At 46.3% G+C, this 141,728-nt stretch overlaps 2 protein-coding genes and 1 long non-coding RNA gene across 8 annotated transcripts in view; 2 read left to right on the top strand and 1 right to left on the bottom strand.

Moving 5' to 3' along the window:
- The first annotated feature begins 21,627 nt into the window (after positions 1-21,627).
- On the top strand, positions 21,628-114,271 carry KCNQ4 (potassium voltage-gated channel subfamily Q member 4). 4 transcript variants are annotated; one of them, XM_083511601.1, is made up of 16 exons: positions 21,628-22,622; positions 78,161-78,251; positions 81,793-81,919; positions 84,598-84,773; positions 85,932-86,057; positions 89,067-89,177; positions 89,379-89,474; positions 93,839-93,927; positions 97,147-97,302; positions 99,137-99,181; positions 100,345-100,401; positions 106,671-106,888; positions 107,504-107,606; positions 108,390-108,521; positions 109,657-109,783; positions 110,730-114,271. In XM_083511601.1, the coding sequence occupies exons 1-16, from the start codon at positions 22,324-22,326 to the stop codon at positions 110,946-110,948; spliced, it is 2,172 nt and encodes a 723-aa protein (XP_083367727.1). In that variant the 5' UTR covers positions 21,628-22,323; the 3' UTR covers positions 110,949-114,271. The 4 variants fall into 4 exon arrangements, with proteins under 4 accessions (XP_083367727.1, XP_083367729.1, XP_083367728.1 ...); XM_083511602.1 differs by lacking the exon at positions 100,345-100,401 and having other exon boundaries at positions 21,750-22,622; XM_083511603.1 differs by lacking the exons at positions 99,137-99,181; positions 100,345-100,401 and having other exon boundaries at positions 21,719-22,622.
- LOC310710716 lies at positions 104,945-106,665 on the bottom strand. The gene is made up of 2 exons (XR_014528212.1): positions 105,652-106,665; positions 104,945-105,318 (listed from the first exon to the last, which is right to left on the bottom strand). It is a non-coding gene; the product is annotated as an uncharacterized lncRNA (long non-coding RNA).
- Positions 114,272-131,869: 17,598 nt separating the features above from the next.
- TINAGL1 (tubulointerstitial nephritis antigen like 1) overlaps positions 131,870-141,728 on the top strand; it is a 115,686-nt gene continuing 105,827 nt past the window's right edge. The window contains exons 1-3 of one of the 3 annotated variants that reach the window (XM_083511632.1): positions 131,870-132,426; positions 135,804-136,139; positions 139,756-139,819. In XM_083511632.1, coding sequence (XP_083367758.1) covers positions 135,836-136,139; positions 139,756-139,819 — 368 coding nt within the window. In that variant the 5' untranslated portion in view covers positions 131,870-132,426; positions 135,804-135,835. Of the gene's footprint in view, positions 132,427-135,109; positions 135,512-135,803; positions 136,140-139,755; positions 139,820-141,728 lie in introns of those variants that run through there. The other 2 variants (XM_083511634.1, XM_083511633.1) reach the window with 2 other exon arrangements.

Below are 141,728 nucleotides of genomic sequence, written 5' to 3'. Positions count from 1 at the left end.
TTACCTACCTGACTGGTACAATTCAGCACCCAAGTTCAGTATTATTAGGAAAGGAATTCAAAATTGGTAGACTTGATGGCATTTCTCAAGAGTGCGAAGTAGGCTGGAGTTGGTTTTGTCACTACAGGCAGACATTGTGGCTATTAACACATTTGTATCCAGGCTTTCCTCCTGGGAGAAACTGAGCTGTATATAGCAGACTTCATTCTGGAATTGGTTGGGTCATCACTCCCCAACCTACTACCCTCCAGATGTTCTGGATTATGATTGCCAGCATTGCCAATGTCGGGCATGGGAGTTATAGTTCAAAACACTGAGAGAGCAGCAGGGAAGGCTGGTTTAGGCTGGGTGTTGGTGATTGTACCATGATCACACAGCTGGGATTACGGTTTAGCAGAGAGCTGAACTTAGATCTTCCTTGGTTGTAACATTCTGGATGAAATGTCTCCCCCCTCTGCATGGCCTAGGTGTGAAAACCTTCACTTTTCATTTCAAAATTGAAACCACATCTCAAAGCATCTCTGAGATGGTGCTACTCCAAAGTTAAGATGACAGTGGCGGTTTCCCCCTCACAGTCTCCAGTTTTGGGGGGGGGGGGGGAACAAGTCAAGAAAGCAAAGTCTTTCACGATTAACATTGCCTTTGTGGGCATCTGGCTAGTCCAGAGGGAGCCAGTTCCAGAAAGAGAGAAAATGTCTGCTTAGTGGTCAGTTTGTGCACTTGAATAGTCTTGAAAGCTGCCCAAAGAATTAATTTGTTACGGTCTTTAAATTCACACTTTCCAAATCCCTGGATATTTATAGAGTGAAAAGGAAGATTTTCTCTGCTAAATCTAGTATGGCTAAGATGCTGATGCTCTGGATCTGAAGATTGGACTACTGTAATGTGTTCTTCGGGAGGCTGCCCTTACAGCTGGTCTGGAGTGTAAAATGCAGCAGCTAAGCTACCCTGCAGCAAGTGTTCTCAAACTGTGCTCTGCGGACCACCAGTGGCCTGAGGGATTCTTTCAGGTGGTCCATGGCATGTCTAACCAATGCCACTTACAATTCTATGAATTCCAAACTGTAATACAATAAAATTCAAGACATAGAAGAAGCAATGAAAATACCATCAGAAATCCTACAGTTATCTGAAGGAGCACCTTTCTGACCTGCGTGCTCATTACGATTGGGTGTCCCAGTCTTTGGGAGCTCAGTTGGCTCTTACGCCTAAAAAAGGTTATGTGCTAGCCTGTGTAAAGATTTAAAATAACCCACTCACCCCGCTTCAGTGGAGTCCCTGTCTTTGTGCTCCAGTGAGAATGATGGTTGCTTCCTAATTGGAAGGAAGAGTGACCTGGGCAGGAACGCAACGTTAAGCTTCCCATCCCTGCCAAGCAAGCTGAATTGATGGAAGCAGGACCAGAGCAACAAATCAAGCAGAGACACAGCAGGCAGCCTCTCCAGTGGGTACATATGCTGGATTTACAGGAGTCAGTCATTATTTAATTGCTTGCTTTCTCAGCATACTGTAGCAGTTTTACCCCTGGCACACTCACACACCACACAGTCTGGGACATGTTGCTGCAGGTGCTGTAAATTTAGCTCTCGCAGCTTCTCCCAAAAAAGGAAAATGCACCCTCAGACCTAACAACATGCAATCGGGCAGGATACATTTCCTTTAATCCAGGCATGTCCAAAGTCCATTTTGGGGGCCTAATCCGGGTAAATCCTTAAAAAAATAATCAAAAAAGCTTAACAACTTCAATCCTAAAAAAAGCTCAACCACTTCAAATCTGGCCCTCTTTGAAAAAAGTTTGGACACCACTACTGCCAATCATTCCATGACCAATATGTCTGTACAACAAGGGCCAAATTCCCCTCTGGGCAATCTTTTCTTTGGGGGGGGGGGATACCAGTGGCGGGCAGGGCCTGAGGCAAAACCAGGCAGAGTAATGAATGAAAATGTTGCCTTTGTACCACTTGGCTAGTTTCTACACACTCTCACACACTGCCCAAGTGATCAAGAATGGAATACAAAGTCCCATTACACCCGGAAGAGTGTGAAGCAGAGCTGATGACTGGTGAAATTCCCCAAAAGCCAGACGGAGAGACCTGGGGGGCTTCATTCAGCCCCTGAGCCATCCATGTCTTATGCCATCTAATAAAATAAGGTCTTCTAAATTAAACCTCCCTAAGTTTGCTGCGGACTAAATTGAGGTGCTTTGAAGGTGCTTCAAAACACATGCACATCACAGCATCAACTTAGGAGAGTGATGGGAGAATGCCTGGCTCTAAGACAATGTCTGAAGTGCTATCTGCAACTTTCAGAAGTCCTTTGAACCTAAAAAAGCTTTAACAATAACATACATAACCTGATTGGTTAGGGAGCACCTTTTGTCTCTTTAAAATTTAAGTTTGCACCCTTAATGTGTAGTTAAAGACTTCTGTTCTGTCAGTCTCAAGTTCTACTGGAGGACCAGAGTCTCATCCCCAACATCACTCTGGTTTCTGAGATCTCCCAGGGGCATTGCTATACTGGCAAGACCTGCTTGAGAACTGAAAAGATGAAAGTGGAGGCCTCTGTCTTTTGCACCTTTTGTGTTTTGCAATTGTAGCAGCTGGTCGACCCCAGAATGTACAAATTTTATCCCTCTTCTGGTCACTAGAGGGCACGGGACTCATTTTAAATTTTTTATTCATCTGGAGACAGTAGCGTTGAATTGCCCACTTTAAAGATGGCTGGTTAAACATTACAGTACATAGTTATATGTCTGAGCTCTGTCAGATAAACATGCAGGGGACAGCTGTATCTTCATTCAATCTGAATGGGTGGAAGATTTTACCCTTCTGTCTGTCTTGAATCCTCATTCAGCTTCATTGGATGTTCCCAAATTCTGGAGTTATGAGGGAGAAAACTGTTCTCTATCCACTTTCTCCATGCCATGCATCGTTTAATAAACTTCCGGCATGTTTTACTCTCCTTTTCTCTAAACTAAAAAGGCCCAAGCCCTGCAACCTTTCCTCAGACAGGAGTTGCTCCACCCCCTTGATCATTTTGGTTCGCCTTTTCCAACTCTAGAATATCCTTTTTGAGGTAAGGGCAACCAGAACTGTACACAAGATTCACACTGCACATTTGTATTATTACGAGATTGGTACTTTTATTTTCAGTTCCTTTCCATACTATCTACAGCATAGAATTTGCCTCCCCCCCCCCCTCACAACTGTCAAAAATTGGGTTGATCAAGCTATCCACTAAAAGCCCAAGGTCTCCTTCCTGGTCAGTCACCGCCAGTTCAGACCCCACAAGTATACATGTGAAATAAATATTATTTTGCCCTCATGTTTATCACTCTATATACTTGTTTATGTAGAATTGTGTTTGCCATCTTATGGCCCATTCCCTCAGGTTGGAAAGGTCCCTTCTGGAGATCTTCAGAATCCTTGGTGTCTTTTAAAAAAAATAATCCTTAACAACTTAGTGTCATTTGCAAACTTGGCCACCTCACTGCCCCTCCCTAACTTGCTTATGAATAAGTCTAAAATCTTAAGTCCCAGTAATTATCCTTGTGGGATTCTACTTTCTACCTCCTTCCATCGTGAAAATTATTCACTGTTCCTAACTAATGCTTCCTGTTACTTAACCAGTTACTGATCCACAAGAGGACCTCTCCTCTTACTCCATGACTGCTAAGATTCCTCAAGAGACTTTGGAGTATTTTGTCAAATAAGGTGGATGTCTAGAAACAAAGCAAAAGACAGAGGATGGGGAAGATGAGTGTACAGTCTTGCTGCTTACAATTCTGGTCCTGGCTAAAATAAAATAATCCTTTTCCCCTGGTGAGCTGACAGCCAAAGGCAATAAAGAAATTCCATTTTGTTCATGTTTATGTTTTTCCTTTGCCCATGAGAGGGGGGGGGGAAGGTAAATTTGGGAACCAGCACAAAGGTAAAGTGATGCCGGGTGTATTTATATTTCCAGGAAGCAGAGGCTGCTAAAAATAGTCTGGACTCAGGAGCGACAACCTCTGAGGGAAGACGGACCAAGCCCACCGTGGGAATGGGCAGCCCTGTGGATGTCACAGCTCCAAACGATAAATCAAGGGCCCTCTGCTAAGATGCCCAAGTGGCAGGCCGTCTCCCAGAACACCCCTTGCTGAATGTGCCTCCCTTGCCATGTGAAATTATATCCTATCGAAAGGACGAGTTTGGCGGAAGCAAGATGACGGAAGGTGTTGCCAAGTGGAATGATGTTTCAGTTGTACGGGGACGGAGGTGTCTCCGCTTCTCGGCTGAGATCAAGGGGACGTTCTGACGCACGCAAGGGCAGGATTTTTTAAGCTCTGCTAAAAGGAAGCGAGTGTCTCCACTCAGCAGAAAACTTGGGATACTGTTACTGTGGGAGGTCACCTGGGTGCCATCCCTCAGTGGCTGTGCTGTACTCAATCCATTTTTCAGACAGGAAAACCTGCTTGTGGCATTTGCTACTCCAACACAGAGACCTCCAGGTATAGGGGGGTATATAAATTCAAATAACAAACAAACAAATAACGCTACCACCATCACTGCTCGGAGGCCTCACTGCTTTCTGATGCAACTCTGCCCATTCTCTCTGGCTGCCCTGCACAGAACTCCCTCCCTGAACACCTCAGGTCTTCCTTTCCCTTCAAATCTCTCCTTTAAACCCACAGTTTCATCAGGCAAAGCGTTCTTTGAGATCACCACAGGGGAATTAACACCCATCCCTAGAGTACGGGTGGCACTGTCCATTTTGTTTTCTCTCCGTTTCTCATTTTCCCAATCTTAAATTCAGTTTTCCACATTTCTGAAGCGATTTGCAATAGTTTTTTTTAAAAAAATCCTCATGAAACTTTGTCAGCTTGTTAGTGTGAATTCTGCCTAATAAACACGTTTTGGAATTCATTTTCTGCCTGATATACACATTTTCGGCAAGCTGCCTTCCCTAGTATAAGGCATTTTGGTATGTTATTTTCACTACAGTACTATGTGCATTTTCATGTGCATTTCTAGGAGAGATAGGTGAGTGAGCTGGCTGGTCCTCACCTTACCCAGCTGTGCCTACCTGGGTACTTGGTACATCAAACTAGACTGGGAACGGGTTGCTATTGTCCATAAAAGCACCAGCTCCTTGACCATAAAACCTCTTTACCTTAGGAAGGGCTTAGAGGTCTGCACTTGGTGTTGCACCAGAGAGAGCGATTGGGGATGTTTCTGATCTATCTGCCCTCTTTTGTCCAGCAGCATCTCAGATCAGGCTGGCCAAGGTAGTCTCTAATTAAAGGCCTGCCTTTTAACCCTTCCTGTGAACCTCCTCCAAATTCACCTTGCAATGTCAACTTTGTTCCAAATCCAGTGACAATAAAATGATGAAAGGCCGGCTGGCTTGAAAAAGATTTTCCTAATCTTACTGACATTCATTTCACTCCACTCTAAATCCTGCAGCTGTTTTGCCTCAACAGGACCCTCCAAATCCAGAATCAGTGTTGCCTCTGGGTGAAATTGGGAGGGACCTCTAATAATAATTCCCTTCTCCCTGCTCCCTCCCCCCCACCTGCTTCCCAGGCACTAGCTGCTCTTTCCTCCGTTTGCATCCTTTCTTCCCTAGTTTATGTGTGCCACAGATTTAAATAGCTCCAGCAGTCATTCTCTCTCCCCAGGGAAGCCTGGGAACTGTAGCTTGTGAGGGGAAAGAGTGGAAGAGATCTCTTAGGAAGAATTCTCAGTCACCTCACACCTACCGATAATTCTTTGAGGTGTGTTGCAATTAGCTAAACTGCTAGAAAGCATATGTAAACTTTGTTGCTAAACTCTAAGCCTGCAACCCTATGTATGCTAATTCATTTTTGTTTGTTTGTTTAACTTTTCTACTCGGCCTTTCCTCCAGGGGGTGCAACATGGCATTCATGGTTCTCCCCTCCCTGCTTCAACCTCCTCCGAACAACCCTGCAAGGTTGTTTCAAATTCAGAAACTTCAATAGGAAATCTGTACCGCAGGGGGTTCTGTTCCTGCATTGCAGAGGGTTGCACTGGGTGGCCCTTGTTCTGGGAGTCTAGTAAACATTTCCATACGCTCCAACATTTCTCCAATAAAAATAGGGACATCCTAAGGAAAGGTGAGGGACGCGGGTGGCGCTGTGGTCTAAACCACAGAGCCTAGGGCTTGCCGATCAGAAGGTCAGCAGTTCGAATCCCTGTGATGGGGTGAGCTCCCATTGTTCGGTCCCACCTCCTGCCCACCTAGCAGTTCGAAAGCATGTCAAAGTGCAAGTAGTTAAATAGGTACTGCTCCGGCGGGAAGGTAAACGGTGTTTCCATGTACTGCTCTTGTTCACCAGAAGCGGTTCAGTCATGCTGGCCACATGACCCAGAAGCTGTACGCCAGCTCCCTTGGCCAGTAAAGCGAGATGTGTGCCGCAACTCCAGAGTTGTCCGTGACTGGACCTAATGGTCAGGGGTCCCTTTACCTTTACGGAAAAGTGGGACATTCCAGGATGAAATCAGAAACCAGGATGTCTTCTCTAAATCAGGGATGTCCCTGGAAAATAGGGACATGTGGAAGGTCTACATTTCATTTGGCTGTATTGGGTGTTCATAGGAACATAGGGAGCTGCCTCACACCAAGTCAGATGACTGGTCCAGCTAGCTTGGTATTTTCTTTATACTGACTGGCAGTTCCTTTCCAGGCTTTCAGGCAAGGGTTCTATGCTGGAGATTGAACCTGGGACTGACTGTGTACTCTGCCTCTCCCAGACAATTCAGCTGCCTTATACTGAGTCTGCCCATTGGCCCCTCTACTTCAATACTGGTCACACTGACTGGCAGCAGCACTCTAGGGGTAAGACCTGGGTTTCTCCCCACCGTACCTGGATAGGTCACTGGGGACTGAGACCTTCTGCATTCAAAGCAGATGCTCTACCACTGAGCTATGGCCCTTTCCCCTGGTCACACCCTATGCACAGCTTCCCACATGTTAAAACCTCCCCTGGGGTCACTTGTCCGCTCCAGTGGTTGCGCCTACACAGTGATAAATAGGATATCTCAGGGACACCACAGCTAATTCCTCTGGCAGTGCTTGTGAAAACAAAAGGGGTTTTTTTATATAATTGGAATGAAAAAAAAAACAACAAGGAAAAAGATTTGTGCCAAATTGAGGAGATGGAGGATTGCAGGCGGGGGGTGGGGGTGGCGGAAGGAGCCAGCCAAACGATTAAGTGATCGGATTTTCCCTCGAGATGAGATTGTAGCTTTAACGGGTGATCAGCACTCTTAAGCTCTCGCTGGCGCAGCATTTAAAAAGAGCAAAATCTGTGTGGTAAAGAACTTTCATGAACGTTTCTCGGTTCCCAGAGCAGCAGGCCGAGGAATGCCCGACTTTAGCACTAAGAGGACAGAGGCGGCTGCCGCTGCTGCTGCAGATCCTGCCTCTGCGATGTCTCCAAAACAGTGGATTTTGGGCAGGCGAAGGAAAGCAACCATGTGCAGAAGGAAGGCCGGAGACCAAAGTTGTCTCTGCTGGTTTCAGATGTGAAGCTTGGACTATTTCTATGCCTCCGGGAAGGTTATGGAGTTGCAAAGAGAGAAAGTGTTGTGAAATAAATGCATAAGAGCCTTCTGGATGAGGCCAGTGGCCCATCTTGTTCAGCATCCTGCTCTCACCTGCCCGTCACAAGCAGGGCCTGAGCACAAGAGCCCTCTCTCCTGTGGTTTCCAGCAATCTATGCCTCTGACCATGGGGGCAGAGCACAGCCATAATGACTAGCCCTCTCCTCCATTAATTTGCCCAATCCTCTTTTAAAGCCATCTTAGTTTGTGGCCATCACTGCTTTCCATGGGAGTGAATTCTGTAGTTTATGTGCTGTATGAAGAAGTCCTTTCTTTTCTCTGTCCTGTATATTCCAACATTCTGCTTCTCTGGATGTTCATGAGTTGTGAGAAAGGGAGGAAAACCTTCCTCTACCCAGTTTCTCCATGCCATGCATAGTTTTATAAATGTCTATTACATTACCTCTTCCTCACCTTTGCTCTAAACTAAAAAGTCACATACGCTTGCAACCTTTCCTCACAGGACAGCCACTCCATCTCCTCGATCAGCTCCAAAGAAATACTATCGTCTTTTCACAAAAGGATGTCAGCTTCTGCTGCCCTGATGCTCAGCACATTTACCTGGGCATAACAACCATTTTGTTGCAGAAAAGAATAGCATGTTTCTGCAAAATCCCCAGCCTTTGGCAAAAGCTGTTTTAGGGTAGCACGACTGGTCTGGCCGCACTGGGGCCACGCTGCAGGAGGCACCACAACAATGCTGTAGAATGGAGCATGAAAGGTGGGGGGAGCACTGAATTTTAGTGTTGCACAACATGCCACTGAAATTTGAGAGCCCAAAGTCTGCCACCAACTCTGAGCAGCTGAAGACTCCAGGGGTTACAGCACTTCAAGGTTTTGTTTCCTTGGATTGAAGGTCAGTGGAGACTGTGGTGTCTACGGTATATTGTTTTATTTACACACACACACACACACACACACACACACACACACCGTGCACAGGATAGAGGCAGAACTTCCAAATGTCCCTGTTTTACAGGGACATCCCTGATTTAGAGAAGCCATTCTGATTTCCGATTTTATCCCAAAATGTCTCACTTTTCCTTAGGATGTCCCTATTTATTTTCATTGGAGAAATATTGGAGGGTATGGAGTTCTCTATCCCCCGAGCCATCTGAAGGCAATCCTGTATAGGGAAGGGTTTTTTAAAAAATGTTTTCTTAAGTTTTTATATATGTTGGTAGCTGTCCAGAGTGCTGGGGCAACCCAATAAGATGTGTGGGGCATCTATAGTAAAATTATCATTATGGGATGAGACATCCCTATTTACACCAGAGAAATGTTGGAGGGTAGGATAAAGGAGCTCACAGCATTAACATGCCAATAGATCTTGCTTCCCCAATAGGTTTCCAGGGACATGTGAAGCCACAGCTTTGGGTCCAGCACAGAACAAAGTGTGCCTCTGTGTATCCAGCTTCCAGCATCAGCCAAAACTCATATACCAAAAATTTAACTCACTTGGCCTGTTTTTTTCCTCCTTCCTAGGCTGACAGGGACATCCAGCCAGGCAAGTGGGGTTGGAAAATGCCTACCACTTTCCTGGACAGCATCACCACTGAGTTTTCGCTGTGTCCCATAGCTTACTCTTTGAGATGCTGCAGAGAGCACTTAACTGGCCAGCTACAGAAATTAGCCTGACTGATTCAATAGCTGCTTCTCTTGTAAATGTCAGGTGTGGAAGGAGCCCCCAATCTAAATTGGGGCTTTAACCATTACCCTCCCCTTGTACCTGTTATTTAATTTTTCAGATGCCATTCACACGATCGTTTGTTGTGTCTACTGTGGCCTTGAGTGTTGCCCATGGAGAGGAGGAAAGAGAAGGAGATTGGGGTTGGGCCTGAGCTGGGGAGGGGAGAGAAAAAAGGGTGAGGGAGCTAGCAGGGATTTCCACATATCCAATCAATCGGGTGGGTATTCATTCATTATGTGATACAAATTGGGGGCCTGGGTTGATAAGTGTCCTGAGCCCCTGGCCTACCTGGCAGCAAGTCAGTATGTCATGTCTCCAGTCCAGGATCAATCCACATATCCAAAGCCCCACAGAGATCCTGGAGTGTCCAATATGGGCAGTTGAGCAGACACAGCACCTCCGCTCTGCTGCCCTTTTATACCTTGCATGCTGATTGCAGCATCTGGGCTGTTCCCACTCCAGCTGAGGAATCGCACACCTCCTCCCAGAGCTAGTGAGCCCCACCTGGCCAGCTAGGAAGCTGGGCTGTGGCTCCTTGCCTGCCTCAGCCTCCTAGAGCGCCCCTCCTCCTGCTGCTCCCTACAGCTCAGAGCCCACTGTGTTCATGGAGACAAGGGTCCCTCTGGCTCTGGTGATGGGTCCTGCTGCTCTGGTTCCTGTGCACTGACCCCCATCCACTTCCCATCCTCCGTCACCCTGTGAGTACTTACTTCCCCATCCCCCCCTTGCCTCGGTGTGTCCCAGTCCCGGCTAAACCCCTTACCGGGATCCAATTCCTCCTCCCCATTGTCCTGCCAGTTCATGAAAGTAAGAAAACGGAAGAGGAGGGAAAGGAAGAAAAGTTTGAGTAGCATGGATGTAGGGTTGGAATAGGTCCGGAATTTCCTGCACATATCCAGAATACTCCTTGCCTGGGCAGCAATTGCTAAAATGTCCAGGAAAATCTGGACGTTTGGCAACCCATGTCAGCAGTGGTGATGTCCCTTAAAAACAGCTCAAAAACTTATTTTCTTTTGGCAAATTTGCCAAAAATGCTCAACCACCTTTCTGTCTGGATTTTCACTATTTGAAATATGGCAACCCTGATGGATGGTCAGCAGCTACAGAGGTCAGGAAAGCTGGGAGTTCTGCAGTAAGAGGAACACACACAAATATTCACATCTTCCTGTTTCTTTCTGGATTCTACAGAAAGTGCTGGTTTAATTTTACCCACAAGTTCTCCATATTGCTCAGGACTTCAGTAACAGCCAGACTTGTGCATATTTGCGATGCCGTTTTTACCCTATTGGCTGTGTGATATTGCTGCTTCTATGATTTTGTCATGTTTAGTTTGCTGTGGAGTTGTATTTTTGGAGGGGCAGGATTTTTTCTGTGGCCTTACAATCCCATTAGGGATGCATGTTGGAGCAAAATGTTTTCATGGGATCTGAACTAGCAGTGACTGACCAGGAATGTGACCTTGGGGCCATAGTGGACAGTTTGATGAAGATGATATTTGTTTTCAACAGAGCTTTGGACCAGATTTGATCCCACTTGTGTTGAAGTATGAATTCAGCTGTCAGTTTGGCTGGCTTCTTTATCAGGAATGGGTGGCAATGTCTTACCCTTCTCCTCAATATGGATGGAAGGATCTGTCAATTTTGGCTGTTTTCTCAGTTTCTAATTCAATTCTCCAAATTTCCACATCAGTTTACAATTATTTTACTTTTTAAAAAACCCTCGTGAAAATTCATCCACATTTTAATGAGAATTTTTCCTAATAAACACAATTGTTGTAGGCAGCTTTGACTTACGTATACATTTTTGCAAAGCTATTTCCCCTAATATAATGCATTTCTATATGCTATTTTCACTAATATGTTCATTTTTACACAAACTTTCCCCAATACATGCATTTTTTGTTGCAGAACTGCATCACACAATTTGGATAAGTGTGGATTTCGAGTATGGCAGTGTTTTGGTTTGCATGTTGTTTTAGGAAGTGTGAGTTTGATAAATTTGCCTTTAAATGTGAACTGATTCAAATTTCTCCTCCATTCCCATTTTTTTCAGGCCATAAAGTGCTGTAGGCCAGGCACCCCCAAACTCAGCCCTCCAGATGTTTTGGGACTACAACTCCCATCATCCCTAGCTAACAGGACCAATGGTCAGGGATGATGGGAACTGTAGTCCCAAAACATCTGGAGGACTGAGTTTGGGGGTGCCTGCTGTAGGCTGATCCTGTTCTCTGGGGAGGGAGCTGTGTTGTCTCCTAGCTAGCTAGCATAGTCTTAATTACCATATTTTTCGCCCTATAGGACACACTTTTCCCCCTCCAAAAATGAAGGGGAAATGTGTGTGCATCCTATGGGGCGAATGCAGGCTTTCGCTGAAGCCTGGAGAGCAAGAGGCGTCGGTGCGCACCGACCCCTCTCGCTCTCCAGGCTTCAGGAAGCTATCCGCAAGCCTTGCGCGCCTGGTGGGAGTTGCTGCTGGGCTCGCAAGGCTTGTGGGCAGCAGCCTGCAGCCCGAAGCATGGGGCGCCCTCTGGAGGGCGCCCTGTGCTTCGCGCAGGTGTCCGCAAGCCTTGTGCACCCGGCGGGAGTTCCCATGGGCTCGCAAGGCTTGCGGATAGCAGCCTGTTCACCCCCCCCAAAAAACGAGGTGCATCCTATGGGCCAGTGCGCCCTATAGGGCGAAAAATACGGTAATTAAACAAAATACATGTACTCAGTGCCGTTTTTCTAGAAAAAGAGGTACCGGAACTGAGTTCTGGCTGAAAAAACACACCCTGCATTTACTGCTTGAAAGTAGTATAAGCTCTTTACTGGGAATATCAATGAAAACTGTGAAAAACAATTAAAAGCATTTAAAGTTAATTACAATTAACAGTCAAAGCAATTATAATATGTCTACATCTACCATGTCTTGCCTAAACGATAGTGTCTTAAGCAGGTTCTTGTCAGCTTCATTATATACAAAAAAAATAATTAAAAATAAATCCCTTATGAACCTGCACCTGCTGATCACTATTTTGAGTGGTGGCTACCTGGATTCGAGGCTGGGTTTTCTGGTTCGCTTTTTGCCTCCTGCTTGCATAGAGTGTGCTCTCTGGGCTTTGCCTTTGCTCTTTATTAAGGTCCTCTCAACCACAATATATGCTATGAATTAAGATAAGATTGCAGAGAGCTGCTCTTGCAGGATCAGTGCAATGCACTTTGCAAAATATATCTTCTGCCAGCTAATGAGATTAAGCCTTGTCTAAAGCTAAACTGCTGGAGCAATGGGAACCTTGAAAATCTATTGCATTTTTTAGAAAAAACTTCCCTATAGAGGATTGCCTTCAGACGTCTTGTGGGTCAGATAACTCCATACCCTCCAACATTTCTCCAATGAAAATAGGGACATCCTAAGGAAAAGTGGGACATTCTAGGATCAAATCAGAAACTGGGGTGGCTTCTCTAAATCACGGACATCCCTGGAAAATAGGGACACTTGGAGGGTCTGCTATTGTCCTACTGTAAATGACAATAAATGTGACTGATCCTGAGCTGCTAGTGAACCAAGATCAAAGGTCTTGCAAGCATAACCTGCAAAATCTTAGGATCCTAGACAATTTTTATGTGTTTGTAGTAGCCTGTTTACTATCACCCAAGGTCAGAGATGCTGGAGTAGACAAACAGAGGAAGTAGAAAAGCAAAGACTCTTGAAACAGCTTAATCATTCAGAAGTTGATCATTAAGACTTAATGTTTTTGCTTTCAGCATGCATTTAGGAATTTGATGAATGCACATATTAAAACATTGACACTGGTTTCCTTGGCATTGCTTCCACTGTGGCTGAAGACTCCAGTGAGTGGGACTCCAAACTCCTCAGATGGAGCTTTAGCTACTCAGGAGGTCAGAGGTCTGCCTGAGGCTGCTTTGATTCCACCTCTAGCAGAGGGTGAGCCATGTCAGTGCAGCCCTTGGCGCTTGATGCTCAAGCTTTGTGGATCGCCTGTTCTATTCACTATGTTGGGTAGGGAATCCCTTTTCAGCCTGAGGTCTGCATTAAACTTCTGGGGGCCAATATGCCCCTGGTGGGCAGGGCCAGAAGCAAAAAGCAGGCAGAGCAACAAATGTGATTGTAACCTTCGTACAGTTTATCCACACACCCCTTTCCATCCTCTATGTAGGCACGCAAGATGCGTTATCAGAGGTATATCCCAGCCGGACAAAAACTCCCCAGTTCAGAGGGCCGGATAGAGAGGCCTCGAGGACCTGAGGCTCCCTACTCCTGCATTATACTCTTCCTTTAGGACTCTTGGAATGGCATGCAGGGGCTTTCGGGCCTCACCTCGCCTCTGGATTGGTGGTGGACAGAACCAAGCCACTGGATTGGGCAGCCCTGGTTTAAATAATTGAAGCCTGGCCCTCAGCCAGGAATGCTACTATTTTCTCTCCCCCCCCCCCCCAGCTTTCAACTACAGACCTTGATCTGCATGGTAGATAAGGTAAAAATCATACAGAGCCCTTGGTCTGGACTCAGGAGTTGCCTCCCACAGTTCTGGCCTGCTCAGAAACCACCCAGATGTGGACACTGTAGAATGAGGCACCAGCCACTTTGGCAATAGAAAACCCGCTTCCCTCAAAGGTGGTCTCCCTCACCCCCTGTCATCCCAGTGTGTGTGTGTGTGTGTGTGTGTGTGTGTGTGTGTGTAGCTACTCTTACAGGAAACCCTGAGGATGCCATTTCTGTCCTTAGTGCCATGCCAGGAACTGAATCCTCGTTCCCAGGAGTGGAGTGGGCTCCAGGCGCTCAGGACTCCCTGTTCTTATTAGCTCAGGCCTTGGAAAGCCTTTTTAAAGTTTCATGGAGGGGAGGAGGAGAGTGCTGAAGCCCAGTCCAACCAGGCAACATTGTGGCAGCAAAAGAGATCAGGCTGGCTTCCCGAAACCCATGACAGATCTGATGGATAAGTTGGTGCCATATTGATTTAGACTCTCTGGCTTTGGACCAAGACAAAAACTAACAAAATATATTCTCGGCTATGAAATCGATCGGAGGAGGTTTCTAGGTTCAGAAGAGGCACCAAAAAAGCAGAGGCAAAGATATCCCAGCTGTCATTGTTCATCACGGGTGTGGTTTGTGTGTCTGTGGGCCGATGCCAAGGGAAATCCTCCGTCCTCCAACCATCATGAGGAACTGGTTGTCCACAGTCATTTGGACACATGGCTGGAGATGTCTTGATGGCCAGCAAAATACCCAGAGACCCAGGCTCTTCCTATGACCTCAGTGTCCTGCATAATAGAGGAGATGCTCTCATCTTGCCAACGGAATACAATGGAAGGCTTGAGGCATTTTCTTGAGCTGAAAGAAGCTCTGCTGGGGGTGGTTTAATGCAGGGGTTGGCAACTGGTGACCCATATACTGGTTCCTGGATGCACACAAACAAATTCCCTTTGGCCCAACACCACCACACATTTAGGCTATTATGGAGGACAAAATGAGCCTTTCCGCTCCAGTTTTAAGAGAGAAAGGAAACAACCCAAAGAGATCATCAACACACGTTGTGCAAGCCTTTTCAGGAAAGGCACAGAGATGTGGAAAACCCCTGGTTGCAGAAAGTGATCTGTGGCATACTGCTCCATTCTTACCACTAACAGGAATAGATTCCTGATCAGCGGCTGGCTATGCTGGAGGCCTGCTTTGAGAATGGAGGTCTTGGTTCTGCTCGTTTATGTAGCCTGCTGGCAAGTGCCATGCCACAGAGGTTGCTGCCCCCCCAACTGCTACATTTATATATACAACCTCTCTTCCAAGGAGCTCAAGGCCATGCACATGGTTCCCCCAACCCACACTCCATTTTATCTTCACAACAATCCTGTGAGTTAGGCTAGGGTGAGACCAGAAAGTGGAACCTCAAGCTCATGGGCCAAATGTACTCTTTTCTGGCTTTGGAACTCTCCCCAGGCCACACCCCCTTCTCCAGGCCATGCCCCTCACCAGCCCTGCATTGCACCATCCTTGATTGTATTTGCCTGACTGGAATTTGTCCTTGAACAGTAATACTGTGATGTTTCTTGCTTCCCTGGATGGAGGATGGAGTGGGGTGTGTGCAGAAGCTACTGGGCAAAGGTAAAAATCATACAGGTTGCTCTGCCCCCTTTTGCCTCTGGCCTCACCCACCACTGGAACGATGCCCAGATGGAAATGTAGGCTTTGATCCAAAGGCGCTTCATGTCCCCTGGGCTAAGAGAGAGCAACTGGCCCAAGGCCACCCAGTGAGTTTCTCAGCTGAGTGGGGATGTGAGCCTGGGTCTTCCTGGGGCTAGTCCAATGCTCTGACCACTGCACTGCTGACTCTGAGTTCTCTGGCCTGGCAACTGGGAGAATGGCTGCAATATCCCTCTCAGGACCAGCTTTGGCCCAGTTGCTAATCCCATAAAGCAGACTAAGCATGTGAACTGTTGATTGTGCAGATCAGCAGGCAAAGGAACAGCTCAGCTGTGTCTCTCCAGAGACGCCCACCAGAAAAGATCATCCTGCCCTTGTACATATGATTGTTTATCCTGAAAAAGCAAGGTGAGTCAAGGGCTGAAAGCTACTCTGCGTGTTCTTTGATAAAGAAAAATCCTTCTTCAAGCAAAGGTGATTTCTGCGGCATGTAGAAATTAGGCAAACAAAGAGAAATTGGTTGTTTTGCATAGTTGACTCTGGTCATGCTAGTTAGGAGGAAGGACACAGAACTAGGCAGTCACATTCTTTAATTAGGCAGCCTTTCCTAAATATATCCTCACACTAATAAGGCCTCAAAACCTAGTTCTCTTTTCAAATGAAAGCTGGAAACCATATGTTGTGTTTCTCCATTCTCTTATAGAACTGCAACATGCATAGTTAACAGCCCTGGTCAAGAGTTTCTGGCTGCTACAATCAAGGAACCACTGATTCTTCTTCACAGAATCACAGAATTTGGAGTTGGAAGGGATTCTGGAGATGTAATCCACCCCCAGTGCAACACGCATCTCTGATCCTCCTCCTTAAGTAAGCAGACAAAATTAATATAATCTTGTACTTGATTTATCTCCTGCCTTTCTTCCATCATGGAGCCCAGGACAGCATAAATGTGGTTCTCAGGTGGTCTCCCCTCAAGGTGCTGACAATATCCTGACCTGCTCAGTTCCAGCAAGGCTGAGGCCTCCTGGGCCTTCAGACTATATGCCAAGCCTATGAGCTCAGTTCAGAGTTTGTCAACCCAGGGTTACTGAATGTATAAACGAGTGGACCGCCTTTGACAGGTGGGTTCTTATGTTCCCTTCCAACTCTACAATCACATGGCTCTATCCATAAGTTTGCATTCCTTCTGTGAAATGCAAGATGCACAAACCATCTATATTACAGTGGTACCTGGGCTTAAGTACTTAATTCGTCCCGGAGGTCCATTCTTAACCTGAAACTGTTCTTAACCTGAAGCACCACTTTAGCTAATGGGGCCTCCCGCTGCTGCCGTGCCGCTGGAGCACAATTTCTGTTCTCATACTGAAGCAAAGTTCTTAACCCAAGGTACTATTTCTGGGTTAGCGGAGTCTGTAACCTGAAGCGTATGTAACCTGAAGCATATGTAACCCGAGGTACCACTGTATTTATATCTTCTGCCCATCAAAATGTGATTCGCCATTTCTCCCCCATTGTATTTTATTGTTTTCTAAAGTGGGCGCAAAATTAATAAAGCGTATTTAAAATAAAATACAATGAAAGCGAACTGGGGTTCTTTTTTAGCATAAGGTGGGCAGAGCAACAGTGAATCTCTGTTGTTGTGGGGAGAGAGTGCTGGTGCCTTCAGGTCCTGCCTGCAGGCTTCCCATGGACACCTGGCTGGCCACCTTGAGAACAAGTTGTTAGGCTAGATGTGGTCCTCCTTTGGCCTGACCCAACAGCAAGGCTCCTCTTATACTGAGGGCCCAGGAGTAAATAGGGACATTTGAAGCATGCGCCTTGACCAACCACTGGTCATCTTTTCCTGGACGCGGGAGATTGCTTCTGCTCCAGTTTTTCCTAGCAAGCCCCTTTGCTGGGAGGAGAATGTAGGTGGCAGAGGTATTACTTATTGATGCTTTTATGGCCCACATCTCTAAGTGCCTTCCGAAAGCAGCGACTCTCATTAGGACTGGGCATCGGTGCCAAGCCCCTCAACCACACATTAAATAATTCACTAATGCATGAGCCTTTAATTTTCATTCTTGTTCCTTGTGGCTTGGAGCAGTTGGGATCCCGTGGGTGCAATTGAAGGAACCAAAGCCCGTTTTGAAAGCATAACAGACCCAACCTCCTGTGGGATTAATCTGTAGGTGGGGAAGTGGTTCCGTTGGCAAAGATTTAAGGGGACGTAATCTGACAGTGCCACAAAAATGAAACTGGTCTGACATGACCCTGGGATTGGAGTCTTCTCCTTCATTATGATATTAAAAAATGAGTTAGAAGGGGATTTGCACACAGGACTAGCCCCAGATGCAAGTCTGCAAGGTGAGTCAGTGCTCATCCCACCTCTGGCCTGAGGATGTTGCATTTGCTGGTCTCTGGTGGCAGACAACTCCATCACAGAAGCCCAGTGCAATCAGTCTCCCCTGCTCTGTAAGGATAAGTGTGACTATACCTTTAAGGGCCTCTTCCACATCTAGTTTAGGAGGCCTGGCTAGAAGCAGAATGGGAAAGCAGTTGAAGAGAGAGAAGACTTGTTGTGCATGGCTCTTTATTAGAACTATTTCATTTTCAACTTAAAACCCTAGAACTGTAGAGTTGGAAGGGACCGTGAGGACTATTGAGTCCAACCCCCTGCAATGCAAGAATCTTTCACCTAACGTGGGGCTTGAACCCACAACCCTGAGATTAAGTGTCTCATGCTCGACCGACTGAGCTGTCATGATCTCTGACTTGTTCATCATTAAAGGTAGAACACTGCATGCTCTGTCAAAGACTGTTGGAGTGGGCTGGGCCTCTTTAACTGAAGAGGTACCTTTCAGTAAAGGTAGAACTTACATTTGAGGCAGGACTGCTGCTCCACCGTAAGGCTGAGAGGCTGGCTGTTGCTGAAGCAACACCAGAGCATTGCTCTCTTCTAGTATATCCTGAGTCTTGCCTTGAATGAGGTCAGCGCTTGCAACTTAAGTCATTTTGACGACTGGGCACACTCCCTGCTGGACAGTTAAAGCCTAAGAGCTTGCAGTGAAGAGATCAAGTTTGTGGTGGCACCAAATTGTTCAAAATAAGTGAATGAGCACCAAAGCAATGAAATGCTGTTTGATGTAAGTAAGTGCCAAGTGATGCCCACTGAGACTAAAATAACAAACTGAACTTCACACAAATACAGAGCAAGATTTGAACTGGCAATGGCTAACTAGCAAAGAGATCTGGCATCAATGAAAATGTCAAACCAGTGTATGACAGCTGTGAAAAAGGCAATTTCCAGGGTAGAGATTTTTTGGAAAGGAGCAGAAAATAAAACTGCCAGTACTGTACTGAAATTATACAAATCAATGGTATATCCACAGTTGGAATATTGTGGGCACTTCTGGTTGTCCCAACTCAAAAAAAGAGAAGAGAAGAGAAGAGAAGAGAAGAGAAGAGAAGAGAAGAGAAGCATATTGCAGAAATGGAGAAGTTGCAGTAAAGGAACAGAAAAAATATCAGGGAGCTGGAGCACTTTACCTATGAGGAAAGACTAAAATGATTGTAGCTTCCCCCTGTTTTTTAACAAGGCAAACTGAGTGGTTATATAATAGAGTTGGCATGGTGAGATTCAGGCCTGAGGTCTGAATGTGGCCCTCCAGGCTTCCAGATCTGGCCCTTGGAACTCTCCCCAGGCCACACCTCTCTCACTGACCTTGCTTGGCACCCTGAATATTTTTGTCTGGCTGGAATTCTCTGAGTGTGGATCTTTATGTTGACCAGACAGTGTCATCCAGGCAATATCAGCAGCCTTGGGGGAACCCCGAGGTTTTTGTAAGTGTAAAAGTATTTAGGACAAAAAATAACCTCAATGAGACAAGGACCCCCGCCTGCTTCCCCCCCCCCAACAAAAAAGAATTCAGCACAATGAGGTTGGAGCAAACAACAACATATAATTTGTACCCCTTGCTGAGTGCCCACAGAAACCTAACTAATGTTTGGGGGAAGGGGCAGAAAATTGGGTGGGAAACATGTCTGGGTCTTCCTATCAGAAATTGAGACAATTAAAGTTCACACTGGGTCCTTATTTAGTGGTTTTGTGGCTGCTAATTTCCTACTGATCTCCTTAGTTTTCCCCTGTTTAATTTGATCTGCTTAGTACAACAAAATCCCAAACAGAAATAGATGCATCACATAACTAAAAGCTCCCAGGAGTCCAAAGAAGTGCTGCTCACAGTAGAGGCTGCCTGTTGCATCTCTGAATGATTGATTTCTCTAGGCTTGTTGGCTCCATCCAATCATCTTCCTCTGGGGAGGGGTGTGTGGAATCAGGTCATTCTGCTATATCTCTACATCAGCTATGACTGGATGATTCCTGGTGCTTCAAATATCCTTGCCCTCCCTGCCTGGATCTATGGTCTGCGATCTATCTCTGCAGGAGTCTATGTATGGAGAATAGCCTGTTGCCTCCATTCAGTCATGGGGCACACCAATCTGGCTTGAGAGCCATGTGCTTTGGGACATTAACACTTTTCACTCATATATCACACATACGAGAATCAGGACAAGGAGGCAGCTACTCTGGGCGGCTCCCAACGAAATATTATTATTATTATTATTATTATTATTATTATTATTATTATTATTAAAGTGATGAAGCATCAAACATTTAAAAAATCCCTAAACAGGGCTGCCTTCAGGTGTCTTCTAAAAGTCAGTTAGTTGTTTATTTCCTTGACATCTGATGACACTGCCGAGAAGGCCCTCTGCCTGGTTCCATCTAACCTCAATTCTCACAGTGAGGGAAGGCCCTCAGAGCTGGACCTCAGTGTCCAGGCAGAATGATGGGGGTGGAGACGCTCCTTCAGTTATACTGGGCCAAGGTCGTTTAGGGCTTTAAATGTCAGCACCAACACTTTGAATTGTGCTCGGAAATGTTCTGGGAGCCAATGTAGGTCTTTCAGGACCAATATAATATGGTCTCGGCGGCCACTTCCAGTCACTAGTCTAGCTGCCGCATTATGGAAAAGTAACAATTTTTCAGGTGAATTGAGCCTCCCTGCCCAACTGATTAAAATTCTTCTTTTTTGTTTGTCTTTGCTGATTAAAGCAGTCAGCTGTCGATTAATCTACCAATTTACTCAGCCCATTACATTAAAATGAGCACTCTGCTTTGGATGTTTTCCCAAGGGCTTTTGCAAAACCACAAGGAGGCAGGGTTGCCAACTTCACAGCATTCCACCGTAGCTCTGCCTCTCACAAGAAGCTCAATCTTTGGAGAGACATAACCCAGCCTGATGGGTGGGGTATAAATTATTATTATTATTATTATTATTATTATTATTATTATTATTATGGCCCCTCCTTCGGACCAATGTTTTATTCAGGGTGTGCTCTGCAACAGGTTCTTGATGTAATCATAGCGCCAGTAGTGGTGGCTTTATTCTGCTTTAATTTGTTCTGTGGTGCTTCTCCAGTGTCACCACATTGTTGCTGTCCAGAGGGGCTACAGTGGAACAACACCCTTCCACACACATTCATGGTATAAAATGTTATGCGATTTCAGCAGGAAGTTACGGGATATGCAGTGATTGGAAATGAAGCTGTGTGACAGCCCAAAAACTTTTGCAGACACAAACAGTATTGAAAGTAAGATTCTGTGTCACCACCCTGAGAGCATCCTGAGCACAAATCAACATGAACCTCCCCCCGTGGGGACGGGAGGGGGGAGCCTCACTTTCTGGTTTCTGCACCACAGGCATTAAGAGCAAGCTTCTTTCCAGTCAGTTGGCAACATTGTGCTTGCCCTTTTCAGGAAACAAGGTATCTCTCTGTCTGTATTTTGGAAAGCGAGGCGCGTAGGTCGAGACCTCCGTGGTGGGTTTCTGGGCTTCCCACACGATCGGGAAGACAGACGGTCGCACAGATCCCCGAGAGAAAAGGCATATGAAAAGCCTGCTGGATCAGGCCAGTGGCCCATCTGGTTCAGCATCCGGTTCTCACGGTGGCCAACCTTACGTGTTCGTGAGAGTTTTGGAAGCGACTTCCAGCGCCTTTTTCAGTCTCCGGCTTGGGACGGGTGGCTTAGCGGGAAAGGAAGACGGCGGACCCCCAGTCCCGAACAGGAAGCCGCGCTCCTTTGCGTCCGTCTCCGTTTGAGCCTCCCGCCTGGTGGAGGAAGCGCGCCCCCGGCTCTGGGCTGGCGAGGCAGGGCGGGGCTGAGTCGCGGGCGTCGTGCTGCTTGAGCGCCGCCGCGCCGTCGGAAAGGCGAGCCGCCGAGGGGCGGAGAGAGGCCGAAGGAGGCGGGTGAAGAGGGTGCCATGTGAGTCGGAGAAGCAAAAAGCAGGTGGGAAAGCCAGCAGGATGGAGAGGGGCCGAGGCAAGAGGAGGAGAAAGAGCCCGCCGCGGCGGCTGCCCCTGTTTCCAGCCGGCTGCGCTTTTGACGCTGTCCAGCTCTCCAAAGCGAAGCGCCATGTAAAGCGGCAACTCTTCTAAACTTGGGCGTAGGCGGAGAAGTAATTGGGTGAGCTAGGCAAGGGGGAGAATCCCAGTTCCTCCGGACTTCTTCTCTCTCTGCGCCCCCTTCTTTTCTGGATAGGCTGAAGAAGCTGCGGGGACGGCGCGGCCGAGGCTAACAGCGCACCTCACTTTCCGAAGAGGGTCCGGCACGTGCGCCCTGGGCGCCTCCAGCCCTTGAGACCCGGGCGCGGCGCTGGGCGAAGTGTGGCCGGGCGAGGAGCGAGCAGAGCGAGGGCGCGGAGGTCCCTAACCTGGCGCGGGCGTCGAAGTGTCGCGGCGGAGCCCCTCTCGGTCCCCTTCCTCGGGCCATGATGCCGGGCTGACCGGCTTCGGGGCTGGTGCCTCTCCATGCGGTGACGGTGTCCTCTCCATCTTGCCAGCGCTATGGCCGGGGCGTCTGGCGGGGACCGTGCCATGTTGTCTCCGGCCACGATCCCCGGCGGCGGCGTGGAAGCCCAGCGGGTGGAGTTCGTGGCCCTTACAGCCGTGCAGACGGAGAAAAACGACGTCCCTGCTGCCGGCAGCCCCAGGCGCCTGGGGCTCCTCGGGACGCCGCTGCCGGTTCCCCCGGGGGGCTCCGGAGCCCGATCCGCCTCCAACAAGCGCTACCGGCGCCTCCAGAACTGTCTCTACAATGTGCTGGAAAGACCCCGAGGTTGGGCGTTTATCTATCACGCCTTCATGTGAGTACTGGACCCCCCCAGCCCCTTCCCGGCCAACCTGAAACTTTCCCCTAAGGGTCTTTGCATACGAAAGGTGCCTCTTTGCATGGGGTTCCGTCATCCAGGGGTGCCAACTTGAATAAAATATTGTGGGGGCCCAGGTAAGCCCCACACCACATCATCGATCACATGACTCAGTGCACACACATCATTTGAATGGGAATGCCCATCAACTCTGTGGGGGCCCAGCCCTCTCAAATATGTTATTGTGGGGTCTGAAGCCCCCATGGTCCCCAGGAGTTGGCTCCTTTGCCATGCATCCAACTCTTTAACACCTCGGTTCTCCCTGTCCCATCTTTTAACAGGCCCAGAACTAAAGACCATGTTCCTTTCTGTTTGTGTCTTTCCTCCTCCCCTTGCAGTATTAAGATTTATTCCAGCTATTCTTACCACTTCCCACAGATTTATGCTTAGGGAGGAAACATGGGGTGAGGGGTGAGAGGATTCACTAAATAAGAGATGTTCTGGTGGAGCTTGCTTCCTAGTGGGGCTTGCTTCCTAGTAAACACAGGTGAGAGCTTGGCCCGAATGGATCAGAAAGTTCAAGAGGGTCAACATTGTCTCAAGCTGACCAAGGTTTGCTGCCCTGAGCTGCTTAGTAAATAGCTTGTTTACAGCGCTGGGCAGGTGTGCAGGCTCATGCAAAACATATTGAGGGCACTGTTGCAAGGGATGCTCAGCAGGCCAGTGTTGCTCCACTTGTGAACGTGGCCCTGAAAGTCAACAGAGGGCTGAGCCTGCCGCTATTCCCAGTCTGCATAAGTCTTGCGTTCTTTAAATTGCACGTCTGTAAAATGCAAAGCCAGATTTAAATGGCGCTTGGGCAAAGCAACTTTTGACATGACATTTGGGAAGTGCAAGTTTCACCTGACCAGTCCTTGATTATGCAGCCTACCCTCTGCATCCTATTTTCTTAAGGGCCCAGCCCCTCCTTCCTACAAAGGACTGCTGGAATAGGAGGGCAAAGCTGCTTCTCTGTCACCAAATCCAGATCACGACCATATTCCCCTTCAGAAATCCATTTCCTCCTTGACTTCTTGCCTGCTTGGCTAGAAGCAAGCTTTCTTAGGCATCTATGCAGTCCCACCCTATCTGGGAACCGCTTTGTACCTGCAGGTTCCTATTTGGTTTTCTCTATTCTTCAGTGCAGACTCCAGGATTTGCTGTGGGGGCAGGGGCTCTGCTAGAAAAGGCAGGACATGCAAACTATTGTTTCCCTTAGGAATTACAGTATCTGCTGCTTCTTGGATATTTTGTGCAAAGTGGGAAGGGCAGCACTGTAGGTCCAGCGACCCCCTGTTGGTCTTGGGCAAATGCCCAACTTTACCACCCTCTTGCTCTTGCTGACTGGCTGCTGAACTGAAAAAAGTTGCACAATGTTCGCAGTTAGAATGTTAGACTTGGAGTTGAGAGACCTGGGTTTCAATTCCTGTTTAGCCAAAGAAACTCGCAAAGTGGTGCAGGCAGAGCCAGTCCCCAGTGTTCAAGCTAGGCTAACTCTTTGAGCATCTCTCTCTCTCTCTCTCTCTCTCTGTGTGTGTGTGTGTGTGTGTGCAAAGGAGCAATGAATCCCTCCAATGAATCCTAACCTGCAGTTTCCCGGCTTTCATACTTTAAAAAGAGGAAATAGCATTGAATCATATAATTAATAGTGAAGTTGTAAGGGACCACATCTGGAGCATTTTTAGAACCTGAGATATGAAGCAAAATGTTCAGGCACTCTTCCTCTCATATTGAGTTTTTGAGAAACTAGCCTGCTCTCCCCATGCCACCCTTATCAGTTTTTAAAAAACTTTTTGTAAAGTGCATGCCCACCTTACTGCTATGCTCATGCATGCCACATCTATATCTTTGGAGGAAGGGATGGGATGGGTGTGAGAGAGAGTTCCTATATGGCCAATGGCCCATTCCCATATGCAGATCCTTGCTTCTGCTGCTCCCCCCTTTTCTTTTGCAATTTGGTGTGATAAAAGAGCCCTGTGTAACTCTGAAGCCTGCACGTTCTTTTGCTGATCGAAGTTTGAGCCATGATAAGGTATTGTGGTGCTTGTTTTGCTGCTCTCTTTCTTTGGCCAACACAGAGATCAATAACTTGAGCTAATGCAGATAGACAGGCAGTTCCTCAGGTCCCCCCTTGCCACCCACAAGATTTAGGGCGCAGTTTAAAAATCAGTTTGAAAAATATATTTAATGATGAAGCCATTATTTTGGTCTTAACTTCTGGTGGCAGCTTAAGCAAATGGCAGGTCTTCGCTTACTTCATATCACTGAAGCTATAGCCTCCAATTTGGCTAGGCATTGCTCCCTGTATTCAGTAACTAGTGGTAACTGTTTGCAATTAAGCATAAATTTACCCAAGCTGTATTCCTAGTCTGATTAATAAGTGGTAAAAGGGTTAGTGCTGCTTCTTCTGTGCATGCTGCAGATTGAACAAAGAGGCTTTTTTGTTTGTGTTTTATGCCTTGGTGATTGTGGATATGAAGCCAAGCAGATACCTCACCTGGAAGGGGAGTGATTGGCTGTGATTTGATGACCACTTACATTTGGATAAAACCCTGGCTAAAGCCATAGCATAGGATTACAGTGGTATCTCGGGTTACAGACGCTTCAGGTTACAGACTCCGCTAACCCAGAAATAGTACCTCTGGTTAAGAACTTTGCTTTAGGATGAGAACAGAAATTGTGCTGCAGCAGCGTGGCAGCAGCAGGAGGCCCCGTTAGCTAAAGTGGTACCTTGGGTTAAGAACAGTTTCAGGTTAAGAACAGAGCTCCGGAACGAATTAAGTTCTTAACCAAAGGTCCCACTGTACTCTTCCCATTCCCTCTTTCATGTAAGTAATCAGTTTCCAGGTGAGAGGTTGGGACTGGCTGGATCTAAAATTGAGGTGCAACTCTTGACTGTGCCCCTGTTGTTCAGACATTGAGGGCACCATATATCCAGTACTTTTCAGAGCAGCACAGCAAAACAGATCAGGAGCTTGCAGTTCAAATTTTGCAGCAGTGGAAGCAGCTGAGGAAGAGACAAGGGTAGAAGGAATGGATTTTGAGCAAAAGCGGTTTCCTTTTTGGAAGGAGTGCTGGATTTAAAAGTGTTCTTTAATTCTGCTTCTTTTATATGGAACGACAAGTTAGAGGCATTATCTGGAAGACTTGGCACCAGGGGTTTCCGTTGCCTGAGCCGACTGAGGGAAGGGAGGGCCAGATCTCTTAAGTGATGGCACCAAACTTTGGAGGCAACAAGGCACTTAGATTTTCCCTTTCTTGTGCATCTCAGGCTGTGCAGCCACAACATTGTGCCAGCAGCCAGAACCAGTTCCCGGGCTGCTGGGGGTGCATTGGTGATGTTTTTGAATGGTATGGAAAGCCAGTGGAAAGTCCACTCCTCCCAAAGGAAAGTTAACCTTATTGATGCTGAGAGAACCCTGTGGTGACAGAACAGCATTTCAGGCTCTTTGAACAGAGCAATTCCTGCAGGTCTCCCTGTTTTTCACTGCCACCTGCTTAATCTTACCCAGGGCATGTTTCTCCCAGCTTCTGAGCTCAGAAATGCGATCTTCCTCTGCCTCAGGACCCATTTTTCCACAAGAGGGGCAGCCTTGGAACACGGGAAGTTGTAAGATGGCAGTAGATAACTCTGCACATGAGTAACAACAGATGTCTATGATGATGCTTCCATGTCCCGGAGCCTTTGATCTCTGAAAAGTTTATATTGGCCATACTAGCTAAGGGGATCCTCCTTGGCTAGGGTACCATTTAGTTGTGGGGCTAACAGGAAAAGGGGCCCGTTTTGTGTTCTGCCAGCTTGTGAACCCTGAAAGGTACCTGGCTAGTGGCTGTTGGCAACTTCTGTCTGTAGAAGAAGGATGAGGAACCTTTATCCCTCCAGTTGTTGCTGGTCTACAACTCCCTTCACCTCTGACCATTGGTCATGCTGGTTGATTCTGATGGGAGTTCTTACCTTATTTATTTCAACCATTTGTATATTAGTTAATCATAGTTGTCTGGGCACCACAGTTCAAGAAGGACACTAACTGGAACGTGTCCAGAGGAGGGCAACCAAAATGGTCAAAGGCCTGGAAACGATGCCTTATGAGGAACGGCTAAGGGAGCTGGGCATGTTTAGCCTGGAGAAGAGGAGGTTAAGGGGTGATATGATAGCCATGTTCAAATATATAAAAGGATGTCATATAGAGGAGGGAGAAAGGTTGTTTTCTGCTGCTCCAGAGAAGCGGACACGGAGCAATGGATCCAAACTACAAGAAAGAAGATTCCACCTAAACATTAGGAAGAACTTCCTGACAGTAAGAGCTATTTGACAGTGGAATTTGCTGCCAAGGAGTGTGGTGGAGTCTCCTTCTTGTTGGCTTTTTGCAGTATAGTAACGCTGCAGAGAGCTTGCTGGGGAGACCATGCATTAAAAAGAAAGGACTCAAAAAGTACTTAAAGAAGGTTTTAATAAGAAAAACAAAAACTCCATTTACACTAAATATATTAACAAACCAAACCAGACCCAACCACCAACCCATCCCCCAGGGTAATGGGAGAGCTAGGTGCTGCTCCTTATATACTACACCCAGATGCTGACACACCTTAATCAAATACAACTCAGCAGCACCTGCTATGTTACACAGCTGTAAAGCTGGGTCTCGTTATCTTGCTCTGGCCCTTGCTCTGGCCCCTTAAAGACATACACATGGAGTGGAACAATGATGAACCTTTACATTTAAAGAAACCATTCAACACTTCTTTGGAGGTCTTTAAGCAGAGGCTTGACAACCATATGTCAGGAGTGCTCTGATGGTGTTTCCTGCTTGGCAGGGGGTTGGACTCGATGGCCCTTGTGGTCTATTCCAACTCTATGATTCTATGATTCTGTCTCTAAATAATGAGTCCAGTGACACCTGAAGGACCACTGCTAGAGAGGCTTCTCCAGATCTCCCTACCCTAGGCTGGCTCCTGCAAGGTCCTTCAGGAAGATGTAAGGCAGAGTTGCAACAGGAAAGCTGAATATGAGGTCCAAAGGATATTCCTTCCATCATGGGGAAAAGGATCTTGGTTTCAATAGGCATACAATAGGCAACTGGGCTTCAGTCTCCTGTCCCAGCTCCCCTTCTGCTGATTCACCCCAAAATACTTCCCTTTTTTGCAGAATCTGATCCCCACTACGGACGTGATAAGCTCCTTTATCCTGACTCAGACCATTTGTCCATCTAGCTCAGTATTGCCTGCACTGATTGGCAGTGGCTCTCCAGGATATTCAGACAGCCTTTATTTCTCTTGGTCCTACCTGGATATGCTGGGGAATGAACATGCAAGGCAGGTGTTGCACTTTCTCTGGGCCTCTGTCTTACCCTACCTGGCTGCTCCTTGTGGCATTATTTATCTCTCCATCTATTAGACCTCGATCTCTTCTCAGTTGTGTCTACCTCCTTCCCAAACACTGCAAGGAGCAAAGCTAGCATAGCTGTAAAGTGGAACAGAATCTCTTCTTGATTGGTGTGTGAGACCATCAGACTGTCTTGGCAATCCTGCCCTCCAACACCCTGGGCATTTGCCTCCCTGTTCACCTTTTTAAAGGAGCAGTCCTTTATTCCCCCCTTAATTTTGACAATACAATTATTTGCTTCTCCACTGATCATATTACCGTCTGAGTAGGGATTCAGTTTGGGCTGTTCCTCTTACCTGCCTTTGTCTCCAAACGGGAACTAGATAGGTAACTATTCTATATTTCTTTTCACTGAGTCAGGCAGGGTGGAAGATGTTAGTTTTGTGTGCCCTGGAGGACACAAGCACCTGTTCTCTGCACTGGAAACTTTGGCTGAGGCTTTTTGTTTCTTTGGGAAGGTGTGTTTTGTATAGACAATCATGATACAATAGCTATGGCCTGATGCCTAGGCATTTTAAATTGGCTTTAACTTTAGGCTATTAAAAGAAGAAGAACTGTGACATGCTTTGATACTGTAGCTATACTTTCATTGTTAAAGAATTTTCTTTTTTAAATTTCTTGTTTTGAGCTGCATGAGAACTTTCACAGAATCATAAAATCATAGAGTTGCAAGGGATCCTGAGGGTAATCTAGACCTGCAATGCAGGAATGTCAACAAACGCATCCATGACAGACGTCTGCTTGAAAACCTCCAAGGAAGGAGCATTCACATCGTCCTGAGGGAGACTGTTTCACTGTTGAACAGCCCTTACCACCAGAAATTTCTTCTTGATGTTTCGTCAGAATCTCCTTTCTTTAAAAAAAAGTGGGATTTGGTCAAAAAAGGTGGAATTTAAATATTTCAAACAATATAAACATAAAAAGCCCTGTGAGACCGGTCAGTCCTGTTGATGTGTGCTTTAATCTGTTTTCAGTTTATCATTTCTTTCAATGTTTTAAGTAGTTGTTTTCGCTGATAATTCTGTTGTTTTATTCATTTTGTAAACCAATTGGAGGTTTTTGCTATCAAGCGGTGTATTAATTCTATGAAATGAATCATTATTGTCACTTTTAAAGGTTAATTCTCACCCCTACCTTGTTCTGCTGCTTAGCAGCACAAACTGTTCTGCTGATACTCTTTTTAATTTTTGAAATTGTTTTTAATGTTGTCTTTTAAATTGTTGTAAATCACTCTGAAACCTTAGGGTGAAGGATGGGTAATATAACAACAACAACACATTATTTTTCATCTAAGAAAGAAAAACTTTTTTCTTTTTCTTTTTGTGAATTTCATACATACTGGCTTTTCCAGTCTCTTCCCTTCCACTCCCAAGTTCAAGGGAGAGAGGGTGTGCTTTCCTGCTTTGAATTTGAAAAGTTGTTTGAATGTTTAAATAAGCTGGTTTAACAGGCTCATAGGCTTTCCAGGATTGGAAAGGACCCAGAGCCAAAACCATTCATTTGCGGGTCTCTTTTTCCTGTGCGTAAAAGTCTCTTGGCATTACAAACTGTTTAAAAAACCCCGGCTGTGAGCATCCAACTAAAGAGGCAATTGGTGAAAAATCTACTTAGTACTTGAGGAAATGTTATTTATGTTAAAGCCGGCAATGGACTTTTGGAGAGAGGCTGCTTAGTTTAATTACACTGGAGGAAACAAAGATTAAAATCTTAATCTCTTTCTTGCTGCCCGACAAGGCTGTCTTGAGTGAAGACTTCATTTGACTGCGTTATGTTGTTCAGTTTGACTTTGTGCAGGTTTGCTCTGAACTATCTTCCGTGAGACTTGCCGGGGGGTAAGCACACTTAGGACTGCAGCCTTAAAAGTTCCTTTGGCCAGGATCTAGAGGGCAATGGGGACTCAGTTGAATTACACAGCAACTTGAGAAGCAAGTGGAAATATATTTCTGTAACAGATTGCCCCTCTGCTTTCAGACTTACGATAAACACTCAGGCTAATAAATGCCAGGGAGAAGCTACTGTTTGCTCTCCCGCTGTGGTACCCAGAATAGTAGAAGAATATTTTGCAAAATAATAATTGCATATTAAAGATGATCCTGTTATTTGCAGTTATTTATTATAAAAAAGTATATAATAATTTTTTATTGGTTTTTACACATATTTTCCAGCATATCATTCTTTTAAACATCATTTCAAAATCTTTGGTTGTCACCACCTAAGACTTCCTTTAACCTCAACTGATGGTTTTCTAAAATCTTTTCTAATTATGCATTTTGTTACTATAGTTATTGCTATAAATTCAAATCTTAATGCCTATTCTTTTCACAATAATTTATATATTACTCCTTACAAAACTTCTTTTGACCCTACAAGCGATGTCAATTGATTACAGTTGCTTTCCAAATATATCGAAAACTTCTTCCATTCCTTTAGGAAAGTCTGGTCCTGCTGGTTCGAATTTTCCTGGTTAATCTCGCCATCTCACAGATATTTATTAAATTGGGACGTGGGTGGCTCTGTGGTCTAAACCACTGAGCCTCTCGGACTTTCCAATCGGAAGGTCAGCGGTTCGAATCCGCGCAATGGGGATAGCTCCCATTGCTCTGTCCCAGCTCCTGTCAACCTAGCAATTTGAAAGCACACCAGTGCAAGTAGATAAATAGGTACCACTGTGGTGGGAAGATAAACGGTGTTTCAGTGCACTCTGATTTCCGTCACAGTGTCCTGTTGTGCCAGAAGCGGTTTAGTCATGCTGGCCACATGACTCGGAAAGCTGCCTGTGGACAAACACCAGCTCCCTCGGCCTGAAAGCGAGATGAGCGCCGCAACCCCATAGTCCCCATTTATTTAATTAATTTAGCTTCTGCCTTTTTCTCAGTCAGGATGCAAGGCAGCCCAGAGCATAAATGAAAACAAATACAGCTAAATCCACACAATCAATATAAATATTGTTAAAAATTAAATACTGTCATTAAAAGCAGTACAAAACACTTAAAAGCATTTAAAAGCAAAAACTAAGAAAAGAAAAAAAATCCTTCTTGACAGTGTATATAGATGGTCGTTTTGCAATTGTACCCAAAGAACTGGATGTTGCAAGAGTGGGATTCTCTGGTAGTCTCTATAATGGTAGTCATGAGAATGCAGATGACTTGGTTCTAAAACTTCCCTGGATCATGTCCTTTACTGTCTGTTTCATCCCAGAGCCTTGGAGGCAGGGAATAGTAGAATAAAATTCAGATGAAGGTCCCACTCACGTTGCTCCACCTCATCGACCCATTTCTGTGGTCAAAGCACATACATTACCTGTGTTTTATTCAACTTTGATGTGCTGGTTCCCAGTATGGATTTGGCAATGGCAGGGTATGATTTTAAAAGCAAGTTCCTAATCCACATGGTGAGAGAGAGAGATGGTCATATTTGTTGTATCTGCTTGCCTTTGGAACTTAAAGGACTATATGTACATCAGAATGTCGTGCATTTCATTAAACTTTGGGTTTCCTTGGTGTTAGAAATTTGGGGCTACAGCTTGTGAATGCCTGTGGAAGAGTTGGTGGAAGAGCATAACGGGGAAGAGTCTGAAAATTCCTAGTTCTAGGACTTATAATATGCAGTTAAAAAGTTACTCAAAGAACCCATGGAGGGGAGGAAGGAATTCTTGAGATTCGAAAGAATCTTGTGCATTTTTTTAAACTATGGATGAATATGAATGTGAACGAATTTCTAAAACCAAATAAAAATTATTTATAAAAAAAAGAATGAAAAAGGCCTAGTTCAAATTTCACCACTGCTGTAAACTCAGAAGGGGCACTTAAGCAAGCTACTCTCTCAGTTTCAGTTGTCCCATCTGCAGTATGGAGATAATCTGTCTGATTTGCAGCAGGATATAAAGCATTTTGAACATTTAGATTGCAATCCCATTAAACTCAGTGGGGTGGACTTCCGAGGAGACATGTATAAAAGGGTTGTGCTTTATAAATGCTTATTATTGCATTGTCCCAGCTGTATAGCAGCTTCAATTTGATTCCAGGCATAATGCAAGATGAAGACATATCTATAAATCCATCTTTCATTTGGCAACGGGTTGCCGTAAATTGCTTTGGGCCATAGCTCAGCGGTACAGCATCTGCCTTGCATGCAAGAGGCCCCAGGGACCAGAGTCAGTCCCTGGCACCTCCAGGTAGGGCTGAGAGATGTTCCTGCCTGACACCCTGGAGAGCTGCTGCCAGTCAGTGCAGACAACACTGAGCTAGATGGACCAATGTACTTACGATATGGCAGCTCCCTATGTTTTCTCTTCCTTCAGAACAAGGCTTTGTATTTGCTCTTGTTTCTTTGGAATTCTCTTGCTCGTTCTGAATTGCCTGGGTGTTGCTTTCCGTATTTGGCTCCTATCTCTCCCTACATCTGAAAGCTCAAGGTAGCTAGCAATATTTTTCTTTTCTTTTTTAATTGAGATGGAAATATATCAGCTAGCCCCACAACGTGGAGAATAAGAACGCCACCCCTAAGCAGAAAAAATGGAATATTTATATCTTTTTAAGGTTGGCTTTGAAACCTGCAGGTTTATTTATTTTGATTTGTAAAAATATTTCTATGCCAGTATTCATAAAAATATATATCAGAGTGTTTTACAAACAGTGTGTGTGCACGCGCACATGCGTGCTGTGGTTAATCCCTGGAAGTTGCTTCTGCAAGATGTGGCAATGGCCAAACAGTTTCAAAAGCAGGGCAGACAATTCACAGAGGGAGGGTTTTAGGAACAACAATGATCTAAGAGGAACCTCCAGGTTCAGGGGCAGTCTACCTCTGAATGTAGGTTTCTGGGGAACAGGCAGTATTGCAGGGAGGGGTGCTATTATTTTCACATCCTGCTTGTGAATTCCTGGAGATGTACTGTTGTCTAGCCTAGCGTATGGAACAGAATGCTGGACTTAACTAGAGTTGTACTCAAATGTCCTCTCAGCATTCTCTATTTGTAAGTCACAATTTTCCCAGCAGCCTCCAGTCGGTGTGGTACCCTATTAGCAGTTGTAGCCACATAGCCATATTTCCCCCTCTAAGGTATATTATTTGCCGCTGCTTTTGTGTTGACAGTCTGGTCACTATTTTGAATTCTCCACAATCCCTAATGGGGTGGGGGCATGAGTGGTAACCATCATCAAAAAATGGTGCAGAACTGCAAGGTGGGAATTGCCATGTGGTCTTCTTTGAGGCAGGGGAGTGTGTGAGAAAAATATGAGACATTTTCTCGGAAAAGTATTTTGAGAAATTTCAGCTTAGCTCTTGACTATATGTACCTTTGGTTTGATTCAGCAAGTTACTCTTATAGTCTTTAACTTATAAAAACATGATATATATATATATTTAAAAATCAGCATTATCAGGAAACTTGAGTTGTCATAAGTGACCCTCTTTATAAATAAATGGGAGCTAATTGCATGAGGTGGAAGTTCCTGGTACAAATAAGACAGCTTTCGGCTGGCTATGGTTTATAGCTTTGTCTCCGCCATCTGGGTGTGTTAATACTGGCCTGCTTTGCAGAATTGTTGTAGAGATAATTAAGATGATGCATGGGTAATGCTTATGAATTGCGTTTTGAAATGTGCTGAATAAAAGCTAAGCACTTGTTAAAAGCAGGTTTGCCCTCTCTCCCTTTACCAACGCGTGCCACGTAAAACACACATCTGAATTTGTTAATTTCATTAACAAACTCACGCTCAGCAACAGCAGAAAAGACAGTACAATTCATCAAATGTGGGCCTTGGAAGGGAGAGCCTCACGAGTCCGTGCACCGGGGAGTCTCGGAATGAAGAGTGATTGGGTTAGCGGCAAGCGGCGGAGGACCGCCTTGCCTCTAATTGTTTTGTAAAGCCCACAAAAGCATTAATGATCTATGAGTTAATAGCACTGGGTGGCGATGTTTCTTGGGTTCAGCACAAAGGGTAATTATGCAAAACAAAAGGAGGAGTGGCAGGCCTTGAAACTTTGCATCGACTCCCGTGCTGGGCGCAAAGAGACAGCGTTAATTCTGGAGGGTTCAGAGGTGGGGCTGCCTTGTGATATCGAAGATGACTTCCCCTCTTTTCCACCTAATTAGATAGCTCATCTTCTTTGAGCAGCAGGGTTGCAGCAGGGTTTCGAGAAAGCAGGAAAGCTATAAATCAAAGAGCAGGTGTTACGATTCCCCTGTGCTGGGGATCTTGCTCCCTCCCCTCCCCCCAGTCTCTCTTAACTGGGTTATTTTAACAGGATGGATAGATAGAGAAAAATATCAATGTGCAAAAGGAGAGAAGTGGTGTGCCTGATGATTATTACTGATCTTTTCCTATTAGCCATGCACCAAACCCCACTTTTGAAGCCTGGTGTAATGTTCAGATTCATAAGAGGCATAGTTTTCATTTTAACCCTATTCATCAGGTCTCTAGCCCTCGTGGTGTGTGTTGTAGATTTGGTTCTTCTCTGCCCCCTGAACCAGTTTCTGCACCAGTTTCTACAGCTGCTGTGGACCCCATTGCATGCTGTGTAGTGCAGAAAAGTCCACATGGAACTTGGTGCTGATGCAGAATTTGGGCTTTTGACAATCTTGGCTTTTCATTGTAATCTTCCAGGTTTCTAGCCCTCATCATATTTTTCGGTGTGCATTATTGCCTGCCTACTCACCTGCTGGTCTCTACAACTGACAGAGCTTCTGCAACTGAGTTCCTGTGCCAGCTGCCAAGCCAGAAATATGGGGGGAGCTGTTAAGTAAAGAATCAGTCTTAGTTGGTAGCAGCAACTGTTCTGTACTCAGCTTCTACTGTCAGTCCATTGATCCCTTTAGATCAGTATTGTCTACACCACTGGTCTTCACCTGGTGGGTTGGGACTCACTAGTGTGGGTCATGGCCTGATCCAAGGTGGGTCACAGCAAGAGCTCTACCACCATGCAAACATATAGTAAAAGGTTAAGAAACAGATCCCCAAAATGCCACTTAGTAGAGTTGTGTTTGTTTCGCTGTGATGTCCTTGCTGTCACATTACAAAATGCTTTCTTTCTCAGTCCCCAAAAAAGAGATAGAAGTGAGAGATTGCATTGCATTGTTTGTAAGTTCCAAGGGTTCAGTAGTTGTTTAGTTGCTTGTTTGCAAATACTGTGCTAGAAAATGAGAAATCCCAGCAAGGGATTGAGCAGGGTGGGAGGGATGGCAGTGAACTTCCAAAGCACAGCAGAAAATTCAGCCCAGTGCAGAATGTTTCCTTAACTCCTTGAATGTCATGGAGAGAAGCTCTCAACGGAGAGTTGTCTTCTTATCCAGATCTGTTGTTCGGAGAAGGAGTCTCCATTGCTACTGAACTGGCAGTTTGTGGAAGTTAGAAGCTCAGGCCTTTGGGCTCCATCCCTGGTTGCTGGGAAGTGGCTGGGGTCATGTGGGAGGGGGGTGCTGAGTTCCACAGGTACATTGCATTGGGCTGAGCAGGCATGACTTGTTGCAAACTGGGAGTGGTACAATGATTGACAGAATTCCAAACAAATATATATTGAAATCTGATAAATTGTACCGTGCTGTCCAGAATCATGTAAAAGGGCCCTATACTGAGTGAAAGCTTTCTTATTCTGTGTTCTCTTAATTTAATGTATGATGTCAGTCTTTCCATTTCAGCCACATGCCATACCTTGTTTAACCATTCAGTTATGGGTGATGTGTTTGTTATTTCTCGCTTTAGAAGGCACTAAAATCTTAGCTGCTAGCAAAAGATTGGCAACGTGAGTTTGTGGGCTCATTAACGCCAAATAAATCTATGGAAACTGTTCCCATGTTCAATAAGAGGTCATATCTGAGGGATGTATTATTTGCTAGAGCAGTCAAGTCCAACATTTTCCTGTTGCCTAGAATGAACACACAGGGGACTGTGGCTCCAGACAGGGAGGACTTCCTGTCATACCTGCTCTGGAGCCTCCTCCCCTTGTGTGTAACCAGGTGGATGGGCGTGACCCTAGCTGACCATGTAAAAGGGCTAGCCACGCAGCCATCTTCCCTTCTTCTCCTTTGGACTTCCTCTTTTGGATCTTCACTTCTGGATCTCTACTGCTCCTGGCTCTTAGCCAGCACATGGCACATCCTTACAGAGGATGAAAGCAACAAGTAGGTTAAAAAAAAAGGTAAAAGGGTAAAGGACCCCTGTACGGTTAAGTCCAGTCAAAGGTGACTATGGGGTTGCAGCACTTATCTCACTTTCAGGCTGAGGGAGCCGGCATTTGTCCACAGACAGCTTTCCGGGTCATGTGGCCAGCATGACTAAACCACTTCTGGCACAACGGAACACCGTGACGGAAACCAGAGTGCACGGAAACTCCATTTACCTTCCCGCCACAGCAGTACCTATTTATCTACTTGCACTGGCGTGCTTTTGAACTGCTAGGTTGGCAGGAGCTGGGGCAGAGCAACAGGAGCTCACCCCATCATTGGAATTTGAACTGCCAACCTTCCGATCGGCAAGCCCAAGAGGCTCAGTGGTTTAGACCACAGTGCAACAAGCAGAAAGTCTGAGACCTAGTTCTGACTTCTTTTCTCGACAAATGTAACTTGTAACCACAAGATAAAGCCTGCCTTCAGATTACTGCTGTGAACTGAATGATAGCAAAATTTTATTGTTATTTTTCAAGAAGACTGTGTTGTGTTATTCTTATTTTAAGAGGGAAATAAAAGGGGAAATTTACCTGGAACAATCCAGATGGGACAAGCCAGACTGGATTGCTTAATTAAAAGACTCCAGCTTAGGGGTGGGCAACCCAAAGGCTATGGGTTGGATGCGGCCCAATCATCTTCTCAATCTGGCCCGTGGACGGTCCAGGAATCAGCATGTTTTTACATGAGTAGAATGTGTCCTTTTATTTAAAATGTATCTCTGGGTTATTTGTGGGGCCTGCCCGGTGTTTTTACATGAGTAGAATGTGCGCTTTTATTTAAAATGCATCTCTGGGTTATTTGTGGGGCATAGGAATTGGTCCTTTTTTTTCTTCAAAAAGGTCTTTTAAAAGGAATTTTCAATACTGATTTCAGCTGCTTCTCTTCCGCCCTTGACAAAGGATCGAGGCCTTCCGTGTCTAGTAGGTACTACCAGGGGTATCCTTCAACCACTTGGGGTCTACCCACCACATGGTCTGAGGGACAGTGGACCGGCCCATGGCTGAAAAAGGTTGCTGACCCCTGCTCTAGAGAGTCATCAACTGCTTCACTATAAGCTGCAAGGGAATGTTCTCTGCTGTTTGCTCACTAGCATGAGTGAGGAGGGATAATATCAAAACAATATATCCTCTCCTACCTTCCTAAACATTCCCACAGTATCCTGTAAAATCCGTCCCCACCCCACAACTGCTTCGCCATATATATTCAAAATCAGCATCTTTAACTTGTCTTTAAATTGCTTCAGGGTTATTTTTTAAGAATAAAATAAATAAATGATGAAGCAGATAAGGTAAAACCTATCGTATGTTGCAGGTTGGGGCAAATCAGTGCTGTTTTTAGGCCAAATCAATTGTATTTTGCTTTTTAGCAAAATATGTGTCATAATCAGAAATGAGCTGCACTTAGTACAGCGAAGATTGTACTGTATATATTTTAGTATTTAATATTAAAATGCACTTTAAAATAGTGCTTTCTTAAGTTCAGATTGCTTAATAGATGTTATCTCCACAATCAACTTAGCCGTAGTGATGTGAGAACACAGGTTCTCTTATGGATTAGTAACTGATTAAATACGTAATAGAAAGTGAAAAGGAGGAATAAATGGGCAGCTCTGATGAAGGTGCTGGAACAACAACTCCCTTGTGAGGAATGACTTCAACATCTGGGGCTCTTTTATTTTGGTGGGGAAGGTGAGTAAGTGGGGGTCAGGACTGAGTTTTATAGAAGCATACACCGTGTAGGAAAGTAGACAGAGCTTTGCCATCTCTCTCATTATTTTAGGTCATTGCAGCAGACTCAGTACAGACACAAAAGGCAGCATTTCTTCACACAATGCATCATCTGTGGGGTTCACTACCAGAAGACTTAAACGGCTTTAAATGAGGATTAGACAAATCCATGATGAATAGGACTATCATGGCTATGTACATTACCTCCAGCAGGGAAAGACAGCTATTACCCTCTTACTCTGCTGAAGAACATAAGACGGTTCTGGCTGCTGGATCAGACCATAGGACATGTAGTCCTGCATCCTGTTCCCACAGTGGCCAGCCTATGGGGAACCCACAAGCAGGCCCTGAGGGCAACAGCACTGCCCCTACTTGAGGCTTCTAGCAACTGTGGGATTGCAATTTACTTCCTAAAAGCCACCCTAAACAATTCCTTATAGTATAAATATCACATTGCATTGGTTTTTCTGCCTTCCCAAATGAAGGTGGGGACACATAGCTATCATGGTTAGTAGCCCCCAGTAGGCTTACCTTCCCTGAATTTGTCCAGTCCTCTTTTTTTTAAAGGCTGACTTTGTGCTTGTGGGCTTCCTAAAAGCATGTGGCCTGCTGCTGTGTGGCATCAGTCTGCTGGACTAGTAGATGGACCTTTGGTCTGATCAGCAGAGCCATCCTTAGGGGCCTGACCATTAAAAGAATGATCCAAGGTAGGTCAGAATGGGCTGTTCTCCCAAAGGGTCTTGGACCTTTGCAGTCATAACTGGAGATGTCGGGGGTTGAACCTGGCACCTTCGGCATGCAGAGCAGATGCTCTACCACTGAGCTACACACCCACCCCTACCAGGCTTGTTTTTTTTCTGGCTTAGCTTGGACTCTCAGCCTCATATAACCATTGCAATGAATGCAGCAGAATTTGGACCACTTGCTTTGAAAATCCCCTTCCAGCAAAAATGCTTTCAGTGGGGAAAGTGTTGTTGCCAGCCAGTCCTCACTCACAGCCTTCCCTTAATTGCGGCACTTTTTCTTGAGGTGCTGACGACTTCCTCACTGGTGAGATCGTGTTCCTCTCTAACCAGCTCCTTGGGTGATCAGCAGTTAAACACCGGGGACCTGTAGTATCCGCTTTTTTTGAGTGCGTCACTAACAAGCAGGAAGGTGGCATTCATGCCCTGCTACAGAAGCTCTGTTCTCCTTTCCAGGGTGGCAACCTTTCTAAAAATACCATTGCCATTTGGGAATCAATAACACCAGCCGACGCCTCCCGTTACTGCTGTTCTCCTTGATCTTGGAGGAGACGCAACGGGGTACCCTCCCTGTAGACCTCTGTGCATGGGAGTTAATGTGGATTAAAGAGTGTGATATTTCTTACTAGTGATACTTAAGGAGAAGGGTTGAAAAAGCCTCCACTGAGTTATTAGGGAAGCTTTTGGGCACCTGCAGATGTGAACCGGGATGAAGCGAGTGTATTTCAGCATACCTACCCCAAAGGCATAGGGCTCCTTTTCTTGAGCGTTAACGATGATTTGTGCTCATGATGGAATCAGGGCAGTCTCATTCTCCATACTGTTTGTGCCTGCAAAGGTGAACATGTACAGCTTGGATTCCAGTTCCCTGTAACTTCCTGCTGAAATCTGGTAACTTTTTGTAATGCAAATGTTTGGAGTTCCCCACCACCACTACCACCATTCTGCTTTTGTCATGCTATAGTTTTCCTCCAGATGCAAATGATGTGGTGACATTGGGGGAGCATCACAGAACAACTGACAAATTGGAATGATGTGGGAATGATCCAGTTTATATCCACCACTAATGAACTATTATTGCATCGAGGACGCATTACACAGCACACGCACACACAGAGCACCAGTCTGGAGGGGGCTCATAAACTTGAGTGCTTTTGTGGCAAATGGTGCTAGGATGCTCTACAGCAGGGATTGCCCAGGTGGGGCTCTCCAGCTGCTATGTAGTGCAGCTCCCATTAGCTCCAGCCAGCATGACCAGGCTGATGGAACATGGCCAGGAAGGCGGGGCCAATGGGGATTATAGTCCAAGACATCTAGAGAGCACCAGGCTAGCGATGGCTGTTTGAACAAAATGGGTTATTTCCCCACCCCACACTCTTTTGCGCCACAAATGACAAACAGACAGGGTACTTAATCTTTTGTGGAATTTTATTTTATAAATAAAATAAAATAAAACATTGTGGCTCAAATTGGATTTGGCAACAATGCTTTAAGGCAGGGGTGGTCAATTTGTGGTTCTATAGACCAGGCATAGGCAAACTCCAGCCCTCCAGATGTTTGGGGACTACAATTCCCATCATCCCTGACCACTGGACCTGTTAGCTAGGGGAGTTGTAGTCCCAAACATCTGGAGGGCCAGAATTTGCCTATGCCTGCTATAGACCACTGGTTCCAAACCCTTTTTTAACATATAGACCACTTGAAAATTACTGATCGTTTTTGCCTGTCATAGTAAATGTGATTCCACCAGAATTTTAATTTGAATATGATAAAATGCAGTACAGTGGTGCCCCGCAAGACGAAATTAATTCGTTCCGCAATTTTTGCCGTCTAGCGAATTTTTCGTCTTGCGAAGCACGGTTTAAACGGTTTAACAAAGTCGCAAGACGTTTTCGTCTTGCGAAGCAAGCCCATAGGGGAATTCGTCTTGCGAGGCAAATCGCGAACGAAAAAACCTTTCGTCTAGCGAGTTTTTTGTCTTGCGAGGCATTCGTCTTGCGGGGCACCACTGTATAAGAAATAAGAGAAGCAATAAAAATACCCTCCCCCCCGCAATGATCCTCAGGGTCCATATGGGGATTAAACTTGCAATCTTGGCATTATCTGCACAATGCTGAAGTTGCTTGCAAAAATGTGTGTATTAGAGAAAATAAGCTATAAACATGCATTATATTGGGGAAAATTCTTGCAGAAATGTGCATATTAGGCAAAATCACATACAAATTAGAAGCTTGCACTAAAATGCTGGTGAATTTTCATGAGGACTTAAAACAAAATCACAAACTGATGCAGAAATGTAGAACAAACCTTAAGGCTAGAAAAATGCAAAAATGAGCGAAACAAAATTTGACAGATTTGCCCTTTCCTGTGCCATTAATGACTACTTCATTTATGCAACCCACTCTTGCCATTTGCCCTCCCTTTCTCATGACACCCCCCTTTTGGGTGGGGTTTCTTCACCTGTTGATTTCCCAATTTGCTCTTTTGAAAAGTATGTAGCAGGCTTTGCTCTTAATGCCTCTAAATCAGCTGGGGGGTAGGATGGGAAAAGGAACAGTTGGCTCAGCAGAATTTTCCCGTTTTCCTGGAGGACCATTTCATTAAAAAGAGCAATTTGACCAGAAGCAAATTACAGGCGAGAGAGAGAGAGACATTTTTCCCTATCCTGCACCCTCCCCCCCCACCGCCCAGACAACACAGCCGCTGTTTCCTTAGAAATTTGAATTTGTTCCTTCCTCCCTCCCCAGCTACAGTTTGGAGGCCTGTTTGCGTCTCTCCCTTGTTAACAGTTATTTGATGCATACTTGTTTAGAGGACCCCTTGTTAAAAACCTCACCTTTTGGACTCGGAGTTCAGGGTATGATGAGACGGGAGCAAGCAAATTGGTGGCCACGGGGGAATTGTGTTGGCTTTATTGGCACATCTGTTATGCTGCTTAATGAAAGCTGCACACCCTGGCAAGCTTTGCCTGCACACCCAGGGGCTCGAGAGATTAATTCGGCCCCGAATGGCAAAAACAACCAATTCAGCAATTTCCCCTCTGCCCCCCTTTTTTTGATTTGTGTGTTGGAGAAATGGTGCTGCCCATGGGCAGACGTGACTGCCCGGGTAGTGACTTTTAGGTACAATTGGTAGTGGGAGATGAGATGGTTCTGTTTAATGGACACAATCCAGCAGGAAGTTCTCAAGCCCTGAGCAGTAGAACTTCCTATTTGGTTTGTACACCCTGTGAATCTGTGGGAGATGGAGGGCGCCCTGTCAGATTTTCTGCTTCGGCTGGCAAAATGTATTTCTGAAAACTTAGAATCATAGAATCATAGAATCATAGAGTTGGAAGAGACCACAAGGGCCATCGAGTCCAACCCCCTGCCAGGCAGGAAACACCATCAGAGCACTCCTGACATATGGTTGTCAAGCCTCTGCTTAAAGACCTCCAAAGAAGGAGACTCCACCACCCTCCTTGGCAGCAAATTCCACTGTCGAACAGCTCTTACTGTCAGGAAGTTCTTCCTTATGTTTAGGTGGAATCTTCTTTCTTGTAGTTTGGATCCATTGCTCCGTGTCCGCTTCTCTGGAGCAGCAGAAAACAACCTTTCTCCCTCCTCTATATGACATCCTTTTATATATTTGAACACGGCTATCATATCACCCCTTAACCTCCTCTTCTCCAGGCCAAACATGCCCAGCTCTCTTAGCCGTTCCTCATAAGGCATCGTTTCCAGGCCTTTGACCATTTTGGTTGCCATCCTCTGGACACGTTCCAGTTTGTCAGTGTCCTTCTTGCACTGTGGTGCCCAGAACTGGACACAGTACTCCAGGTGAGGCCTGACCAGAGCAGAATACAGTGGCACTAGTAGGAGCAGAATACAGTGGCACTTGTAGGAGCAGGGCCAGTATACTATAGACCAGGGTTGGGGAACCACATTTCAGCCTGCTGCGTTCCCTTCTAGGCAAAGCTTATTTGTATGTGTGCATGTGCACCAGAGTTGCGTGTAGCCAGAGACAGAAAAGTGGGCAGGACCAGAGGCAAAAGTAAGGGCCTATCCACACTTCCTCTTGTGCAGTGTTAGAAACTGGGATAGAAAAGCTAGGAGGCAAAACGGAATGTCTCGTCACCATGGGGAGGTGTGTGTGTCAGCAACACTTTTTTTTTCATTTGGTAAACGTAAACTAATATGTAATTTGCATAAGAGACACATTGTTAATTTCACATTTTTATCAGATATTGTTAATTCATGTTTAACTTGGTGTTTATGATAAGAATACAGTCGTACATTAGTTCTCAAACAGAATTCTTTCTGGGAGTCTGTTTGACTCCCGGAACCATTCAAAAACCAAGGCGCAGCTTCTGACTGGCTGCAGGATGCTCCTGCAGCCAATCAGAATCTGTGAAAGCCGCGCCAGATGTTCGGCTTCCAAAAATCGTTCGAAAACCGGAACACTCACTTCCAGTTTTCGACCGTTCAGGAGCCGGAACATACGAGTACCAAGGCGTTCGGCAACCAAGGTATGACTGTATTGGTACCATACTTCAGTTTTCAAAACACTCTACCCTTTATTGTTAAACTCCTTAACATTGTTTATCCTTAACGTATACTTCAAGGCTTCAAAGCACATGCATTTCACTAATCCTTGAGCATCAGCCAGGGGCAAAAAATGGCACCCAGACTTTTTGAAGTGCTCGCAAATGGAGGATCTTTGGGAACAAAATGCGCCTGGCGCCCTGCTAATTTCGAACCCTGTGTCTTGTCCTGCTGCTTTTTCCCAGGAAAGCCAATCTTTAACACTGAGTTAGAGCAAAAGGCAATTCAGATTGGCATTTGTTGAGATCTTTCGCTAAAGAGCCGGAACTCATGCTTTCTTGGCACAGCACACAAGCGGAAATGTGGACGAACCCCGAGTGCAGAAACAGATGTTGTACAGTAGGCTACATTCCAGGCCTACAAAAGTCAAGAATTCTTCACACGCTTTTATCGCCCTCCTCTGCCAATCCCTCTATCCCCTCTTCCACAGGTGCAAGAGGCATTATCACAGTTCAAAGACAGATTCCTGTTAGGCATGGAGGGGGCAGGGCCAGTGAGAGGTGTGGCTGCGGGGAAGGGGGATGGCCCAGGCAGAATCCCAAGGACCGGAGAGAGAGGTCTTAGGGGCCTCATTCATCCTTTGTGCATGAGTCCCCCCCCCCTCTGGCACAGACAATATTGGGCTAGATGGACAAGTCATCTGACTTGGTGCAAGGCAAACTATGTTTGCTAGAACATCATAACTAGAATCAAGTGGTAAAAATGACTGTGGATTGATGGACATAGAAAACAAGTGGTTGACACTCTTTTTTTGTGAAGGCCGTGGTGGTGCAATGCACGATGTTGCCACCTGCCCAGTGATCTTGCAGCTGGAATCTAATGTCCACACTGGTTCTTAGTGAAAAGGACAGCCCTGTACAATGCCCGCTCCCATCTTTTGAGACTTGATATTTGCATCTTGCTTTGATACTGGTGGAAAGCAGCTGCATAGGGATGGGGTGGTGGTGGTGAGACATTTTGGGGGTGTGGAAAGGGAGGAAGACGCCACAGAATAGCTTCAGCAGGCCACAGGTTTGAACACCGTGTAGGGAATGCGCAGCAGTGGGAGGAAGGGGGCCCGTGAGCATCTGCGCGCACTTGTTCCCCAGGAAGCTAAAATAAAAGCCAGCTTTGTCAGCAGAATTGCCTCCGAAATGGAGCAGCTCCCCACCTTTCCCGCCACATCTACAGGGACGTGCCGGCGAGCGCCTTGAGGAGAAGGGCGTAAAGGTGCTGAGCGGAGTTGCAGTGGGCCGGTGTGTGTTACAATAATAGCACAATGCTTAATTATAAAGAGCCACCTGGCAGCAGGGCTGCCAAAAAGATGACAAATGGCACTTGAAATCCCTTCTGAAATAGCTATAAAAACCCTTGTTCTCCTACACGTTGGGGAGATGTCTCGCAATGCAGTTGTCCCATTGTTGTAACTTAATACAAGGCGGTGAGGACAGGGAAGGAGGATGGTGAAGGCAATGTGTGGGTGTGCAGAGCTCAGCGGTAGAGCATATGCTTGGCTTGCAGAAGGTCCCCAATTCTGCCCTTGGTTGTCTACACTTAGAATCGCCTGGGGCAGCAGAACTAAGAAAGTCCGCCAGCCGGAGACCTTGCATTGCTGCTGAGCTGTGTTCCCCTGTGACCTTGACTTGGTAGAAGGCAGCCTTATGTCTTCATAACATCCAGGTTGATCTTGCAGAAGAAACATTGCCTCGTCTTGTCCTGCTTGGGAAATTGGTAGGGTCTACTTTGAGCAGAGCCAAGATGTGAAAGAGTGGAGGGTTGTGCCCATAGAACATGCAGTTGGGCCAGAGGGTGGGACTGCAGCTAAAAAGAATCGGTCTGATATGTACTCTTCACTTTAAAATGGATCAAAAGCTTCCAGTGTGAAAAGCTGGATTTTGCAACCCGTATAAATGAATTTCCTTCTTCTACACAATTTATTCTGCTCTTGGTGGTCATGGGGAGGGGCAGCGCAGTGAAGCCCCATAAATTCTTATCTTGCTTTGGAGGTTCCAGCATGTGTTCCCTTTCATAGCCATGAGGGCTAGAAATTTGGTGTGTGTTTTTTTTAAAACAACAACAAAAATGAACAAAGATATGGAAGTTGAAAATCTCAGGAAGTTGAAATCTGTGGTCAATTTTGGATTTGGTGGCTCTTGTGGAACATAGCCTATAAGTCACTGTGGCATCCTATTGTCAGGATTGCAGAGGTCAGTGTCCTACGCAGAGCTGTAAACAGCCAAGGTGCAAGGCTTGGACGCTCCTACCATCACAAAGGTGCTCTCAGTGGGTTCTCCTCCCCTTTTCTCATTGACAGCACTTTTTCTTCCAAACCATTTCCCACTACCTCTGAGAGTTTCTTTTCTTTAGTCTTGCCTCACCTTTCCTCCAAGGGGCTCACATGGTTTTCTTTCTCCACTGCCCCACCTTTGTTCTTAGAAGAAAGAATCTGGACCCAAGGTCACCCAAGGAGTTTTGTGGCTGTGTGGGGATTTGACCTTGGAGACACTCTTTACTACACAGTGGCTCTGTGGCTGGCAAGTGAGAAAACACCTGCCCTCTCATGCTGATGGGAGCTTGCTGCTCATCACCACCACCACCACCTGCCTGAGCACCACCTGGCAGCAGGTGAGGTGTCAATATTTAGCCCTTCCAGGTTTCTGGGGCATTAGCAATTGCCCAAGAATCTCAGCCTCTTTAAAAGCTGCCCTGATCTGCTTTCATCTCCTTGGCCAGAATTCCCCAACCTGGTACCACCCCTGCCAAATACCATCAGCTCTACTCAGCATGGCTGAATGATGTTGGAACTGATGGGAGTTCAAATTGGAGGACACTGGGTTGGGGAAGGCTGCTGTCCATGCAGATATGGATGTAGTTGCAACCAAAGAGAGCAGCCAGAAGAACAAGCATGTGTGGGAATCAACTGGCTGGCTTCAAAGGAAGCAAAAGGAGATACCGTATTTTTTGCACCATAACACTCACTTTTTTCCTCCTAGAAAGTAAGGGGAAATGTCTGTGCGTGTTATGGAGCGAATGCCTGCGGGTGGCAGGGGGATCTGCTGCAGTCGTGAGCAGAGGATCCATGGTTCCCCTTCCTTCCCTCCTCCGTGGTTACAAAGCATGGATCCACATGGATCCTCAGGATTTTTGCATTGGGCTAGTCCAAACTCACTGTCAGATCACATGTCTGTGGCCACAGCATGAACCACAAAAATCATATATCCACTATTTCATTTAGAATATTTTTTTTCTTGTTTTCCTCCTCTAAAAACTACGTGCGTGTTATGGTCTGGTGCGTGTTATAGAGCGAAAAATACGGTAGATCCATGCAAAGAATGGGCTGGTCCTACAAGGAGTTAAAAATATTGAGAGGAGAATTGGTTTTTCTTTAATTTTAAACCTTTCTTTAAAAAATAGACACAATTTTAAAAATAAAAATAAAGGTTTCAACAATAGGGTTCCTTTAAAAAAATATAACCTGGTTTTATAATCCAATATTCAATGCAGGCATGTTTGTTTTAGTCTGGATCCATTGTCCTCTGTTGAAGACATGAGTTACGTCTGCTTTTTATGTAAAAGAATGAATAGCACTGGGGAGATATGCGACACTCAAGGTCAAGTTTTGCAAACATGGCACAGTTGGTCAGCCTTTGCCAACCTGGTAACTGCACAGCACAGGGCTGATGGGAGTTTTAGTCTAAAACTTCTGGAGAGCTCTAGGTTGGAAGATGTTGGAATAGATCATATAGTTTGGTCACTTCTTTCTGGACCCAGGGGCTGCTTGCTACGATTCTGGATGTGTCATCCTGTATCTCACCAGGATTCTCTAATGCGCCCATCTCAATGATCTTGAACTTCTGCATTATACTCTCTCTCTCTGTTCAGTTCCCAAATTCATGACTCTCTACCCCCTTGCAACAGAATGAATGTTTACTTTCAGGACAAAGATGGGGGAGGCCTTTATCCCCTGCTGTGATCCCAATCCCATTTGCTGTTCCCCCACACCTGCAATTTTGCAGTGTCAGGGATTCCCATCAGTAGCATGAGTATCCATTGGTACAAAAGGGGACCTGGACTGAGGCTACAGCAAGTAGCAAAGGTTTAAAGCAGCCAGTCCAGAACATCTCCCACTGTCCTCCTGGCACCTGGAATTTTAGAAAACCCATTCAGGCAATTGCTAATTGTATGGATGGGGCTTCTTCGAGTTCCCTTCTTTGATTTTTAGGTTAATGTTCTACAATAGGTCTTATCCATCTTGATCTCTCTCTCTCCCCCCCCCCCCCACTTTAAATCAATCCACCTGCTTAAATTCTTTTGGAGCTTGGGGTGGGAATAGTGACTCCTTTCTCCTTCCATTCAACTACTGCCAACGGTGACCTTGGAATGGAAGCTTCCCCTTTCAGACCCTATGACCTGCTTGTTTTCTGGGAGGTTTTTTTGCAAACAAAAAGGCCAACTTTCAGGTAGAGGGTGGTGACCTTCTGCTCCTTCTCAGTCCTGTATTTCTGTTCCTCCCTCGGCATCAATGCTTCAAAGACGCTGTTTCAGCTAAGCATAACAAAATTATGTGTGTGCCCTTAGCTTTGATAAAATTTCCCTTGCTTTATGGGGCTGGCTGTTTGATGGATAAGGTAGAGGTGAGCCGAAGCGTCGCACAGAACACTCAACATGAAATATTTACATCCAGTTGCTCTAGCGCCAGGGACTGAGTTTTGCCATTCTTTTCCAACTGGGCTTCTGTCGTGGGGTGTTGCTGGATGATGGATGGATCGATGGGCAGGATGCTCGTGTGTACTGCTCGGCTGCTGAAAGAAAGGTCAATTTATTAATGTATTTATGCTCGGCCAAGGGGCTGCGACTGATTCTAAGGCAGGGCTGTGTTTCCACCTGTAGAAATATCCCCTCGACCTGGTTCCCCTCAACCGCCCCCTCAGCATGCAAGCTGCTGTGTCGGGGATCCTTTCACTACTGGATGGGATGTAAAAAGCTTTTGCCCATCCCATAGTTCTGGTTTGAAGGTTCAGCCTTGAGGTTTGTGTTTGGGAATCTCGGAGCTGCCCAGGATTCCCAAACATGCTCTTGAAGCCAGTGTGGTGTAGTGGTTAAGAGTGGTGGACTCGTAATCTGGTAAACCAGGTTCGTGTCTCCGCTCCTCCACATGCAGCTGCTGGGTGACCTTGGGCTAGTCACATTTCTCTGAAGTCTCTCAGCCCCACTCACTTCACAGACAAAATAAAAAAATTCCTTCCAATAGCACCTTAAAGACCAACTAAGTTAGTTCTTGGTATGAGCTTTCGTGTGCATGCACACTTCTTCAGGTGTGCATGCACACGAAAGCTCATACCAAGAACTAACTTAGTTGGTCTTTAAGGTGCTATTGGAAGGAATTTTTTTATTTTGACTATGGCAGACCAACACGGCTACCTATCTACTACTGGATCTATCACTTCACAGAGTGTTTGTTGTGGGGGAGGAAGGGAAAGGAGAATGTTAGCCGCTTTGAGACTCCTTCGGGTAGTGATAAAGCGGGATATCAAATCCAAACTCTTCTTCTTCTTGAAGACCTCCTGAGAGGCTGATGCTGGAGCCTCCTGACTGGCCTCTCTCCTGACACTGAGGACAAAGAATTGGCCAAGTGTTCCTAAATCTGAGTTGGTTTTTACACCTGGAGCTCGCAAGCTGCCTCCTCCGCTGCACCACATCCTAATGCAGGCATAGGCAAACTCAGCCCTCCAGATGTTTTGGGACTACAACTCCCATCATCCCTAGCTAACAGGACCAGTGGTCAGGGTTGATGGGAGTTGTAGTCCCAAAACATCTGGGGGGCTGAGTTTGCCTATGCCTGATTACTGATTCTTAAATTGTTGTCTCCAGGCCACTGTTGGTCCATAGTGAGCTGGTTTTTGTCAGGTCTACATAGCCAAGGTGGGAAATGTTGGAGCACACAGTCACAAGTGGGGCTCCTTCTGTTTTCTGGTGCAGCCATATGGAATAAGTGAATTGGTGATGAGCTGGAAGAAACTATTCTTAAAGTTTGTTTGTATCACTTTTTAAAATTAATATTTTATATTCTTTGGCAAGGCACTTAAGAGAGATACTTTTGATTAAGCGATATATAATTTTTGCAAAATAAACAAAGCAGTGGTGCTCTTCAGCCACAGCTGCTCAAAGGGGGACTAATCCTTAAAAAAAGTTAGCTGCTGTCTTGAGAAGAAATAGAATCTGGCTGTTTGGGAACTATCATTTTAAATGAACAGAGCTGTTTGGTTGAAGGAGGAGCCCACGTGCTGTTGTCCAAAATGCCCCCCTGCCAAGCCCCCTTGCCCATCACTCACTGCAACTCTCCCCTGGAAGCCTTTCCTCATCCATCACAGAGGCAGATGGTCCATCAATCCATCCCCTGTCAAGTAGTTGCTGTTCCATCCAGTTCGTACCATCTCTGAATGCCAGGAGTCCGGAAAGAACTGCTTGGAGCATCACTTACATCCTGAAGTGGGCACTGAGGAAGGGCACCCACCACAGCTAAGATCTGTAACCTAGAGAAGAGCTTTCATTTTAAAACCAGAGGATTATAAGGCTAAATGTTGACCATAGAGATAATTTAAGTTGGAACAGCAGGCACACAGTCTGTGGAGGCTAGCCCTGTCAGCAATGTCCTTTCTGGATTTTGGGCTGAGTTTTTCCAAAAAGCAACTGCTGCTCTTTTACTTACAGAGGTATAACTGAGGATACACTGGTGGTATTTTGTTCAGTTGCAAAGCTGGGGGTAAGCAATCTTCCACCTTCCATTGTTCTGGCCGAGTATGATGGGCAAAGGCTGTGTGCTACCTTAACTTTATAAAGATTTAATGACTTTGATGGATGACTGGTGTAGTGGGTTTTCGGGACAGGTGGCGCTGTGGTCTAAACCACTGAGCCTCTTGGGCTTGTGGATCAGAAGGTCAGCAGTTCAAATCCATGTGACGGGGTGAGCTCCCGTTGCTCTGTCCCAGCTCCTGCCAACCAAGCAGTTCGAAAGCATGCCTGTGCAAGTAGATAAATAGGTACTACTGCAGCGGGAAGGTAAACGGTGTTTCCATGCGCTCTGGTTTCCGTCACAGTGTTCTATTGCACCAGAAGCAGTTTAGTCATGCTGGCCACATGACCTGGAAAGCTGCCTGTGGACAAATGCCAGCTCCCTCAGCCTGCAAAGCAAGATGAGCGCCGCAACCCCAGTCGCCTTTGACTGGACTTTACTGTCCAGGGGTCCTTTACCTTACCTATTGGGTTTTCTTTCCCTGTTTGCTAATTTGCTGTCTCTTTCACACCCTGAACCCTCAACAGCTTTACATTAATAGCTATGATTGCTCCTATTCAATAGATGCAAGGAGAAATACAATTACTGCAAAATGAGGTGCTTTTAGCACTTCTGCCCTGTCGGGACAAGGTCTGAATGTAATTGGTTTAAAGTTAGCGGAATAAGATTTAAGATTGACCCTTTCTGACCCTTTACAGAGCAGGGATGCGGGGCAGGAAGAAGGTTTGATGGCCTACTCTGGGCCCCGGCCAGTAGGAGCGAGTTTTCTCACTGCTGTCTAGGAGTCCTGGGTGCTCTGGCAGGCAGGGCGGAGAGGCCTGGAGTGTAACATGCAGCAAGATAAACAACAGCAGCGCCCCTCGCCATGGTGACGGCTAGAAACAAACGCTGCTCCACAGAAGGGTATTTATATCCTTCGGAGCAGATCGGATGCCTTCTCTCCCTTCTCTCACTCTCCATAAAGGTCGGCAGAACGAGGGATGGGTGGATTTATACGACATGCTGTTTATATAAGAGGCAGGCGGCCCTTCAAGTCCTCCTGGGAGCTGAGTGCTGGCTTGGAGACAGCCAGCAGGAACCCCCCCCCCTTTTTTTCTGGCTTGAGAAATTAACATGATGGCTGTGGGTTGGGTTTTGGCATGGGTGCCCGACCCAACACATTTTGCAGCCTGAGGTAAATAAGATGTGTCTCTCTCCACCCCCACCCCCCACTTCTTACCCCGTGTAAACGGCTGCCTGCTGAATCTTACTTCAGCACCCGTGATGGGCAGCAGGCTAGTTTTTGTAGTGGGGAAGGGGGCAGGACAGACTGTGCAGCAGAGGGAAATGGCTGGGGGAGGGGAGGCTTGGGAGAAGCAGTCAAGGACTGCATTCCTCCAGCATCAGCCTCCTAAGGTGGCCATCTCAATCTGCCCACCAACCATCTCCATCCCTCCCAACCTTCCTGGATGTCAAGATCTGTTTGGGACGACAAGGACAACACTTTCTTGGTAGTTCTGCCACCCTCAGGAAGTTGGGAGATGGTGGCCCAGGAAGGGAGAGGGCTTTTTCTGTCGCAGCCCCTCAAATGCAGAACGTCCTCCCCACAGTAGTGCAACTAGCAACTTGCTTGTACAGATTTCCCCCCCTGTGTGCTGAAGACACATCTCTTTATGTACTTATTTATTGAGATAATGTGTGTTACTTAATTACAATTGTCTTTAAGCAGTGTGCAAGTAACTCACAACAATAGAGATAAACATTAAGTTTGACTGCTAAGGTGCAGTAATGTGTTCCCCTCCTTTACTGGGTTTATATATCTCTGTTTCATCCATGGGGACTCTGCTTCTGGCTCTCGTCTTGTTTCTGGATGGCGTGTTTTCTTCTTCTTCACTCGCTCATCCGGTTTTGGTGGGAAGCAAATGATAGCATGGAATATAGCTTGGCAAACAGCCTGCATTAATATTTTTCTCTTGGGTTGGGATGTTTGAAACCCTCTGAGATCTGTCTTGAGTTCTACCGAAATCACTTCATGACCCTTTGCAGTTCTTACACTCTTTTGCTTGAGCTGTTGTTGGGTGAAATCCATGGTGATAGCTGCTGGTGTGGGAGATTTTCCTCCCTGAAGCACAGCCCAAACACTGCTCCTTCTCCCTGCCCCACACCAGGACCACCAGCCCTTTAAGCAGTGAGGAACCTCGGGCTTAGGTGCTGGAAAAACTATGTTTAATTAGGCCAGGAGTTGGGAACCTTAGGCCTAGGGGCCACGTGTGGCCCCAAGCCTCACTATCTGACCTTCAGAACCCTCCTCAAGCCACACCCCTTCTTCCCAGGCCATGACCTTCTCCAGTCCTGCTTTGAACCCTTCTTGAGTGCTTTTACCTGGCTGAACTGAAATATGTCCTTGAAGTCTTGATAATGCCTCTTGCTTTCCTGGATGGAGATTAGAGAGAGTGGTATGTGAATGCAGAAACCAGCCTACAGTGGTGCCTCGCAAGACGAAATTAATTCGTTCTGTGAGTTTTTTCGTCTTGCGAATTTTTCGTCTTGCGAAGCACGGTTTCCCATAGGAATGCATTGAAAATCAATTAATGCGTTCCTATGGTCAAAAAAAGTCCAAACAAAGCCAAATTTGGTACAAAAAGAGTTTATTAAGTGCTCTTTAAAGTCACACATACTGTAAAGAGCATTTCAAAAACTGAAGGAACAATAATTTAAGTTTCTAAACATGACAGAAAAGCAAACCACTTCTCAACAATTCCCTGACCCCCCCCCCCAGCCACCCACCACACAGAAATCCAAACCTGGAAATCTTTTTTTTTTTTAACAACAGCAGAGTGCCCCAATGGTCACAAAAAAATCATAAAAATGCAGGGGGGGGGGGAAACACACACAAGCTTCCAGATTCTTGCAAACCCCTCCCCAACACCAAGTCCTTGAATTCCAAACACCCCAACCCAAAATCCAAAACCCCCCCAAAAAGTTTTAAAAGTTTAACTAACCAAATGGCTGCAAAAGAAGTTTTGGAAAAGCTTCAAAAATCACCAAAGTCTTCAAAAACCTCAAAAAAGGCCACCATACCGCGTGCTATGAGTTGCTCCTCGAAGTCAAGTTGCAACTGCACCTCTTCAAGCAATGCACTCTGGGTATTAACGGTTTTAAGAAAAAGGAAACAAACTTGCAAGACGTTTTCGTCTTGCGAAGCAAGCCCATAAGGAAATTCATCTTGCGAAGCAGCTCAAAAACCGAAAAACTCTTTCGTCTTGTGAGTTTTTCGTCTTGCGAGGCATTCGTCTTGCAAGGTACCACTGTACTGTATAAACTGGATGATTTAATATGAATATCAGGGTTAATTTGGATTGCATACTTTAAATATGCACTATGTAACTCCAGATACAGTGGTACCTCGGGTTACATATGCTTCAGGTTACATACGCTTCAGGTTACACACTCCGCTAACCCTCAAATAGTGCTTCAGGTTAAGAACTTTGTTTCAGGATAAGAACAGAAATCGGGCTCCGGTGGCACTGCAGCAGCAGGAGGCCCCATTAGCTAAAGTGGTGCTTCTGGTTAAGAACAGTTTCAAGTTAAGAACAGACCTCTGGAACGAATTAAGTACTTAACCCGAGGTACCACTGTATTATGTTTCAATATATGCTGTAAGATGCCCAGAGTGGCTGGGAAAAACCAGCCAGATGGGTGGAGTATTATTATTATTATTATTATTATTATTATTATTATTATTATTATATTGCACTTATTGTTTCACCCACTTTTGCTGCTCGCCTCACCCACCACTAGCATGTGGTCCCCAAAAGGTTGCCTAGAAGGAAACGTAGGCCTTGGACTGAAAAAGGTCCCCAACCTTGCTTTAGAAAGCATCGCTGCATCATCCGCACCCATCAGTGTCTTGCCTTTCATGGATCCTGCTTGTGGTACTGCCCAAAATAGGTTGCATTGTCCTGCTGCACAACAGTGCTACCCTCGTCATCCTGCAGCAGGGCGCTCATCCTATTGTCTCTGGCCTGTTTTCTGGTTGTCATTTTTTAGTGGTGTGGCGTTAAGGGTGCATCCTTTTTATATTTATGGTTGTAGCAGCATTTTTAGGCATATTGTTCTGTGGTATTTTTTTTGCCCTGTGAATTTGGCTTTTAAACTGTTGCCAAGCTCATTTGTATTTTATGGATCTGTAAATTGCTTTGACACATTTCCTTGCAGAACGTGAGGAATAAAGGCAGCAGTAGCAATATAATTGCCTGCCGGTGGGCTGCAGGTCCCTAGGAGGCTTATGAGATGGCCTCTTAATCTTTGGCCTCCCTTTGTGGTCTTCCCCCTTCTTTGCTGTCACAGTATGCTGAGCTGATGAGCTATTTGTAAGAGAGGAATGCCCCTGCCTGCGCAGGGACCATTTGTGCTAAGATCGATCACTCAGTCCATCCCGTCCCAGTCTCCCAGCTCTCTTCCCTTCTTGCCACCAACACTTTCTGACTTCAGATGCTAAGCTGTGAACAAGGAGGACCTGAGACCAGACTCGTGAGATTAAAGCCTTGAAAATACTTTAATCTGGGTGGGAAAGGGAAGGGAGCAAGGGCTCTGTCAGCTGAGAACACAGCAGGAACGTCTCTGAAAAGTGCAGCGCTTTTCTGTCTCCCCAACAACTTATTTTATTTTGTGTGGAGTGGATAAGTGACACAGCTGGACTTTTCAATGGCTGGAGGTAGTATTAGCTATCTTTCCTCCCACTCACCCGCAAATAAAAATAGCAGACTCTACTTGTATTTGAGTTCTCTCCTCTGCCCCCACCATGTACATACATTAGTTCATAAGTATCCTTCTCCTCCTGTTTAAGTGGTATATGTAGAGAGGCATGCAATGCCGATGAATTAAAGCAGAACATGGCCTGGGTTCAAGTTCTTGCTGAGCTAAACTGAGCAGGGAGAGGCTTTTTTTTGGGGGGGGGGTGATAATTACTGAAACTTTTTTGCAGGTTCCATAGGAAGTTCTGGTGGGCTCACTGGCACCTATGTGTTTGTGATACCTGGTCTAGGGCAAATTGCTTTCTTGGACACAACTTTCCTCACCTATGTAATGGCTTTAGCTGTGATCTACCACCCTAGGGTGACTGTACCCCCCCAAAGGTACAGATGTCCTCTGCAGATGGACAGCCCAATCCTGTGCCACATTTGTTTGCAAGCAAAGCCTTCCTCTGTTCTTTGAGACTCACTCCCAAGCCAGTGTGCTTGGAGCAGCCGTGCAAACATGCTAGATGCATGAACAGGTGATGACATTGTTTTATTTGACGTTACCACTTTGCAAAACTGATAAGCTTTACCAGAATATTTACATATTACTAGCAGCCTTGTCCTTGGCATTGCTTGGGAATTCAAAGGGGGGGGGGGGAATCAGCACAGTTTTGAAATCAGTGGTTATAATCGGTGCAGCGGTGAAAGGTTCAGTCTGGCATCTTGCTTCAAAGTGGCTTGCAAGTGTGTCCAAACATAGACAAATACCTACTTCTTGAGGATTTGGTGGTTGTTGTTGTTGATAAGATTTTGTTAAAGCTTCTTCGTGATACAGTAGGATAAAAGAAACTAATCTAGATAAAGCAACAGAAACAGAGAAAGAAAGAGAAAAGAAAACACGGAGTCGTCTCTCAAATGTAGCTCTTAACCCTTGTCTCACACAGAAAGTGGTGGACCCTTCTAACTCTTACCAGGGAGCTTTCCTTTCTTCTCCCGGTCTCTCACCCTGGGAGGCCATCCCTCCCCTGCCTCTCACTCAGAAGATTTGGTTGTGGTATCTTAAGATTTGTCCAGTTGCATAGTGAACAAACGGCTTTCCAAAATATACAGTACATCAATAAAATGGCTCAATGGTTATGTGCTGTAGGAATCATGTTAAAAGGAACGAATGTCCATGCATTGCCTGATGTCTAAAAAACTAAATTATGGTTTCTATTAACAGAAGGGGCAGAAGAGAACATAGTTCAAGTTTTGTTATGAAGTTATATAAATAAAACACACAATCAAGTATATTTATGTCTTTTCTCAAACTATTTCAAAAGTTATGAAAGGCATGCCAAATTTCCATCAATGCTTGCCTTGCTGGCTTGTTTTGGTGTAAATGTACATTAGACTTGGCATCCTGGTGCTCTGAAGCTCTTTTGCACTGCAGCTCACATCAGTTGTGCTCGCAGGAGCTGATGGTGTATATTCCAAAACAGCTGGAGGGTGCCAGGGTGGCAAATGCTAACATAGACTGATATGTAACATGGGAGTTTATTCATATACATAGGTGGTGGGGAACTTTTATCAGCTGAAGGGCTGCATTCCCTTTTGGGTGACCCTTCTGAGGGCTGCCTGCTAGTACTAGGGGTGGCACAGGCAAAACATGGGTGGCACAGTGGATGAGACTCTTTTTGTACACTCAGCTATGCAAAAGTTGGAGGTTTCTACATATTACACAGACCTTATTTAAAACTTTTTGAAAGTTCAAGTATACTATGTCAACCTCTATTAAGGATTACCTCTATTTGTGTGTTTGTGGGCACTCTCAGTGACCTCTAAGAGGTTCATGACTTAACCCCTCAGAAGCCATGCTAGCTCTGCTTCGGCATGGCTTGTTCTTCTGTATGCCCAATTATGTTATCCTTAAGAATATTTTTCTGCAGTTTCCCAGAGCAGACGTTAAGCTAACTGCCTGTAATTTCCAGGATCTCCCCTGGATCCCTTTTTGAAAATTGGTGTTACATTGGCTACATTCCAGCCTTCAGGGACTCAAAAAGAGTGTGGAGTAAGACCAGTGAGAGGTGTAGCTGGGAAGAGAGGGTCTAGCCTGGGCAGAGTCTTGAGGACCAAATCGAGAGGGCCATATTTGGCCCCCAGGCCTCAGGTTTTTCCATATCTGAGATACAGGATATCCCAAATGGTGATCAACCATTTCAATTGGCCTGGGAAATGTTGTTTCCCATTTCTCTCCCAGCCACCAACCTCCACACAATGTTATTCTAGTAACTGTAAGGAGATACTCTGCTAAAATAAAAAATTCTTCCTACATTTGAGTCAGTTCTTCTGATTATTTCTTCCTACACACTACCCAGGACTTGCTCCATGGGTTGTGAGGGCCCACTAACCCTAGCAAGGTGCCCACTGCCAAGGGCCTTCTTGAACCGCTTGCTCCTCTTTGCCATGGCAACCTCCTTGCCCACCTGCACTTCTCACCTGAGCCCAGGCAAGTGTGCTGGTGGCAAGGAGGAGCTCTCCTCTCCACCAGATTTGCTGCTATGGACTCTTACTTTATTGCAGGGGTAGAAACCTGTAGCCCTCCAGATGGTGTTGGACTCCAAATCCCTTCATCCCTTGCCATTGCCATGCTTACAGAATCTGCTGGGAGTTGGGGTCCAATGCTGTTTGGAGGACTTCTGGCTCGCCATCCTTGAATGATAAGTGAGCACTGCAACCCCAGAGTCGGTCACGACTGGACCTAATGGTCAGGGGTCCCTTTACCTTTTTAAGAGTTTTAAGAATCCCACTCTTAAATTAATATACTGAGAAATGGGGCATTTAAAATTTCTTTTTTAGGAGGAAGAGCACTGTTGCTCTTCTGCGCAGCTGTTGCATTACCTTGCCTTGCTATATCCAAATTCATCGGATACTATTTTAGTAATTCGGGTTGGCAGGCATGCAGGACAATTGATCAATCAGATATTGTCAGTTGATCGTCTGTTGCTTGACCACGGCCAATTATTCCAAGAACGCCACTGTGCAGTTGGCAGCTTACCTTCTTAAATTTCATGACAGGGATCATTTGCTAGCAAGGGCAGGAGGGAGGGAGATAACCTCGCCCTACAATGGTCACGGATAAACCCAACAGCACCACAAAAATGCATCTTCAAGGAATACCTGTGGGCATCTGTGAACCAGAGCACACGGATCTTGTCAGCGGCAAAAGCCATTGTGCAAGGGGGAGAGTAGACCAGGACCAGAGAGACCTGGGTTCAGTTCTTCACTCAGCCATGAAGTTCAGAGTAAGCTTGGGCAAGCACCATCTCTCAACCTAACCTACCTTATAGGATTGTTGTGAAATCAACTACTACTACTACTACTACTACTACTACTACTACTAGCAAATAAAATTGGGGTGGCTGTACATTACCCTGAGATTGATATAGGGGGAGGGCAGAAAAAAGATGCAACAATCCAGTCTTCCCCAAGCCTCGGGCCCTCCAGATGTTCTGGACTATGGCAGCCATCAGCCCAAGCCACTTCCTGTCTCCTTATGGTGGACTTGCACCCTGCATAAAGAAAGTGTACCCCACATGTTTGGACCCCAGCAACGAAAACAGATGGTTACTAGAAAAAGATCTGTGGCAAACATACCAGCCCACTTTGTAGGGTTGTCAGAAGACATATTGAGATTATGCCTGCAGGGTCTTTCAACATTTCTAAGCAGGGACCGCCAGTGTGGCATCCATAATTGCACATAGCCCCACAAAAGCATTCCCTGGTGCCTGCAGCATCCTCACCCCTGCTCAAAGTAGACTTGAAGGAAGCATTCTGTTGTAGCCAGAAGACTAGGCTGCAGCATGTGATTGGTTGCAGTTTGTATGGGTTACCCACGGCAGTTTCCCCACTTTGCAGATGTGCACCTGGGCCCCTGAAGGCTGGCAGTCCCCGAATTAAGTACTTAACTATTGGTGCTGTGTCCTGAAGTGGCAGTTTCAGAATGTTTTTTTCCAATGTAGATCTGAGTCTTTATTGCACATCTTGGAGCTGTCAATATTTGCAGTTTAACTGCATATCTCACTGTACAGTGGTACCTCGGGTTACATACGCTTCAGGTTGCAGACTTCGCTAACCCAGAAATAGTACCTCGGGTTAATAACTTTGCTTCAGGATGAGAACAGAAATCGTGCTCTGGCGGCACGGTGGCAGCAGGAGGTCCCATTAGCTAAAGTGGTGCTTCAGGTTAAAAACAGTTTCAGGTTAAGAATGGACCTCCGGAATGAATTAAGTACTTAACCCGAGGTACCACTGTATATAGAACCATGGCTTTTCTCTTCTGCTACTGCTCCTTCCTTCCTTCCTCCCCTTTTCTTTCTTTCTTTCTTTCTTTCTTTCTTTCTTTCTTTCTTTCTTTCTTTCTTTCTTTCTCTTGTTTCATGGATCTGACAGTCCTGGTCTCAAACCTGCAGCCTGCTCAGGACTCTTATCAGCAGCATTGACTGTTTCCTTTGCACCCTGGGGAGGAGAAGAATCTTGCCTTCTCTCCTGGCATCCATATTTGCAACATCTGCAGCTTTTCTTTGCACAGTTCCCCTCCTCAGCCTTCCAGCTCTGCTGCCTTTTTTTCCATTTTAAGGCAAATTTCCCATTAGTCGCCCTTAGCCACATGTGACTCGCTCTCTACTAAGCAGCTTAAGAAAGCCCCTTTCTAGTGTGTGTCTGCATAGAAGTACACATTTTAAAAAAGGGGAAAAAACGAAACTTTCAGCAAAGGTTTTAGACATTAATGCCTAGCAGGTGATCCAGTTTACGAAGTATTCTTCTCATACTCTGTACTTTGCATGACCCTTTTCGTGGGATGCTAATCCCATTTAGGGATTATTAGGCAGAAGTGGAAAGAAGGGCGGACATCCAGAATCGGGGAGTGTGGGGTTTCGCTAATACATATTCCTCTCATGAGAAAGGGTGCAGTACGATTGAACTAGCTGCAAGTAGCCCCAACTTTTTGCAGTGCTTTGCAGTGTTTCATTGCATGCTGATAAGTACTTGCTAATGAGTCCCTCCAGACTGGTTGTGTGGTTGTGTTGTGTGTGCAATATGTTGTTAATGCAGTATTTGTTTGTTTGTTTGGTATACCACCCTTCATCCAGAGATCTCAAGGAAGTTCACAACATAAAATTACAGTATAAAAACACAAAACACATAATAAAAATAAGAACCAAACCAAACCAATAATCACCCCCTCCCACAACACATTTAAAAGGTCATTGGATGTTAATAAGCCAAAGGCCTGGTTGAAAAGAAACATTTTCACCTGGGGCCTAAATAGTGTATTTGTGGTGGATATATTTGATGTGGTTGTTGGGTATCTAACTGAGACTCTAGGTCTTTTACAGCCACAGCAGGCACTGCAACCTTCTGACAGTTTGACTTCATCCCCAAAAGCGCACACTCCCATACCTGTCAATTGCCCTGGAAAAAAAGAGACATCCAACACAGTGCCCATCAGCTCTAGCCAGCGTTGGAAGTTGGGATCCAAACCATTTTGAGGGTGCCAGGGTGGTGAAGGCCACTGTAAAGGGCATTTGTCACTTGTGGGCAGTTCACGTACATCCGAGTCATACACGGCTGGCAGTAAATACAAGTCAGACAGCCAGGAATGTCAGGAATTTAGACAAAGGGAACCAAAGCAGCTAAAGCCATCATCCCTCTACTCCCCCCCCCAACCCAGGCAAGGGAGTATGGTGGGGTGGGGTAGGGGGGAGGTGTACGCCAAACATTTGTATGGGGCCCAGATAAATGCTGCTATTCTGTATGGAGTGAAGTCATGGTCTGGCTTGGTATTAACATTCAAACAAGCCCAGGCTGCAGCCTGTGGTCTGCCTGGGTTCAGATGTCAAGCTAAGCCAAACTATGGCTTTGCTCTTGGTAGAGTGGCAATATCAGGACTGGCAGAGGAGTGAAGCAGCCATTATCTTGTTCATACTTAGTTTGGCTCAGTGTTGTGTGTGAACCAGGCTGGTGGCAGCAGGAGCGAGGGATCTGTGATAACCGCAAATAATAACCAAAATGTGTATTTTTTTGTTTACTCCCCCTTCCTTTCCATGAAGTGCTGTATAAATATTAAAGTGAATTCTGTAAATTGCATGCATATTATTCACTCATCTTTTTCAGCCTGTCTTCAATCTACTCCCTGTCAGCTTAGTTGCCACATGTCAATTGCCCAGGGTGTCACACACACCAGTGGGATTTTCACAGTTGATCTGCAGCAGTTGCTTTCTGTGGCAAATTCAATTTTACTTGCTGCATAGAAAATCTTTAGGGTAGCAATTCCAAAGTCTTTCTGATGGATTCTGCTGTGCTACTGATTCCCCCACCCCACTACCAAGCTGGTCCCAAAACTCAGGAAAGTATTGCACATGGCCTCCAATACAGCTTATTGTTATCAAAGGGAGATGGACATTGCAGTCCCTGCACCAGGTGTCTCCAACCTGCTTCCCTCCAGGTTTGGGGCTGCAAAACCCATCAACCCTCACCACTGGTTTTGCAGGTTGGCATTGATGGGAGTTTTAAGGAAAAGATCCAGAGGGGGTATCAAGTTGGGGTGGTCTGTGCTGTGCACTACTGGAAAGAGAGACAGAGAGTCTTTTGAACAAGGCACTCACCCATAATATTAGGCCTTTCTCTTTCTTCCCTCTGCTCCTCCCAGTTCCCAAGTATCAAGGAGTCATCACTACCATAAACAATTCATGCTTCCCTTAGTGCAGATATTAAAACAATTAAGCTCCTTCAAGCAGCCTTCAGGTGCTCCTTGTCCAATGTAAAAAGTCCCTTTTTGTTCTGTACCCTGGGCTCAAGGCCAGGTGGGGTTTTTTATAGCATGGAGTTGGGCTGGTGATGCCTCCATTATGGACTCTGTTCTTTCAGGGACTTTGTCCTGATTTGGATTCACACTTGGACTTTTGGACCTGCATACTCTCATAGCTTCTCACCACTGTGGCACTGTGGTCTAAACCACTGAGCCTAGGGCTTGCCGATCGGAAGGTTGGCAGTTCGAATCTGTGCGACAGGGTGAGCTCCCGTTGCTCGGTCCCTGCTCCTGCCAACCTAGCAGTTCAAAAGCACGTCAAAGTGCAAGTAGATAAATAGGTACCGCTCCAGCGGGAAGGTAAACGGCATTTCCGTGCGCTGCTCTGGTTCGCCAGAAGCGGCTTAGTCATGCTGGCCACATGACCTGGAAAAAACTGTCTGCAGACAAACGTCGGCTCCCTTGGCCAGTAAAGCGAGATGAGCGCTGCAACCCCAGAGTTGTTCGCAACTGGACTTAACTGTCAGAGGTCCTTTACCTTTACCTTTTTACTCTCATAGCTTCTCACCCCTATTTGTTTGTTTGTTTATCTGTCCTTGGCAAAGTCCTTTTGAAATTATATGCACATGCATGCATAAACATAAACACAAGCAATGTGACATAAGAGCATAAGAAATGCCAGTACAGCATCCTGTTTTCATAGTGGGACACCTAGAGGAAGCCCAGAAGCGGGACCTGGGTGCCACATCTTTCTCACCTCCTGTGGCTTCCAGCAACTGGTATTCAGAAGCATTGCTGCCTCTGGCAGTAGGGGCAGAGCAGAGCCATCAAAGGTAGTAGCCATTAATCCAGTCATTTGTCTGATTCTCTTTCAGAGCTGCTCCTGTAGGAGCAAGTTCCATAGTTTAACTATGTGCCGTACCTTTTGCCTGTCCTGAACCTTCCATCATTCAGCTTTGGATGTCACCTGTGCAGGTGCACTGGAGGAAGAATGCTATGGTATCTAGCAGCATCCGATAAAGTTTCTTTAAGGCCCTTGTGTGAGGTACCCTCCACGCCACGCCCCCCCCGGCCTCTCACTGCAGCAGGTCCAGGGGGGCTCTTGACTGAGAGACCCTCGGCAGGTGTCTGCAGATCATCCCTTGATGTTGGTCTTGAGCATGGAGAGGGATTTATTATTTTTTTCAGCAGCTTCTGAGCAACCTAATACCATATTCCATAAGCGGTTTTACAAAACAAAATAAAGGGCTCTTCCACACTTTCACTTGTCCCATGCCTAGCAAGCACAGATCCAAGAAGTTTTCTAGGCATGGGTCTGAGTGATTTCCCCCTTACCCCTCTCCTTTCCCAAGCAAACCTGCTCTTTAGTGCTAAATTGGAGCAAACATCAATCCGGAAAAAGCCTAAATTGCTGTTTGCTCCGATTAAGCACTAAAGAGCAGTTTCCTCATGGGGTAAAGCAGTGGGACAAGGGGAAGTGTAGATAAGCCCAAAGATGAAACAGTTAAAACTTAAGCATAAAATCAGAAGGTTTAACTTGAAATCTCTGCTGAAATAATAATAATAATACTAAAACCTCCTGAACATGGGGGGAGGGGGACTGTTTGAAATGACAGTGACTCCCACAAAGACTACAGTGATGGGGCTTGATATAAGCAATCCAGGTGGTCCTTAAACTATCCTAGACTCAAGTTATGGGCCTTGTAAATTAATGCAGGAACCATGAACCCAGTAGCACCCAGACAGCTAGTGGAAGCTGTTAAGCACCCAAGGTATATGCTGGCAGTAGCCTGTCCCCAGCAACACTTCCACAGCAAGCATGCCCAGCATGAAAATGAAACAGGATTCTGCCTTATTTTCTGCCTTATATCATGCCAAACCATAGTTTCATTGAGCTCAATATTGTCAACACTGACTGGCAGCAGCTTTCCAGTGACACAGACTCGGGTCCTTCCCAACCCTCCCTCGAGATGCCACAGATTGAAAATGGGTTCTTCTGCATGCAGAGTGTTTGTTTCAAACCACCCCCCCCAACCCAGACCTCAAGGGAACTTTGCGTGTTGCAGTTTCATGCTTACCCAGTTGACTTTGGATCGCCATACAGTGCCCAAATTCTTAGTAGCTGAATGACGGCTGAATTACTTTCTGCTTTGTTGCACCCCCAACTCCTCTGAAATCGCTTGCAACATTTTGATTTTTGATAATCTTTGTTGCCGGTGATGGGAGGCGTAGAGCTCAGCTGATTAAAGATCTGGGCTGCCGTTAGATGAAATTATTTTTGCCTCTTAAACTTAACTATAAATGGTAGGCTTACCCTGGCTTTTTCCTGGTGCAGATTTAATTTTTTAAAAACTGTCGGAATTGTGCAGAGTGATGTCTAGAGCTCTCTAGAATAGTTAAGTTCTGAAAACAAGCAAAAGAAACAGGACGGTGGTGCTAAAATCTTTCTGGAAGCCCCATACCTTGTTCTTGAAACCCTTTTCCTAATGGCAAATGGTCTGGGCATTATGTTCTTTCTTGGTAGCAATGAGGTTAGGAAGAGCCAGGATGCATCAGACAAATGGGCTGTTTCCGTCAGAAGGGAGCCAGCTTCTATGGAAGCTCGCAAGCATAACAGCAATGGCCTTCTCTTCTTTATTCTCCCCTGACCCTGGGGTATAGTGCCTTTGCACATGGAAGCCCTACTCAGCTCCTATGACTATAAAAAAAGCTGCCTGTCCAGATGTTTTGAATTCCTTCTGCCCCAGCTGTGGCTGGAGATGATGGGAGTTGTGTTCCAAAACATCTGTAGCACATGCAGAAGGTTCCTTGTTTCCAGGCAGGGCTCAGAAAGGCTGAAATTCTGGACAGCCACTGTATACAGTACTGACCAATGGTCTGAGCTGGCATAGGGCAGATTCCAGCTTTGCAGCTGTAAGAGGGCAGGACTCGGTCCTGTGGGGTGTGTGTGTGAAGACCCTTACTTGAGGTCTTCAAGCACAGGCTGGGCAGTGTTCTGCAGGGGATGCTCTCGATCTGCAATTTCCTGTACTGAGCAAGGGGTTAGCCCAGGTGGCCTCTAAGATCCCTCCGACCATTATGTCCAGTTGTGACCGACTCTGGGGTTGCGGCGCTCATCTCGCTTTATTGGCCGAGGGAGCTGGCGTACAGCTTCTGGGTCATGTGGCCAGCATAACTAAGCCGCTTCTGGCAAACCAGAGCAGCGCACGGAAACGCTGTTTACCTTCCCGCCAGAGCGGTACCTATTTATCTACTTGCCCTTTGACGTGCTTTTGAACTGCTAGGTTGACAGGAGCAGGGACCGAGCAACGGGAGCTCACCCCATCGCGGGGATTCGAACCGCCGACCTTCTGATCGGCAAGTCCTAGGCTCTGTGGTTTAACCCACAGCGCCACCCGCATCCCTGGAGTCAGGGGTAGGTTAGCAATAAAACAATAAAGAACCTGCTGTTGGTGAAATTAACTCTTTGTTGAAAGAAACAAAACAGCTCTGTCCTAGTCCAGACCTAGTTCCCACTAGGTCTTGCCCGCCATGAGGCAGTTGCGAGGGTTGAAGGTCCCTGCCTCCCCACTGCTCTCTAAGGCTTCTCCCCCAGTTCCTCCCCCAGTATAAAACTAGTGTCCACTATCCTGCCCTGCATGCTGGATTTCTTGATCTCTTTGCCAAACCTCAACAAGTCTGCTTTCACTGGACAAAAAGAACAAAATCAGCCCGTGGTAGATTCTCATTTTTCCAATCTTAAATTAAGGGTGCCACATTCCACATCAGTTTGTGATTATTATTTTTAAGTCATCATGGAAATCCAACAGCATTTTCAGTGACCATTTCCCCTACTATGGACATTTTTTTCCAAGCAAATGTCACTAATATAATGCATTTTTATATGTTGTCTCCATTAATATATGTATTTTTAAAATGCATACTTTCTCATCATTTAATGTCTTTTTGTGCATATTGTTTGGTTGGAAAACTGCATGGCAAAGTTCAAAGAAGTGTGAATTATAAAGGAGTTTTTTTGTGACGTGTATTGTTTCGGGAAGTGCAAATGAAGTATAGGTTTGCATTAAACTCTCAACTTTCCAGCACTTTCCCACCCTGCTACCTGTATCTCCTTGAAACTGGCCACGCTCTATTTGGGCTCACCACCATTCCTTTGATCCTTCATCCTCCCAGACTCCCTCTGGGCTCCTGTTTGGAAAGAGTTAACATCAGAAATGCTGAATGGGAAGAAGGAAGGGGGCTTGTTAATAATTCAGAAGGGGAGAGAGTTGTCTCTTGCTGCTGCTGGAGAAGGCAAGATGGTAATTGTACATCATCATCATCATTGCAAGATCTTGGCTTAAGCTGCAGGATAGTTTAATCTTTCCCCTTGAAATGCAGAAGGATCAGCGAGTCTCTGGTCACATACCCACCCAGCCACACAGAAACACTCCAAAGCTGTTTTACCCAGCGGGGAAGAAGGGATGGGTGTGCACCCCATACAAGGGCACTCTGGACCGGGTTTTTGTGCATGGGTTTATTCTGCAACATCATTAATGCAATAATTGTGCATTATTGGGTTTAAACTGGACCATCCACACGTCATTCCTTTTTATCAATAGTTCTGCAGTGCTTCCTGAATGTGATTGCATTAATGCAATCCGGAGGGGCCCTCTTGTGCTATTCTGCCACAAAACAACTCTCCAAATCTGAACATTTGTGGTATGACACTATACATGATTTCAGCAGGAAACTGCAGGGCATGGTACTGCTTGTAAACAAAGCAGTGCGTCTGCCCTGAAACCTTTGCAGGAGCAAACAGTATTGAAAGCGGGATCATATGATATAACTGCCCCATATAACATCATGAGCACAGGTAGTCATGAATGCACAGTAAAAAGGACACCTGGAGGGGCCCATAGACAGGGCCTTTTGGGTGGCTGCTCCCAAAAACTCCCTCCCTTGGGAACTCCCTCCCTAGTGAAGGTAGACTGGCTCCCTCCTTGTTGTCTCTCTGCTGGCAGCTGATTACTGTGCTGTTCTAACAGACATTTGGGAACTGGCTGGTTTTAATGAAAGGGCTTGTGCTGTGCTGTTTTTATTGTAACTGTTTATATGTTGTGTGTGTGTGTGTGTGTGTATATATATATATATATATATATATATATATATATATATATATATAGTTTTTAATTATTTTTTTCTAGGTTCCATTTCCCACTCTGCATCCATTTCCCTTTACCAGCTTTCCTTCCTCTGTTCACACATGCCACCCTGTTACCTGGATCCGTCTCTCTCATGTTCTGCTGACAGGATAGGGAAAAACGAGCGTAGCAATTCTCTTGCCTCCCTCCATCCTATTGCAAGTTTGAGAAAGTCTGGCTACAGAGGCAAGGAAGTCGGAGGAGGGGGGACAAGAGGGAAAATGCAACCCCCCTCCTTTACCCTTTGTCAAGGGCTGGAATCCCTTGTCATGAAATCGAATACTCTGGGAAGGAAAAGGGAAGGAAAAGAAAGTCCCAACCCCTAAGGGTGGAGCCATGAGTTGATGAGACAGTGTCTGCCTGTATCAAAGCAGTCTTGTTGCTGATGCTTGTAAAACAGTGGGGGTGGGAGAGGGGGCACACACATTCATGTACAAAATTGCCATGCTGTTGACCAATTAAAGCAAGGATGGGAAACCTTTTTCAGCTTGGGGGCATATTTATTTATAAAAGTATTTGCATCTTGCCTCTCACAAAACTTCAGGGAGGCAGGCAACTGCATAAAAACATTAAAAAGCAACATGACCCCATCAAGGGATATTTTAGACAATTGCATAAGCCCAGTGGCATATTTTCTCCTGAGGGCCGTGTTCCAGTGGTGAGAAGGAACAGAGGCAAAACAGGACGGAGGAATAAGAAACGTACATTTAGCCTTTGTACAGCAGGCTAGTTTCTACATACACTCATACACCCCTCTCTGCCCTCCATCCAAGCAAGCAAAAAGGCCTTATCAGAGTTCAAAGGGCACATTCCAGCCAGGCAAAAACACTCAGGGTAGAAAGCAGGGCTGGTGAGGGGTGTGGCCTGAGGGCCAAATAGAATGGCCTGGAGGGCCGCATTGGCCCCTGGGCCTGAGGTCCCCCACCCCTGAATTAGAGAAATGTTTAGCCCAATTGATTAAACATATTTACCTTTTTAAAAACCTTTATTTGTTTAGCATCTTCATATAGGTGCTTCTTTTAAGAAATAGTGGGGATTGTGAGATAGAATCATGGAATTGTAAAGTTGGAAGTGACCCCAAGGATAATCTAGTCCAACTCCCTGCAGTGCAGGGATCTCAACTAAAGCATCCATGACAGATGGCCAGATGCATGTCAGTATAATGAACAGAGGCCAGTACACTGTTAGGTAGAAAGAGGCCAGAGAAGATTTCCGTTACTAACACAATGCTCATCAAATGGTGGACATGTAAGTGGAAGAACTGTTTTGTTTTGTTTTGTTTTATATTTTGCCTCCAGGTTTTTTGTTTTTGTTTTAGCTATGACCATCTTTAACAGATTTTTGCTGGTTGCTGGGCATGCAAATAGGTTTGAGATGAGAATGGATATTGGTAGAGCGGTTGTCGATGGCAGAGAGACACAGATGCTTCTTAAAGATATTTCACTGTGCTGTCTCTAGGGTGAAGGACTGGCAGGGGCTCTCATCCAGGTCAAAGGATGCAGGTTCCCCAAGTTGTTAGTTACCCCGCTCTATTTTAGCTTTTAGATGGAGTCTCTGCTGAATGACAAAGTGGTTGAGGAAGAGAGACGAGGCACCGTCAACCAAAAGTGTGTGTTGCCATTATTTAATTCTTTATGCAGCCCTTTCTGTTGTACGTGGCACTTTGCAGCATAACCCCAATGGTCAGATACCTGCCCCAAGGACCTCACAGTTGGAAAAAGAACAGACCATTGGCTTAAAGTGCCGAAATACTCCGACTGAGAGTTGCTGGGGAGTGCACTCTTGCAGGCGAATCAGGGTTTCTGCCAATGGTTGGATTAATTGTCTGAGGTTGGAATGGGATGGTGCAGAAGTAGGCAGAGAAGAGATCGGGAAAGCTAGGAAGCCACCACTTGAGGGTTTTTTACACTCTGACTTGCTTTCTGGGGATTAGTTTCAGGTCCCAAAGACTCCTGTTACAGCTGATTCAACTGTAATCCTTCACATCAGCAACAAAAGAAGAGAAACTCAATGTCAGTACTGGGCAGGCTCAGTCTTTCTCTTGGTGGAGGGGTGTCTGTGATCACGGCTCCCCCCCACCCTTTGCTATATTTAGCAAGTTGATTGATTCATCTTGGCGGGTCTCTTTTGTTGGAGAAGCTGTTTTGGAACTGCATCTCTCTGCTGAACTAAGGAAAGGGTTTGCATGGAGAACTCAAGGGTCCTAGAGGGCTAACGTTACTGCCCCACCACTGTTCACTAACTTTTAAGCTTCTGTTCTGCTCCCCACCCTCACCTGTCTCGACTCCTTGCCTGGAGATGGTACCTGCCTTCTTGGGGAATCTGGTTTGTGATTCTCTAGGCAGTGTAACACATTTGCCCAAGTGCAATGAGTTCCTAGATTTGAAGCTGAGCAAGAGGTCATCTCCATTAAATTGCTGAAAGTTGAGATCTTGCAAGAGTTCAGTTGCAGATCAGCAAGCTAACATAATTCAGCAGATCCAAAAATATTTGAAAGAACTTGACATCCTGCTTTTTTTTACTTTTAACAAGCACAGTCAATTCCATGTACAGTGGTACCTCTACTTAAGAACGCGATCCGTTTCAGAGTGCGAACAGCACCCCGAAAAGTCCGTAAGTAGAGTGCGCTACTGCGCATGCACGAAGTGTGATAGAGCGCTTCTGTGTGTGTGGCAAACCTGGAAGTAAACACTTCCAGGTTTGCCACATTCGTAACCTGAAAAGCCGCAACGTGAAGCAAACGTAACACGAGGTATGAGTGTACTCAGAAGTTTTGTTTTGAACACACACATTTATGGAAAGTGTCTTAAATTAATTCTGCCTACCCTCCCTTTATGTTTGGAACTCCATCCTCCAAACACATACATGATCCCTGTCTGTCTGTCTGTCTGTCTGTCTGTCTGTCTGTCTGTCTGTCTCCAGCCTGCCTTCCTCTTTTTAAATCCCAGCTCCCAGCTCAAAATCCCCTTCTTTGACAAATCATCTGGGGTCACTTCCAGACAACCTGTTTATTGAACATTTGTTCTGATTTGATTTCAAGGAGGCTTGACAATAGGTGCTGTTTGCTGAGTATTTATTCTGATTGGTTTGTGGGGAAATTAGACAGCATCGTTTCAGGCAAAGGCATTTCCCCATTACTTTCCTTATCGGAAACAGTTCAGCTTTGGGGGAGGGAGGGTTGAAATTTGTTGTTTAAGAGCTCCATTGCACAATCTGAATTTGCACAACCTGAATTTGCTCATTTGTGACTGAATCTTACCCAGAAGCTCCCTGGCTTAACCCCTCTGCCCTCACCCAGAATCAAAACAAACCTGAGATCCATGCAACAGCTATTTACTCCTAATTTGCACCTCCTTGCTCTCACCTCTCCAATTCCTCTCTTGTCTTGGATATCTTCTCCTCTCCCTTGCCAGTCAGTGTAGACAGTATAGATCTCAATGGTCTGAGTTGGCATAAGAGAGCTATCTGTGTTCCTGGAACTTAATTGCCAATTTAACTCTTTGGTAAACCACATGTCTTGCAGGATGGAGCTGCTAGACATCTCTAGCTAAAAAAGACAAACAAACAGGTATCTGGTCAGTATAGCGCAGTGCTGGGGAAGTTGTGACCCTCCAGATTTTGCTGGAGTAGAACTTGTATCATCCTTGAGCATCTGGAAGGCCAGAATCTCTTCCCCACCCCTGGAGTAGATAATATTGCATTGCAAGGACCAGAGGTCTGATCTGATAGGAGGCAGTTCCCATGTTCCAGCTGCACTGCTGCTGCTCAGTTTCATCGGATGATCTTGAGTTCTAGAGTTATATGAGAGGGAGGAAAACTTCTGTCTGCACGCATTTCCCGCACTGAACACAATTTAGTAAACATCTTTTTGTGTCCTGTTGAGCAGCAAAGGACAACTGGGTGCTGTCAAGAGGAGACAGTCCTCTAATGCTACTCGGCTGTGGATTAACCGAAACGATTCCGAAGTGTAGCTGGTAACTGACATACTGACTTGTAGGAGCTGAGAGCCCCCCCCCCCCGTTTCTTTAAACCAAGTGCTGTCAAATTGTCACGTACATGCATGTACCTAGTGTTGCTGCCTGTGGGTCTTGGGGGCAGTGCGCTGCCCTGGGAGATGGATGGTCTCTGCACGCGGTTACGCAAGCTTGTGGGCCAGTCTTTCCATGTGCCATATTTAGAATTGCTGGATCGGGAAAAATATTTTTGCACAGCTCCCATTCCTTTGTCTTCAGCAATCTTTGTTTTCCCTTTTATTCATTTCTTTGCTAATTGTGCCAACTCCACCTCCCCTCCTTTTTTTCTTTTAAGGATGCTTGGATAAAAGAAGGGAGGAAGATTTGAAATAGCTTAGCTTACACTCTTAATCGGCCCATTTTTGGAGGATATAGCTGCATTGGTAAGAGAAACAGTTCTTTCAGACAGTATAATGTTTCTCTGTGGAGATTTCTACCCCTCTAATTAGTAATGATCAAAGTCACTTTGCGATGTAACAACTGGCCATGATTCAGAGACGAAACGGTAACATTTTCTCCTGTTCAGCACAAAAAAGGTGCAAGTGTTATTGATTGTCACAAGCCACTGTGTCAGCCCAACCCCAGGGCTTTGGGTGGCTCATGATACTCTCAGTCCACGTCTGGAGTTTCTTTGTTTTTCTTCTAATATGTAGCACTGACATTCCACCATTCATCGAATGGCATTGATGCAGCTTGCAATGTAAAACGCTAATATACCAAAGACAAAACAGCAGCAGTAGAAACAGCGGATATAAATGGCAGATGAAACAAGAGCCAACAATTAAAAGCCCAAACAAAAGGCAGCATAAAAGGCAATTGAAAAGATCCATAGTACCATTTAAAGTCATTAATATGCATGTCAGAACAAGATGAACTTGGTGCAGCACCCAAAAATGGGAGTTGCATAATTTGGGTGCCACCACCAAAAAGTCTGTTCTTTTTCTGACAGCCACCTGTCTAACCTCCAGGTGGCTATTCTTCAGCCCAGGGTTCCTGCAGTCTATAACAGAAGCATGAAGTGTAGCAAGCAGTGGCGTCTGTTCAGTTCCACCAACCTCATTCCACTCTCAACCAGCCCCCATTCTTACTTAAAACCAATCCAAGAGGTAGCCCTGCTTCCCAGCTTCCTCTTCCTCCTTAGTCTCTGTGTTGCCCTTGCAGAACACAGCAGGGCGGAGGAGGGGGACAGAACCAGGATTAGTTAGCTTTGCCTGTCAATGGCTCTAGTGCCACCTACTGTTGTGTTCCCTGCTTCCCACCCTACCAATGGGCTTTAGCCATTACTGTTCATTGACCCAGAGTGGGAGGCCAAGTTTTCCACATTCATCCCTGTCACTGGCAATCCAAGGGCTTTGTGCTGCCAGCCAGTTGCAAGGGCTAGGGCCCGGTGCTTGTGGCTGAAAGAGAGCAAGGCAGGAGCAAGGGAATTTTGTAAAGCCTGTGTGGCAGGAGACATATCCTTCCATTGATCTGAGCCAAGCATTGCAAGCCTTAAAGGTTCTGTGGGTCTTGCAGCACTCTTTAAAAGAAAGCTCAGAGGGAGCCTTTGGGTCACCCTGTGGTCTGACACATCTTCCTCCCGAGGCCAAGCCAGGCAAATTTCAGCACGAGCCATCTCTTCTCCCCACACACCCCAGGAGTGTGGATTCTGTGACCACAGAGCCCTCCTTCCTCAGAAGAGATTGGAAGACACTGATATGTTTGGCTGGCAACTGGGTCTTGTTTGCTCCTTCTCTCTTTTCATTCATTCAGTTTTTAGAAACCGCCAGAATCGGCAGTATTGAGATCCGGCGGGTTTCTCATTTCAGGCGCCTGCTCTCGGACTGCAGCGGGGCGAGAGTTTCACATCCTTTGCTGCGTGCCTTTTCTACCCAAGCTCCAGTTTTTCAGCCCAACTTGAGAAGTTTTCCAAAAGGCCAAAAGGATGGGACTCGCTGTTTTCATTATTCTTTTAGTATCTCTCACGTGTTTCCAACAACACAAACGCTGCTCCTGAGTTCATGCAGCCTGCAGAGTCCTGCAGCGAAGGTGTTTTGTGGACTGTGCCATCTCAGGCTGCAGCTGTAGAGGAGTCTGAATCCTCGTCCCAAGAAGAAATCTCCCTGCATGCAGAACTCTAGCATGCAGTGGAGAAGTGTTCACCCTAACTTTCCTTGTTGTCTCTTATCCGCCCCCCCCCCCATATGTACTTGGGAGAGGATTCAAACACACAGCTGGCTTTTCTGCCCCCAGCCTGCAAATGTTTTACTTCTAAACTTTGCTGATTGTACTTAACCTGTCCTCTGTAGCAGAGTTGTCAGAAATTGTGTGTGAATGATATTGGGTTGTTGTTTTTTTAATAGAAATAAACTTGATCCATCTGAAGCTACCTGTGAAGTGCTTGGGAGACTCTTGTGCAGGGGTCAGCAAACTTTTTCAGCCATGGGCCAGTCTATCGTCCCTCAGACCATGTGGGGGGCCGGACTATTTTTTTGGGGGGGGGAATGAACAAATTCCTATGCCCCACAAATAACCCAGAGATGCAAGGCTCCCCATGCTGCGGATGTCTGCCTGGCGCAGGGGGCGCTCTGCTTCAGGGCGCCCCTCGCACTGGGCAGCAGGCTGCTATCCGCAGCGTGGGGAGCCTTGTGGGGAACTCCCGCAAGGCTCACCACGCTGCGGATGTCTGCCTGGCGCAGGGGGCGCTCTGCTTCAGGGCGCCCCTCGCACTGGGCAGCAGGCTGCTATCCGCAGCGTGGGGAGCCTTGTGGGGAACTCCTGCAAGGCTCCCCACGCTGCGGATGTCTGCCTGGCGCGGGGGGCGCTCTGCTTCAGGGTGCCCCGCCCGCCGGGTGGCAGGCTGCTATCCGCAGCCTAGACATCCCTGCCGGACCTCCCGTAGGGCTGCCTAGGCTGCGGATGTGTTCCTGAAGCCTGGAGAGCGAGAGGGGTCAGTGCGCACCAACCCCTCTCGCTCTCCAAGCTTCAGCAAAAGCCTGCATTCGCCCCATAGGATGCACCCAGATTTCCCCTTCATTTTTGGAGGGGGAAAAGTGCGTCCTATAGGGCGAAAAATACGGTAATAATAATAAAAGTCCCTTTCACTGGAGAAATATTGGAGGGTATGGAAGAGACATCAGTCTGGCAGGCAAAAGCATAGCCAAAGAGAAATACTTACCACCCACGTGAAGAATTCCAAACCCTGGGTTCAGCTAGTGAGAGAATCCACTCTTGCAAGTCCAAGGGGGAGTGTGTGTACATACTGTCAGACCCAGGGGCTTTGCCTTGTATTCCTAGATAGCTAAGGTTTACTTGTGAGTTTAGTAAATGCCAAGCGCTGTTCTTGAGTGGAGTCCTTTTCCACGTAAGTTTACCTTGCATGCTGCATGGTCAAAACTTGCCATGAAACTGGGACCCAGGGTTTAAATTGCGCCTCAGCACAGCAGCCCCTGGCCAGGGGGCCTTAAGCTTCCTTTGTAGAGTGTTCTACGTGTGACCCACCAGTCAGGTTTGTATTGTGGCCTCCTGGCTGCACACGGCTGTATTTCCCCACCCACCCTAGTCTCAGGCAGGCTGCCGAAAATAAAAGACTTGTCATGCTTCTGCTGGACTGTTTGTGCATGGCTGATGAGCAGCTTGGTCTGTGAGTCTACTGCCGACTTGCCATAAGGACTAGAAGCTTGAGGTTGAAGCGCGGCAGAGAACTGATGGAGAAACTGACCAAGAAGGCTTTGAGCTTAATGAGGGAATTCTGAATAGATGAAAGAGTGCAGGTCTCTCCAAGAGCAAATCTGGGATGATTCAGAAAGACATGCATGGGGAATAGCTGCCACACTCCATGGAGTGCTGGCTTTATTCACAGCTGTGACCTCAGGGGCCATGACTGATCCCTCCTCCCCCCAAAAAACTTTGCTGGTCATGCCAGTTATTAGTGCAATAATGGGATTCTGAGCCCCTTGTCACCACAAAAGTGCTTCCTTTCACCAGTCCCCAGAGAATGGCTACAAAGCCCCCCCCCCCCTTTTTCTTTTTATAAGTGATTAAATATTTAAAATTCTGGCTCAACTCTGATGGTGCTCAGAATATTACAGGCTGTGTGCGTCTCTTGTTCTGCTTGTTTGAGATCAGCATTTTCCCTGGTTGCTGTTTGGGAAAGAAAGACAATGTGTAAAAATGGTTTTGTTGCTTCCCCTTGGATAGCTGGGAAATGGTTTGGCCTCCCTGTGGCTGAATTGAGTGGGGAGGGGCCCCTCAGGCTCAGGAACCAAAAGTGGCCCCCAAGACCTCTCTGCCTGGCCCTCGGGACCCTCCTCTTTATTGTCACATATGCTGGTAGCTTATTCCACACCCTGTAACGATGAATTCCACCTGGATTGTGTGTTGTGTGAATAAGCATTTCCTTTTGTCTGTCCTGAGCTTGCTGGCAGTGGGTTTTCCCTGAGCAACCCTAGAGCTTTAGCCTTCTGAACAAGGAAGTTACAATGCCGCTAAAATGTCTGCATAATGTAGTAAGTTCATTCATAAGGATACAGCTTTTTCTTCTGATTTTCTTCTAGTTAAATAGGTGAAGCTCTCGTTCATTTTTCAAAGGGGCAAAGTCTTGCAAGCAAGGAAAAGGCAAGCAAACTTTACAGCATACTGGTATTTCACCTTAATAAATGAGAGCTCAATTATGGGCATTTGACGATATTTCATTCGCTTGCTCTTTTTCCTCTTACTCATGGGAAAAAGCAATGAGCTCTGGTGCCAGCCTCCACAACTGCTGGAATTCCTACTGAGACACTCACCAGTTTTGGAGATTTTACCATGCATTGCTCCCAGACTTCTAACTTATCTTTGTAGGCTAGAAACTTAGGAATGTAGGAAGCTGCCTGAGTCAGACTATTGGTCCAGCCAACTCAATATTATCTACACGGACTGGCAGCAGCTCTCCAGTGTTTCAGATGGGGCTCTTTCCCAACCCCACTGAGAGGTGCCAAAAATCAAACCTGGAACCTTCTTGTATGCAAAGCTCTACCACTAAGCTACTGCTCCCCCCTCCAAAAAAAGCCTTTAAAAATCTGTGAGGTTGTTTTCTGGATGCAACAGAGATTTCTGCTGGTCATTAGGTATTTGTCTCTCTTCTCTGATGTTGCCATGTCTTGGACTTGGTTTGCACATAAAGGGAGGGGAAGTGATAAAGTTCTAAGGTGGTAGAGTGCTGGGCAAGGATCGCATATTAGAACACTTCCCTGCACTTAGAAAGCTAGCCCAGAAGGGGGTGTGGGCTAAAACGTCTCCCCCCTGATGTGCTTGCCTTCTACTTGCAGGGAGATTTTACTATTGCAGGAAGATCGCTCCAAAGTGGCACCTCCTGCTGACAGAAGAAAACTTTTCAAGCTTGCAAATTCAAGTCTCCGTCTTCATTTCTCTTAAAAGAAGCTGAGAGGCTTCAATAAACTAAGATAAGATTGACATTTGGGGTGCGGGTGTGGCTAGGAGCTTCAATGGCTCATCCCCCAGATTTTGCAGCAAAAAAGTGTTGTGCCTCTAGCTCTGGTTTCCGAGACCCAGGCTCCGTCAGCTGCTCCATGCTGCCACCTACGGGCCATGCCTCCCACCTGCAGCTTGGTCAGATGCACTGGTGGCGAGTTCTTGAGGGTTCTCTAAATTGTTGGTGTCTGAGGTGGAAACTCCAGCTGTCTTCCATGGGCTGTGACCCAGCGAGAAGTCCTTCTGAGGAGAGGGTTGCTGAGAATGCTTCCACTTCCAAGTTTCCACCTGGTCTGTGTTTGATCAGACTCCAAGCCTGGCTGGACCAAGAGATGGCCAAGTGCCAAATGTACTCTCCCGCTCTCAAACATGGCAGCTCCAGTGTGAGTTATGTCCATCCCCCTTTGAGCATGGCCTGCTTTGGGGCTCCACTGCTCCCTGGTGAGCCCATGCCCTCCTTTTCCAAAGAAAGGATTGGCTAAATTGAATAGGCTAAAAGGGGCCTCCCTGCTTCCTTTTGCCCAGTGGTGAAGCTGCATGCTCTGCTACCAGGGGCAGAGAGCAGGCAGGGGCATGGCTGGTGCCCCCCAGGGGCATGACATGCATCCCAGGGGCATGGCATGCCACCCATGGGGGTGTTACACACATCCTGGGGGTGTGACGTGCTGCCTGCAGGGGCATGACATACAGTCCATGGGGGCGCGGCACCCAGCGTGTGCAGGGGTACACGGCGTGTGTCCAGGGGGGCTGCTGCAATGGCACCCTACCAGAAAAGTGGTGCCAGGGGCAGTCCGCTCCCTCCGCACTCCTGTTCCTCTGCCAGTGCCTCTGCCACCTGACCGTTTTAATTGTAGGTGTTGGATAAGGAACCTGGGCTATGATCCCTCTCCATAGGGCAGTCCAAAGAAGACCGCACCCTTGCTCTGTGGTGTAGTGGTTAGACTACAACCTGTGGAGGGGGAAAGCGAGCGTTCAAACAACCCTCTCCATCATGAAGCTCCCTCTGCCCGCCCTACCTCACAGGGTTGCTAAGAGGATAAAGTGGGGAGGCGGAGAGCCAGGCACGCCACTCTCATATCCTTGGAGGAAAGCCAGGGCATAAATGTAATCCTAAATGCACACTTTATATAAAAAAGGAAGCCTTGCCAGTCTCCATTCATTTCTCCTTAACATTTATATATTATGGTTGTATTTTTTTTATTTATTTTAAAAAAACACTTTAACTTTAAGAAATCCCAAAGTGGTTTACAGTGGTGGATTAAAAATATATCAGCACAGTAAAACATTATTGATAAAACAGAGCAAAATAGTAAAATATAATAAAAACAGTACATTTAGAGGGTTTTTTGAGAAGTTAAAAAAAACCAGCCCAGGAGATTATTTTATTTTTTTATTTCATAAGATTTATACACTTGATTGTAAAAAAAACAAACCCTCAAAGCTATTTACAAAAAGATAAGATGATAAAATCAAGAAAAAATTGCAACCTTAACTTAAAACAGATTAAAATTACACCAACTTTCTAAATCTATGTTGAAACAGTGAAGAAAATCTTTGCCAAATAAACACTGCCACATTTCCTTCCCTATCCTTAGAGTTATTTGATCTTGTATCTTATTTTCTTACAGTACGTACAGGATGTGTTGTGGGGTCTGCTGACTAGTTCAGTGAGTTGATTTAGACTGAACTTTCTGACGGTAGCAGCTGTTTGACGGTGGAACTGCCTACCTTGGAAGGTTGTGGGTTCTCCTTCCCTGGAGGTTCTCAAACAGAGGTTGGGTGGCCATCTGTCAGGGATGCTTTAGCTGCGATTCCTGCATTGCAGGGGGTTGGACTAGAGCACCTTTGGGGGTCCCTTCCAACTCTCCAGTTCTATGATTCTATGAAAGAGGAAGAAAACAGTGTCAGAGGTATGTGCCATTGCCAGCTCGGGCTAATCTGTGTCCCCCTCCTCTTGTTGTTCCAGATTTCTCCTGGTCTTCAGCTGTCTGGTCCTGTCTGTGTTTTCAACCATCCCAGAGCATCACAAATTCGCCAACCAGTGTCTCTTCATCCTGGTAAGGGGGGCTCCTCTGGCCCCCTCCTCATCTGTCTTGCTCTCCTGTCTGCCCATCTTAAGTCTGTTCTTCATTCTTGCAAATCCCTTCTCCCCGCCCTTGGTCTTGCAATCCTTTCTCTTCAGCTGGCTTTCCTACAGGGCCAGCTCCAAGTTTGTAAGTAAGGGACTTAGGGACCCCCATTCCATTCCCTCCAAGAGGGTGGTAGCAGCTCCCTCCCACCATTCTCGGTTTGCTTGCCCCAGGAAAGGAAGAAGAATAAGCAGAAAAGTTTGGATTTGATATCCCGCTTTATCACTACTCGAGGCCACAGAGTAGTTTAGGAGGGGGCTGGGACAGGCTGTGTAGCAATGGAGACTGGTCCTTTAGGGCAACCGGGGGGAGCACTGCCCCACCAACCTCAGCTTACATCTACTTTCCTGCCTCCTGCCTTGCAACCTTTGCAGGTGGTGGCAGCAGTGGCTGTCAGCTTCCTTCTCCTGGGTCTCAGTGTTGCCCTTGCAGAACTCAGCAGCGGGGAGGAGGAGGAGGATGGAGACAGTTGCCTCTGGCGCCACCTGCTGTTGGCCTCCCTGCCTTCCACCCCAGTGGGCACCAGCCACCATTGCTGTGTTTGCAAGTCTACCCTCCAACAGAGGGATACGACCACAGGACTTGGAAGGACAGCCAAGGAGTGGCCTCTATCGCCCCAAACCTCCGCTAATAGAGGCAGCTGTCTCATTTGGCCTAATGGTAGGGCCAGTACCTGTCAGATGCTTTGCTTGTGGGCTTCCTGGAGGACTCTGGGTGCATAATGCTAGCTTAGCTGGATCTTTTGGTCCGATTTGGTAGCAAGATTCCTCTTCTCATAGCCGGCAGTCCTGGTGGTGAACTTTATCCATATGGAAAAGGCGGGTGACAACTTGGAGGGAAGGGTGACCAAACCCAGGGGAAGGGGGTGGGCGAGAAGAATCTTTAAAAAAAGCAACTTTCCCCCAAACTGTCAGAAACGGCTGACACTGGAATTCTCCCAACTGAGATGGAGACTAAATTAAGAAGGTCCGTGTGACTTTCCCTCTAGTAAGCAAAATAGGGGTTTGTTTGTGAAAAAGGAAAGAAAGGAAAGTGAGGCGATAAGGCAGGACAAAGCTGACACGGCGGGAAAACTTGCCCTTATTGACTAGCGCTCCAAGGGTGCAAGAAAAGGATGCAAGCTCATACGGGCTTCCTGGGCAAGGGTGCTGAAGTGCCACGCTGGCTTTCCATTCAGACCAGGAAAGATGGAGAGGCTTGTGAAGCTGCCATCTCTGAGGGAAGGGTTATAATTCATTGGCAGAGCATCTGTTTTCCATGCAGAAGGTCCCAGGTTCAGTCCCTGGCATCTCTGGGCTGGCAATATCCCCCCCCCCCAAAAAAAAAGCTGGAACCCTGGAGAACTGCTGTCAGTCAGTGTGGACAGTACTGAGCTAGATGGAGCAATAGTCTGACTCCGTAGAAGGGATCTTCCTTTGTTCCTATTTAAACCATCCCTTTATTTGGAACCACGAGGGCTGGAATCTTACTTTAGCAAAAGGGAAGGGCCAGAGCTCAGTGCCAGCGCCTCCGCTTTGTGCACAGAAGCCCCCAGGTTCAGTCCCTGGTGTCTGCAGGAAGGACTGGTAATGTTCCCCATCAGAAACTCTGGAGAGAGCTGCTGGCAGTCAGTGCGGACAATACTGAGCTGGGTGGACAAAGGGTCTGGCTTGCTATAAGGCAGATTAGCTAAGTGGAAGGCAGATTCCTAGGTCCCTACTGCAGTGATTAACTTTATGGATAAAAGGTTGGGTTTCTTCAGTTACATGAGAAACCATGGCTCCATACCTCAGCTGTACAGTGGTACCTTGGGTTACATACGCTTCAGGTTACAGACTCCACTAACCCAGAAATAGTGCTTCAGGTTAAAAACTTTGCTTCAGAATGAGAACAGAAATTGCTTGGCGGTGGCACGGTAGCAGCAGGAGGCCCCATTAGTTAAAGTGGTGCTTCAGGTTAAGAACAGTTTCAGGTTAAGAACAGACCTCTAGAATGAATTAAGTACAAATTAAGAACGAATTAAGTACTTAACCTGAGGTACCACTGTACATGGAAACAGCTGCCGTAGTTCCTTGGCTTGAAACAAGGGTGTCCTGTAGCAGACTCCCCTGTAGCTCAGTAAAAGCCTCTGCTTTGCAGGCATCACCAGATGGGAATGGGAGAGACTTTTTTTCCTGGAACCCTGGAAAGCAGCTGCCAGTCAGTGTTGACAGTACTGAGCTAGATGGTCCAATAGTCCAACTCTGTGTAAGGCAGCTTCCTGTGTTCCTACGAATAGGCCAACCAGGCTGGTGCTCACAAGTGGCTTTGCAGCTGAAGTTCTCTGGGGGCTCTCATAATACGTCCCCCAAATATCTATTCGAAAGTGAATTCCCGGCATCGGTGTAAACCAACTTCCTCCACCTTCTCCAGAAGAGATCCTTTGCTATCTGAGGTCTGGCCTTTGCTTGGGAGAGGGATCAATGATTTTCAATGAGGACATTTATATTTAGAAAGCAGGTCCCTATGCCACCCTGCCCTTTCCGGATTCTAATTTCTGCTTGTGGGGTCCATGGGGGCCTGCCGAGGTGGCCTGGTCATTGGGCTGTGGCGGAAACTGCTGGGGGGCGGGGGAAGAGGTCTCATTTTTTCCTGACATTTGGTAGTCGCATAAGGAGGAATCTCATAGCTGGACTTCTGGTCTGATCCAAGCCCCACCTGGTCCAATGTCCTATTTCAGCCAGCCTGTTAAGATGCCTCTGGGAAGCCATTAAGTGGGAGCCTCTACCTGCAGCTCATTCCCTGGGCCTGACATTCAGAGATTATGCTGATTGTCTCTTGAACATGGAGGCTCCATTTTAGTTGTCATGAGTAATCAAAGAGGTATTTATTTATTAGATTCCTTGCCATCCTTTACTGTGAAGCCCCAGGTTAAAACAATAGAATATTAGATTACAAGGATAATACCAGGTGAGAAATTATGGTTACAACAATGCAATATTGAATTATAAAATGCAGCCGCTGCTGCCATAAGACACATTATCATGAGTTTGTTTAAAGTCTTTCAAATTAACAGCTGTCTCTTAATTTTTACGGCAGCAAATTTTGTAAGTTAACTGTGCTTTATGAAAGACCGTTGCTTTGATCTGGTTTTATTTTTCCTTTTTTTATAGGGGTTCAATAGCTATCTTTAATATGCTTTTGTGGGAGGAAGTGTAGCCTCTCTTATGGTACAGTAGTCCTGAAAGGCGAGGTGTAAATATTTTATTAAATACAATATATGAGTCCGAAGAAGCATGTTCCTTTATTGATTTTAAACTTAGCCACATGTCTGCTTATTTGGGTGACTTTCAACACACACACACAAACATACAGGGGGGCGGGGCAAGTTCTTACTATTACTGTTAACGGAGAGTGATTTCAGAAGTGTTTTGTAGCTTTCTCCTGCCTGGTTTACCCCTCTCCAAAACCCCACATCTGATTTTTTCTGTTCCTCTCTCCTCCTTTGCAGGAATTTGTCATGATTGTGGTTTTTGGCATGGAGTACATCATCAGGGTCTGGTCAGCCGGCTGCTGCTGCCGCTACAGAGGCTGGCAGGGACGCTTTCGATTTGCCCGGAAACCTTTCTGTGTCATAGGTACGCCTTTCGTTTTGCTCTATAGCAGCCAGGAGAGAAGGAGGAATCACAGGAAGGCGTGCACAGCTGGACCACATCTTTGCACCGAATGTGTAAACCACACCCACCTGTTAGCCACCAGACATCAGGAATAGCAATCTGTTATCCTTAATCTAAGCACTCAGATATGCACTGCACTAAGATCAGGAGATAATTCTGTGCCTGCTGCCTTTCAAAGAGCAAACAGAGCTTCATTTCTGATCTTAGTGATGTGCTGAGATCAGATATAAGCCTGTACCTGCTGCTGTGGCCTGAACTTTGTGCCAGGGGGGTGCCATATGACATCAGGTAATTGACAGATAGGTGGCCCCAACCTGCCCATCAAAAATGGTCCACAGAGGGTGAACCAATTCTGGATGGGGCCCTCTTCCTGTATCTAATTCCCCACTGCTGATACAAGGCTAGCCAGCAACATTGTTCTTGGGGTAGTGTGCATAGAACGGTAACATACAATTTAAAAAGACAATTTCATATTTTATTTTATTTTTTGAATAACCCAACTTGCAACATAAAATTCATTTTCTGGAAGAAAGGAGAATCAAAATAGACAATTCAAAAGTACATCATGCAGCTCGTAAACAGGGGCTGAAAAGGCTAAAATTGTATATTTGTAAAAAATAAATAAATGCAGGTTGTTAAAAAAGAATAAAAATGTTCCAGAAAGACAGCAAGGCAGGCATCAGATGGTTCTTTCTTAGGAGGGTGTCCCACGGCTAAGCTACTAGTGCTGAAACGCCCCTGAGCCTGCAGCATCCTTTCGTGGGGGCACATGGAACAAGGGCTCTGAAGATATAAGGCTTACAGCAGTTACTGTATATATAAGAGAATATGATTTTTCAGGGATCTTGGTCTCAAGCTACTAAGGGCCCCAAAGGTTAATAGGACCCAGAAACAGTGAGATCCTAGATACAGGTGACCTTAAGCCATCTAGACCTTATGTTCCCCTTTCACAGAAGGTTTTTAATACCTTCTTCATGATTTGAATAAAGACATCCAAGTTGTTTTACTGCAGTTCTTAAAGAGCTCTGGGTGGCCTTTATCTCAAGCCCTGCTTTGTCCTTTAGAGACCCACATTTTTCTTAATTTTTGCTGAGCTATCAAGTTCTCTTCACCAAGGGCGGCCTTGAATGCCACCTACTGGACGTCCTGAGCACTGCATGCATTGCATAGTCTTACTCGCTTCGCCGCAGGAGAGCTGGTGTAGCCCTTTGAAAAGAGAACTTTAAAAATAGTTCCGTTGCCCCAGTCTCACAGCAGTGTCACTGCATAGCACGCCTTGCCCCAAGAGGTTATGTTATCTTCCTCCTTTCTATTCTGTCTACAACTGAAGATGCTGTTTTTAAAACAAGCTTTTGATTCCATGGTTCAGTTTAAGTACCGGTAATTGCTTTTGACTTTTGGCTGTTTGGGTTCTTATTTATTGATGCAGCTTTTAGTTAGACAGTTATACTGGATTATTGTTATTTTTATGTCTGTTTTTATATTTTGCAAGGTGCTTTGAATTGCTCTTGCAGTTCAGTGGCAGAGCATCTTATTTGCATACAGAAGATCCCAGGTTCAATTGTCCACATCTCCAGTCAGAGCGGAGAGAGGCCTCTGGAGAGCCACTGCCAGTCAGTGTCAACAGTATGGAGCTAGATGGACCAGTGATCTGACTCAAAATAAGGCAGCTTCCTATGCCCCTGGGACACATTTTTATACAAATAATTAAAAGACTTTTCATAGTTCAGGGATGTGTGCTTCCCTATCGCCCCATTAGAACGTAAACATCCTATGAATCTCTCTCTCTCTGTACTTTTGGCCCAGTTGCAAATCCTTGGTGCAGGTCAATTCTGTGCCCAGGGCAGCTGTCTACCAGGTCCACCTGGTACGCAGGCTGAGACCCTACCTGCCTGCAGACTGTCTTGCCAGAGTGGTGCATGCTCTAGTTATCTCCCACTTGGACTACTGCAATGCACTGTACGTGGGGCTACCTTTGAAGGTGACCCGGAAACTACAACTAATCCAGAATGTGGCAGCTAGACTGGTGACTGGGAGTGGCCACCGAGACCATCTTGAAAGGCCTACATTGGCTCCCAGTACGTTTCAAAGTGTTGGTGTTGACCTTTAAAGCCCTAAATGCCCTTGGTCCAGTATACCTGAAGGAGCGTCTCCACCCCCATCGTTCTGCCCGGATGCTGAGGTCCAGCACCGAGGGCCTTCTGACAGTTCCCTCATTGCGAGATGCAAAGTTACAGGAAACCAGGCAGAGGACATTCTCGGTAGTGGCGCTCACCCTGTGGAATGCCCTCCCACCAGATGACAAAGAGATAAACAACTACCTGACATTCAGAAGACATCTGAAGGCAGCCCTGTTCAGGGAAGTTTTTAATGTGTGACATTTTAGTGTATTTTTGGTCTTTGTTGGAAGCCGCCCAGAGGAAACCCAGCCAGATGGGCGGGGTACAAATAATAAATTATTATTATTATTATTATTATTATTATTATTATTATTATTATTATTATTATTATTATTGGTGCTGCTTCAGGTGACCAGCTTCTGTGCTTAGGCAGAGGGTTTTTGCTGAACACACAGGGGACCGGCCCACACCTTGGGCCCTGGATCACGCTTGCTTTCCCCTTCTCTTCTTCTGTTCCAGATTTCATCGTTTGCATTGCTTCTCTGGCCGTCATCGCTGCTGGCACCCAGGGGAACATCTTTGCTACCTCGGCACTGCGCAGCATGCGCTTCCTACAGATCTTGCGCATGGTGCGCATGGACCGCCGCGGCGGCACCTGGAAGCTCCTGGGCTCAGTGGTTTATGCACACAGCAAGGTGAGTTGGCAGCTTATACAAAGTTCCAGGAGACCACGTGGTCTCTTAATAAGATCACTATTTGTTTGTTTGTTTGTTTGTTTGTTTGTAATATTTCTCACTTGCCCTTCACTGTAAGGTCCCAGGGCAAATCACCAAAAATATAGTACACAATTATAAAAACAGATAAAAATGTTACAATTAGAAAACGAAGCAAGATACAGTGGTACCTTGGGCTACAGATGCTTCAGGTTACAGACACTTCAGGTTACAGACTCTGCTAACCCAGAAATAGTACCTCGGGTTAAGAACTTTGCTTCATAGAATCATAGAATCATAGAATCATAGAGTTGGAAGAGACCACAAGGGCCATCGAGTCCAACCCCAGGATGAGAACAGGATGAGAACAGAAATAGCGCGGCAGCAGCGGGAGGCCCATTAGCTAAAGTGGTACCTCAGCTTAAGAACAGTTTCAGGTTAAGAACGGACCTCTGGAACAAATTAAGTTCTTAACCTGAGATACCACTGTAATTCCAAATGGAACAGAACTAAATAGAGAGAATTGGCATGGACTATATATCAGAGTGGCCTTCTCATCTTCTAGTGGGAATGATTATGTGTGGCGTCCAAGCCAGCCAGCCAACCCCTCCACCAGGAGACTAGAAGCAATAAGAAACCAAGCAGGGCATTCCACTCACCATCTGCCCAGTTTTCCGTTTTCATTTTTAAGTGACATTCAACTTTCTGTGGACACTTAGCTGCTCAGTCATCATTAGGCTGGTTTGGGGTGTGGGCGTGTCTCTTTGGGAGGCTGCTTTTCTTAAAACTGTACTTCTGCAAAGCTCAAGGTTCCCCTGAGCATGATGCTATCTCCTTGCATGGATTTCAAAGCCCCCCCGGAGAAACATTGAATGACTCCAGAGAATCGCCAGTCATGTTGTGGCTTTTGTAGTTTAGGAAGGCCTTTCTTTCCTGGTACTTTTGGGTATGCTCATATCTCAGTAGAAGAGCCCCTGAATCTTGCACTCTGTTCCATAACTTAGGTTTCTGTGTCCTATTCCTTTGGTTTTCTAGCTGGCTTTTTATGTCTTCAGCTAGGACTGCTTTGCTCCAAGTTCCTTTTCAGGTTACTTGCTGAAGTTCACTTTTGTGTGTGTGTGTTTGTGTGTGTGTGGGCAGGAGCTGATCACAGCTTGGTACATCGGTTTCCTGGTCCTCATCTTCGCCTCCTTCCTTGTCTACCTGGCAGAGAAAGATACCAACAAAGATTTTCTCACCTATGCAGACTCGCTTTGGTGGGGTACGGTAAGTTAGACATCTTTTTGATCTGGCCTGCTCTTTCGTCTTGGGATGGGCAGGGAGGGAGAAGAAGTTAAGTTTGTTGGGGGGATGTTTCAACTGACCTGTTGAGAGCACACTGGGTGCTTAGGAGATGTGGAGGACCAGGCTATGCGCTCCCTCCACTGTCAGAGACAGTATGCTAGGAATTGCTGGAATCACAAGTGGGGAGAGTGGTGTTGTGCTCAGGTTCTGTTTGTGGGTTTCCCATAGGCATCTGGTTGGCCACTGTGAGAACAGGATGCTGGATTAGAGGGGCCATTGGTCTGGTCCAGAAAGGTCTGTCTTATATTCTTAAGATGCAGGGGGTGGGGACGACTGAGTGCAGAGAATATCCTCCATAGTCTGTGGAGGGGGAAGAAATTGACTTCAATTTGCTATTTAATATGAAGCTGCCTAATTCAGGTGGTGCTGTGGGTTAAACCACAGAGCCTAGAATCATAGAATCATAGAATCATAGAGTTGGAAGAGACCACAAGGGCCATCGAGTCCAACCCCCTGCCAAGCAGGAAACACCATCAGAGCACTCCTGACATATAGTTGTCAAGCCTCTGCTTAAAGACCTCCAAAGTAGGAGACTCCACCACACTCCTTGGCAGCAAATTCCACTGTCGAACAGCTCTTACTGTCAGGAAGTTCTTCCTAATGTTTAGGTGGAATCTTCTTTCTTGTAGTTTGGATCCATTGCTCCGTGTCCGCTTCTCTGGAGCAGCAGAAAACAACCTTTCTCCCTCCTCTATGTGACATCCTTTTATATATTTGAACATGGCTATCATATCACCCCTTAAGCTCCTCTTCTCCAGGCTAAACATGCCCAGCTCCCTTAGCCGTTCCTCATAAGCCTAGGACTTGCCGAACAGAAGGTCGGTGGTTCGAATCCCCGCGACGGGGTGAGCTCCCGTTGCTCGGTCCCTGCTCCTGCCAACCTAGCAGTTCGAAAGCACGTCAAAGTGCAAGTAGATAAATAGGTACCGCTCCAGCAGGAAGGTAAATGGCGCTGCTCTGGTTCGCCAGAAGTGGCTTAGTTGTGCTGGCCACATGACCCGGAAGCTGTATGCCGGCTCCCTCGGCCAATAAAGTGAGATGAGCGCCGCAACCCCAGAGTCGGCCACAACTGGACCTAATGGTCAGGGGTCCCTTTACCTTTAATTCATGCTTCCCATAACAAAGCGAATGGCAGCCATCCTTTGAAATTCACACTTCTTTGAATTTTGTAATGTCCTTCTCCAACCAAAGAGATGGGTGCAAAAATGCATATATTAAGGGAAAGTGTGCATAAAAATATGAATGTAGCATGAATGTAGCAAACATGAATGTAGCAAAATGCTGAGATTGCCCTTTTACATGTATTGTTTAATGTTCATCCTTACACTTACAAGGAACCCATCATATAGTGTGACAGTACTTAATTTCTGAGACTCCTTTCCTGTTAATATTAGGCAGGTGCCCTTGTTGTATTTTTTTTTAAGCCTGCTAGAAGCACTTTCATTTAGGCAATATAAAGTACCCAGATGTGTACTTTTATTATTATGAATATTTTATGCTATTTATGTAAGCAGCTTAGAGCTTTTTTATTTCAAGCAGTATATACATCTTGTTAAATTTTTAAAAAAATCATGTTAAGGGAAATGGCTGGCAAAATCTGTATATTTGGCAAAGTTGCATACAAAAATGCGTGTATTAGGAATACACACACACACACACAGAGAGAGAGAGGACTTTGCTAAAAAACAAACCAAACTGATGAGGAAATAAGAACATAAAAGACCCCTACAGGGGTTTCCTGCAGCCAATCAGAAGCCATGCTTTGGTTTTTGAACGTTTTGGAAGTCAAACGGACTTCCGGAATGGATTCCATTCGACTTCCAAGGTACAACTGTAGTTGATAAAGACCAGAGGGGTCCAGCATCTTTTTCTAAGAATGGCCAACCAGATGCCCCAATGGGAAACCTGCAAGGAGGGCCTGAAAGCAACAGACGCAACTCTCCCCATGTGAAATTCCAGCATCTGGCATTGGGAGGCACAATGCCCTCCAGCACAGAATGTAGTACATTGCCGACATGCTTAGTAGCCATTGACAGCCTTATCCTCCATGGAATTGTCTAATTCCCTTTTAAAGCCATCCAAGTTGGTGGACATCACAACCTCTTGTAGGAGCATATTCCATTGTTTCACTGTGTAATGTGTGAAGAAGTGGTTTCTTTTTGCTACTCCTGAATCTTCCAACATTCATCTTACCAGTAATTGAATATTCCTGAGTTCTAGTTAAAGAGAGAGAGAGAGAGAGAGAGAGAGAGAGAGAGACCTTCTCTTTTGCCACACTGTGCTCCCCACCCCTACTTACACACCTTTTATTTAAATCAAAAAATTCAAAATGTTTGTAACCTTTCCTCATAGGGGAATTGCTCCACCCCCATGATCATTTTGGTTGCCTTTTTCTGAACCTTGCCCAGATCCAACTGGGGGTGAGGCAACCAGAACAGGACACGGGATTCCAAGTGTGGTGACACTGTAGATGTTTGTAACGGCATTATGGTGCCTGCAGTTTTATTTTCAGTATGTTTTGTGGTGAATTGAACTTAAGAAATGAAAAGTGTTGTGTATCTCTCAGCTTCACCAGAAGTTGACGTGAATCTAGTGGATGCCAGCCTAGTCCTAGCCAGTCATCCTGACTGAGATAGCTCAGTCGGTAGAGAGTGAGATTCTTAATCTCAGGGTTGTGGGTTCGAGTACCATGTTGGGCAAAAGATTCCTGCATTGCAGGGGGTTGGACTAGATGACCCTCATGGTCCCTTCTAACTCTTTAATTCTGTTCTATTCTATTCTCAGATGTTGTTGGGCTACATCTCTCATCAGCCAGCATGCCCAATGGTCAGGGCTTGCGAGGGCTGCTGTCCAACAACCTTTGGAAGTTGCCAGGTTGACGGCAGGGTGATGGTAAAGGATTTGTATTGACCTCTCCTCTTCTGCTTTCAGATCACACTCACCACCATTGGCTACGGGGACAAGACCCCCCAGACGTGGCTGGGCCGGGTGTTGGCAGCCTGTTTCGCCCTCTTGGGCATATCGTTCTTTGCTCTACCTGCTGTAAGTAGGTGCCAATGAGACCTGGGGGAGAGGCTAACAGGGATGGCAGACTGGTGGGTAGGGGGAAGTGAGGAGACACCAATGCCCTTGTCTGGCACAAGCAAGTGGGCTGGTGGGCTTTTCCAAGCAGTTGATGGGGCTCCTCCTCCAAAATTAGGCCTTGACCTCTGTTTTCTTGCTCCGTTTCTCTTTTCCACACAGGGGATCCTGGGCTCGGGGTTTGCTCTCAAAGTCCAAGAGCAGCATCGGCAGAAGCATTTTGAGAAGAGACGGACACCGGCGGCCAACTTGATCCAGGTGGATAGAAAGGAGAGAAGAGTTTGCTGCAAGGCCCTTCTCCAGCTCTGTGGGTGGGCTGAGATCCTGGGATTTCCCCCCACTTCTTTATTTGTGATAGCCAAATCCTTGCCCTTGTAATTGTGGAGGTATGCTTAGAAGGGTGTGGACAACACCTCATGGAATGGCTGGAATAATCCCCCCCAAAGAAACCAGGTGTTACTTATTTAGAATCACAGAATGGTAGAGTTGCAGGGATCCCCAAGATTCATCTAGTCCCTGCAATGCAGGGATCTCAAATAAAAAATCCCCTTGAAACATTTTTACCCTGCTCTTTAGGCTCTTGCAGTTGCTTATGGAAATCAGCTAAAAGGCACGGCACACGAGGAAGGAGGGATGGGTGGGAAGGAGGAAGGGAGGGGAAAAAAGCAGGGCTGAGCAGCAGTTTCTTAAAGTAATATAGCTCCTCCCCAGGACAAACAATATGACAATGTATTATGCAAAATAAGATAAAGTAAGCAAATTTGCATGGATCACAGTGTGGAGCTTTTCGTGGCACAAAAGGGGGGCACAGCTTAGTGGCAAAGCATCCCTGGCAATGGATCTTGAGTTGGGGAAAACGACACTCTGCCTGCCTTAGAAAATTGATGACAGTGGGAACAAGGGCTCATGCAGATTTCCACTTGTCCCATTGCTTTCCACTGGGAAAACCCATGGTTTAGCACTGATCGGAACAAACAGCAATTGGGTTTTTTGCAGATTGCCAGATTCAGTGGTAAACAGCAGGTTTCCCTGGGGAAAGCAGCACGGCAAATGAAAAACCACTCTGCCCCATGCCTAGAAAGCATGGAGCAAGCCCTAAGTATCATTGCTAGTAGAGTAATGGTCAAGTGGGAGGGGTCACAGTTCACAGTACAAGATTGTGCCTAAGGTCCCAGGTTTAGTCACCACTCTCTCTGGATAAAAATATCTCATCAGGGCTCAGAAAGAAAGACTCCCTCTCTCTTCCTGAGATCTCAGAGAGCCACTGCCAGTTGGAAGAACAATGTAAGCCCTATTTAAGGAAAATGCAACCCCAGCCCCCTTCTCTTGCTTAAATACAATAGCTGATCATGTCATAGGAAAAGGTGGTGGGTGGGAATCCCATCAGCTTTTCCCAGGACTCTGGTTTTCCTATGAGCTCAGCATGTTAACCCCATCAAAGCTGGATCCAAAGGGGAAACTGCTAAAGCTAGCCAGGAAACCTCCTCCAAGTCCTAGAGGTTTGGGTGTAGATGGCCTATCTCCCATGCTTACGTATATTATTATTTTTCACATAAGAAGCAGCTTTTTACTTGAAACACTGGAGGCTTTAGCCTATTGGCCCATCTAGCTTAATATTGTCTACACCGACTGGCAGCAACTGCCCCACTCCCAACAGCCCTTGCAGCCAGCACAGCCTGTGGTCAGGGGGTTGATGGGAGTTGGAGTCCAACAAGATCTGGCATGCCCCTGGCTGGTTCCCCTGCACAATAATATCATTTATTAAATTTATATCCTGCCCTGCCTCCCCAAGAAGCCCAGTGTTGCAGTCTGGTCCTTTCCCTTTTCTGTGACCTCCTTCTTGGCCCCCTTTCCCCTCCCCATGTTGCATGCTCAACCCAATTCTGATTCAGTTTTTCTTTGGCTGTCCCTCCATCTGCCCTGCATTTTATAATATAGAACCTGCCATCGGGGCAAAGAACAAAAATCCTGGTGTATTAGCCATGTGCCTAGATTGTTTCCCTTCCATTGTTGCTGGAAAGGTGATGCTTCTGACTCCTGCGTTATCTCTCTGGTTCAGAGGACTCTTGTGACAAAGGGGACTCCTCCTGCCCCTCCCATCTCCTCCTGTCAGCTTTCCTGCTGCCCCACTGCTAAATGCAACTCCAAGTTGCCTTTCATTCGCTGAAAGGCCGACAAGGAACAGCTGGAAATGGACAGTGAGCGAGACAAAAGGGGAACGCACTCATTGTTTCAGCACACAAAGCAATCGCAAGGACACAGCTCTCTGCCCCCTTTGCTCCCAAGACGGGCTCCTCTGTCCTTCCCCACCTGATAACGCTGGCCAATTCAGAAGGCCTTGCTTTCTGGAGCAGATGGAAAATGGTGATATGGCCGTCCACTTTCTTCCACCCCACCCACAATAATTCCCTATAGAGCATTTCCCCACCCCCAGAAATAAATGGGAAATGATTTGGGAGAAACATCTCAGAATATTGAGCTGCTGTAATTTGAGGACTCCTGGGAGAAGATTATGGGCTCATCATCCTCTGGTTTAGGCCCCAGCCCTGTCCCCCTGCCTCTGCCCCAAATCCTCTCTATGGGGTTGAGCGTCTCATACTCAAGGCATCTGATCAAATGAAACAGATTAATACTGGAATGTGTGATGAGACAAAGCATACCTTACAGAGGGCCTCTGTGTTAGACTGAGGAGTACAGTGTCTAAAGCCAGTTCACAACAATGTCATGGTACAGGGAGATGTGACTTTCCAGCTGGGCCATCCCTACCAGTGTTGTGGAGCACAGAGCTGAATACACTGTGTGACATGCCCCCACACCTGCCTAAGGTATCCAAAAAGCCCCAGGTTCAATCCCCGGCTTCTCCAGGTAGGGCTGGGATAAGTTCCTTGCCTAAAAGCCTGGAGAGCTTGCTGTCAATTCTGAGACAGTTCTGAGCTAGATGGGCCAATAATCTGACACATCTCAAGACAGCTTCCAATGTTTCTACATGGCCAGCTACCTGAAGGTGGTGAGAAATACGGTCCGTATCTGTATGTGGAATGGGACACAAAGGGGAGCTCCTTTGTCCATTGCCCCATGCAGCAGAACCCCTTTCGCTATGGTTTGCAAATCAGAAGTCGCCCTTGTGAATGCAGGCCAGCACCACCACTCCCTTCATTTCCCAGCGTTAAACATGGCTTCGTGTTAAATGCACAGCGATGCCCTCTGTGATTTACAGAAATCAGATTCCCTCTTAACCATAGCTTCAAACCACGGGTACCGTTTCAGTTTTGTAATAGAACCACAACTGCCACTGTGAAGGGAGGGGGCAAGTTGCTCTGGAAAGTAAAGGAGGAAAATGGCGCTTGCATTGTGTGTGGACCACTTGGAGATTCTGTTACATTACAGTATGCGAGTATAAATGAATAAATGGAGAAGGAATCTTTTGTCCTGATTTGCAAAGATTGCTGCCTGGGACATCTGTGGGGTAAAAGGCAGCAGATTTTGGCCCCATTTCTGCCAAAGCAATAGTGCAATTCCTTCCCTGTGAAGCTTTTTCTAGATTTACCTTTAAAATCCAGTATCCTTTTTCCAACAACGTCTGGCCAAATGCAGGTTGGGTTGGTGGATGAGAATATACCTGGTCTTCTGTATTAGAAAAAGAAGTGTACAGACCATACATTCAAAGCATATCCACACACACCCCTCCAGAATCCTGAGAATTGTAGTTTACCCTTCAGGGATCTACAATTCCCAGTACCCTCAACAAACTACAGTTCCCAGGATTTGGGTGTGCTTTCAACGTATGGTGTGTATGCAGCGAAAGATGGTCCCGGTTGCAGTTTTAAACTGCTGTGTTTTTGTTGCAGTTTGGAGGTTTTACTCTTATCTTGTTTATCTCCTGTAACAATGCTGAGGTGGAGTCTATCTTGCATGTCTTTTTTAACTGTAGTTTCACCCAAGGGACTAGGAAAGCCCTAATATATCCCATTATACAGTCCCTTCCTGGCTTCTTTTCTGAGTCTCACATGATCACTTAGCTTCAGGGCTCCAGTAAATCACCCACAGCACATTTTTGAAAATGGCCATCCTTATTAGACCATTTCTGATTGTCTTATAAATATAGGGACACTGTTTGGTTTTTTTTTAACAAACAAACAAACAAACAAACACAATTCTGTGTTTTTTAGTTGTATTCATTGTATTTGCTATTCATTTTTTCTAAAAAAAAAAATTGTTTTTCCCAAATTGTTACAAATCAGATCAGATTACCGGTACTTAAATTTAATACAACTTCTTAAAATCAGGTTTCCAGCTCCTGTTGCAAACATATGCTGGTCATTTCCTCCCGAAGCCGCATCTTCTCTTGTTTAATGTCCAGTCATCATCCTTCACTAGATGTTAAGTTGTATTTGTTATTAATGCTGTTAATTGCTGATTTCACAGAAAGAAAGGGAAGGAGGGAGATATATATCTTGTTTATCTTGTTATACTGTGATATCTTTGTGAGCCACCTTGATTTCAAAATGAGAGAGTGTCAATCAGTAACAATAATGAGATGGGCACTGGGGAAAACAAGCAGTGCATAAAGAATATGCCCTTCTCTTTCCCTACCCCCATCCCCCTCGTCCCGGTTGGTGCAGGCTGCGTGGCGCCTCTACTCAACGGATGTCAGCCGGGCCTACCTGACAGCCACCTGGTGCTATTACGACAGCATCCTTCCATCATTTAGGTAGGTGTGAAGTTGCATTGATGGAGGAGCCTACTTGGTGGTGGGCCCCTAAAATTCACAGACTCTCTGCAAGCCAAGAGGTGGAGAGCCAGGGTTGGCTGGAATGGCTAAGCCAGTGGGGCTGATAATTAACATCAGGTTCAGGATGGCAGTGGTTGGACTAAAGTTACATTTTTTCCTGTTTTCTTTGTGGATTGTTGCCATTTCATGTAACAGTTTTCAATATAATGGACGTATCCGTTCCCCAGCAAATAAGAATGGTGGGACATTTGTGTCACTGACTTTCTGTCATTCATCCAGTGTTGGGTAGCTGGTGTTTGATAGATCCAAATCAGGGGGGTTCTTATGTTAACTTAAGTTAAGTTAATATGGTGAATTAATTTGGGGAAATGTTGCCATGCAGCAATAATCCACTGTTCTTTTTCTGTTCAGTCTATGCGCTAGTCAGATGTCTGTCTTTAAGATGGGAAGGGAGAGCACAGAGGGCCTGAACATTGCAGGCACTCAGGTTGAAAGGACAATGTCTCTCCCTCTCTCCCTGTGCAACACTCTTTTGCTTCCATAGTAGTGAATGACAGCCATTCTGTTGCACAAGAGAGGGGAAAAACAGGTGCCCTCAGGAGTGTGATGGTATGACTTTTAAAGGTGAGGCAGTGGCTTATGCCTCTCGTGCTGCTGTTTTCCCTGGAGCCAGTGGAGGAGTGAAACAGAACATCTGCTGGCTGAGGATTGTGTGCAGATCTCACACCCTCATCACAAGGCATCACACTTCCATCACAGTTCCATCCCCCTCTCCCTTGACACATGACCTTCCCATCTCAATCAGTGTCGGGACTTTGTTTGCAAGGACTTCTGTGGAGACTGGGAGTTGCGGTGTGGATGTTGGAGGAGACCCTTGGTCTTTACATGCTGATATATATACTGTACTCACTCACATACATATATACATGAATATGCACTGGTGGATGTGGACATACGACGCTGGCCTCTACTGAACCAGACTTGTTAATCCATCTCGTTAAGTTCTGCCTCATTTGACAGGCTCTTCAGGGTCTCAAGTAGGGAGTTATAGCAACCCATAGTAGAAGTCATATGACAACCCAGCCCAGCAAGTTTGCACCACAGAATCAGAGAATGGAAGAGTTGGAAGTGAGACAAAGGGTCGTCCAGTCCAACCCCCTGCAATGCAGTTGTCAGATGATTGATTCTGCAAAGTATAGATAATGACTTCCATACTTACCTTTATATGGCCTGATTCCACGGCTGGCTTCAGAAAACATCTTCAGTGCTGCACACCCTGTTGCAGAGGCAGCCAAACCTTTGGGGCCAGTAAGCACATCTGGAATTTTGAGAAAGTGCCATGGGTGCCTGCCTCCCAATGGCTGCTGCCAGGGTGTGGCAGAGCACAAAATTGCTGCCGCATCTACAATAGCAGGGGGGAAAAACAGGGCTACAAAGCAGCCCCCCCTCCCAGAACCCCCTCAAGTCAGTGGGAGAAATGGCATGTATATCAAGTGCCTCCACGTTCATTCACAGAAATAAGCTCTTTGCACTTCTCAGAACAGAAGGGAAGATGGATGTCCAGCCCTGGCGTCCCGTGGATTGCAGGCGTGTTTGAAGGGGGCAGGTCCAACGTAAGAGGGCCTGAATCTGTGAAAGCAGGAACCAATCCGGAAAAGCTATCAGTCGTTCATGCATTGTAGATTTTTGAGGGGATATTTTCTGAGAGCTTTTGTGGGCACAATAAGAAGCAATTACATTAGTGCCGGTGGGTACAACTTGGGCAATCTCTGCTGTAGCAAGATGAAAATATAGCACTCTAAAGAGCAAGGTGCTGCAAGTTCCTGTTTTGTTTGCCTGCTATTTTATTCATTCTTATTTATTTATTTATTTATTTATTTATCAATCAATCAAAAGATTTCTACACTGCTTTTCATTTACCAAAAAGAATACCACAGTGGTTTGCACAATAATAAGGCATAGTAAAGGTAAAGATAAAAGGACCCCTGACCATTAGGTCCAGTCGTGACCGACTCTGGGGTTGCGGCGCTCATCTCGCTTTATTGGCCGAGGGAGCCTGCGTACAGCTTCCAGGTCATGTGGCCAGCATGACTAAGCCGCTTCTGGCGAACCAGAGCAGCGCATGGAAACGCCGTTTACCTTCCCGCTGGAGTGGTCCCTATTTATGTACTTGCACTTTGACGTGCTTTCGAACTGCTAGGTTGGCAGGAGCAGGGACCGAACAATGGGAGCTCACCCTGTTGCGGGGATTCGAACCACCGACATTCTGATCAGCAAGTCCTAGGCTCTGTGGTTTAACCCACAGCGCCACCTGCATTCCTTATAAGGCATAACAGTATCCAATAAAAATTAGTAAGCAGTAAAATTGTCACAATCACCAAAGTCTACTAATAATATGAAAGGCTGGGGTAGCCAGCATGGGGCTAGTCAGTTGTTTTGCTGTACAACTCTCAGCATCTCGTCCCATTGGCCAGGCTGACTGAGAGTGATGGGAACTCTAGACCATTGTTTCCCAACCTTGGGTACCTAGCTGTTTTTGGAGTACAGTTCTTATCATCCTAGACCACTGGTTTTGTTAGCTAGGGATGGTGGGAGTTGTAGTCCAAAAACAGCTGGAGACCCAAGGTTGGGAAACACAGCTCTAGACCATAACATCCTCAGGTCACCATGTTGCTACCCTTGGCCTGGATGAACAGGCATGTCTTCCATCAGCAGTGAAAGCACCCCACAGCTGCGGCATAACTTGCTTTGACAATACAGTAGCTTTGTATGCAGTTCACTCTGCTGCCATCGGAAGGTTAGAGATGGCATATTTTGTTGTGTCCAGTAATTTCAATGTGTTTTCAAGCTGTGTGCAGAACCAAGCAGTTTATAAGGTTCAGGTCCAACTATGAAGCCTCACCACTGCAAGGTTTTGACCAGGCATTCAAAGGCAAAATACCAAAGCCGAACACCTGGAACCCCCCAGTTCAACAAACCCACCTTGGCCAATTCACACCTCAGAGAGACCAACTCAAACAACTGAAAGAATTATGGGTTACCCCCCATCTTTATTCCTCCCCTTTAATTTCTGCATGTTAGATTGATATTATTATTATTATTATTATTATTATTATTATTATTATTATTATTATTTTCTCCCCCCCCCTTTTCAAAGCATTTTAATTTCTCCATGTTTTTATTTGGACCCACCCCTAGAGAACTGGTCCTTATGTTTGACCACTTGCACCGAGCTCGCAATGGGGGGCTCAGGAACTCTGAGGTGAAGAAATTCCCCGATGGAGCTCCACCACCGTATCACTCCTTCACCTCTGGCCTGAAAACCATCCATCCTCCATTTTGCTCGGGGGAAAGGTAGGGTCAAAGCCTCTTCCATGCCTGTGGTGTGTCCCCTCTGTCTGTCTGGTGTGTTGGCTCTTTCTCACTCTGCTGCTGCTGCCTTCTGGTTTAACATCTGACAGACGGTGAACTGGCTTCCTTCCATTCTGCAATGGCCCTTTGACTTTAATGCACCACCAGTCCTTGTTCTTGGCCTCCCCCTTCTGACTGGAGTCTGCCGCTACATCTTGCCTATTCTAATTAATCATTTTTAACAAGTGCATTTTCTACAGAGAACTTGGGCGTTTGTGAATTATAGCTGTCACCATCCTGGCCTTTTGGTGTGGATTGTAAGACTTCACTAACAGTGGGAATCTAGTTTTCTATCACAGATTTTAGTGCCCACCTCAGAACCCTGAGAACCAAAGTTTTTAGGATATGTTTCTTGCTGCTGTGATTGTAGGGCAGAATGAATAGACGATGGAGAATTTGTTTCTGAAGACTTGGAGGTTAGGATTGGGCTTCTTTATTCTGCTCTCCAGTAGTTACAAAGAGGTTTAGGGAATAAGCAACACAAGCTACTTCCTCTGTCTCTCATCCATGTGATCAGGAAATCTGCTCTGAATCAAAGGGGTGGCAGCAGTAGCATAGCGTGGATTACCTGTGTCCGGGTTAAGGAAAGTATCCTTAGCAATGCCTGCCAATAGGCTGAAATGAAGGGGCAATAGCTTGGCAACCTGTCCGATTTGCAGCTGCAGTGCCCCATGAGTGTCAAGCACAGCTGAGAGTGGGATGGGGATTGGTCGGGAGTGGGTGACTTTCTAAAGCCTGTGCAGAGGGCACCCTAGCAACCAGCTGCTGCCCAAATCCACTCCCCAGTCCACCCATGTGAACATTGGGAGATTTTTTGTGTGAGTGGGAGGACGCAATATTTTTCATTTTTCATTACTACTTTCTTTTTCTTTTGAAATTTTGCACCCCTAAGAACTTTGTGCCCAGGGCAACCACCCCGTGGCCCTGCCCATGCTATGCCACTGGGTGGCAGAGAGTGACAAGAGGGGGAAGATCTGCAAGGCAGAAGGTATGGTGATCTATGCACATGGTGACCGGATCAGAGATAGAGACTTAAAAAAAGACATACATTTTATTGGTTTTTAACAGCTATAATTAAACCTGTAGGTTTTTAATGCCTACATCATGCACATATAAGAAGGAGAATGAAGCAGAGACACTGCAAAATAACTGAATTATCTGAGACATAGCCTCTCCCAAAGCAAGCATGAGTGGCTGGACGTCTGACATTGACATCATTTCTTTTTACATGGCTGTTGTACGGGAACCAGAACTTGTTATACGGATCATGTTTAGTTTGGCCTCTGACAGCTCTTCTGTGTTGTGTTAGATATGGCACTTGGGTCCATATTTGTAAGAGGAGGGACAAGGGACATCTGCTTTAGGAGCAGAAAGCTGTTTATAGAACCTATAAACACTGACAAGGGTTTGGCAACTTGTGGGGATGGAAGGTAGGAAGCCGAGACTACAAAGTTTGTGCTTCATGGTGCTGGAAATCCATTGTGTGTTTGTTCCTTCATAACAGGCAGGCAGCAAATATTTCTTGAGGCTAAAAAGGTAAAATCTGCTAGCCCTCAGCAGGGCAGATCTGTCGCTGGATACAACCAACTGGATTGTCTTGACTATATGAAGGCCTGTGTTACTGGGCTGGATAGTTTCCCCCCTCAAGTCTCCTTTGCAGTCCCTACCTCATTTCATCATCTTTTTCTCTCTCTCCTCCTCTTTACCTCCCTCCACTCCTCCTCCTCGTCCTTCCTCCACCTTCCCATCTTCACCATTCCCCATTCATTCCTGGAAGCTGGAAAGAAGAGGAAGCTCCGCCCCACAAGTGTTTACGCCTAAGGTAACCTTTCCCTCAAAGCTGCTGTGTGCTTTTATTCCCCCTCAAAAGAGAGACCACAGGACGGTAGGTTTTCTTCCAGAAGTACGGACGATCTGCAGCTGCTGCTTGGGGAGAGGTCATCAAAGCCAAATAAACCTTGAGTGTGTGTTTGTGAGTGTGTGTGTGTGTGTGTGTGTGAGTATTGGGAAAGAAGCCAGTACATTGTTACCGCAGAGACATTGCCCACATGCTTTTTAGGCTCCAAAGCAGGTGGTGTCCTCCTGCTGGTCTCCTAGCAACCACCATCACTGACCTTTGGCCATGCTGATTAGGGCTGATGGGAACTGAGAATCCATCAACATCTGGAGGGCACTGCAAATGATCAATGACCCCTGGATCATCTCCAGGCCTAAGAGGGGAGCCATTTGCCAGACCCAGAAACAGAGAAATGGATAAGCAACACCTCCAAAAATGGGATTTGATAGCAGGCCACATTAGGGTCATGGGGACTCAGCTCATTGCCCTCACTTATTTCTCCCAAGCAGTCTTCCAAAAAGTTGGTTGCTGACACAATTGCATTGTTTTGATGCTACTGCACAGCTGCCTGTTCCAGTGTTCCAATGAATGCATGTCTCAGAATCACAATCGCAGAGAGACATCTTCCGGTTTTCCCTGGAATGCCTCTGTCAGTTGCTTCTCTCGTGCAAAGTTTCAAGTATGCACCTTGCCATATGGAGGCAGAGAGTGAAAAGTGAGAGAGAATGCGTGTACCAAAACTTCCTGCACAAAAACTGGTTATTTGCTGCCCCCCAGTTCTTTCTCTGAAATGTGCTTATCCTTTTTAAACCAGAAGTTTTTCCAACAGGTTTTTTTTATTTTAATATAATAATGGATTGCTTCCTGAAGGGGTCCAATAAATTGCCCCATGCCTGCTCATTTGAATTTGGACCAAAAACTTATGGATAAGAGTTAAATATTCAGTCACATTTGTCATTGAACGATTCGTTCTGCAGGGGGTGCTGTATGCACACAAGCATCCATTATTGCCAGCCTCAGCAAGGCTGTTTCCCTCTGGGATCATCCTTCTAACTTCCCTTCTGCGGCCCCCCTTACTAACTTTTCGCCTCCTCCTCCTCCCACCTTTCCCCTTCTGTTGTTTTCTTTCTTTCTTTCCATTTCTCTAGCCAGATCTTTAGTAGTAAAAGGAATTTCTTTCGGATTCACACCGGCTGGAAACAGAGGTACCGAGGCTTTGGATCTGCTACCCAAGAGATGTTTTGGGGTTGAATTGGATTTTAATTGTTGTTGCATTGTTTCGCCCTGTGTTGGTTTTTTCCTTTCCTTTAGAAAAAAAAAGGATGGCATGCTGCTCCAATGTGCAATGGAGATATGCATGGGGGTAACCCTCTGAATCTTGCTATGAAGTCCTTTCTTGGTGGGAGATACGTTTGCTCTCCTGCAACCAGATAATCGGTCTCCAGTGCAGCTTAAAAGGAGATTCCATTAATGTGTTTCAGCTGGAACCATAGAAAAAGGAGAGAGAACTATTCAATGTCCCCCAAACTCCTTTTAAAATGGTTCCTTTCTCTAGTCTTCTAAACTTTTCTACTTCCTTTCCTGTTGGGTTGGGATTTGACCTGTCTGAACAGAAGGCAGTTGATGGACCCAAAATTGATCAAATGTTTATGTGACGTGGATTTTATCAGGACAGTGTCACAGAGGGAATCATCCATGGTTCAAAAAGGTACCACTACCAAGTCCCCCAGAGGCTCAAGGGGTGGAGACTCAGAAGCCAAGGGGATGGAGTGTGTTTGGGGCAGAAGATGGTAGTGATGGCTCAGGCTGGGGCTTCTCAAACAGGGCCTGGAGCTAATAGCAGAACCTCTCATCAAGCTAAACTCATCAAGCTTACCCTCTTTATTTCTGGCCAAACAGCTTGATACTTTACTCCCCTTGCTCCTCACTGTCCTTGCTGCCAGAACATCAGCCGAAAGACTTCGCAGCAAGGACAGTGAGGAGGGGGTTAAACCCCGGACCAGCGCACATCATGAGAGCCACCAACCCTGTGCTAGAATTCAGTTTTATAGAGTGCTGATCTCACCAAGGTCCCTCCCACCTGTAGATAATGCAATGGGCTCACATGAGAGACATCACTGTTGGACAAGCTGTATTGCCAGGACAATAACTTTCTCCTCCTCAAATTCTCCATTCCAAGGAAGGGGAGCCTGCAGCCCTCAAGATGCTTCTGGGCTGCACCTCCAATCAGCCTCAGTCAGAACGGCTGTTGGCTGAAGATGATGGATGCTATACTTTAGAGATTCCTTTAGTGACTAAATGCGGCCACTAGACAGAGTTGGTCCATGTGGCTTCAAGTCAGGAAGTTCCTGTTCTCAAAGGCGATTGTGTTGTGAGCAGGGAGTCCTGCTTCCGCTGCTATCAGATGGCCCCCATAAAGCAGTAAGGAAGATAGACTTCTGCTTCCATCAGTGCTCAGCTGGGGCAGAAGAATCTCTGCCCCTTCCCTTTTGCAACAGCTCTCTTAATGTCTCTTTTTAGAAGGCAGGGGAAGAAGAAGAAAAAGCTCAGTTATATGAAGCCCAGTTTGGTGGTGGAGCTTGTAGGTTTCATTAAGCCCCCTGCCCTACCTCCCTCATTTCATAATCTGAGCAGTGCCAAAAATTAATAGGAGGAAAGTAGGATTTCCCCATTTTTTTCTTATAGCAACCCTGAGAAAGCTGTGCTGGAGATCTGCTTGCCTGTAGGTGCTTGATGACAAAGTGGGTTTGGAATAACTCTTGGGGCCAGTAGTGTCTTTGTGGATTCTTTCTCTCACCCACAACACCACATCATTCCAGGGGAAGTGGTTCCATTAGCACGGTGATGTCACCACTTTTCATGGGCGTCTGGATTCCAATACGAGCACTTGCTTCTGCATCTGGGTGCCACGCCCACATCTGCAGGGACGCAGAGAGTCTTCAGAGTCCACAGCTCATCCTGTAGGACTTCTGCTGCATTAAACCTCAAAAGGATTGCATTCAAAGCTCACCTACTGACCCCCACACCCCGAGATTTTCCTAGGTGTGCATCCATGGAATTATAAGTTGGTGGTTGTCATGGATGGGCTCAATCAGTTTTCACCCACAGGAAGAATTTAGTCTGGCAGAATATGCTACACAAGGGCTGGCCCTGAAGTTATTCCTATCGTGTTTTTAGTTGAGATGCATGGGGGAAAGGTGGAGCAGGCGAGGGGGCCAAGGAGGTTGACAACTGCCCTATCAGTGCAACCCAAGGAACAAGGCTGACAAATAATTTCTGCCCTGGTGGCAGTTATTGTGTGCCAAGGAACCCTGGCTTGAAAGTCAATTGGCATTATCCCTCGGCAAGAACCCTGGACAAGCGTTTCCAGAACAACAGCTTGATCACAATTACTGATCATAGGAAGCTGCCTTATATTCAGTCAGACCACCGGTCCATCTAGCTCAGTATTGTCTACAGTGAGTGACAGCAGTTCTCTAGGGTTTCAGGCCAGGTCCTTCCTAGCCCTAATTGGAGATGCTGCTGGGGTTTGCACCTGGGACCTGCATGCACAGCATGTGCTCTGCCACTGAGCTATGGCCATGGATATGTGCAGAAATAATTTTTGCCGGGGGAAGTCTGTGACACTTGCATGAGTCTGTGTACAGTAAAACAAATATATGCATTTAGGATTCAGGGGGGCAAATGCCCTCCCCCAAAATGGACACCCGTGGCTATGGCCCTACCCTCAGCCCAGCAGTGTAGAGCTGCAAGGAATGCTGGGGGTGCAGAAAGGGTGAACTCTCAGTTCTTGGAGGGCAGGCTTTGCCAGCCAGGTGCGCTACAAAAGATTTAGGTGGTGGCAACTCCCATTGGTCCCAGCCAGCATGGGTTGTGATGGCTGGAGCTGATGGGAGGTGCAGTCCAAAAGCGCCTAGAGGGTACCTGGTTGCAGAAAGCTGCTCTCAGTTGATGCTGAGGACTAGGAGGAGGCCTGCGATCTGTGTTTTGCATGAACTGAGGGTGCACTTCAGTAGACTCTCCTGCAGTGGGATTTCTGCTGAAATCCAGCCAATGTGGAAAGGGGTGTCTCCAGTTAAAAGACTGAAAACTGCTGGCTGGAAGGATTGGTGGAAGAAGTTTCCCAGAGCAGATGCAACGTTCTCCCCACATCCCACCCCAATTCTGAAGGCACCCTGGTGCCTGAAGGTGGCCAAGAGATGGTTACTCTCAGGGCTCATCCACCCTTTTGTTTGTGCCGCAATTTCCAGAAAAATTCAGGGAGGAGAAGACTTTGGGTGGCTGCTAACCATGATGGCTGTTCCATGGTCAGAGGCAGCAATGCTTCTGAATATATATTTTTTGGAAACTGCAGGAGGGGAGAGTTGCTCTTGCACTCAAGTGCTGCTTGCAGGTTCCCCACAGGCATCTGGTTGGCCACTGTGAGTACAGGACGCAGGGCTAGACGATCCAGCGGGCTCTTGTTATGTTCTGTGCTTCTGACAGACACATTTTGCCCATTCACTCTTATTTTAATGTTGAAGGCTAACAATGCTTTGTTGTACCTGGGTGGCAGAATGCCTTCCATAGTAGCTTACAAGTGAGATCAAGAAACTTAACATTTGTCTTGACTTTTGTTTGTTTGTTTGTTTGTTTGTTTTAAGGAAAGTTGATAAGACCCAAATGTAAAATCCTCTACTGTTAAATTTGCCTTTGTGTGGATCTTATGCCAAATGGTGACTTCTGGTCCTTGCACCTTGGGTGTGGGGCTGCTCTTGCGTAGCCTCCAGACATCTTAGAAAGGGTCATGTGATGTGGTCTGTGCTACACATTGTTTGTTCCATCTCTGGATTACTCAGTGGTAGCAATTCTTTCAATGCTGGATCTTCATAAAAATCCTGTGGCTCAGTGCTAGTGATGTCACCAAAATTTGTATTTCTGGGACTTGGAAATACTTCAGGAGTTCATAATGCTCAACTCAAATATGGGGTAAGCATTATAACCCCTGAGGTTGTTGCTGTTTTATAGGTCAGAACCAGCACTTTGAATTCGGCTCTGGGACAGATTTGCTGCCCTCTTCCTCGCACTGTCAGCTTTGCTTGGGTTGGAGGCCTCAACTTCCTACCAAGGGAGATGTTCTTGGCCATTTAGCCAGAACATCAGCCGAGAGACTTATTTATTTTAGCTAGCTCCCATGTACTCCCCCAAAACCTCTGGAGTATCCAAACATCTCCTTTCCAGGCCTCCTTTTTCTGGCGGTGTCTTTCAATTTCTCTTTATCAGCTGGTCATTTTAATGCTTTATATTTTTGTTTCTTTCTTTTTCAGCCCTTACCGTAAGTACCTCAGTAGCATCTGGACCATGAATAGAGTTTTGTGGCATGACTTGATTTTGTCCTTTTCCTTCTCTTCCCTCACCTATTTTTTTGTTAACAACAACAAAACAACTGTCAGTGGTCAGGATTGGGTGCACTATATAGTGCACAAATATATATATATTGGTGTGTGTGTGTGTGTGTCTGCACTAAGGTAACTCAAATTCTACAACAAGCTGGATTCTGCAATCTTATGTCTGTTAAATATATATGCATGAACTCTCTTACTTTGCATTATTTATTCTGGTTCTCCTAGTTGGAAGGAGGGGTCAGGAGCTGTTCAGGGTACTGAAACTCCACCCCTAATCCTTACAAATCTTAACCAGAATTCAACAAAACTTGCCCACACACTGTCATGTTGTTGTTAGCAATGATAAAGACTAGAATCCTTAAAAAAAAAAAGTTGACATTCTCAGAGTCTTAATCCTTAAGTCACTTTTGTATTTTTAGGGGAGGTTGTGTGGAATTGCAGCTCTGATTTATGATATGCCTGTGTCCTAGGGAGTGTCCTTACTAAGCACAGAGGGGAAACTGGTCCCTCTCCCTTTTCCTGTAGATTTCCCCCCCTACTCCTGCATAGCTAGGATGTCCTTCCGTGCCCTGATGCCCTCCAGAGATTTTGCATTACAAAATCAGCCCCAGAGACTGGTGGGGCAATGGAGGAGAGTTGTACCCAAAAACATTTGAAGGACACCAGGGGAAGGTTGAGCTAAGGAGTGGATTTAGCTTTGATACTACTGGTTGAAGCAGTTGAAAGAGTTGTCGCTGCCTTACAGTGGTGCCCCGCAAGACGAATGCTTCGCAAGACGAAAAACTCGCTAGACGAAAGGGTTTTGTGTTTTTTGAGTCGCTTCGCAAGACAAATTTCCCTATGGGCTTGCTTCGCAAGACGAAACATCTTGCGAGTTCTTGCAAGTTTGTTTCCTTTTTCTTAAAGCTGCTAAGCCGCTAAGCCGTTAATAGCTGCTAAACTGCTAAGCCGTTAATAGCCGCTAAGCCGCTAATAGCCGCTAAGCCACTAATAGCCGTGCTTCGCAAGACAAAAAAAACACAAGATGAAGAGACTCGCGGAACGGATTAATTTTGTCTTGCGAGGCACCACTGTACTTAAGAACCAGTCATTTAACCTTTTCTTTTCACTTCCACAAGCAGCAGAAAATAAAGCCATCCTTGTGGAAGGGAAGCAGTCAAAATCATTTGTAAAAGTGTTAAAAAATAAAACACACCCATTAATTGCGAAACAAAATGACAAAAATAAAAATAAAATCACTACCACAGTTTATACTGCCATTTGTACGCTAGCTAGGACCACCTTCTTATTCTGGATTAACTAATCCAGGCTAAAATGCATCAATTGGGGCACAACATGCATGCCTTTGAACCACAGTGTCACACTTCCATTCCTGATTGGGTAGGAAATCTGTGGCCCTCCAGATGTTGGACTCCAGCCCTAGCCAAAATAGCCCAAAGTCAGGGATGATGGGAGTTGTAGTCCGGCAACACCTGGAGGGCCACAAGATATCCAGTCCTGTTTTGGATTAGTCATATTGCAATCCTATCATACCTCTCAGAAGTGAGTGACACTGAGTTCAGTGGGGCTTATTCCAAGGAAAATATTACAGGATTGTGTTGTATGAGGGGCTGGTGGACACACAGCATATTTTGACCAGTCATTGGTCTTCGCTGATGCCTGACTTCTAGAATTGGCTTGTGAGCAAGCAGAAATTCACTTGAGTTGGGGGGAGATACCACAGGCTAAATAAGAACCTCTTTGAGTCTCAGTGTGGGTAGAGTAGCCATTTATTCAGGTTCTGAGTTCAAGACCTTGGGAAATGCCCTGTCTTTAGCCTGCTGTGATCAGGCTATTTGTACCAATATTTCCTCTCTGATTCTGACATACATCTAGAGTTGGTGTAGGATGTCAGAATCATTGAGTCAGCTCCAGTCAGCTCCCTCTTGGAAGCAGTCAGCAGGTCTACCAGGGACCAGAGTGCAATGCGCCACATCTCTCTATCTCTTTCTCTCTAGCGCCCCCTTTAGGTTGCTGCTTGCATCCTCCCCAGCTCAAGAGCCCCTCACCTCCCTCCTAATTTCTCCGTTCCTCCCCTGAATCCTTTGCAGCAATAAAATGGGCATCAAGGACCGCATCCGCCTGAACAATTCCCAGAGGCAGGGCAGCCGGGGGAAGCAGCATCTGGTCCCACCTCTCCGCCGCTCTCCCAGCACCGAGAATGTCAACGAGGCCACCAGCCCCACCAAGGTGCAGAAGAGCTGGAGCTTCAATGACAGGACAAGATTCCGGGCCTCATTGAGGCTGAAGCCCCGGACACCTGTGGAGGGTAGGTCTTGGGAGCACCTGCAGTTTGGGGTTGTGAAGGGGTTCTGGGGTGGGGAGAGAAGGTTGCAGAGGGTGCTTCTCTTTAGGGGCTGCTCCTCAAGATGCCTGCAGAAGAAGGAGTTCTAGACAGCTTGAGGAATTGAGCCAAGCTACATGCTACTACAAAAGGAAGGAAGGAAGAAATACAGACGTCACGGGGTCATTAATCAATCTGAATCTGCTAGGGGAATTTCATTCCTGTTCTAAATATGATACTGATAGTATGCAAAAGCTACCTCCAACTGCCCTGTTCCTGCCCTTCAATCTTCACAACTTTTATTGGGAGGCAAGCTTATACTATTGAGCAATTGTGTGCCTGTGTGTTTGCACACACCAGGATAAACAAAATCAGAGCAAAAAGGGGTAAACACACACACACACAGAGAGAGAGGGGGGTGTTGATGATAGGGAGAAGCAATTATTGTGCAAATGAACTGATGAAGGGTGGAGAGAAATCAAGAGGAAAGTGGAGGGCAATTTGTGCGAATGGTGGGCTGTGCCTTCCTTAAACTGACTAAGAAGGCAGGAATGCCCGGCAAGTCATTCTCCTCCCATGAAGCCCTGTTTCTGCTCACAGTTGATGGACCTGCAGAGGAAAGCAATGAGGAGAAGGCCTACCAGTGTGACTTGACTTTTGAGGATATCATGCCTGCTGTGAAGATGCTCATCAGGGCAGTGAGGTGAGCCTTGTGGGGCAAGTGCTCTTGGTTCAGGCCCCTGGGGGCCTTTGTCTTGTGTTATTTGGCAAGTGTGGCTCTGGGTACCCCTTTCCTCCTTCCATCCATCCTCTCTGATGGATTGATGCCTTGCTTTTGATGAGACAACTTGAACTTTGAGATGGGGGTGGCTGGGTAATTGACTTTAGGTTGTTGACTCCCCATTGCTGCACCTGTCCAAATGAGGGCATAGGTGGCAAATACCCAAGTTTTACAGATTGTTCCCCTTTCTGGGCTCAGAGCCCAGTACCACAAGCGTACAGATAAAGATAACATCAAAGCAAGCCAATTAGCTTATATCAAAGCAAGCAAATATAAACATGTATGACAACATCTACCAATTAATTGTGGGGTTATCTTGACTACCAAGGTGGTGTTAGCAAAACTTCCGGGACACTTTGCCTTTGGTTCAGCACACCTGGTTGGCCACGGTAAGAACAGGGTGCTCTGGCTAGCTAATCCTTTGGCTTGATCCCATGCACCTTTTCAAAAGTTCTTACTGGGCTACATGGACCAGTGGCAATGGGAATGGGTTAGAACATCTACTTTGCATTGATGAGGTCCCACCACCTGGTATCTCCAATTAGCAGAGATAGACGAGTCTTCTGTCTGCAACCTTACAAAGGTGCTACTAGACAGAGCAGACTATGCTAGATAGGCCAGTGGTCTGTCTCTCTGTAGGGCAGTTTTCATCAAATTATCAGGCTGCTTTTCCCTCAAGCCTTCTGGATTTTTACATTTTTGCAGAATTCTCAAGTTCCTGGTAGCCAAGAGGAAGTTCAAGGAGACGTTGCGTCCGTATGATGTCAAGGATGTTATTGAGCAGTACTCAGCTGGTCACCTGGACATGCTTGGCAGGATCAAAAGTCTCCAGACCCGGTAAGTGGAGCTGCTAGTGCCTGCTTGGACTATAGTTTCTCTTGCAGGAAACCCACTTTCACCCAGAACTCGCTTCCCTCCTTCCCTCCCTCCCTCCCTCCCTCCCAGTGTTGTTGAACTACAACCCCATCATTGCTCATGGGGCTTCTTCCCTTGTGCTTGATCCCTACAGCCAGTGCAGAATGTTGCAGCATGATTGCTGACAGGAGTGAGACCCTCCAACATATAATACCTGTGCTCAGGTGTCTGCGTTGGCTGCCAGTTTGCTGCCAGGCCAAATTCAAGGTGTTATTATTAATTGAGAAAGCCTTTAATGGCCTGGATCTGGTTTACATGCGGAATCACTTTGCCCAATATACGCCCACTTGGCTGCTTCAATTTCTAGCACTGGTATGGTTGCAGGTGCCATGTAATACTTGCTCAGCATTTATAAGAAATATGTAGCCATTCTTTGGCACTTGCTGCCTCTTGGCATCAGGCAAGGCATCTTCATTTAAAGCACATTACTTCCCCCCAAGAATCCTGGGAACTCTTTTTTAAGGCTGCATGGAATTATAGCTCTGTGAAGGCAAGAGGTGATATGGTTGGAGTTTATGACGTTATAAGTGGTAAGGAGAAAGTGGATAGAGGGAGGGGGGAAACTCATTCCTCCCTCCTCCTCCTCCTCCTCCTCCTCCTCCTCCTCCTCCTCCTCCTCCTCCTCCTCCTCTTCTTCTTCTTCTTCTTCTTCTTCTTCTTCTTCTTCTTCTTCTTCTTCTGTGATCACTCATAGCTGAGTAAGATTGTCTTCCATGAACTCATGGGCATCTATTGAAGCTGAATGTTGAAAGATTTGGGAAATATGAAAGAAAGTATTTCTGCAGGCACGGAACAGTTAAACTACAGACCTCACTCCCACAGGAGGCAGCAATTGCCACTAACTTGGATGGCTTTAAAAGAAGATTAGACAAATTCATGGAGGAGGAGAAAGCTATCAATGGCTATTAGACAGGATGGCCATGCTCTGCCTCTATGGAGGGAGGCAGAAGTGCTTCTGAATGCCAGTTGCTCGCCCTTGCATCCTTAGCCTTCCATGCATTGTTGCATCTGTGATTTCATTTTCCTGCCTTTCTCTTCTCTTTTCCTTGCCTGGCAGTGTGGATCAGATTGTGGGCCGGGGGTCTATCGCTATCGATAAGAAAAAAGGGGAGAAGACACCACTGGAGGTGGAGCTGGCAGACGACTTCAGTATGTTGGGCCGAGTGGTCAAGGTGGAGAAGCAGGTATGGCTGGAAGTGGAGGACGGAGGGAGGGAAGGAAGGAAGGAAGGAAGGAAGGAAGGAAGGAAGGAAGGAAGGAAGGAAGGAAGGAAGGGTCTGTAATGCACACACTTGAGAGGCCTCTTGCAACCCCCAGCTAGGAAAAGCTTTATATGTGGTCAATTTTTTAAAATGTTTTAAGATGTTTTTAGTGTTTTATCACATCTGTCACACTGAGATCCTTTGGCAGGAAAGGTGGGATATGAAATAATGTATTTATTTATTTATTTAATTAGCTAAACTAAGGCCTCGTTGCCAGCTGGAACACATAGTGGCCATAAGATCAAAGCATTGAACTGAACACTCATTAGAGAGAACTTGGCTGCAACGGTGGCAGACTTTCTGAGGCTACTTTTTCAGCTAAGGACTCAATCAAATCTAGAAGCTAGAGATGTGAAAGTTGAGTTTCTCCCCTTTGGTTTTCCCTTTCCACTCTGATCCGGGGCACCAGAGGGCCTTTTTCTCCCTCCCTCCCCCTCTCTCCTTATCCTGCTCTGCAGTGTGGCAAGGCTCAACCAAGGCGTAGGATACAGTGAGATTTAAGCTACACACAAGACAAAGCAGGGCTCGGACTGTGCTCTGGAGTTACTGCAGTTGAAACAGAGCCCTGATAGAGTAGTAGCAACAGATGCAGCCTAATTGTTGAAACTTCCTCTGCTTAAAGGGCTCGGCCTTCTCTAATAATCTCCTCCAGCAGTGGAACAGGGGAGGTTCAGGTCTCCCTGGGTCTTTTTACAGTCGAGTTGTGAGAGGAAGACAATGCCACATTCTTGGCCAGGTGGTTGGTGGGGAGGCACTGACTCCTTCAGGAGCACTTCCTTCCCCTTCAGGTTCAGAGTCCTCGCCTCCATCACTTGATGGAAAGCAACCCAACTCCTGGCCTTTGACAGACCTCTCTTGCTTTGTGCAGGTGCAGTCCATTGAGCACAAGTTGGATTTGCTGTTGGGTGTCTATTCTCAATGCTTGCGGAAAGGGTCCGTGAACTCCATCAGCCTGACGGCAATGCCAATCCCCACCGGGGAGCCTGACATCACCTCCGACTACCACAGCCCCGTGGACCACGAGGACATCTCTGTCTCCGCTCAGACCTTGAACATCTCCCGGTCGGCTAGCACCAACATGGACTAAAATGGCGTCCAGCCTAGCCATGTGGTCGTTACACACCAGCCATATTAGGGAGGGCAGCATCTCTCCACTTCCAAGGCAGAAGGAGGGATAGACAAACGTTGCCGGCTGCTCTGACAGACAACGCTCCGAGAGCGAGAGCCCTTCGTCACCCTCGCCATCCTGGTGGGGCGCCAACTGACTCCTCTCAATGCACCTCAACTTTACTTGAAGTCTTCCAAGAAGGATGCAGTTTTCATGCCCTCCATAGAGCCATTGTGGCACGTCTGTGGCTTTTTAAACAAAAAGTGCTAAATAGCAGCACCTGGCAGTCTGAACTGCATGGGGCAGGTGGTCTTCTCCATGGAGAGAAAGCCACACTAGCCTGAAACATGACGCAGAGGGCTCCATCCTTTGCCCTTCAGCCTTTGATGAGCATCTTTGAAGGTTCTCTGCTATCAAAAGCATCTCCAGGTGCATCCAACTTCATAGGGGCTGGACCCTCCTTTGTCACAGAGATACCAGGGCTGAAGAGCCAACAACAGCCCCCTCCCCCAGCCCAGCAAATAACACCAGTGGTTCCAGACACTTTACTTTATCGGCTTGTATCTGACCGCCTCTGGCTCCGGACTTCTACCAGGTCGGAGATGCTTACTAACAGCTATGCAAATGCTAGGTAACCCTTTCTTCCCCGGTCAAAAGCAAGGGGCATTGCGACTCAAGTGAATGTGGTTTCTTACCTTTGCATCTAGAAGAGAATAATAACTGGCAATGTCTATTCCTGCTCTTGGCAGCGTTTAAGCACCTTGGCTCTTCCCCCACTCACCCCCACCAGGTAGTGGACATTGCTCTGTGGCCCCGATATCATAAGCACAGCGGGACCTTCCCCGCAGGGGAAGTGCTTCCCAGGTGCAGAGCAAACACGATATGCAACAATCTTAAATATGCAACCTGAAATCAATCTTTACAGTCGATCAGTGGACTTTGAGCCTCCCCTGACTAGGACACGGAGGCAATCCTGATGCCTTTATATGCTCACCTAAGAAGGCCAAATCCAGTTGGCCAGCAGCAGAGAAGTTCCTGGTGACCTGCAGGGTGGTTTGCATCTGATTCCTGTTTTTAGGGCAGCAGCCAGCCTGTCCCAAGGGATTGTGGCTCCCTTGCATCCAATAGCATTAGGCTTTCATGATTAGAGGCTCTGGTTTTGTGGTGGTTACCTTGACAGAGGGCGCTCTGGCGTAGCTTTAGATCCTCCCTCCCCTCAGACCACCTAACGAATCCAGCCCCTTTGCTAGCAGACAGGCCCTGGTTGACCCCCGATTTCTACCCCTCAGTCTCCTGCAGGCAGCCCACTAAACTGCCTTCCTACGATTCTCACCAAAAGCTTGTTTCCAACATCATTTCAAGCCCCAACCTCTGCATCTTTGGGAGCTGTTCCCATTATGAGGCTGTGCCTCCAGATATGATACGGTATTTTTATTTATTTTTTATGTTGTTACTATATTTCTATCCCACTTTCTCCTCCAAGAAGCTCAAGGGTGGTGCACATAGCTCTCCCCATCCCTGTTTTACCCTCACAACAACCCAGTGAGGGAGGTCAGGCTGAGAGGCTACGACTGGCTCAAAGTCACCCAGTGGGCTTCATGGCTGACTAGAGCTTTGAACCTTGGTCCCCGAGGTCCAGAACTCTAACCATGACATCTCTCTGGCTCTCAGACTTGCCTTCCTAAAAACCTTTCCCAATTAGCTTGTTTTGCTGTTTTCTTAATCTTAATTGCAATAAGCATCACTGTAGACTTCAGTCTTGAGTGTGCTTTCTTGGGGAAGATCAGTGGCTAAGACCTTCTCAACACATTACCATTCCAGGTGTGTGCTATTACAAAAAACAACAGCGACAACAACACTTAGGTAGGGGTGGATAATCTTTCTTTAGCTTGAGGGCCTCATTTCCTGATGGGCAAGCTTCCAGTGGCCGCATGTCCTGGTGGGCGGGTCCAGAGGGTAAAGTGGGTGGAGCAACAGGGGTGACTTTTGTCTAGTAGGCAACATTCCAACTAAGCAAGAGCCAGAGGTTTCTACTTACACCCACACACAGCACACCCCTCTCCATACAGGCAAACTTGTGTCCTGTGTTCCAAGGACACAGGCAAAACACTTGTGAAAGGCATGGCCTGGGGAAAGGGGCATGGACTAGGAAGAGTCGTGGCCTGTGAAAAGCCCCAAGAGCCAGAGAGAGAGAGAGAGAGGCCAATGGGCCTGAGATTTCCCAACTCTGCTTTAGAAATTCATCTGCAAAAATAATGTACAAACCAGATGTGTCTAAAAGCACATGCATCATACCAGCATGCATGTCAGAGGTCCACAATTGACTGCAGCTCTGCCGAGTTGACACTCTGCCGCAAACCTGAGCTTGCTGCTGTGTAAACAGTGGCCCTTAGATCTAGTAGTTTGAGGGGACCATATACTTCCTCGCTCTCCATTTCCATTGCACATTCTTGTTGGTACAGAGCCATCCCACAATAATTTACAAGCTTGAATGGCTTGTTCCTTCCTGCCTTTCCTCCCCTTTCTCTGGCCTCTACCTGGCCACCTGGATTTCACAGTGTACTCCCACCCTGATTGGATAATTATTTTTAAGCAGGAGATCAGATCAAAGTCCTTCCTCTTCCTCATTTTTTCTGTCTTCCTCTTCCTCAATTTTTCTGTCTTCCTCTTCCTCATTGTTTCTGTCTTCCTCTTCTTCATGGTTTTTGTCTTATCTTTCCCACTGATTTTGTCTTCTCTTTCTTAGTGCCACCACCACCATTGCCATACATGAAGTTGGAGGAGGGTTTAAAACTGGAAGGTTATCCCTTTGTTTTCACCTCACAGGCAACATCACCAGGGTGATCCAGTTGCCCCAGGAGGTATCAGATTAGTGGGAGGGCCCTGCTTCCATTTCACGCCTCCTTAGGGTGCATGCCACAAAAGCCCCTCTGGCCTCCCGTGCACCTTTCTCCTTTGCATGCTCATGCATGTGTCTTGAAGAAATGGCTAGAGCTCTTCCTGACTTCTCAGCCCACCGAAGCCCACCTCTCCCCACCTCTCAATGCACTGAACACGGCGTCTTTGGAGAACACACCCCAAGTCTTCCATCCAAGACGGACGTCTCCAAAAGTGGGAGGGAGAAGGGGCTTGTGCGGTTGGGGGAGGAAGAGAGGAGGGGCATGGCTTTGACCAACCAAGGTAAATGAGGTGGACCCTCCGATGGATTTCCAAATAAACCTTGTTTCTGAGACAATGAATAGTTACCTCACTTTATTAACTTATTAACTTATTTGTTTCATTAAAGTTTTCAGTAGACGGTTGCCTGTGTGTCTCGTTAATTATCTGTTTGTGGGAGAAACCTGCGGGCTGTGTGGATGGGGGCCAGAGTTAACCTGGGCTCCATCTTGGAAATGATTGTCCGTCAATCTGCATGGGGTGGGGTGAAAGATGAAGTGAGATATGGTGATCACTAGGAACCCCCTTGCCTTTCAAGGCTATTGAAGCCTACTGTTGAGGGAAAGTTGTACATTAATTCATTCAAAGCATTTACACCCTGATGTTTAGCTCCCAGGATGGCCTACAAATCAGTAAGAATAACAAAGTGGCTGCTTACCATCTAAAAACAGATGACACAAAGGAAACAGGGAGGGGGAGGGAAGAGGAATGCCAGCAAACTTGAGACACCCAATTCTTTCTGTTACATGGTTCTTGTAAATGACCGACATGGCTAGAAATGAGCTACTCACAGTTAAAAAAACAGGCAATGGCATATTGGGGATGGGGGCACAGTTATACTGACAGTGTATTGGAGGAGGAGTCTAGACTAGCAGGGGAGAGGGCAAATGAGGGGAGATGGTAGTTATTGGCTGTTTTCTGCTGTTTCTGTTCTTCCAAGAAGTTGGGAAGAAGATATAAAAGGGCCAGGAGATGCCCTGGGCTACAACAGGGATGGGGAATCCTCAGCTTAAGGGCCGCATTCCCTTCTAGGCAGGTTTCCTGGGGCTACGTTCCAGTGGTGGGCAGGATCCCAAGTAAAAGTGGACGAAGCAACAAATGTCAATTTTATCATTGTTATGCACACACAGTCCTCTCTAGCCCCCACCCAGGCAAGGAACAGGCATTATCAAGCATTCAAGGATACATTCCAGCCAGGTAAAAACATTCAGGTTGCAAAGCACCAGGGGAGAGATTTGGTCCCTGAGCCAGAGGTTCTTCCCCTGCCCTATGGGCTAGGAAGAAGCACAAGAACTGGAAGAGACTTGGACCCCTGCCTTGACCTAGAGCAGCCTTTCTCAACTTGTGGGTCCCCAGATGTTGTTGAACTACAACTCCCATCACCCCTAGCTAGCAAGGCCAGAGCTCAGGGATGATGGGAGTTGTAGTACAACAACATCTGGGGAGCCACAGGTTGAGAACCACTGACTTAGAGAAGGCTGCTTGCCATGTCAAGCTGTTCAGCTCTGGGCCATAATTTATATGGTTGCTAAAACATGGTCCCTGGTAGCATCCCAATGCCCATAAGAGCAGCTCACAATTTGCCACTGCCATAAATGAGCTAAGCATATTTTGGCTTCCCTCTCCCCCCCCCCCACCCCCAGATATGAAGCTAAAGTCCCACGTTAGGCTCATCTAGATGCAGAAATGAACAGTCTCCTGATGGTTTATGTGTGGGGTTGTTAAATTGAAATTTAAACAATTAAGTTGAACACAAATGTGGGGCGGAGGGAGCAAATTTGGACTGGGGCAGTGGCAGTAGGGTGGGAATGCTGAACTCTTTACCCCAGGGGGCCTTTTTCTGATTAAGACTATCTTCCTCCAGACACCCACCCATGGGTGAAAAGATATAGGGGTCCCTGTGCCTTTTCCCTCGGGAGGCAATGTGATTGTGGTTGGTGGTTCCCAAACTGTTCTTCTCTCAGACCACCTGCATATTGCTGAAGGTCTTGGTGGACCACTTAATCACAGTTCAGCCTATACTAGTAATCATGATGTACCGTCTTAGATGCTGTAGGTCCTTAATTGTATTTTTATTGCTTCTTTTATTTCACTTATTACCATTTGAAATCCACACAATTCAGAATGTGAACAGGAGATACAGAAGAATCAATAGAAATACAATTAGAAATCACTACAGATATTTCATGCAGACGTGCCGCGGACCACCTGACCTTGTTTTTTAATCGTAACCCACCCTGCTTGGGGCCTGAGCGCAAGATCACCCTCCCTTCTTGCGGTTCCTAGCAATTTGGCTCCCAGCAAATTGCAGAGCTCTTAACATTCCCATCTCAAAGAGCCGCCTCTGTCTGGTTTGGGCAGGACAAGGCCGGGACAAAGGTATGCTGCTTACCTGCCTGATTTCGTTCCAACCCAAGGACGTAAGAAGACTCTGAGGAAGGGGTGGCCTTCTGGCCTGGTGCCACCACAGCAAAGGTAATATGGAAGGAATGTTGGGAGGTTGCGACATGGTCCAAGATCTGGAGTCACTCAGAATCCTGCCACCACCATCCATTCTGCCTTTTGAGTGTTTGGAAATGACCACTTATCCCATCCCCAGGGTCTGCATTCCTTCACAGCTGCTAGGAGCACCCTGTTAATTTTTTCTATACCTGCAGGCAGTCTACCAGTCCCCATAACATAATCAGCTGTTACAATTACGCAGTGAATTTTAGCAGAATGTATGACGGAGGATTTGCTTGTGATGTAGCTGTTTTTTTCCATCCCTTTCCTTAAAGCAGCAGGGGAAGACCTGGGGACCCTTCAGAAGTTGCTGGACTCCAGCTCCCATCACCTCTGATCATTGGTGATGCAGGCTGATGGGTGGTCAAATATATCAGGTGGGGGCACACATTCCCCATCTCTGCTTTGAGGAATATGGCATGCAGCACTGGTCACCCCCATGTCAAGGCGGGAGCTGGGAGCAAGTCAGCAATAACTCACAAGGTATCACTGAAGTTCACTCTTTATTCAAAGAAACAACACAGCTCAAGCCTAGTGATCACAGCAACTCTTCCCAGTAGGTCTTGTCCCAATGAGGCAGTTGCGAGAACTGAAAGTCCTCACCTTCCACTGCTCTCTAAGTCTCTTCCTGCACCGGCACCTTCTCCAGCAACTTGAAGCTCCTTCGTCTTGTCTCTCTCTGCTCTTTCCTCTTCATTCCTCTTCATGTACTGGGAGATGTGGAGGGGGCAGGGGGAGAAAGCAGGTCACAGTGGGAGGGGGAGACTCCCTGACTTCTTCAGCAGCCTACCCCCACTCTGCCTCTAGGCCCCTCCTCTCCAGCCTTCGCTTCTGCCTCTGATTCTCGGCTGCTCTCTGCTACAGCCTCTTCCTGCTCACTAAACCCTGTTACCTCTTCAGCCTCTGATACCTCCCCACCCCATGTAATCAGACTGTAAGGGATGCTTGAAAAGAATTAGAAGTGTGCATTGCTAAAAACATTAAGACCACCATCAAGATGTCCTTTAAATACATCAGTGGCCGGAGACCACCTAGGTAGACTGCTGGACACTTGGGTGACAAGAGAGTTGAAGGCATACTAAAGAAGGATAAGGAATCTGAATTAATTCTTTGCATTTGTCTTCATAACAGGTCCGGCCCTCTAGAAGGAGTTCCTGTTTGTTTGCTCATTTGCCATGCATAACACTTGTTGAGTGTTTGAGCCCTGTTTTGCCTATGAAACACACTGATTTGAGCATTAAAGATTTTGGCAAAAATGCTACTCCAAGTTCTTCATCCTTTGAGGGCCAGGAAAATCTTTGCCAGTTGTTTCAGCTGATTGTTTGCAAAGGGCTTTTGAAATAAGGCTGAGGAATGCATAAAGTTAGAGCAAGGCTGCTGGTTGCCCATCCCTGGTTTAAAGCCATGAAACAGAAGTGACTAACCTATTCTGGAAACCTTGGTCTACCTCCTGGGGCCATGTGGGTATGGCCAAAAGTGAATGGGACCATTCCACACACTCTGTCACTCAATCAGACATCAGCATGTAGCCTGCTTCCCTTCCTCTGTTGCAGATCAACTAGTGAGGGAGGCTATTGTGCTCCTCTCTGCTCCTCAAATGACCAATCAGATGCCTGAGAATGGCATACCTATCCGAATGCTGGGCTCCACCCACTTCAGCTCCATGCCTACTTTATTTTTTCCCCTTTTCACTGTCACCATAAAAATCAGTGGAATCTGGGTGGGGGAATATTTGCTTGGGGAGCTGAGTGAGGCCCCTGAACTGGTGTTAGAAGTGCAGCACTTTAAATTGAGCTCTGAAGCAAACTAGTAGCTGGTGCACTTGAAGTGGAGTGATATTATCAGTAAACTCCCAAAGAACAGTCTGGTGGCTGTGTTGCGAACCAAATGAAACTTTTTGAAAATAGCCCTATGCAGGGACACTCAACAAATGTTATGCATGGCAAATGAGCAAACAAACAGGAACTCCTTCTAGAGGGCCGGACCTGTTATGAAGACAAATGCAAAGAATTAATTCAGATTCCTTATCCTTCTTTAGTATGCCTTCAACTCTCTTGTCATCCAAGTGTCAACCTTTTTGAAAATAGCCCTATGCAGGGTGCATGATATCAAGAGCATAACAAGGACACAGATGATTGTGTTACAAGCCTACCACTTCCTGTGGCCTATAGCCACATTTTTTACCCTTTCCCATTTTCCTTTAACTAGAATCATACTGAAATGGAAACCAAAATGGCAGGCAGGTAATAGATTACCCACAATGCCTCCTTCAGGTCTGTTCCTGGAGAGCCAGTTTGCTGTAGTGGTTAAGAACGGTAGTCTCGTAATCTGGGGAACCGGGTTCGCATCTCCGCTCCTCCACATGCAGCTGCTGGGTGACCTTGGGCCAGTCACACTTCTTTGAAGTCTCTCAGCACCACTCACCTCACAGAGTGTTTGTTGTGGGGGAGGAAGGGAAAGGAGATTGTTAGCCGCTTTGAGACTCCTTAAAGGGAGTGAAAGGCGGGATATCAAATCCAAACTCTTCTTCTTCTTCTTCCTCCCTTCACTTGCTGTGACATTCAGCCCCCTTGCCCACTCACCCTTTCACAATCTGCTCTCAGAACTATCCCAAATAAATGTGCATTACTCAAGGACAATGGTGGGTTTTGTCCGGTTATTCTATGGGAACTTGAACTTTCCAGGAAGAGAACAGAGCTGTTGTCTGTCAAGGCTCAGAACATCTGCCCATGTAGGCACAGACCCCCTCCCCCATTTCATGATGCCCCTGGGAACATGAATGTGCCTCAGGGGGTCACTATGAGCTGTGCCACAGCAGCAGTAGACAGAAACGTGCCATGAAGGACGTCTTTCCATTCTGTCTATCTCCAGGCATGCTAAGCACACAAAGCCTCCTACAAATGGTGCTGAATTCCTCACGGTAAGAGGAATCACTCGCGGACTGGGTCTTTTGGTGCTTCCAGGCAAACTGTTTATTAAGCATTCACCCTGATTTGTTTTCAGGGAGATTAGACAATGTAGGCTATTTATTTAGCATTCACTCTGCTTTGCTTGTGGGAAGGTTAAATGATGTTGCATAGAAGCTGTCAACTTTTCCCCTTTCTTGAGAGGAATCGTATTCGGAATAAGGGAATTTGCCTTTAAAAAAGGGAAACTTTGACAGCTATGCATGGAAGCAAAGGTTCTCTTGCACTCTGCAGTGCATTTCCCCACCACTTTCCTAATCGCCAAAAGGCTGATTTTGGGGAGAAATGTGTTGTACAAACCCACCCCCATCAATTATAATCGCACAAGCTGAATTTGCCAGGATGCGATTGAATCCCACCTAAAAATAGAAGCACCCTCTGATGTTCCAAGGAAATATAATTTTTGTCCTGGAGTTGTGGGGTTGCTAACTAACCAGTAAATAAATCCAGCCTGCCCTGCTCCTGAGCTTTTAGTATAGAATTGAATTGTAGAAATCAGCAACTGTTCGTTTTCATGGCATGAAACCAGATGTTTAGTGTCATGTGTGAGGGATGGAGAAAATTGTCCATTCTACTTCATGGCAGACCAACTCAATCTGGGGCTCACAAATTTGCTTGTGGATCAAAATGCAACTCCTAGGCAGATTATGCACTTGCACGGATTCTGCAATCCAGTTATAATGCACAAAAGCACAAAACAAAATACCTTTTAAATATTAAAATCAAGTGTTGCTAGATGTTGCTAGATTCCAGCTCTCACCATTCCTGGCCACTGGTTATCTTTCTTTTACATTATAATTTTTTTATTATTATTTTTGTGGCAAGAGGGTACCATAATATTATATTGCATACTTTAAAAAAAAAAAAACTCCTTTTTGCTTTTAGGACAGGTTATTGCAGGATAGAGTAAAATGTCATATGGCAAGAGGAAAGAGCTTTCAGCTATGCACCGGTGGTTGAGACGATGGGGAACTGAACCAAGTGATAGAGAAATAGAGATGCTTTGAAAGTGTCCCTGTTTTAATCTGTGGCATGCTCAGGTGTGTGGTTGGGGAGAATTGGGCTCCTGAATCCCTTTGTTTCACCTAGCACTGGACTCAGACAAAATTTGTGGGGTAGAGGGTGGGGATTATAAAGAGCAAGCACACCAGCAACTAAATACACCAAGAGACTTAAACACAGAAAACAAGTTGCCTCCATAAAGGACAGTTCTGATGTCTCTGTTTCACCATCAGATGCACTCTTCAAGAAAAAGCATTTCTCCAAAATGAGTTTTAAGTGAACCCCACCCCTTAATATATGACGAAAATGGAAACCAGGTGTCCAAAAGATTGTCCTGCTTGACCATGTCTCTTATCCACCTATTGTGCTGTGTGGATTTTTCTAGCAATGCAATTTGCCCAATTCTTTTTGCTCTACCAAGCAGCCAGTTTTCATTTTCCAATGCCTTGTGACTTCCGCCCCCCTGAGGAAGCTGACTAACTCCTTCTGCATAACTTTGAGCTGGAGCCATCAATAGAAATGCCCATGCCAGACTGGGTGGTACAATCTGTTACATAAACACTGAGATCTAACCCCCCCCCCCAAAAAAAACCCCACCTTTGCACAAAATTGCTGCCTAAGTTGGCATGCTCACCACATGTGCATTAATGATCCTTCTTGAGATCTGCAGCTCCTGTAAGCTGTGTGTGTGTGTGTGTGTGTGACACATCTGTTGATACGGTGCAACATCACAGGGATGAAATGCAGAAAACCTGTAATTTAGACTACCAGCAGAGGGTTCCGGGGAGTAAAATATTCACCAGGTTGACAGCTAGCTGGAATGCAAAAGGTACCTTGGAATGCCAGGGAAGGAAATGTGAGTCACTGGTGTCCCTGTGCTGAGGAGGACTTACGTGCTCTTATCTCTAAAGGCAGGGCTGCTCAGAGCAGGCAGAAAGGGGGAAATGAATCAGGGAGGCCATGACTTCCGCCTGCCGTGATCTCAGTGTCCAGGCTTCTCTATGTGAATAATTAACCTTCACAATGCAGCACCTCTTAGTGGTGGAAAAGTCTTCTAAAGGACTTTCCTTGGCAGCTCTAAGAATGTAAGGGCTGAAACAAATTTGCTTGCTGAATTTCCAAGTTTGCCTATTTAATTTTCTTGTGGCAGATACAGTGGTACCTTGGTTCTTGAATGTCTTAGTTGACGAACAAATTGCCTCCTGAAGGCTGAAAACCCAGAAGTAAGTGTTCTGGTTTTCGAATGTTTTTTGGAAGCCAGATGTCCAATGCAGCTTCCACTTGGGGGCAGGAAGCTCCTGCAGCCAATTGGAAGCCATGCCTTGGTTTGCAAATGGTTTTGGGAGTTGAACGGACTTCCGGAACAGATTAAGTTCAAGAACCAAGGTTCCACTGCAAACAATCACAACCCAGATAAAGATGTGTGGACGCCAGCCTCCCAAAGAAAACTCAGATGAGAATTTGGGTAAAGACAATTGTGTCACTAAGTACGTACAGAACACTGTTTGCCACACAAGTCTGTTCATTATGCGTCTACATGGACATAACATTTTAATTTGCCCATATCTTAAGGTGCTTATATTCATTTTTATACCACACTTGAGTAGTAGTTTTTACTCAATTTTTTTGTCTGAAGTTTTGAGTGAGAGATTCTCCAAACGCACTCTGGGGATGTGAATATTGCGTAAATATTTAATATTCAGCACTTGTCAGAAGATACTAAGACCTGAAATATAGTTGCTGGTATTTGGGAATACATTTGACAAGTGACATACAACAGCATTTAACATTGATGCTTTCTGAAAAGTGTATTGTAATAAAATTGAGTAAATGTATAATGACATCATCCATCTATTCAGCTCTGAAATTTGAAATCTGAATTTTCATGTCAAATTTAGAAAATTTACCAGATGTTGAAAGGTTGCAATGGTTGGTTTCATTGTGAATGTTTTTGACATGCCTTGGGTAAACTAATTAATTTATGAAACTTGATTTCTGCTGGCTCAGTTCTGGCTCCTTGGATCAGGAAGTTTCACGCTCACCCTTCTCTCCTAACATAGGATTGTGGATTTCTTTTTCCTATATTGATCCAGCCATCAGGGTTATGGACAACTGCAGGGTGGATGTTGAAGGGGCAGCATAACAGCATCAGCTGCCCCCACAATACTCTGCAGGGCAAGCAGAGCTTCATCAGGTCCTGTTTTGCCCCTTTAATTTCCCTCCATATCTGAAAACAGTTTGCCAATAACTTTCTTGCCTATAACTTTCACCCAGTGAAAATGCCCTTGGGGTGATTGAGTGATTGGGTCTCATTCATACTCCTGATCTGACAGATCAGCATATCTGGGGGCAGGATGGAATCCCTCCCTCCTAGATCAGAATGGAGAGGGACTCTGCCTCTTCAGGGATGGGGAGGGGAGGAGGCCACCCTTCTCTTGCCTTTCTTGTTTGTCTGTGGTTGCACTGAAGCTGTGCTTTTCTTGTGGCACAGGGCGGTCTGTGTAGATCCATGGTCCATTTGGCAGCACAGCATTTGGGATAGCCTTCCCCAGTCTCAAGCCCTCTAAATCAGGGGTCAGCAAAGTTTTTCAGCAGGGGGATGGTCCACTACCCCTCAGACCTTGTGGGGGGCCAGACCATATTTTGAAGGAAAAAATGAACTAATTCCTATGCCCCATAAATAACCCAGAGATTAATTTTAAATAAAAGGACACATTCTACTCATGTAAAAGCACGCTAATCCCCAGACTGTCTGCTGGCTGGATTTAGAAGGCGATTGGGCAGGATCCGGCCCCCAGGCCTTAGTTTGCCTACCCATGCTCTAAATCCTTTGAAGGACCATCAGCCTGACCATGCAATGCAGGGACTGTGCTAGGTCCAGTACTTCTGGAGAGCATGTCAGGTTGGCAAAGGTGGCGCTCTGTCCTGGATCATAGGCAAGTCAATCAGAAAATTGTGTTTATTTGGCTCAACAACTTCTGGGGTGTCCAGGTTTTTTACTTTTTGAAATATGGCAGGGAGACAGCTAGCATGCAAGGCCTAGTGTGATGAGGGCTACACACAGAATGGAACCTTAGGGCAGATCCAGAAGAGCATCAGCAGTCCCAAGGTGGAGTCAGTTGTAGACTGAAGACTGAACTGCAAAATCCATCCAGATCAAGGCTGGAATGGAGCATGGGAGGCAGGAAAGGCAGAGAAGTGGTAGCAGCAGCAAGATCTCATGCAGAGCTCTGCAAGGTCTTGTGAGAGCACTGCAAGATCTTATGAGAGCTTGCCGGAACTCCCTGCTGCTGCTTCTCCTCCTCACTTCTCCAGTAGTGGTGGTTGCGGCAAGTGGGTCTCCCACTGGGAGCTGCCCTGGTGGTTTTCCACTGCCCAAGGCAGCTGCCTCAGTGTGCCTCCTGAGTGGGCTGGCCCTGGCTGTACTTTCAGAAGTTCTAATGCATCCTCTTTGCCTCCTCCTCCTCCTCTTTCTCTAAGCACCCCACCTGCTGCCCCAAACCCAACTTTCTTACTTTTGCCTCCCTTTTCCAGTAATCACTAGGGATGTTCTCTCTGGCGAAGTGCAATGGGATCCCCCTGTGTACTGCATGTGGACCACTGGCTGAAAAACAAGAGCAATGTGAGAAAGAGCATCTTTATTTTGGGAAATGAAGAGGGGGACTTTTGGAAATAAACATTCTTGCATACTAAAAGTCATCCAAGTGCCAGGCTGAGGGGAGAAAAGAAAGGCTCCGGGAAGAGCCATTCCCTGCTTGCATTACAATGGCTAAAGACTTGTGTCAAGTGGAGGGGGATCTCTGCTGCTTTTCCCCAGGGGCTCATGGGAAAGCACATGACGCATGGCACATTCCCATCCACTCAGTCACTGCTAAAATATGCGCAGAGGAGACGCTGGGTCTCCGAGTGTCCTGCTGGGCCTTCCTGACACCCTGTCCAACACCCGGCCCCTTCACCAGAAGGTGGGGTTGCTGCTACCGCCAGGAAGTGAGACTTACAGTCACCAGCACAGGAAAAGGAGCTTTGGCGGATTAGAAAAATCTATCAAAGTTGTATAAACTTATCTTAAAGGTGACGCTTCTTTCTTAAAATAGGGCCCCGATAGAAGAATTTGTACAATTGTTTTAGCCCATCACAAGTAGGAGGAATGTCTGGTTCAACTTCCACTTGGTTGTTGTTTTTCCACTCTGGCAAGCAAATGCAGTGGTACCTCGGGTTAAGAACTTAATTCATTCTGGAGGTCCGTTCTTAACCCGAAACTGTTCTTAACTTGAGGTACCACTTTAGCTAATGGGGCCTCCTGCTGCCGCAGCACGATTTCTGTTCTCATCCTGAAGCAAAGTTCTTAACCCGAGGTACTATTTCTGGGTTAGTGGCATCTGTAACCTGAAGCGTCTGTAACCCGAGGTACCACTGTATCTCCAACCATCCTTATGTCTGCTTCTATCCCATTTGCATCCTGTTGGGATATATATATATATATAGACTCTGAATGTGCAAACACCAGCAACAGCATGGAGAAAGTGGACAGAGGAGTTTTTCTCCTTCTCTCATAACACCAAAACTTGGGGTCATCCAATGAAACTGAATGCTGGAAGACTCAGAACAGGCAAAAGGACGTACTTCTCCATGAAGTGCATAGTGGAACTATGGAATTTGCTTCCACGGGAGGCAGCAACAGCTACACCAACAGATGGCTTTAAAAGAAGATTGGACAAACTCGTGGAGGACAAGGCTATCGGTTGCTACTAGCCATGAAGGCTATGCACTGGTTCCATGGTCAGAGGCAGCAATGCAGGGGTGGAGCAGCTGTTGCACTCAGGTCTAACTTCTTGGTTTTGCAGAAGAGGGATATGATTGGCTACTCTGAGAATAAGATGCTGGACTAGATGGGCCCAATCCGCAGGGATCTTCCTATATTTCTATGGAGAAGAAGCGAGCACTGAATGCTGTTCCAGAATAAGTTGGGAGCTCCAGTTGAGCAATGGCATGCCAGGAGTTGGAAACTTCCTCCTGACCCACTGGTGCCCCAAAGCTTCTTCAGGATTGGGCAACTTCCTCTTTGATGGAGTCAGCATTGATTTTGCTAAATTATAGTAGCCTCTTCTAGGGGATGTGGAATGGGTTTGGAAGATAATTGCATATTGTTTGGCAAAGACCTTTGAAGAGTCAAAGGTCTGTCGCTTGAAGAGCAGCAGTGGGCCTCTGGCTCTTAAGAGGCTGGCCTGGACATGCCTAATGACACCCATGCTTTGTACTTGTACCTCTATAAACCGTGCCTCTTGGGCCAGGGGGTGGTTGTTGTGCAAGGCAGTACTGGGTTTCAGTGTTTTGGAATGAATTCTGGAGGTTCCTGTTGGGGGTGGGGATTTCTGAGGAATTTGGAGGAAAGCAAAAAAGAGTTTCCGTGAACTAGCAAAATATCTCACTGGAGCTCTGCACAACCTTTCCTTGGACCTACAGAAAATGTTGGTCTTATATGGACAGTGGGGAACAACAATGACTCATCAGTGGGGGGTGGGATTGGGGTTGCTTTCTTATCCCCCAACCACCGACCACTCTGACCACCATATGTTAATCAGAAGGTCTGTGTAGAACAGCCTTCATCAACCTGGTGCCCTCCAGATGTTTTTGGACTACATCTCCTATTGCACTTCTCTAAATCTGCCTCTGCAACACTTGATCTCAAAGACCAGCCTGGCGCTTAGGAAACTAGGTAAAGGTAAAGGGACCCCTGACCATTAGGTCCAGTTGTGACCAACTCTGGGTTGCGGCGCTCATCTCGCTTTACTGGCCGAGGGAGCCGGTGTACAACTTCTGGGTCATGTGGCCAGCATGACTAAGCCGCTTCTGGTGAACCAGAGCAGTGCACAGAAATGCCATTTACCTTCCAGCTGGAGTGGTACCTATTTATCTACTTGTACTTTGACGTGCTTTCAAACTGCTAGGTTGGCAGGAGACTAGGAAACTAGGCAGCCCTTGATTTTGCCCCTTGACAGTGAGCAGCACCTGAGAGGTGGCAGGCTGAGGAAGGCACACAGCTCACCTGGTCACTGCCTCCCCCAGCACACGGAGATGAATGCATTTCTATTTTAATTATAGATGCAAAATTTGAGGGGAAGTGGTCCTGCCTGTCGTGGGGATGACTGCTGGCATTTTTTTCTGCAGAAATGAAGTGACGCACACCATGTGGATGGATGGGGTTTGCTTCAGCATATTTGTCCCCACCTGACTTCAAGGTCACAGCCCTGGGGTGACTCAGTGATGTTCCCTCCACATTTCCTAACCCTTCAGCACTTTGCTTGAGGGACGTTGGTGCTAAAGTGATTCAGACCCAGATTTTCACTTCCTCTGCCCTTCTCTTGGAAGAGGGTCCAACGCTGTCCCCCTTGCCTTTCCAAGATGCTTTCAGTTCCTCTTATTCTGCCCCCACCCCACTTGTGCAAGGGATCATGACACATGGTTGTGCAACAGGAACCCCGTTGTGCAGAGTCCTGCCACTTGGGGTTGTGCAATGGGACGCTGGCAGGTCAATCCCAGTGCAAGCCTTGAGGCAGAGGCCCCCAACTGTCAAAGAAGACAGGGGGAGATGAGAGAAAACTTTGTAAAAGGCAGCTCGCTGGGTTATAGCCAATGCTAGTCCTACTCAAAGTAGACCCACTGAAATGAATGGACCTAAGTTAGTCATGTCCACTAATTTCACTGGGTCTACTCTGGGTAGGACCTTTTTGAGCAAGTGGTTTGTTCAAAGCCAGCAGCAACCAGGCTCCAACACTCACCTCCTTCCAGGCCTCTGTATCTTCTTACTGATAATGTTCTCTTGTGAAGAGAGCACTCCCTTTCCAGGTGTATGTATTGCTAATACCCAAGAAAAAGACTTACACTGGGAACTGATGTTTAGAAGATGCTTGCTGAAACGGGTTGGTGGCTACTGGCTAATGGCAACAATAAGAGATGGATGAGCTTTTTCATTTGTTGGAAGCTTCCCAGAGTGGCTGGGGTAACCCAGTCAGATGAGTGGTGTATAAATAAATTGTTGTTAATGATGGTGTTATTATTTCAAAGCTCTCCCTGAATTAACTCAGAAATTATTCTGCTGCAGCTTTCAGTAGGTGAGACTGAGGAAGGTGCTCACTCCTGAGGGAGAGATGGGTGACAAAAGGGGGTTTAAACAATCCCTCAAAGCATTGAAAGAATTCATGAGGTGGGTTAGGCACTCCTACCATGGCACACCATGCAAGAGCCACACATCATTTGCATGTTCAGGCACCATATGAAGGGACTTCATGCATGTTTCAGAGCTAGTTTGTATAGCTCCATAAATCTTCACATGCTCCTTCAATATGTGTGTGTGTGTGTGTGTGTGTGTGTGTGTGTACTGACCTCTCCCTCCACACACACATAAGAAACTGCCCATTGCATCCAGTTCTAAGTAAAATGACCCCACTGTATCCATGGGTGGCAAAATTGTGGGGGGAATTCTCCAAATATTCTCCAGAGAAGTATAATTCTAGAAAAGGTTGTTGATGCTGTGTGTTTTATTTAATGCAAAAAAAAATTCTCCTTGGCGAAATTTCAGTCCAACCTCTCACCCGAAGTATACTGTATTGTTAGTTCATGGTGATGGAGGAAGGAATCGATAGGCTATGAGAGAAGGGCTAGAAGGAAGAGGGGCCCAACCCATCAATGCTTCCCTTCACAATGTTAACATGCCACCCCCAATCTCCACAGCAGTGTGAGATTATAGGGGTTCAGGCACTTAGCCAGGGGTTGTGTTTGGAAATGAGGCACAGTGGAGATGGTGGTGTCTTTGGGATATACTGTATGGTTTATTTGCACATATATACAACATGAGCCTACAATGGAGGGGTTCACAGCATGGACAACCCAAGAGGGTCTTGTTTCTCCCGCAGCCACAGCCTTGGATTCAAAGAGAAATCAACCGTCATGCTCTGACCCTCTCTTCAGCTTGCTCCTTTACTTCTACGTTGCATCACTCCTAACCCTTCACTAGGTAATTGCCTGTGTTGCTTCTCCATTGCTTACAGACTGATCTGATTTTCCTCCGGCAAAAACTGCTAACCTCAAACTCTGCTACTGGCCTTTGTTCTTCCAGCTAATTCAGAGATCAGAGTGGGACCCCACCCCTCTGCATGTGGCAGAGCGTCTTAGCCTTGTTGATGGCTTTCTTGATGGGTGATCTTGTCTTTGCTTGCTTAACAACTCAGCCATGATCGGGGAAAACTCAGTCCAGCTATTAAGAGTGTGCCTTCCAGTTTAACTTGTCAAGTTTTGATTGTATTCTAACACTTACCAAACCTAGAAATTATGGGTGTCTGACACCCACACACCCACACACCCACACACCCTGGCACCCAAAACTCATAACAATACCGTGGGTTGGATCCACAATGGTCCTCAGAGGTTTCCAACCTATTCACAGGCAGGAAAATTCCCATTCCACCAACAGTTCAGAGGGATTCCAAAAAAGGAATTTCTCAAGTTATTTTTGGAGACGTTTCATCTCAGCTCTCATTGCTCCCCTGGGTGAATCTCTGCTCCAGGTTGGCCTTCTTCCAATGAGGGCCAGAACAGAGACTCATGCAGAAACACAACAGCTGGACTTCTTTGTGGGTGGCTCATGTTTTATATTTGGTTTTATATGCCTCCAAAGGAACCCTTTTCAGATGTGGGATGAAATGTGCTCCATGTTTCAATTCAGAAAGGTGTGTCTCAGCTATCAGAAGCTTAGATTTCTATTTTTTAATGTAGGTTGAGTTCAGGTGGGGCTGTGGCTCCAGCTAAGCCTTCCTCCTCGTGCCGGCTGTTCCATCCCAGCCAGCCACAGACAGTGGCAGCCTGGCTTAATTCCCATCTCTTTTCTTGCCAGCATCGTGAGGTCACAGTTGGCAGTGTGCCCAACCACTATGGCTAATTTCTTTTCTTGGCGCAACCACAGCCCAGCCTCTCGCATGTGCCAATGGGCAACTGGCCATCTGGTTCGGCACTGAGTGCTGCCAAGAGAAACCTGTGGAGGGATGCCACAGTTTGGTGGCATATCTCTCTGCCTTTATCGAGGGTGCAGCTGGCTAGCGCATCCTTGCCCTGCTGGCTCCTGCTTGAGCAGGATGAGATGCTGCATCCCATGTCTTTGGAGGCGGATTCGGCCTTGATCTTTGGCAACACATCTCCATGTGGATCCTTCTTGGGGTGGGAAGAGGAAACCACAGCTGGAAGACTTCACTGAGGCTTCAGGTCAGGCTTTGCTTCAGCAGAGGCCCCTTCCCCAGGGATGAATGCGCTGCCAGAGCCTCCAGTTTTTTCTCCCCAACACTCGCACATTTTTAAAGCATGCATATTTATAATTATCATGTAGAGTGTTGTACAAAATCATCTCCAACCAGAGGTGGCTGGTGGAGTGGAAAGGCAGGGAGACCAACATGATGTTGAGCCAGAGCCAATGGCAGGCAGAACCAGAGGCATACCTAGGGTCCCTTGCACCCTTGTCAAGAAGGGTTGTATCAGCATCCTTGCCCCCCCCAAAAAACCCCAAATAGCCACATTAGATGTTATTGCATTTTACATGACCCAAGTATTCTAAGTGTCTGGATTGTGGGCAAAGTGAGGAGGAAGAATGAGAAAATTCACATGCCTTTGTGCCATAGTATAAGGGCTCTCCTGTGTTTGATCTTACCACAACAGTAGGGGCATTTCAACACACACATATATGTCATACACCCACCCCTCGAAGGGCCTGCAACCCTGGAGGGGGCTGAATACACCAACCCCTAAGTACACCTGTAGGCAGACCCACCCCCAGAGTCACTGTATATAAGATGGCAGGCAGGTAACAGGCAGGAGTTGGCTGAGCCGGGTTGGATTCTGCCCATTTAACCTCATGGACCAGCCTCCACTGAGTTCAATGAACATCATAATAGATGCAAACACATAAGCAATTTTTAACATTTCATTTCTTTCCTTTAGCAGATAATTATTAAAGTTACCAAATCAGTTGTTAAACTGTCATTCCCACATATTTTTTTTTTTTAAATCATTTTCTCTCCCTCCCTCAAGACCACATAAGGATTGACTGCATTGAAGTGTTCATTTATTCCAGGTGGATATTTAAATAATATTTTGTTATCCCTTTGCCCACCTTCCCAAACCAGAATTATATTTGTTAATTTTATCATCTAGGCAATGCCCCCAATTTTTATCCACCAGATTTCTAATTTAGGTGGTTCTGACTTCTTCCATGACAGAAGAAAGCTGCTGTTAAGTGAATAATCATTTACTGATCTTCCAAACCAAATGTCCTTGGTAGGGACAGGGTACTAAAAACAACAACCCCAATCTCTCCATGGGACCACTGGGGATCTTTAGTGCTTGAAAGCATTTTTAGCATACCCTCCATGCCCTCTTCTCACAACAATATTGTGAGGTAGGTTGGGCTGAGGGGGTGACTTGCCCAAGATCGGACTGGTGAGCTTCATGGCTGCGTGGAGATTTGAACTCAGGACTCCCTGCTCCCATTCCAACACTATACAACAGTCTGTCACAGTTCTCTCACCCTTTTCTCATAATTACTCCTATGAGATAGGAGGATGGGACAGGAGGATGGAGGGAGGGAGAGAGAGAAAGGTTTTTGTCCTGAGTTCACCAAGTAAGTTTTCTGGCTATGCAGGGATGTGCACTGGGATCTCCAAGGTTTAAACCCAACACTCCAACGAGAAGAAGATAATCTGTGGCCTTCCAGATGCTGCTGCATTCCTATCATGCCCAAGCCAGCATGCCCAATAGTCAGAGATGACTGGAAGTGTGAAAGTCCAGCAATATTTATTTATATTTATTAGACACAACCCTGGCTGCCTATAGATTTGATTCAGCCTTTATTCATGCTTGCTTTTGAAATTCAAAGAGAACTCCCTCTCATGTTTGCAGTCTCAGGGACTAGAACCTTGTGTTTATTTGTTTTTTTAAAAAAGCTGCTACCGGTATTTATTTTAGTGTGGTGCTTATGCCATGCTTAGATCCCCACCAGAGGTGCAAGTGAGAGGAAATGTTTATATAAAAGAATGAGTATTTATTTAGCAAGTCTGGAACTCCCTGCCTGTTGGTGCGCTCACCATACTGTTTTAGCTGCCTGCTGAAAACTTTTCTGTTTCAACAAACCCATTCAGCTGCATATTTTAGGTATACTTTGCTTGAAAGTTTTACTGATTTTATAACTGTTTTCAGTGATTCTATCTGCTTCTAGTTGGTTTGTGTATTTTCGTACTGCTTTGCGTAAAACCAGACTTGCACAACACCGATTGGAGAATTTCTTTGAGAAATCGTTGAATGAATGATGATGATGATGATGATGATTATAAAAAACAATCAACTGTATTACGCTTAATCAACAACCAGCTCGAAGTCGCTTACATAACAGGATAAAATATTCATTAAAAATAACGATAAAAAGAGGCTTTAAAAGCAGATAAAAACCGACCGTTTAAAAAAAGAAAGCGAGGAAGGGAGGGGGAATGTCCCTTCCTAGCGCTGCGTCTCTCACCACTAGGCAAAACTACCACTGAACGCCCCACCCCAGAATGGTCCTCCGCGCTGCCCCTGCGTAAAGTTGGGCGGGCCGGAGAGGCAGGCGGCAGGCTTGGTTGCCGGGACTGGATCGAGGGAGCCGGTGGGCTGGGAAGCGTACATAAGAGGCGCTTGAATCTCCGGGCAGCAGAGCGAGAGAGACGTCCGCCCGCTCCTGCCGCCCCTGCCAGGGACTTTTCCTTTGCGAGGAGCAACGGCTGCCTGCCTGCCTGTCTGCCTGCGAGCGCCAGAGCTGCTGCTCACACCCCCTTCAGGTCCACGAAGCCCGCGCCTTCTCCTGCGCGACTGATTCTTCAGGAGATCAGCCTCTCTGGTATGCCGCCGCCCTTCCCTTCGGCTGCTCCTCTCCGGGTGAAAAGCGATCCAACTTGGCCAGAGCCTGAGCATCACCGGGGCAGGAAGGCGAGGCTGTTCTCCTGTTGAGGCTCCTCTGAACCTGGGAAGCTGGTGGGGTAAGTGTTACACGGCCAGGTGTGAAACGTGGAGTAGGGCAGGGATGGGGAAACGTGTGGGGTACAGGGCTGTAACTCCGTGGGGAGAGCATCTGCTTTGCATGCAGAATGTCTTGGGTTCAACCGCAACCCCGCAGCATCTCTACACAGGGCTGGGGATGTCCCCTGTCTGAAGAGAGCTGCCAGCCAGTGTGTGCAATACTGAGCTAGGTGGACAAAGGTGTGATTTGGTCTATGTTCCTTCGTGGCCCTCCAGACTCCAACTCCCATCATATCTGACTGACCACCCGAAAGTTCTATCACAGAAAAATTGGGGGGGGGGGGAAATGCAGGATAGAATGGAATAAAGAGGATTGGTGTATGGTTTTTTTTAAAAAAGTATTATATGTGAATGTATCATGTGCATGAATGTCCTTGATTTGCTAGGTTGCCAAATGCACAAGTTGGCCTTGGTGCTTCTGCTTACTAGGGTTGCCAACTTACTAAAACCATGCTTACATGCACAGGTGAGAGCAACAATCGAGTGGTCAATTGTTAGGCAATTATAATATAATTGAAGCTGCAAAGGAAAATGCTAAGCATATTTATATCAAGGTTCCAGATCAGAGTGCAACAACATCTGGGTTGCCCATCCCTGGGATCAAGTTCCAGGGTACCTTGCTGAAGCTAAGCAGCTCTGGGTCAATGCCTCGGTGGCTGACCACCTTGGAACCATAGGCATGCCACCTTGGGTTCTGTCATCTAAAAGCTTCCTAAACAACGGTCAGGGTGCAGAAGTCTGTGGATCAAGAAAACCAGGGTGCTGTCACGGTTAGTGTCAGACTGAGGAGAGCTGGGTTCAAATCCTTGCCCAGCCACAAAGATCACTGGTTGGCTTTGGGCCCACCTAGCCTACCTCACAGGATTGTTGTAAGGATTAAAGCTGAAGAGAGCTATGTACACCACTTGAGCTTTTTTGGAAGAAGAGTGGAATAAAAATGCAACGAGTTAGACAGATATCCTGGAGATCTCTTAAAAGATCCATATAAAGAACTTCCTAAGTGAGAAGGAATTTTTTTACTACATATTCTCTCTACCCTCCCCTCCCCCAAGCCTCCCACACATCCAACGCACCTGGGGAAGGAAAGGGGAGGCTGGTGCATCACAAAATAAAGGGTGGGATTCTGGTTTAAGAAACCCTAATTATTCTATTCTAGTTCTATTCTAATTGATGTCGTTTAAGAAGTCCCCAGTGAAAGGGTATTTTGGGGGGGGGGCGGGAGGGGGGCTTGAACATATAAGTGTTCTTTCTCCTTCCCGTGTTTAGTTAGTGAAGAAGAGTTTTGTCTGAGCAGAGGGGAGTGTTCCGATTGCCAGGGAAGGCCCCCAGTCCCGAGTGTTTGTGTGGACTCCCTTATCAGCAATGTGTTTAAATAAAGGTGCACCAGGAAAGGTTATATTTAATAACTGTCTGCGAAATTTAGAACATGCTGCTAATGTTTGTGTTTGGGGTGGGGAACTAGGGTGTGGGTGCCACTCATCCCGTGTCGCTAGGAGGGATGTGGAATTGACTGGAACTGTTGCAGATTGTGTTATGTGTACTGTGTAAACTGTGCCCTTGTAAAGTGGGCACAAAGTTCTCCTGTTTTGCAGTTATGTCTTTTGGAGATCTTTTCCCATCACTACTAAAACAAAAACAAAAACCAAAAACAAAACAAAACAAAAAACCCCCCTCAATTTAAAAAAAAATCCTCTTCCATTTGAAATGCCGCTGGCTCTGGGCTGGAAAACCTCCATAGTTGTACAGTCACATAACAAACACCACAGTTCAAAGGGAGATAAGCCGCACACCAACAGGCACAAGCCCAGATTCCCTGCCTTGCACAAGATGAGAGCCGTTCTTGAACGCTCCACCTCCTCAGATTGATGAGCCGCCCGGTGTGTTTCCGTGGACTTTGCCATCTGAGGTCAGAAGGCGACAGTTAATCAAAATGACGCCCCACTACTTCCTAGCATCTGGAAGAGCAAGGCAGAGGTGTGGGGTGGGGGGAGAGGCCCAGATTCCTTCCTTGCCTTCTGACCTTGAGCCGCCCTCCTCTTGAGATTGCTGCTGCTGAGAGTAGAAAACTTATTGCATTGCTGAAGTCTGAGATCATAGAAGGTGCCTTCTTAATCCCAGGTGGCCATGAGATGGGAGGACACAGGGGAGATGCCAGAGAAGGAATAAGAATGGGGCAGAGGCCGTCTTCCTCTTCTGGGGCTAGGGGGCACAGCAGACACCAGCACCCAGTCTTTCTAACATGAGAGGTGAGGGGGCTCATCCTTCCTCCAATTTCTTTTTTGAGAAACTTTGAACTTCAATCACAGTTCAGAAACAGTTCCTTTGGAGTTCTAGCTTCATATTCCAAATGTATCATTGGCAACAGGTATCTTGAGGGGAAAAAAACCCTTATCAGATTACCCCTAGAAATTCATTAAATCTGAATTAAATTGGAGGCGGGGGGGGGGGCTGGAATTCAGGCTGGCATCATGTTTTGAGGATGGTGTAAAAATGAGGTGTCTCTGTCCTGCAGTAAAAGCCAGCCTGGAAGAACGCCCAGTGCTCTCCCCTCCTCATTTGATCGGCTGCTTTCAGCTGCTCAGTTCACGAGTTCAAGGCTGTACCCTTTTGCTTTCTTTTTCCATCCTGAAGGCAGCGTAAACAGGAAAATGTCCCGAGTTACATTCCTGGCTTGGAAAGCCTGGGCTCAGGGAAAATGGCTGGGACAGATATATCAGAGGATGTAAGAGACACGATTACTGTACTCTGGCTGAGCCAGCCCTGTGTTCCTGGATACCTGAAGGTCAAGCTGAACACCATCTTCCAGCGAGGGAAGCCCAGAGCATGCTGCTGAGACCCGTGGGATTTCTTCTCTCGAGCTGCCAGCTGAATAGGAGGATCCTATTGGGGCAAAACATTTGAATGTTGAACACTGCCCGCCCTCCCCTGCAAAATTGCTCCCTGCACATTCCTGCATGTTTCATGGAGGGGATTGACTGTCAGGCCAGGCAGGGTGCAGAGCAGCCCAAGGGAGACCATCAATGGGAAGGGCTGCTGGTGCCTGCTGTGTGTCTGCCTTCAGGGGCACAATTGTGACTACACTTTGGGGTGCTCTTTGGAGGATTTGGGTCAGAGTTCCAGAAACTCTGTTCTGCTGGGGGGAAGTATTGTCCTTGATGTTATTGCACTGAACAGGTTACTTTAATTTTTTACGTTGTGTTTTTGTTTTGTATTGTAAATCACTTTGAGCATCATTTTACAGGGTGCATAAGTTGGTATGTATCCAACCAAGCTCCACATAGTGTAAAAGGAAGATCGATTCCTCTGTGTGATTCTCCATCTTTTTATTGTTCTCCAGGACCTGCAGATCCCAGAAGATCAAGCAGAAGAATGAAGGCCTTCTGGACTCTCTTGGCCGTAGTGCTGTTGGCAGAAGAGGCCCTTGCTCTCCGGGCATCTCGTACACGGAGGGAGCTGGCCCCAGGATTGCATGAACGGGGGATCCGGGACGCAGGAGGTTCTTACTGCGAACGCCGTAATGCTTGCTGCCCTGGGAGGGATGATGGCTGCACAGTGCCATACCTGGACACCATCTGCTACTGCGACCTCTTCTGCAACCGCACTGTCTCTGACTGCTGCCCCGATTTCTGGGAGTACTGTTTGGGCATCGAACCTCCATTTGCTGTGCAGAAAGGTAGGTTACTTGCGGGTGGATTGCCTGATCGGTGGGTAGATATATATAACAATGGAGGTGAGTCTGAGGGGAGAGGAGGGGGGTACAGATGTGGGCTGCTTTGCAGACTTTGTTCACACTGCTTGGGGTGCTGATGGTCCAAGTCACCTGGAGGGCACAGGGTTGAGAAAAGTTGTTTAGAAGGTTAGATGTTTTGAGATAGGTGTTTGTGACTTGGTCAGATAAGGGTCTGTGGGCATAAGTGGCTGTGTGTGCTGGACAATTATGAATGGTTGCATTTGTGTGTGTTTTCGTTTTCTCTTCCTCTGTGTTAATACTATAGATTGTAGAAACAGATCAGCAGGAAAGTCACAGCAGGCAGGCTGTTGGTTCCTAGCACTACCCAAGATTGCTTAAAGAAATAAGCACATGGATAGAATGATGCCTATTGGAGGGGTGCCAAAGTTTAGGGGCATGGCGATAGACTCTCCTGCCCAGTTCATCACTAAACGTATCCAAACCATGCCCAGTAGTTGTAGATGAGACAGGCTGAGTTCATGCTACTCTTCTGATCCTTCCTCCCCAAACTGGATTTCCTGCAATCTGAAAAAAATGCTGCAGAAAACAGAGCACAGGGGAAACACAGGCTGGCAGTGCTTTGATAATGACATTGTGTAGATGCCTTGTAAAAAAATGATGAAGAAAGAACAACAATTCTATGGTAAATGTCTGTTGTGGAAGCCGGCATAGAAAGCAGCACTTCTTGCAACCTGCATTTAATTTGCGGAACTCACTGCCACAAGATGTAGTAATGACTTTTTTACTTTGGGTGACTTTAATATGGAATTAGAGACAAATTCCTGGAAGGGGATAAGCCACATTCATCAACCAAATGCCCTCCAGATATTTTGGTCCACAGCTCTCTTCAGGCTCCACCAGCACCACCACATTGGGGAAGATAGCCAGAGAAGAGGCCGTGCATTTTGGAGTGCCCAATGTTGGTGCCAAATCATCATGATCATCATCATGATCATCACCCTACCTTTTCCCCAGACTGGGACACAAGGAGGCTTACAGATAAAATAATTAGGATGCTGTTGTTGTAATGTTACACTGGGGACTTGGATTGATCTGAGAAAGACCAACCTTATGATTAAATGTGTGGATATTTATTATTATTGGGATTCTCCCATTCCCCCCACTCCACATGCTGAAGACGTCAGTGTTTGGGTCCTTAAATCTGCCTCTACTAGATGTGTCATGCAAATATGCCCTTGGCACAATCGCAGTCCCCAGAGTCCCAGTAGGGATACTTCCGCAGCAGCTGCAAAATCCCCTTGACCCCCTTTAAGGAAAATGTGATTTCCCCTTCCATCCTTGCTTAAAAACAATAGGCGCCTTTCTCTTGAGCGTCTCATAGAAGGGCTGCTGGTGGGGAATGCCTTCAGCTTCCCTCAGGGCTCTGGCTTCCCTCTGAAATAAGACGTTTAACCCCATCAAAGCTGAATCCAAAGGGGAAATATAAATTTTCATTTTGGGCTAAATTTTCTCCCTGCCCCAAGCAGTTAATTTCTAAAAAGAGCAGTGCTAAACCCTAGCTGGGAAACCAATTCCACACTCTCAGGTTTTGGTGTGCATGGACTATTTCACCCTTCCACCCCCAGTGGTGGGAAAAAAGCACTTTGGGCATACTCAGATAAATTGTCATGTTTATTGCTATTTTTCACATTGGGAGGTACCTTATCCTGAGACGTAGGAGGCAACCTAATGCTGAGCCAGATCATTGGTCCATCTAGCTCAGCCTCATCCTCATTGACTGGCAATGGCTGTCAGGGTTATAGACCAGGGACATCCCCAGCTCTCCCTAAAGTGAATCATAATTATAATAATAAATGATTTGCAAACCAGATGTCCTGCCTTCTGGTCATTGACCCCTCTAGTGCAGTACTGCCTACACTGAGAGCTAGCCATTCTCCAGGGCATTGGGGATGCTGCTGAGTTCATGGCAGAGACAACCTTCTCAAAGGAGGCTTCCTGACTTGCAAGCTGGTCAGGAACACCACCTTCTGTTACTGCCGCAAGATCATGTCTTATCACAGTCACATTGTTCCACCTCCACTGTCAGCGGCAGCATGCCTCTGAATACCAGTTTCTGGAAGTTGCAGGTGCAGCGAGGTGCTGCTGTTCTCAGGTCTTGCTTGCAGGCTCCTTGTAGGCATCTGATTGGCAACTGTGAGAAGAGGTCCTTGGCCCGGTCCACCAGGGCTCTTTGTATATTCTTATGTTTCTGTACATTACTGCCAACAGGTAACACATATCTTATTGAAACTGACTTCTCAGAAGGCAGAGGGATAACTGTACAGGAGTTTCAGGATTCACGGAGCAGAATTACATGCCTGAAACCTGCCGCTTGCCCCTCCCTACACAACTAAGAAAGTTCTGTACATTCTGGACTTCAATGGGCCACTAGCAGGCTCTTCCTGTCTTCTTAAGAGCTAGGGTTTGCCCCTCCCTTCACATTTTCCAAGCCCGACTTGGAAAATGGCATTTGAAACATGCTCCAGCCTTGAATTAATCAAACTTTGACCCTGAGCTCTAGATCCAAACCCTCAGCGCAGGAGTGCGAACTCTACTGAACACAGTGAGATTTTATACAGTTCAACCTTTGCGAGCTTCAACCAGCCTTTTGTACTCTGGAAAGGTTAAAAGGGTAGAATTTATCCCATACTTTCCATGTACATTTATGGAGGAAGAGAAGCTTCTAAACAGTAAGTTATTGTTGCTCCAGAACCAGGGAGTGGTACGTAATTAAGCCAGGCTACATCAGTGTGTTGGTTCCCCCAGCATGCCTTACAATATTTTAGTGAGAAATTACAAGAAATGTGCTACAGGGTTTAGCTCAGATGATAAAGCCCTGAAGGCTTAATGATGTCTTTTGTAATATTTGATGTGCTTACAGTATACAATCAGAGCATGGCTGGCGTTAATAGATGCCCATAAACACCAGCAGCTACACCCAAGCAGTGCTCTCAGCTCTTTCTCTTTCTTCTCTATCTGATTTTAGCTGGTTTGAAACTGCGCAACTGGTTCCCAAACCATTTCTCTGCTGCCCCTCCCACTAGCTGGAGCAGAGTCTTGCCTTCCCAAACTCTGCTGGGGGTTGTATTCCAAAAGCTGGAGAGAGATTCCCAGCAATCAGGAGTCTCTCCCCCACTGCTGGTTCCTATTGATTATGGCTGGTGTGTGTGTGTGTGTGTGTGTGTGTGTGTACACATACATACATACATACATACATACATACATACATACATACTGCTTTTTGGCCCAAATGCCCCCAAAGTGATGGAAAAAATAGAAAAGAAAAATACAATAAAGTATGATAAATTCAAATACAAGTGTACAATAAATATAATGCAATATAAGCATGACACCTGGGCTTTTAGTACAAGCAATCGGCCTAACTAAATATTGCTTTCCCAGCATCCACAGCAGTAAACAGTTGTACAGAATACTTCACTGAATCCTGATATTGGGCGGTTGAGCCCCTCTACCAAAATGTAAGCCTTCTTGCTATCTATATGGATCCATAGGCACTCAGTTTCCCATCCCAGTTTTCTCCTTGTTCCCTTTTTTCCAGCCTGCATTCGTAATGGACACAAGTTCCCAACAGGCTCAACCTACAGAGATAACTGCAACTTCTGGTAAGTTGGGCTCTTTGATCACAGAAGCATTTTTTTCAGTCAAAGTCTCACTGCCAAAGGTTCCCTTCAGGCCGTCAGCATTTGGCAGAAGGAATCTGAGCACATGCTAGAGCTTTCAGTTTGCACTGCTTAACAGATCTGCAAAACAAAAAATCAGCTTTAGAAACTTGCATGGACTTTTGCAGTTAGGAAAGTGACAGGGAAATGCGTTGAAATAAGCTGGAAGAATGAAGATGCTTGATTATGCTTTTGTATTTGTTGGAAGCCGCCCAGAGTGGCTGGGGCAACACAGTCAGAAGGGCCTGATGCAAATAAAACAACAACTATTATTATTATTATTATTATTATTATTATTATTATTATTATTATTATTATTATTTAGTGTTAACACAATGCACACAGAGCATGGTTAAGCTATGTAACTCACTCCCCCAGGAGACAGTGATAGCCACTAACTAGGATGGCTTTAAAAGAGAATTAGACAAATTCATGGAGGAGAAAGCTATTAGTGGCTATTAGCCTCTGTCTGCATGGTTGGAGGCAGTAATGCTTCTGAATACCAGTTCCTGAGAGTCAGAAGTGGGGAGAGTGCTGTTGTGCTCAGATCCTGTTTCTAGGCTTCCCATGGGCATCTTGTTGGCCGCTCCAAGAATAGGATCCTGAACTAGGTGGGCCACTGGCCTGATCTAGCAGACTCTTTTTTCCTTTTGTTCTTATGTTCACCATGGCATTGAGAACATGGTGCTGGACTCGATGCGCCTTTGACCAGATCCAGCAACAAAGCTTTCCTTGTGGTCCGAAAGGCAAAGGGAAGATGAGGGTTAAACAGAGAGTCCCGACTGAGCTCCAGTTAACTGCACAGCAGGCCCTGGCAGGATGCAGACTCTAAGGGGAGAGTGTTGCTGCCAGGCAGGTCCGTAAAAGGACAAAACCTTTTCTGCCTTCAGGATGGGGAAGGGGGTGGGGGAAAGGATTGTTGTTGCTTTTTAAAGTGCCTTTTGGCCGAGAGAAAATGCCAAGCGTTCTATGAAGCATAGCTAATGTTGGAATTGGCTCCTCGTCAGCAAGGCCACCGTGTTTCCTGAAGGCTTCGTGGAAAGGATTAGGGCACCTTGTGCTAGCAATGTGTTTGCAGAAGGCCTGGCCATAGACCATGTGCAGTGGGAGCTTGATCTAAGAGCGCACGCATGCACACACACACACACACACACACACACACACACACACACAGGTTTTGGGTGCCTTATACCAAGTCAGACCATTGTGTCCATCCAACTCAACTGTCTAACAGTGGCTTTCCAGGATTTCAGAGTGGTTTCCCCCAGCTCTACCTGCAGATCCTGGGAATTTAACCTGGGACATTCTGCATTCAAAGCAGATGTCCTGCCACAGAGCTACAGCCCTTCTACTTCCAGCATCCTCAGAATCTCAAGCTTTCTTTAATAAAGGAGCCAGTTCCAATAAGTAAATAAAGCTCTTAGCTCTAGTCAGATCTCACTTGGAGCTCTGTGTCTTTTTGCACTTTGAATTTGGATGTAGACATGCTGGAGCAACTTCAAAGGCGGCAGCAAAGAGGGCCAAGATGATGGGGGGAAAGTCTTGTGTGGGAAGGTAGAAGGCAAGGCTGTAGTCAAATGACAGAGCATCTACTTTGCCTGCAAAGTGTCCCAGATTCAACCCCTGGTGTCTCTAGGCAGGGCTGAGAATATCCTCTATCTAAAACCCTGGAGAGTCACTGCCACTCCGTGAAGGCAACACTGAGCTAGATGTTCTGACTCAGTTTAAGGCAGCTTCCTAGGTTCCTATAGAAGTCAGAACTGCCTCTGTTATATCTGTGCTGTGGTCCATCCTGGCTCATCACTTATCTCCTTTGTACTGTTATGAATTTGATCCTCAGGTGATCTGCACC

This window comes from Podarcis liolepis, assembly GCF_965112155.1.
Source record: "Podarcis liolepis genome assembly, chromosome: 7".
In the NCBI taxonomy this organism is placed as follows: Eukaryota; Metazoa; Chordata; class Lepidosauria; order Squamata; family Lacertidae; genus Podarcis; species Podarcis liolepis.
This window is presented reverse-complemented; position numbering and strand designations above follow the sequence as displayed.

Bases quoted from the DNA above. Each gene is read 5' to 3' on its own strand.
- KCNQ4 (XM_083511601.1), top strand. From the start codon at position 22,324: ATGGCCGGGGCGTCTGGCGGGGACCGTGCCATGTTGTCTCCGGCCACG. The intron at 78,252-81,792 runs GTAAGGGGGGCT...CCTCCTTTGCAG, and splicing joins ACCAGTGTCTCTTCATCCTG to GAATTTGTCATGATTGTGGT. The intron at 106,889-107,503 runs GTAGGTCTTGGG...TTCTGCTCACAG, and splicing joins GCCCCGGACACCTGTGGAGG to TTGATGGACCTGCAGAGGAA.